General features: G+C 38.7%; 10 protein-coding genes and 3 non-coding genes across 16 annotated transcripts in view; 5 read left to right on the forward strand and 8 right to left on the reverse strand.

The window, feature by feature from the left end:
- glipr2 (GLI pathogenesis-related 2) overlaps nt 1-3,314 on the forward strand; it is a 7,396-nt gene extending 4,082 nt beyond the window's left edge. For 2 of the 3 annotated variants that reach the window (XM_057328921.1, XM_057328912.1), the window contains 4 exons: nt 66-191; nt 378-596; nt 709-786; nt 955-3,314. In XM_057328921.1, the coding sequence (XP_057184904.1) occupies nt 66-191; nt 378-596; nt 709-786; nt 955-1,115 (584 nt within the window). In that variant the 3' untranslated portion in view covers nt 1,116-3,314. The remainder of the gene's footprint in view (nt 1-65; nt 192-377; nt 597-708; nt 787-954) is intronic. The other variant, XM_057328929.1, reaches the window with a different exon arrangement.
- Nucleotides 3,315-3,806: 492 nt separating this feature from the next.
- Nucleotides 3,807-6,081, forward strand: zgc:55461 (beta-tubulin family protein). Its single transcript, XM_057324380.1, has 4 exons — nt 3,807-4,223; nt 4,490-4,598; nt 4,681-4,791; nt 4,882-6,081. Exons 1-4 carry the CDS (start codon nt 4,167-4,169, stop codon nt 5,940-5,942), a joined length of 1,338 nt encoding a protein of 445 aa, XP_057180363.1. The 5' UTR covers nt 3,807-4,166; the 3' UTR covers nt 5,943-6,081.
- A 29,508-nt stretch (nt 6,082-35,589) lies between these two features.
- On the reverse strand, nt 35,590-51,788 carry lmo4a (LIM domain only 4a). The gene is made up of 5 exons (XM_057325326.1): nt 51,440-51,788; nt 46,939-47,184; nt 40,797-40,893; nt 36,937-37,095; nt 35,590-36,562 (listed from the first exon to the last, which is right to left on the reverse strand). The coding sequence occupies exons 2-5, from the start codon at nt 47,175-47,177 to the stop codon at nt 36,554-36,556; spliced, it is 504 nt and encodes a 167-aa protein (XP_057181309.1). The 5' UTR covers nt 47,178-47,184; nt 51,440-51,788; the 3' UTR covers nt 35,590-36,553.
- A 3,109-nt stretch (nt 51,789-54,897) lies between these two features.
- ccn1l1 (cellular communication network factor 1, like 1) lies at nt 54,898-59,033 on the reverse strand. The gene is made up of 5 exons (XM_057321793.1): nt 58,793-59,033; nt 57,978-58,191; nt 57,424-57,771; nt 56,004-56,206; nt 54,898-55,899 (listed from the first exon to the last, which is right to left on the reverse strand). Exons 1-5 carry the CDS (start codon nt 58,865-58,867, stop codon nt 55,588-55,590), a joined length of 1,152 nt encoding a protein of 383 aa, XP_057177776.1. The 5' UTR covers nt 58,868-59,033; the 3' UTR covers nt 54,898-55,587.
- Nucleotides 59,034-68,352: 9,319 nt separating this feature from the next.
- Nucleotides 68,353-70,231, forward strand: pole3 (polymerase (DNA directed), epsilon 3 (p17 subunit)). The gene is made up of 4 exons (XM_057356778.1): nt 68,353-68,789; nt 69,151-69,236; nt 69,307-69,425; nt 69,577-70,231. Exons 1-4 carry the CDS (start codon nt 68,724-68,726, stop codon nt 69,747-69,749), a joined length of 444 nt encoding a protein of 147 aa, XP_057212761.1. The 5' UTR covers nt 68,353-68,723; the 3' UTR covers nt 69,750-70,231.
- Nucleotides 70,232-70,346: 115 nt separating this feature from the next.
- On the reverse strand, nt 70,347-73,342 carry rpl12 (ribosomal protein L12). Its single transcript, XM_057356764.1, has 7 exons — nt 73,187-73,342; nt 71,751-71,824; nt 71,398-71,496; nt 71,232-71,313; nt 70,824-70,910; nt 70,464-70,576; nt 70,347-70,389 (listed from the first exon to the last, which is right to left on the reverse strand). Exons 1-6 carry the CDS (start codon nt 73,221-73,223, stop codon nt 70,470-70,472), a joined length of 486 nt encoding a protein of 161 aa, XP_057212747.1. The 5' UTR covers nt 73,224-73,342; the 3' UTR covers nt 70,347-70,389; nt 70,464-70,469.
- Nucleotides 70,644-70,770, reverse strand: LOC130551448 (small nucleolar RNA SNORA65). The gene has a single exon (XR_008962614.1). It is a non-coding gene; the product is annotated as a small nucleolar RNA SNORA65 (small nucleolar RNA).
- LOC130551446 (small nucleolar RNA SNORA65) lies at nt 71,029-71,155 on the reverse strand. Its single transcript, XR_008962612.1, has one exon. It is a non-coding gene; the product is annotated as a small nucleolar RNA SNORA65 (small nucleolar RNA).
- Nucleotides 71,546-71,672, reverse strand: LOC130551447 (small nucleolar RNA SNORA65). The gene has a single exon (XR_008962613.1). It is a non-coding gene; the product is annotated as a small nucleolar RNA SNORA65 (small nucleolar RNA).
- Nucleotides 73,343-73,455: 113 nt separating the features above from the next.
- lrsam1 (leucine rich repeat and sterile alpha motif containing 1) lies at nt 73,456-85,425 on the forward strand. Its single transcript, XM_057356751.1, has 25 exons — nt 73,456-73,612; nt 73,816-73,937; nt 74,085-74,141; nt 74,263-74,307; nt 74,556-74,633; nt 74,722-74,790; nt 75,237-75,321; nt 75,549-75,670; nt 75,783-75,873; nt 75,984-76,093; nt 77,714-77,743; nt 77,828-77,950; nt 78,110-78,249; nt 78,371-78,415; nt 79,085-79,155; nt 79,498-79,597; nt 79,728-79,815; nt 80,593-80,667; nt 81,136-81,216; nt 81,527-81,622; nt 81,793-81,891; nt 81,985-82,116; nt 82,249-82,318; nt 82,443-82,615; nt 83,233-85,425. The coding sequence occupies exons 2-25, from the start codon at nt 73,866-73,868 to the stop codon at nt 83,353-83,355; spliced, it is 2,175 nt and encodes a 724-aa protein (XP_057212734.1). The 5' UTR covers nt 73,456-73,612; nt 73,816-73,865; the 3' UTR covers nt 83,356-85,425.
- Nucleotides 85,426-86,377: 952 nt separating this feature from the next.
- On the reverse strand, nt 86,378-95,143 carry crata (carnitine O-acetyltransferase a). Its single transcript, XM_057326880.1, has 14 exons — nt 94,972-95,143; nt 94,060-94,338; nt 93,803-93,921; nt 93,119-93,172; nt 92,858-93,023; nt 91,886-92,060; nt 91,535-91,713; nt 91,154-91,254; nt 90,933-91,052; nt 90,053-90,175; nt 89,838-89,973; nt 89,330-89,392; nt 88,844-88,981; nt 86,378-87,904 (listed from the first exon to the last, which is right to left on the reverse strand). Exons 1-14 carry the CDS (start codon nt 94,996-94,998, stop codon nt 87,848-87,850), a joined length of 1,737 nt encoding a protein of 578 aa, XP_057182863.1. The 5' UTR covers nt 94,999-95,143; the 3' UTR covers nt 86,378-87,847.
- Nucleotides 95,144-95,563: 420 nt separating this feature from the next.
- ptpa (protein phosphatase 2 phosphatase activator) lies at nt 95,564-103,572 on the forward strand. Of its 2 annotated transcripts, none has more exons than XM_057327603.1 (10): nt 95,564-95,640; nt 96,237-96,346; nt 96,429-96,518; nt 96,642-96,767; nt 97,172-97,289; nt 98,067-98,166; nt 98,445-98,569; nt 98,875-98,975; nt 100,658-100,765; nt 101,859-103,572. In XM_057327603.1, exons 3-10 carry the CDS (start codon nt 96,447-96,449, stop codon nt 101,931-101,933), a joined length of 825 nt encoding a protein of 274 aa, XP_057183586.1. In that variant the 5' UTR covers nt 95,564-95,640; nt 96,237-96,346; nt 96,429-96,446; the 3' UTR covers nt 101,934-103,572. The 2 variants fall into 2 exon arrangements, with proteins under 2 accessions (XP_057183586.1, XP_057183580.1); XM_057327597.1 differs by having other exon boundaries at nt 96,432-96,518; nt 101,859-103,570.
- Nucleotides 103,573-105,641: 2,069 nt separating this feature from the next.
- Nucleotides 105,642-107,859, reverse strand: ier5l (immediate early response 5-like). The gene has a single exon (XM_057361665.1). The coding sequence runs from the start codon at nt 107,701-107,703 to the stop codon at nt 106,795-106,797; it is 909 nt and encodes a 302-aa protein (XP_057217648.1). The 5' UTR covers nt 107,704-107,859; the 3' UTR covers nt 105,642-106,794.
- Between the last annotated feature and the right edge of the window lie 35,510 nt (nt 107,860-143,369).

Genomic DNA, 143,369 nt, shown 5'->3' on the forward strand with positions numbered 1-143,369 from the left:
AACTATATGCAAATCATACAGTTTCATCTTCACAGACAGTTTTAATATATTTTCTTGTTGTTTAGCTGACAGAGTTGGACAAGCACTTTCTGCTCTCAGCATCAGATCAAATCAGCTACCTTCAGCATATCATACTTCTGAATCACCAGCACATAAGAGCCTCCCACCTCCACAGAGCAGTGGGAAAAAAGGTAAGTGGACTGCAGTCCATCCATGATTTATCCAAGCCTGCTTATCTTATGTGAGGTCACGGGAGAGCTGGAGCCTAGCCCAGCATCCTGGGCCACAGGGTACATCCTGAATAGATGACTAAAAGTGGAGTCTGATTACTAAATTATTTATTTGGATGAATGTCTGTTTCTCTTCCCGCGATGTAGGTCAGGACTTGTCACAGTTTCGTCAGTCCCTCCTCGACGCTCAAAACTATTACAGACAGCAACACGGGTCACAACCTCTCTCACTGTGCCCGGTCCTCTCTAAAGAGGCTCAGGACTGGGCAGCACATCTGGTTAGCATAAACACCCTGAAAAACAGCGGCAAAGGCCACGGAGAAGCTTTGTCATACAAATGGACCTCCAACATGGTGCCACCAACAGGTTGTTTGTACAGTATACTGTATTCCTTCAATGAGGGCATTTAACTAGATGCATTTAAGAGGCTGCAGTACACTGTAATGTTAGTTTGTAGACTCATTATTATTTTTGATAGGAAATGAGACTGCCGAATCATGGTACAAAGAAAAGGCAAAATACAAATTTGCCAACCCTGGCTTTCAGAGTGGAGCAGGTAGGCTATTCATTTTGTATTATTTATATAAATTGCTGAAAAATATAAAACACAAAATATTTATGCAATGTATGTTTTTTCATTATTCTTAGTGAAATGTGTCAAGTGTGCATTTATACAAATTATCAATGCAATTATTAAAACGGTATGTTTGTGTGTTTACATAAGGTAACTTCACCCAAATGATATGGAGGTCTACAGAGAAAGTTGGGGTTGGTCTGGCATCAGATGGAAAGGGTATGTTCATCACTGTGGCCTTTTACAAACCTCCAGGCAACATCACCAACCCCGGCTACTTCCAGGACAATGTCAAACCTGCTGGAAAGTAATGTGCTGAACTAAGTTGAAGCATTTTACATCTTTTTAAGGAATAAATCAGAATAGATCAATTTTTTTCACCCTTGTATCTTTTCCAATTGGATTGCATGAAAATATTTCTGAAGAATAAGCAGACAATTTTGCAGAGTTTTGACTCGTCATAGTGACAAGTTGCTGTCAAGTTCGTTAAAGGATTCAAGTATTATAAAGGTATAGTCCATACGACTACCTTCTTAGGGTCTTCTATGCCAAATGATAGTTTTGTGTGAGGAAAAGACCAATGGTACTGTACAGTGTTTATTCTTCACTGATAATGATACCTCTGTCTGAAACTTGCATCTAGAACTTATATCCAACCTTCAAAAATAGTCTAAAATAAAAAAGTAAATGCTAGTAAAATGTCAAATGGGTTTTGAAAATATATTTTTTTCTCTCTTTCACACACACGCATACAGTAAATGTTACCCATCTGTCATTGCCCTGGAGAGGTTAAATGCAGTGGTGTAGTTGAGGGTATAGTATAAGCAGGTATATGGCGTATACTCACTTCTTTATCAGTTGGCATTGCGTATACCCACTTGTGTAGTGCAGGGTATGCACGGGTATACGGCGTATACCCTCTGTAATTTTTCCATGGTGTGTCATAAAAGTCGTGAATAACAGGACAAACTGAACGAGCTCTCTAGAAATCAAAGCATTATTTTCTGTAGGCTATATAACCAAAACACATACTGTATTATTTGGAAACTCTAACAGAAAGAAAAGCTTTTGTTTTGAGTTTCCCAGGTCTGTGTATATATACACTCTGTATCTTTCTGTGTTACTCTGAGGCTCATATTAAGGGTTTGTATGGGAAGAGTTTCTATAGCAGTCCTTCTGCTGTTTCTATGGAGCTCTTTGTTGTAGCAACTGAAAACAGAGTTTTTTCTTGCCGTGTTACATTTCCTCATAGGAATCACCAGCAACAGTATAGGAAGTAAAAACAGCAGCAGGCATTATCTACAAGGCTAGCCAAATTAACTGTAAGCCTGGGTGCCTGTTACACCAAAAAGAAAATGATTGTAGTTGGTGCTTTAGTGCTCCCTTATGTCATCATACAGTGCATAAGTGGATTCGGTGTGTTTTAATGAAGGATAAAAGATTAATTGTATTCTTGAACAATATTACTTTTTCCATGAAATTGGTAAATTGGTTAAATTTAGGACACAAATCTTTAGTAAAAACAAGATGTCCAGATACTCTGATTGTTTAATTTTTTAATTGTAAATATTCATATTCAGGGGAAAATGTGCATACTGATGTTCTACTTTGGCTGTTCAATGTTTCTGCCAGGCATCTTTTGTTCAATTTGAAAAGTGGTGTGTGCAAAGCAGCTGTTACCATGTTAGTGTTACACTTTGAGTGTTTATCAATAATGTAGTGAGTAGTTTTGCCTTACACCCCTTTTTCATCTACACACAAAACACAAAGTTACCCATATACCTGTTCAGAGCATCTCAAGTTTAGACTTTCTCAAAACCTGAGTTAGCCAAACATTTGTGCCCTATACTGTATCTCTGTTCTGCTGCACAGTCAGCACACCCTAAAACAATAACAAGTACAGTCAGTTTTACCTTCATTTTACATCTCAAAATGGGACCCTTTGGTCTAACACTATAAAGACAGGTCAGACAGATAGTTAATTCTGAACTGTATAGAAGATGATGTCAAGAAGCTTTTGATTCTCCAAGCCAGGATCAAACAAGCCCTGCTCTAGACTGAAGCAAATATATTCTGGGAAAGCTTAACACTAAAAACTTTCTAATGGTTTTGTTATAGCTGAAATTGGTCTGAAAATGTCTTTGAGCAAACCTGATCATAAACATTACATTCATGCCTAAAGTATATACTCCCATTTCATTTGGCTCAGCTCAGCCTACGTCTGTTCTTCATCGCATGCATGAACCGAATCTCCCATAGTATTGATGACACCTGTGATAAATAATTTACAAATCCTTTGCATCCCACTTGTGATGAGACACAAGCACAAAATATATTTGTAATATATTTATTTTAATATATTTTTATTGCTTATTCAATCACAACATTTATGTCTTTTGCTTAAGTGAAAATATACATTTCCAAATATTCTTTGCCAACAACCCTAATACAGTTTTTGTACACCATTGTTGTCACAGAATAAAAACAACATATAGTGAATAAACAGATGAGATTTTAAGCACACTCTTTTATTTACATGTCTTTTGACCATAAAAAAAGTTTGAACCTAAAAGTAAATGTTTGAAGAGTTTGGTTCCAAAATGAGATAACTCCGTTTTAACATTTTTTCACAGTGTTTTTTATTATGTTATCATGTTTTTTTATTGTGTTAGTTAGCTGTATTTTTTAGTTATTATGGCTGTAAACAAAACAAACCAACTGCATTTGATTGATATTAATTGGAATGCACAATAAAAAAACAGGATTTTTTTTTAAAAATTGAAAACGGAGTTATCTCATTTTGGAACCAAACTCTTCATTCAAAGTTCATATTTAGGCCAATTAAGATTCATTTAGAGTCAAATTAGAAAATATTTATAATAATAATTCTGGTCAAGAAGTTGCACGATTGACCTTAAATCCAATGTAATGTACCTGTACCATTCATTAAACAAGTCTAAACATGCCGTGTACAGCTTAGTGGTGCTTGGCAACACGATTCTCGGTGGAGAATTAGGTTTATTCAGTGATAAAAGCTGGTTTGTATGCGTCTCTGGTTACCAATACAAAACGGTTTATGGCATCTCCCGCAGTTTTGTAACTACTGGTAACCGCTTACAACATCTGTAACCCAATCAAAACAAGTAACGTCATGAGAACGCATTTCTCTCAACCAATGAAAGCGCACAGAGCGTGACTGACGTCTCCGTCAACCACTCGTGTTTGCGTACGATAGTTGGCGTTATTTAAAACTGAAAACCGTTCTGTCAGTTTCTCAAAGTTTAGTTGGTGTGTGGCAGAATAGCTGCAACTGGAACGGATTTTGTTTTCGAGTTGTCCTATTTTTTTGTTAACCGTTCACCATGAGGGAAATTGTTCACCTGCAGGCTGGTCAGTGTGGAAACCAAATCGGTGCCAAGGTGAGTTGCAAGAGTTTTGGTTCAGTCACGTAACGTTAAGTTAAACAGTGAATGAAAGTGAGGGACATTCCTTTACATAAACGCGGATAGTTATGTTTCAAGAGTGCTATTTGTATATACAATGCGAATTAGATCCTAAACATAAATATATAGCGATTAAATTCAATATTCAGTGCTTTTCTTTACACGTCAGTTGGGTAGAAACATTTTAACTGTAAACATGCCGTTTCTATATTATCTTGACGCGGATTTTTCTTTGCATTCAGTTTTGGGAGGTGATTAGTGATGAGCACGGAATTGATCCTACGGGAACTTATCACGGTGACAGTGATCTGCAGTTGGAGCGGATTAATGTGTACTACAATGAGGCAACTGGTAAATTTGAATATAGCTTATACTCTTATAATACAAAAGAGTAATAAAAGTGGGAAAAACAACGTGTTCTGTGCTGTCATAGGAGGAAAGTATGTTCCCCGTGCCGTTCTTGTCGACCTGGAGCCTGGAACCATGGATTCGGTGAGATCGGGACCGTTTGGGCAGGTGTTCAGGCCTGACAACTTTGTCTTTGGTAGGTCTATCTTTACATTGGATGTTTTCGTTTGAATCATTTAAATTAATATGAAAAAGAATTCCCTAATCTGCCTCTATTGCTTTGTAGGTCAGAGTGGTGCTGGAAATAACTGGGCCAAGGGTCATTACACGGAAGGAGCTGAGCTTGTGGACTCAGTTCTGGATGTGGTCCGCAAAGAGGCAGAAAGCTGTGACTGCCTGCAGGGTTTCCAGCTCACCCACTCCCTTGGCGGCGGCACTGGGTCAGGCATGGGCACCCTCCTCATAAGCAAAATCCGTGAGGAGTACCCTGACCGCATCATGAACACCTTTAGTGTGGTGCCCTCACCCAAAGTCTCAGACACTGTTGTGGAGCCTTACAATGCCACACTGTCTGTCCACCAGCTTGTGGAGAACACCGATGAAACATACTGCATCGACAACGAGGCCCTGTATGACATTTGCTTCCGTACCCTCAAACTCACTACGCCCACCTATGGTGATCTTAACCACCTTGTGTCTGCCACAATGAGTGGGGTCACCACCTGTTTGCGCTTCCCTGGTCAGCTTAACGCCGATCTGCGTAAACTGGCCGTCAACATGGTGCCATTCCCTCGTCTGCATTTCTTCATGCCAGGCTTTGCCCCTCTCACCAGCAGAGGGAGTCAGCAATACCGGGCCCTTACGGTGCCTGAGCTCACCCAGCAGATGTTTGATGCCAAGAACATGATGGCTGCGTGTGACCCCCGCCACGGCCGCTACCTCACCGTTGCTGCTGTCTTCCGAGGCCGCATGTCCATGAAAGAAGTGGATGAGCAGATGCTGAATGTCCAGAACAAGAACAGCAGCTACTTCGTGGAGTGGATCCCTAATAACGTCAAGACCGCCGTTTGCGACATTCCGCCTCGTGGCCTTAAAATGGCCGCTACTTTTATCGGCAACAGCACTGCCATTCAGGAGCTGTTCAAGCGCATCTCCGAGCAGTTTACGGCTATGTTCAGGCGCAAGGCGTTCTTGCATTGGTACACTGGAGAGGGAATGGATGAGATGGAGTTCACCGAAGCAGAAAGCAACATGAATGATTTGGTGTCTGAGTACCAACAGTATCAAGATGCCACTGCAGAAGAGGAGGGAGAGTTTGAGGAAGAGGGAGAGGAGGAGCTTGCATAAGAAGATGATCACTCAAGTTTCTGGTTACTGTTTTGTTCTGTTCAATTTCTTGTTTGTTAATTTTGTCTTTGTTCTGTCCTCTTTTGGTTCAAATAGCAGCACAGCTGTCAATGTACAACCATTTTTAATAAAGTCTTTTACCTGTTCCATTTTTCTTTTTCTTGGTCTGAGAATGTGTAGAATTAGCTCAAAATTAATATGGCACAATGAGTTATGCCAAAACTAAGTAAAAGTGAACTTTTTATATACTTGTACAAGTAAACTAGTATAGCTTACAACAGAATTAGAACATGCTAAAAATGAAATAAAATTTGTAAATAATGTTGGTTTAAAGAGAAAATAAGGCTAAATAAATTTATATAACTTTACAATAAGGTTGTGCTTGTTAACAATTAGTTATTGCATTAGCTAACATTAACTAATAATGAACAATATTTTTAAAGCATTATAAACTAACAAGAATAAATGCATTAACATTAACAAGGATTAAAACGTTATTGCTCCTTGTTAGTTCATGTCAGTTAATGCATTTACTGTTAACAAATACAAGCTTATTGTAAAGTGTTGCCAATCTTGCTTAAAAATATTTAAAGAGGGACTTTGTCTTTTCAGTATGTTGTGTAGATTATATGTATTCACCAGCAGATGGAGACAGAGTTGCTAAAATGTTTGCTCGTGAAATTTCTGCTGTGAAAAATATATATTGAATGCAGACTAGTTACAGATAAAAGATGTAACGACGTTTGGAAATAAAAAGGTACGTGAGACTGGCAAAAAACACAAAGTACAAAATATGTTTGAACAAAAACACCTGTAATATCTATACACAGCAGTTTTTCACTTGGTTGTCATTTTGTTGAAACGCAATTGCCGTTTCATCAATACGTGATTCGCGTTACCGCACCTTTTTCTAATGTTAGAGGCATTTATTGAGCATTAATAATATGAAAGAAATTAAATCTAGTCATCGAGACAGGTCTAATAATTAACTAGAAACTCGTTCAATGCAACGGGGATTGCTTTAATTAACGCGACACAACAATCTGGCTCAATTTCATGCAACATTGCAGGAAATGAGTGGAGGGAGAAGCCACATTCATTTCATCAACTAGATGAAAATTACAGAGCAAGGCTTCATTTATTGAGTAATGGTTTCTTAAGATTCTGGTGGTGTTTAAGAGGGATACTCCCCCCAAAAATGAAAATTCTGTCATTATTTAGCTACACATTCTCAAGTTGTCTTAAACCTGTGTAAATTTCTTTGTTTTGAGGAACACAGAAAGATTTTTACAAAAATGTTAGCAACTGACATTTCTGGGGTATCATTGACTACCATAGTAGGAACAATGATTGTAATTTATTTTGCTCTGTTGAACACAAAATTAGAAAATATTAAATTATTAAAAATTATTTCTTTTTTTTAACATAAACAGATTAGATTTGGAACAACTTTGGGGAGGGTGTAGTTCATGACAGAAGTAGGTGTTAGGTGAAGTAGCTTATCCCTTTCAGTTTTCAGGGTTCAGTGTATATTTGTGTCAAGCCAATGAACAGCATAAAAAACTCGTAAAAATCTATATTTTTTTGACCATGCTTAGTGAAGTTTTGCACCACACCTGCCTTTATATGTACTGTAGTTGATCATATTAAGAGAGGTAAAACACTACACAAAACCTCCATTGTATTACATTGTATTTTATTTTATTGTTTGAAAAAATAGACCAAAGCCCAGACTTTAATCCTATATTAAGATGTTTGTGCACTGGTTTTGTGAATAGATTCTAAACAGATCAGCTACTGTGTTCACAATCAAGAGCTGTATAGAATCCTTTCTTGCCGCACCCTTTACAACCTAATGCATGCGTGTTATTCCTTTTAATTGGTTTTTCTGATTTTACACCATCCATATGGCACTAGAAAAAGCTTCTGTCTGAGCAACATAAAACATCCTCTCTGTTTTAGCACCGCTATGTACACAATGTTGATGAAGCGCTCTAAACAGATGATGGATTGCTCTTTAACAGCCATAGCAACTTCACTGTCACTGGTGCTGGAAAGAGAGAGATGGGAGAGAGAGAGAGGATATTATATGCTACGGGATGCAAAGTGGGGCAGCAGAAAGAGGTGTGAAACATAAATTAGGATGGTTTTAGGCTGCACAGATGGGCCAGTGCCACTCCATACTGCATACAAATACCTGGAGCATGAGGTGGACCTTTTTCATAGAATCATTCAATGGGACACCCGCGCAAGCAGGAATACTGGCTAGTCCACAAAGATAAAGTTGACAGGAGAACAGTTACATACAATAAAAATGTCTTTATCCACTTTGAGCCTGTAACAGACACTATGAATCTAATAAGTTCACTCTTTTTTCTTTCTGTGTGTCTGTTTTTTCTGGCTTTTGACCAGGTCCTTTTGGAAACCCAACCAAGTGCTATTGAAGCCATATGTGCTAAGTTTTACAATTAATCTGGCATAGCGCAAACATGGATGATGGAAGCAGAGAATATGAATTGAACACAGGCCGATCAACTACAGAGTTGCGGTAAAGGTACAAATAATTCTTTATAAGCACATTAACCAGGAGTATATTTTATAAATGCAACATTTTATATTAAACATCTGGGGGCTGTAACTGTTGTGTAAATGTAGCGTATTCACAGAACTGGCATTGAAATACTTACGTCTTTCACATTATCAGAATTCATAAAAGAATAAACTTGCATTTATTTGTTAAATGTGTACACCGTACTGAGACTATGGACTGTTTATATGCACATCTTAATCCTTTCATGCATTAATTTCACTTTCATGATTTTTATTATTATTAGTCACCCTTTGTGTTTGTCACTGGGTTTTGCAAATATCTTTTCCCTTAAAAACAGTGAATTTGGACATTGAAGGTTTCAGAAAGACAGCAACGATTTATGAATGTAATGTGTGTAATGTAATGATATGTGTGTGTGTTTTGATCTTATGGGATGTAATTTGAGATTTGAACTTTTTACGCATATTTTTTCAAAGAGATTTTCAGATGTCCACTTGCGTGCAGTATGCATTTAGTTTTTACTCAAAGAAATACTGTAGCTATCCAGAGGTTGTGACCTCTATGAGCAAAAGGTGCTAAATGTTGCCTACACAATTTGGTGTCAAGTGGACAATTGAAGAACTCGCTTTTTTACAATAATTGGTTCTGACATGAAAGGGTTATAAAGAGCTGGTTAAGTGTTTGGAAGAGCCATTTTGACATTGCCTCACTTTTTGCTTATCCTTTCCAGCGCTTACACAATATCTTTACAAGTGTGCAATTGCTCTATTGCATTGCCCTACTTGCTTTGTTCTTGACAGTTCACTTTGACGTGAGAAGATTGGCCAAGCGGCACCGTTTCCTCGCAGTCTCACTCCTCCTTGCCGCGGGCATGAGTGTGCGCACGGAGCTGATGGCTTCCGTCGCGCAGGGTGCCGTACGCGCAAAAGGGGTCCTGTCACTCACTCGGAGCGGCCATATGTGTGCCTGCGTGAGATCAATGCCAGCGGCAGAGGCTCCCGCCAGAAGACATTAGGGGAGCAGTGGGGCGTCATTACCCAGGCACCATGATTGATTAACCGTGAATCAGGATCACCAGGACCCCTCAAAGGCCCCAAGCCGATGGGAGGAGGGAGCCCCCTGCAGATGTGGGGGTGTAATTGCATCAAGGCTTGGCAGGAGGAAAAGTAGGCAGGGGAGACAAACGCACAGATGAGTGCCCTCATTAGTGGGGGAATGAGATCAGTATTTCTCCTAATGTAAGCCGGTTGGGTGTACTGAATTCAGCTATTCAAATGGTTGAGCTAATCTTAGAAATAAAATGAGGCCTTTGAATGGATTCATTGTTTCATGTGTATCTACATTTTCGTGCACATGTGAGGTGACAAAAATAAGTGCCAAGGAGCAGCCGAGCTGATCAGAAGCCACCGAAGAATAAGAGAACCTTTTATTTCCGCTCTAACACACTGATCCTTAGCGGTAGGGAATCTCGGATGAGATGATGATCCCTTAATGGCCCCCTGCCCTTCCTCTCTCTCCCTCACTTCTCCATATCCCGGAGCCATGCAGCGCATTTGTGTGCTGCGGAGGGGTGACTAATGAAATTCAGCGAGAGGCAGCCAGCCCTGGGAATCCGACGCTAATGTTTTGTTTGGTATTAAGATGCGCAAAGGCAACTCAAACACCCACTGACTTGGACGCGAAAACATTTGGAATGGGCTCATCAATCAAGCCCCACCACGCTGGTCCTGTCTAATCCTGGGGTGCGTCACGAGCCGCGGCGACACGCCATACACGGCGCGCACACACATTAGATGTCATTCACACATGTATGAATTCAAAGTAGCTGAGGAGCTGAAAAAGTGACTCACAAACTGACATTAGTAGAGACTTTTGGGGGGTTTGTGGCAGTGTAGGCCGTTCTCCCTCTGGAGGTAACACTGCTCTCCTGAGATATATCTGGTTTTACTTTGTATATACATCTTTGTATGAGATGACAGGCGTACCATCTACTGTAGACCCATCAACTCTAAATTGTGACAGTATACAGTATTTTAATATTTTTGTATTGGCAAGGTTTTCTATTTCAAAGAAGCAATTTAAAAGGTTTAAGCATGCAGATGTAGAAAAAGAAAGCAATATTTTTTCATCAAGAGGGCCAATAAATAAATAGAGGCCAACATACAAAAAATATAATAATAGTGCATTTGCGAGTATGAATAATCCTATAGGTGGGTGGCAGAGGTGATGTGCTGCACATTTCCACAACAGGGTGAAACAGAATTTAACAGCATGGATGTCTAAAAACAGGGGAGGTGGGTCATGGGACAGATAATACAATGTAGTGCAAAAAAGTGACTGTCAGTGATTACAGTCACATTTAACACATTTCACAATTGCTGTAAATATTATATAATAATTGTGTTTGTTGGTGGTCAAATGCAAAAATGTAAACTGTCCCATTTTGAATCACAATATCACATCTCACTTGTCCAAATGCGGGCAGCAAGTTTCTTTTAGATCAGTATCACACTTGAAAGGCTTTTGCTTTATTTTTAAACAAGAGTTTTATTTTGTTTGTTTTTGTGTGTGTGTCAAACATATAAAAATACATTGGTTGTATGTGAAAAAAAAACATTTAACTTGAAAATGTTAACAAAATAAATCACCAACAAATTAATTCTAACTTGAATGTTTTGTTTGCAGAGATCTAATATATGATTCCAGTGTTACCTTATTTTTAGCAGTTTATTTATAAGACCATCAAATGCAAGTAAATAAAAAGCTGAATTCTTAAAGGGATAGTTCACCCAAAAATGAAAAGTCTGTCATCATTTACTCACCCTTTTGGCATTTCAAACCTGTATGACTTTCTTTCTTAAGCAGAACACACAACAAATATTTTGAAGAAAGTTGGAACAGCACTGGCACACATTCACTTCTATTGTATGTACACAGAACCATTGCAAGTGAATGGGTGCCGGTTAACAACATTCTTCAAAATATCTTCTTTTGTGTTGTGCAGAAGAAAGAAAGTCATACAGGTTTGACATAAGAGGGTGAGTAAATGATGACAGAATTGTCGTTTTTGGGTGAACTATCACTTTAATGCTTCTGAAATAGTGCTTAAATTGTTCAGTCCTAAACTGATTTGGAATGGCTAATTCATTCCCCTGTAAAATGCTCTTTTATTAAAACAATAGATACTGTGAAAGTGTAATTCTGACTACAATTAGTAAATATCAACGATAAGAAAGGCAAAGCTGTATATCTAAGCCACATCTGTTGAAAATTTGATATAACAATTAAAATAACTAAAGAAACGAACACATTGAAGGGACAGTTCACCCAAAAACATCTTTCATCATTTACTCTCTCTCTCTCTCTCTCTCTCTCTCTCTCTCTCTCGCATGTCATTACACGAAAGAAGATGTTTTGAAGAACCACTGAGACATTTCTCAAAATATCTTATTTTGTGTTCTACATAAGAAATAATCAAATACAAGTTTTGAATGACACGAGGTTTAATCTTTTTTTAACTTTCATTTTGAGGTGAACTATCCCTTTAAGGTTTGTAATAGTCTACTTCATACAATTCACAGGCAACTCCTACTGAAAAAATAATAAGTACTATTTATAGAAAGACAGTATACTTTTTTCCCCCTACATCCTTATTGGATTGTCCGCCGACTTGTGAATGCAATAACGTTTGCAAAATTCCTCAAAGCATTCAGTCTCTCAGCGGTTCCCGGGCGAGGGCCGGTGCTTGAACCTCAGTCAGCCGAGATTAGGGCCCGTGATGACAGATTTGGGCAGACTGAAGCACACACCGTCACACCTCTCTGCGGTGGTCTTAATCAGAACAGTACACATCACTAATGGCATACATTGATTGATGAGGGAGCGTTCTCCGGGCACTTTTCCTTCTGATTGTGACTTGCAAAACAAAGCTGACTTTGTATTTCACAATATGTTCCGCTTTCTTTCACAATGTAGTATAATGAGCACATGATTACGGCGAAATTCTCATTCGCTTGATTTGGTCTGCATACTGACGGTTTCTTAAAAACCAGGATAACGTCTGTCTGCTACGTGAAGGATATTGCTGAATTTTTGTTATTTAGATGCTTAATTGCACATTTGTAGGTTGAGGTTAGTTGCATTTTTTATAAATTAGCAAATGCGTAGGAAATGCAATTAGTGAAACTTTAACAAAAACAACACACCATCATCGTTGCTTTTCATTCTAACCGTATTGCTGCGAGTTACGCATTTTTTATGAACCCATTTAATTTGTTATGCTGCCATGATTGATTCATTAGAAAAACAAGGGTAACGTTAGATGCTTAATGGACCCTGATGATGAACATGGCTTTGAGGCAGCATCATTTTGACCACCAGGAGGCAGCGGCAGGCAGCCAGTGGGGCGGCCTGTGAGAAACTCAGCCTTTGGTGTAAATTAGCGGCTTCTAAAAACACCTGGAAAATGATATGTTCTGGGTTGTTTCTCTTTAACAGGCCCATTTTACAGCAGGAGAAAATCGGGATGTATGCAAGCCAAACATTCTCAAGTACACATGGCACACAAAGGGATACTGAGGCCTTCCAAATATTGAACTCAATTTTTTCCTTGTTTAATAATTGATTGTAAAAATGCTATCAGTCTGGAATTCGTTTAGTTTTTTGTTCTGTGTATATTAGATCAATACTGGTTCTGTTTGCCTTTTTAATGTACACTCATGTACACGATTCTTCTGTGCATGTTATTCCAGCTAACTTGCTCTGTCTTTGAAAATGCCCTTTCGAATGGCGTCGCACATTTTTCTGCATCTGCCCTTCAACCACTTTAACTGTTCACAATCCAAACAATTCCCAATGGATCAAATCAAGTTTCACATTTAATATCACGTTTCACTCTGAAATGTGTCAGAATTAGATTCCATAGTTAAATGGCTTACAAAAGAATGAAAAACAGCAAATAAAAAAATATGAAATGGCCAATTCCATGCAAGGGCAGATGTCAATGGTGGTTTAAATACCCATACAAAGTGTCTCTTTAAGTTTTTAAAGCACTTTTTTGTGTTTAAAAAGTGTTGTTTTCTATAGTCAGGTAAGTGAATTGTCACATAATGGTCCATATTCTTCTTAAACTGGCACATGAGAATTAAAATAAAATATATATTTTATGTTCTAAAGAGCCATCCCTTCTCCATTTGTTGGGTATTATTGCTTCTGGTTTGCACATTTTAATTCACAGAAATCCTACAAGGTATGATATCTCTCAAATTATGTTGTGTCTGATATTTTATGATGTCTGGAATCTGTCATCAGGGGGTTAGTAAAAATATAAACAGTTCAGTGGTATTTATACCTTTTTGTGAGGTTTTGACTGAAAATGTCACGTCCATAATGCTGCAATTGCCCAAATGTTATGTCATGCTTTTATTCTAATATCATGAAATTTGATTTCAACATAGAAGTCTATTCATCTTTCCCGATAGCCTCAGTGCATTACACTAAACAGCTTTCTCAAGGGTCCTTCTTAAATGAAGTAAATGGCAGATCTCTGAAAAGTCTCACATAAAGCTGATTCATCTGTGCTGCCTGCAGACTGTCCAGCAAGCGAGAGGAAGAGCCTCTTGGGTGAAAATAGAATAATGAAACGAGGGGATTTCAGGCATTTGACTTCAATGGCATCCTTTAAGATACTGCACCAAAGAAATGTCAGAAGAGATTTTATCAGCATACTGATAACAGAAGAGCGCCCCCTAGGTAGATCTCCACCACTTTTTTTGACTGAAGGTCAGAGAGAGGTCGGCTGGCAGGCGAAGGGAGATGTGGCAATAGAGGTCCAGCACTGGCCACCCACTGTGTAATATCCAGTTTCAGTGAAGGGATGGGAATGGAGGAGAGACAGAAGGGAGAGAAAGAGATCGAGTGGGGGAGAGGGCACTCGAATGCACCCTTCGGTCTGGAATCGCCGAGCATCCCTGTCCTGTATCCGTTCACTGAGCCCTCTGTTCTGTCTCTATCTCTCTCACTCTTTTTTCTCTCTCTCCCACGCTGATTATTTCCTGGTCTGAAGCCCCTGTGGTTTCCAAATGATTTTAAAATGGATTTCATTTCCTGTTGGGGGGGTGATAGCAGTGGGACAAACCCAAGTGGTAGTTGTGTGGGAGAGAAATGAGAAAGGGAGAAGATGAGTGTGTAAGAGAGAAAGAGGGTGCGTCTTTTCTTGGATATGAGGTTTTGGGTTTTGCCCTCAGGCCCTAACGCCACGCAGCATTTTGTTACAATGCTCATTTCCTCTTAGAGCACTGGTTCAGAGACCCTGGACGACTACTCTAATTTGGCATTTTCGTCTTTCTACCTCCCAGTTGTTTTTCTCGTCATGTAAATTTATCTGAAGAAGAATAAAAAAAGGTCAAGTTTGACATTTCTCTGCTTCTCATAAACTTTGTTATATCACTTTATACAAAACATTATCTCTGTTCCTCTTTCAGATCAGAGTAAATAGAAAGCGTCATTTTGACTACACTGTAAAAAATCCCATAAAAAAAACTGACATTTTCTGGCAGCTGAAGAGCCAGATATAAACCAACAGTTTATTAATGTAAAATTACATGTTTTCCCTGTTTTTCTTGTAAATTTGCAGTCTTTTCTGTAATCTTACGTTTTTTGACCGTATTTTATAAAATACATGAAAAATCTGTAAAAAAAAAGCCAAAAATTATTTTTTACAACATACTTGTAAAACAATAACTGAAAAATTTCGCAAAGATTTTTACAGTGTACTGTATAACAATTCACTTGATTGATATTAATTTATTAAATTGAATTCAACAAAAGATTCTACATGAACATTTCATCCAAATATGCTCTCACACACAAATATAGCTTTCACTCATGCTTTCTCCCACAGGTCAGAGGGAATCAACATGACATAACCGCCTTCCCGTGAGGCAGAGGTCGGAAGACAGAGAAAGAGAAGAGGAAGGAGGAAGAGAGAGAGACGGAGTTCGATAAGCGCCGCTATCAGAACGCACCCAAACACAGCGTCCGGCTGTTCTCTCCTGAGCACACAGAGGAAAACAGATACCCTTAGCGGGTTTGGACACTTTTCCATGCTGTCTCTTCCCTCTTTTGTCACCCATTTCAATAGGTAGGACTCAGAAAGGATGTCTGTTAGGATGTTCGTGACAAAGAGTAAATACTGCAATTGTCTTCTGCACAAGAGGGTTTATCGTGTGAACCTCTGTCAAGCTATAGAGCAAATGAGTGCTTTGGTAATGTTCGGTGAAATTTAAAAACAATGAAACATTGAAATGAAATAAAGCATGTAGCTCAGACAGACAAAAGTCATAACTGCAGAATGATTGCTTTTGACAAAATGAAAGTGTCTACTGTAGTTAAAAGCATGATAGAGACTTTACCTTCACTTTCATAAAGCCCCAGATCCAACTATGAATCTTTTCATCCTGCATCCCCAATGAGTTGTCACTTTTGTGTCTCCTAATGAGCAGAAACTCTCTCTTAACCTGAACCACCAACTACTTGTGTCGTACAGCTAATTACCAACGGCTTGTCACAGCTTATGCAGATGAAGCTCACTCACCCCAACCCCCCCCCCTCCCAACAGGAGTATCACCTCTCACAAACTAGTGTGAAACAAGTCAGTGTTATACGTAAAGGAAAGACACAAATGAGAACTATTATCTCAGTTATTTTCCTAGACAGCAAAATTGAGAGAAAATTGAGACTTTTTAAAGTAGCAATGTGGAGATTTTAGCGGCATCTAGCGGTGAGGTTGCAAAATGCAACCAATGGCTTACTCCACCGCTCCCGTTCGAAGCATTACGATGGCAAAGATGTCAAGACAAAGAAGTCGTCACGTTTTTGCTTCTTTGCTAAAGGAGTTACACTGTAACGTTTAGGGCTACTGTAGAAACAACATGGCGAATTCCATGCAAGGGGACCCACGGTGTATGTAGATAGAAATAGCTCATGCTCAGGTAAAAAAACTTAATGCTTCATTATGTAAGGTCTTTACACACCTCTGTAGACATAGTTGTGTAGATTCTCCTAAATAGTTTTATAGACCCCTTTTGCGCCAACATCACGGCATTAGCTGGAGGCAAAACAAAGGGAAAACTGGAGGCGGCCAATGCAAACCAACACAGATTCGGCTACATAAGGTGTTTAAAATATCATCTTGTTGTGTAGTTTAGTGCCACAAATTCGAAAGAAAACAGTCTCCAATTTGATATTTTAACACATACCTGCTGCCATTGCCAAACAAAAACACTGGCGACAGCTGCAGTTAAACACAATAAAATGAGCGGACTGAACAGAAATGACCTTATAGTATATCGCCAATAAAGCGAATTCTGATTCTGATTATCAAAAATGCTCGCGTTCACTTCATAACACTTAATTTAAAAAAAACTACTGTCTTTTGGTGGTGTGGATTTTGATTTGGGTATGTGTCTAAAAATATCTCACGTATGCCCACCTCAGAAACTGGGGAACAAGGTTATTTTTCACGTAGCATTAACTTTTGAAGGCGTAGGATATGCTAGCTAATTTTGTTAGTTATACAACTAGCAGTTAAATATCGGCCAGAAACTAAACATAATGGAAACTGATGGTCATATCTTTTTCTTTAGTTGTCACCAGAGCTGTTGAATATGAGAGTTACGACACTCACATAGACCTCCATAGGAAGAATGGAATGTGGAAGTAACTTGAGTCATGCAGCCGCCGATGGTTCCAAACATTGCACTGAAGCCCATTCAATTCAGTGTCTCTCAAACGGATTTGCTGTATATTTGGTGAAAGAACTGCATGTTTTTACATTTTAATGAGTTGGCAGTTGAAATTAAATGTTCAAATTAAACACAAAGACTGATCTTATATTCATATTACTCCCAAGATAAAATGCTGCCATAAATGTATAGTTAATGTAGTAATCAGTGTACACAATGTGCTAATATTTATCAAAATTTATACAAATACAGTTGCTACAGTTACAGTTGCAGCACGGATTTGTTTGGAACTATTGAGGGCTCCATGAACCACGTGACTACACGGCGGCATGTCATAACTCTCATATTCAACGGCTTTGGTTGTCACAAGTGCATTAGTATAAAGGGAGAGGGAGAAGGCTCATGTTATGTGTCAGTTTTGTGTTCAAGTAAATGCATTTTCTAACGTTTGCCACTGTTAGTACACGCAGGCATTTATAGATGTATACGCTCTTGGTTTATCTTGACTATATATGCTTGTGGCCTGTATCACGAAGCGAGGTGAACAAACACTGAGTTGCAAAGTAAGTTTTGAGTTGACAAAACCAGACAAACCCAACATTGTTTAGATCTGGTTCAGCTGTAGCACAACGCTTGTTATAAACTTTCTCAACTCAGGTTTGATCCAGAGTTTGTGAGGCGTGTGCACCCAAAAGTGTGACACGTGCGGCAAACAGCCAATCACACGGAACATGGAAAGCATCATCAGTTTGATTGACTTCTCGCGAGTATTAGCGCAATTCACTTTTCTGTTGAAGATGACGAGATCATTATGAAAAAATGTCATGAATTGAAACACATTTACAAGGCAGAAATAAACTGCTGCAGTGAAAGTCTGAGAAGGCAGCTACTGACTATATCAATACAGAATCAACTGAATTTAAATTATTTATATAGGTTTACAAAAAGATCTAAAGATAATATGTATGCTTCATTACTTTAAAATTCTTTATATATTGAAGTTTGTTTTTATACGAATATAGTTTTATATTCATTTAAATGCTAAGTTTAATATGAATTAATTCATATTAATTATCAACTCATATAATAATTATATGAAAGTGTTTTAAATTATAATCAGTAAATGTAAATAAACAATACAAATAAACACTTAGCAGCTAAATATTTTCCCTCTAACATCTTATCACCTTTAACTTCTTTTAATTTGGAGCGAGATAGGAGGGGGTTAGCTTCACTGCGTCAGATATACACGTCACTTTCTCACAGATGATTGGTCCAGTTTTGGTCCAGAATAAAACCTGCTCCGGAGCAGGTTAGCCGTGTAGCCTAAATTACCATGGTGACGAAACCCGCTCAAAACCAATCCACCTTCTTGAGCCCGAAAACTCGGAGTATGCTCAAACTAAACGCGAACTTACCTGGGTAAAAACAAAACCGGCTTTGTGATACAGGCCATTGGTTTTTCTGTCTGGTAAATTGTCAGGCCACTTAACTGGAGGTAATCCTGTCAATTCATCCCTGGATCCCTGGATTGAGTGAGCATGTACAGGTCGGCCAGGTTCCTTGTGTTAAAGTTAAAGGAAAAGTTCATCTCAAAATCAAAATTGTGTTATTTTTACTTACCCACATGACGTTCAACATGTTTTAAGACCTCCCAGCGAGATGATAGACATCATGGTTATAGTTGTTGTCAGGGTCCAGAAAAGTACTAAAGACATTGTTAAATTGGTCCATCCGCTCATAGTGGCTCAAATTGTTTTTTTTTAAGCGACAACAATACTTTATGTGCGAAAAACAAACCAAAATAACGACTTTAATCAATATATTTTCCTCTGTCTTGTCTGTCTATGGTGCGCGTAAACGAGAGCACTTCGACGCTTTTCCTTTAACTTTTTCAAAAACAATCGGGGTCCTAGACAGTGAGTGACCTTACCTTACACGTTAAAATTTAATCACATTTTTTTAGTCATTGTCAAAAAGCAAGCAAGCAAACAAAACGTGCTACCTAGCATTAGTAATGCGGTAAGGGGGATCTTTCTGCCTCCACCTAAGCTCCGCCCAGAAAATGCATCACAATGTTTACTAACAGTAAAGGCATCTATAAGGTATGCAAAAAAAACTAAAATTTTAAGTCAGTTTAATTGAATTTTAATTCAATGACTTGTAAACCCAATTTGATTTAACTTAAAAATTTAAGGCAGGTTTTGAAGTTTTGAATTTTTATAGTGCAATAATAAGACAGAGATCTCAACAGTAATAATAATTTACAAATGAATATTTTAGGAAGACCATATTTTTTGTATTCACGTTTATTTTGAAAGGTCAATTTACCCTTTATGTGTGTCAACGTGTTACCCAACACGTTACCTGTGTGTCAACGTATTTACAAAAATTTCAAAATTTCAAAATTTTCAAGACAGTTCTGGGGCACTTGCAGTGGTTTGGAAAATTTTCATTTTTGGCTAAACTATTCCTTTAAATCAAATATAAATAATTGTGTCTCCTGACATATTTAAGGCTGGCTGTGTTGGTAAAATAGCTTTTCTTCTGAATGGATAGATACATAGACATAGACTTACACAACATACAACACGAGGCCTGGCAAAAGTATTGTTTTGATTATCTCCTTTCGATTTTCCAAAAACTCTGTTTTAGTCAAACTGGGAAAATTCCCGCTGCGATGGCCAACATTTTGATTTGAAACAGAACTAACCCCCATAGCTATAACACAGGAAACAAAGCCATCCTAAAAATGCCTCTCAAACAATTGCCATGAGGGCTGTCCACCAGATATTTTTATAAGTGGAATTGGAACGTGATGGAAGGAAACCCAATCGGGCATCAGCCAGAAGGGGAGAGACCCCTTACATGAGCAAGAGCGAGAGACTGTTACCAAGAGCAAGAGAGACGGCTAATGTGTGACCTTGACTGGCAGCATAAACTGTAGCATCCTGTAAAACCGGATTGCTTCAGTGGTCAGCAGGCCACCAACAGGAGGTTCCCAGGTTCAGCTTCTGAAAAATGAAGGGAAAGCAACACCTTTACTCTCTCGTGACCTATGCCTGATGTTCTTATCAACAGAGACAATGAATGAATGAGTGATTGCAATACAGACCGTTAGTCCAAACGCAAATGGAGCTAGGTGCTCTTTCCTTTAGCGTCCTGAAGGGGGAGCCGGCATTCAGAAGGAGGACCTGCAAATGCACAAAGACCTCAGTCAGCCAGTTAAAGGTTGCTGGGATGGATGTAGGCAGTTTGGGGGTGGGGGGTGGTAGAGGGGTTGGCCTTGGCTGTGCTCGGCGGGGTTTGATCAGCCTGGCTCAGGCCTAATCACACTGGCGTTGATTAACAAGCTGCGCAAACACACAGGGCATGATTGAGCTGCCCGGGTAAAGAAAATAACCGGCAATCTACGAGAAGCCCAAGACACACATGCCTTTCACTCGTCTGTCCTCAGCCCTAAACAGTCTCATACAAACACACACATAAGAAAAACTCTCTCCCTCCAGAGTTCTTTTAATAATACTTCTGGACAGACTTCCAAAACTCTTTTTGTTCTACCCAATCACTGTCCTGTTTTGCTTTACTGTGACATTGCACAAAGCATTGAGGTAATTAATTACATTCTCTTGAGTTTATCATATATGGTGGTTCCTCTTGTGCTCTTTCCTCATGACTTTTTCTCTGCATTGTTGCCTGTGACTTGTCTCATTTTGGAGACGTCACTACACACACTTGAGCACTGGTGGGGCACGTGTGAGGGTTAAAAAAAGAGGGTGCACCTTCGCCTCCTCACTCTCCTTCACACGCACACACATCCCGTCCTGCTTTAGCAAGCTGCAAATGAAACCAGATGGACTCATTTATTGCCAATTAGCTCCAGCGCTGTAAGTGAAGCCTCACCTATACAATTTAAACTTTTTTATTGGAACCTCCCAGCATCTCTAACACTGCATCTCAATAAGAGTGTCTGACATCTTTATAAGTTCCACCTCCCACAAAGAGAGAGAGACAGGGATCTGTTAAAATGTGTAAATTAACAAATAAAGAGTTCAGATGCAAAACCTCTAAATCCGTCAGACGACTTTTCGTATAAAGGAGCATTTTTCCTTTACTTTCAACAATAACAGATATTTCAGACCGGTTAGTGTGCGGTATTTAGCGGGTTTTGAAGCAAAATTATAACGTAACGTATGTGTGGAGAGCATTCACTCAACAATGAATCTCAGTTTTGACGGAGACTTGTGACTTTTAGAGGGTTTTGCATCTCTTCATTCAAGACAATATAGGCAACAATAATAAGCAATAATCCTGCACAATATTTGTAACCTCTCACAAGTTTTTGTTACTGATACATACATCAGCCACATGTAGTCTAAATGATGATTCTAAAAACTACAGAAGCTCTGGAGCGGCACTGAAGTTAAAAAATCTGGCAACTTTACACCCACATTAGTGAGCCAACAGGAAATGGCTAAAGAGGGGTGAACATGTGTCATTTATCCATGGAGCCACACATTTGGTGGTCCCAAGAGAACGATTTCCCATTGACTCCCTTGACTTTGAAGTCATTCAAGGCAGATGAACACTGCCAACCGTCATGGACAACAATCCTTGGCATACAACTGCAATGATTTTAGGGTTAAAATGTAGACTGTAAACAATTAACATGTGTTTCATCCATACAGGAAAGTCATGGTACACAAAATGAACTATCCTTTTGTTATCATTTATTTACCCCCATGTCATTCAAATGACACTTGTGATTCTTTTTTCTGTGGAACACAACAGATATAAGAAATGTCTCAGGTTTTGTGTTTATCTGGCACCAGATTACTTTACTATTTCTTCTGCTGCCATAAGAAATAACGATCACATATGAGATATCTTAATTATTTCTCCTAAAGACATCAATGAGATTTAAGTCCCCTGTGTCTCAGATATTTCTCCTGAGAAAAAAATCCAGAAATCTCTCAAATGTCACAAACTGAGCTGAGATTTGACATAAAAGTCAACATTGTTGAAGTGTTCAATATCCCAAGCATTTCTCAATAAGTTTATCCAAATCCAGAAGATTTGACCTAAACGCTTCATACTCTTAAAGGAATAAAGGAAAATTATATTTTTCTCTGGTGAGGTCAGTCAATTGAGACTCATTTGACACTGAAACCTATTGATCCTCAAATTTACTGACAAAACAACAAAGTTACATTTCGCACACACAAAAACAGCTCTATGCTAGAATGAAACAGTACAACTGCAAAGACACTGAAACTTGCATGTTTGTTTATTAAATATTCGAGCTCATCTGATTATGCACTCAGCCAGCAATAAGAGTGTCCTATACTCCAAGCTCTTTTTAACACATTTTAAACCAATTAGATTCTCCCCTAAAACAAGGTCCACGGGCTCCATCTGGACTTGTTTCATACTCTTCAGGTTTCAGTGTGTTTGTGGAACGTCAGAAAATCTATTAAAAGTTCCACATTTAATTTAATTAGATAAACCACAAATTCTCATGTCATACACACGTCTCATGAGATTAATTAAGATTTTGTGCCCCATCACTCAGACTGACTGTAATATCCACCCTATCCAGAAATACGAGGAAGAACCTTTAACAAAAAACATGCTCATACATTTGTTCTGAATGCGTGCCGATGGACATGAACCATTAGCCTCATGTTCCACGTGACTTCTCTCTCGTTTTATTTTTCTCTCCACCCTCTCTTAAGCAAAGCCATATGTCTGATGACTTGCATGTCACATGGCTCATTGGCACACGGCCACGCCCACCTCTTAATATGCCCTGCCCCCTCCCTGCTCTTCTCCAATAATGCTGCCTTCCCGTGCCCTCGGAATTATCGTTAATATGAGTTTACGAGGTAAAAATTTCACATGAACGCCCTCTGATGTCGCGTTTCCCCCTGGGAAGTTGGGAAATAATTTTGATACCCGAGTTCCCGAGATGGGCGGGCCTTACACAATCAAAATGGCGGACGGGAGAAGAATTTCTGCTGTGTCAGATATGATTTATTAGTTTTTCCGCAACAGCTTCATTGCATTGTCTTGTCGTTAAATTAGAACAGTAGATATTAACATACATGAAGCATACTGTAGGTTTTATACACTGTGAAAATAGCATGTATTTCACCAATATTGTAGTACGGTTGAAAACTATTATATAACATTTTCCCAAGACGCACGCAAGCATGAATCTGGCGTCCTACATTCTTTCCGACAACAAAGCACCTGAACACAACCAGCTCGGAATCATGACATCAGAAGTGGGAATTACCAAATTTCCGAGAGCACGTGAAGGCAGCATAGTTTGCTGCAAACCCAAAACCACTGTAGGGCGCATTTGGGAGTCATTATGTCATCTCAGTTGATAATGTTGTTAAAGGGAAGATTCTAGTAATCAATGCTCATCTGCTGTAAGGAATGCTGTGCAAGTGCTTAAAAAAGCGCCCTATGCTTTGTTTCCTGTAACAGCACAAAGGCTCCAAATGTAGATCTTGATTGCACTTTGGATAAAAGCATTAAGACCAAATGCTTACATGTAAATGACTCGGATGGGCTTTACAGGGGCACACGCATGTTTTGGTACTATATGGAGGACACTGGGCTTTCATGTTATTCTTGTCCAGGGTAAGGGGGACTCTCCACACACTTCTGTGTGTATGTGTGTGTGTTGTCGTTCCAGTGGTCTGAAAATGATGAGGAAGAGGTTATTTTCAGAGGTTATATTGAGAGTGGCGCTAATTGTCCCTGCAATGCAAATCAGTTCCGCCAATCCCAAGTGGGCCAGAAAGAGAGACCAATTTTCCTGTTACTGATCTCATGGGGGTGCGTGTGTATGTGTGGTGAAGGGGTATGTGTGAAAGTGTGTGTGCAAATGTATGTGAATATGTGTGTATACATGTATGTGTGTGTTAGATGATCCACACAGAAGTGCAAAGCACCTAAAGTGTTCCCTTGGGAATATCAGTGTAGGTACCTTATTAAATGTTGGTCTAGCTCTTGTGTTAGAGGTGTGTGTCATTTTAAATGTGAATTTTTAAATAAAGTCTGTCAGCTGGTGGTGGTGTAATTTAACAACCATTTAACAAGCCATTTTGTTATCATGAACCAATTCTCAATGGACGATCAGGAATTGACCTGATCTGAGAACTCAAGTGTTCGGTGGTGAGTCTAAACAGTACATTACCAGATGGATGACATTATTTCTGTAGTGTTGACAGTTTCCGTTTGGGAGTGGGGCACGGGTGAAACTAACATTAGATATTTTAAATTTGGGTACACCGTAGAAGCATTTTCAATCTGGTCAGCCAGCTGGATTCTCCCTGGAGGATTTTACATGGCAAGTCCAATTTATGTCTGACAAACTATCACAACACATTACATGACTATGCAGTGCTTTATAACACAACACGCCCGATAGCTACTGCACAGATGTTACAATTACAGCGGCACTAGTATTACTGATATCTGCTTTCTGCTTTTATTAAGTCCCTTGGGACATACCGAGAGTAAGTAAATTCTGAGTAGTGTGAATTCAATAAACTGACGTAACCTTTAAATCAAATTTGGAGGGTTTTTTCGACAACACTGAGTATGTCACAATCATCCTTGTTATTATGATATGATTTCACATAGAATAAACACAGGGGAGAAGCAGCCCTTATAAGTTTGTTTCACCCACTTTGGGGGAAATAATCAGTATATTTTATAAGCATTTCTGTTTCCAGGCAAAGCAAAAAATAAAATAATTGACCCTGGTAATGTAAACAGACATCTCACCTCTATTATATTGCCATACTTTAAAAAATCAATGAGTACAGAGTAGGTTGGCAGGCAACTGATGGAAATGAGACCTAGAAAGACTGATCATTACCAGATGACTGGATATATTCGCATAAATGTTTTAATCAAGAGCAAAGCATAACACATGGACACTGATTAATTTGTAAATGATTTGAAGCTGGTGAGACCTTTTTGTGTGACGTTACTTCACAGTGCTTTGATTTGACTCTTTCAGTCCTTTCCCCCAGAATCTTGTTATAGCAACATATCTCTTTATGGATTTAAAGGGATAGTTCACCCAAAAATGAAAATTCTGTCATCATTTACTGTACTCACCCTCAAGTTGTTTCAAACCTGTATAAATGTCTTTGTTCTGTTGAACACAAAGGAATATACAGTATATGGAAGAATGTTAGCAACTGACGTTTCATGGTACTCAATGATGTCCCACAATTGTCAGTTGCTAACATTTTTCCAACAGAACAAAGAAATTTATACCGGTTTGGAGCAACTTGAGGTTGAGTAATTGTTGACAGAATTTTCATTTGTGGGTGGAGTATCCCTTTAAGGTAGAGTGTTTTTACAGGTATCAAGACTTTCCATCCCATAATAGGTGGCATCTTGGTATGATAATCTCTCATTGGTTTGTGTGTATATAGTTTTTTTGGTCAAATAGTTATTTTAAAGCCACATTAAACTAGGACAAATAAAGGCCTTGTTGTAGGTCAGGGGATGATGGACAGATGAGTAGGTGGTCCTATGCTGTTATCTGGGACACATAAGAACTGCATTTACACCACAAATGTGATGTGGTCGCATGAATGTCCAACGTCCTACAAATGCAGTTCGAATGATTCAATCACAAAAACATTTTGGACCCTGTTCACATTCCTTAAAATAGATAGGCCTATGTGTTTACATGAAGCACTTTAGAAATGTGAAAGAGAGGGTATGATTTTCTCATGGAACATTTTCAAAGTGTGATGTCTTACAAGTCTTCCTCGCCAACTGTTCTGGATGATGAGTATAGTGAAGATATGTGGGACGGCAAGGAGGCTGGAGGGGCGTCAGCAGTCTTAATCAGCAAATGACTGTAACACTATTGTCAGCTCCGGCCTCTCTCATTAAAACATTCCCCAAACTGCCCACGTCGCCTGTAAAGTCCCCTCTTTATTTTTAGGTGTCTAATTAGGGGCCTTTGGCTTAGGCTTCTCACACTCTGTGTCGACTTTAAAGGCGTAATTAGGGAGATTATGTCTAGGCTGCTGTGAGAGTTTAGGGAAAACAGACTAAATGGATATATGGATCAAGTTTGTAGCCGGCAGAAGAGCATAAAGGTTGCATTCCTTTTCGGTACCAGCACAGAATCCCATGCCCAAAACCAGCCCCATGAACCGAACACACTGCAGAATCTATGAATGACCAGTTTTCTATTACAGTCATAGAAAATCAAGAAGTGAATGTGTTTTTGAGCTGAAAATAGCGAGTAGCAAAGGGACCTGCCTTGTGCGTGAGTTCATGAATGCACGTACGGCGCTAAGCGACATGCAATGTTAAAAGTGCAATTAGCAAATCCAGTAGAAATTCCTGCCTTGTCTTAAACAGCATGCATGCTGTTTTCAAATACCCAGATAAAAATTCCCAGCAATTTCCTTAAAATTCCCAGAGGGATGTCTGTGGAGGTACTCATTACAAACTCATACACAGACGTTTTTTAAGAGACAGCTGAGTCAGGACTAAGATTTGGTGCTAAATCAGAAGTCTGTTTCGTTCGAATTCTAGTCCTCGGAGAACGAAACCATTCATTACAAGCAAATGCCTTTTCTGGCTACAGAATGGAGGAAATCAACACAAGACAGACAGACAGAAAAACAGAGCGCGATCGGGAGGATGGCGCTGGACCAATATGTTGTAATGGAGTTGGAAGTGTCTTTAATTACACATGTGGCTGTGCGACTATGCAAGTGTGAGATGTGAGAGAGACGGAGCCAGAACTTTAACACAGAGAGAATCATCATTATATGGCATCAAATTCATTGTAAATGTATTGAAACAACTAAAAATACTACGAGACAAAGCCTGGGGACAAAAATGGCTCAGTAGGCAGATAGAAAAGTGGGAGGAAGCAGAAAAACAGGCGGGGAGAGAGGAGTGCTGCTCGGTGTGGGCCCCGTGCTGTAAATTGCATCTGTTCCTAATTAGGGAGTGCTAATGAAGGCCTGTGTTCGTCCCGGTCCCACTGAGAGACGGGCTGGCTCACAGCCTTCATCGCTGAGATTGAAAGAGAGAGAGAGAGAGAGAGACCGACTTTAATATCGTTCGGTTACTTAACACAGTACCAAGTTTACTCTAAATGAAAGACTGCAACATAATGTAGCTTGTGATTAAAATTCACATTCTCATAATCTTACCCGGGTATCCTGTGTCTTTTGTAGCGATGGCTTGCAGGGGAAAGGCTCACACACTCGGCTGCGTAGGTGTGTGCGTGCACGTTTGTAAGCAGCAGGCATAATTAGCAGGGATTTCTCAGATAACGAGTTTTTCCTCCAGCAGCAGGGGACACGCTAAGGTCAGGCTGAGTCGGACATTCCCACACCCTGTAGTGAATACAGGTGGCCTTCCTCTGCACCACACCCTCCACACACACATAATTTATTGGTGACCGCAAGCTCAACACCGACTACATTGTCCCGAAAACATTATAAAAATTTGATGTGTTTTGACGGTTTGTTTACACGACAATGGTGTTTTGGGGGCGAGAAAATGCTAACATTTGAAAATGGGTTTCTGATGATGATTTTCTGAAAAAGATATCGCCACCGTTTCGTTGCACACCACAACATATACAATGCATACATTAATTAAAAACACGCAAAATTCCACACATTGCTCGGTCTGAAATATCTGGTATTTTAAATTAGCATTTTCACACTTGCGGCTATCAGACAATAGTTTAAAAACAGCCGTTGATCAGGGACGATATATCCTGTCAATCAAAAGAGGACAGGAAAATGCAGTTCATTTCTACTCTGGGTATAGAAAATGTTAAAAAAAAAACATCAACAGTTTCAACAGTTTCAATATCAATAGCCATTATATGAATTAATAACATTCAGAAAGTTAAAAAATATTCATTTAATCTTTAGAATTTGGTTAATGCAAGTTAATAGAATCACCATACTATCAGCATCGGCAGATATCATTCTGAATAATCGGCTATCTGTATTAGAGAAATTTAGTGTTGGTGCATCTCTACTATTAAGTACATGTAACTATCAAGTTGAGGAACTAAAATGATCAACTGAAAATACATAAAAAATAAAACAAAAAAATTAATTCATCTTATATAGTAACACAAAAAATAAAAATAAAACGATAAAGCACATAACTAAATTGCTAAAAGGTAACTAAAATTAACACAAAAATATAAAAAAGCTAATTTAAGATAACAATAAAACCACAATAAACGGAGAACAAAACTCTAATACTCTAATGTCGCCAACTACTGGCCTTGCATGCATAATACAGTGCTTTTAGTCGCTTTTTGAATCCTTGTGAACATGGACTTTTTTGACCAGGTTGTGGTGTGTATGTGAAACTTTTCAAAAATGTTAAGGAAAAATGTTGCTGTTTTTACTACATCGTTGTTGTAAACATATTCTCAATTCATTATTCTGCTTTTAGTACAGCTTTAAGTTAAACTTTGATTCCTCTCCCCAAAAAATCTTTTATAGACGTTTCATTGGATGCACGCGCTTGGCCTGAAGTTAATATTCATTTATACGAATATTTTATTGTAACGGTATAACATTAGATTAAAACTTTGTTTAAGCTTAAAAGTTTGGGCCACATAATGTTTGTTAATGTTGTTGCCTCTGAAACCGATAGCTGAGGATAAAAAAATTCAGTACAGGAAATGGTCTTGTTTTAATGAAGAAGATCTGAAGAGTCAGTTCTGAAGGATGGTATGCAATCCAATGTGTAAAGCTACTAGTGTGGCCTGCTCACAGTCCACAGTAAAGGTATTCGGCTCTCACAAAAGGAACAGCTTGTGCACCTCCCCTCCCAATTACTGACCCTGACAGGGGTAAACAGAGTTCCCCTCCAATCTCTTCTACATCTCCCACCACCCAGGCCAAGCTGCGGTCCTTTGATCAGCCCGGAGCTCATTAATGCTCTTATCTGCTTTAATTAGCTCCCAGGGTCACCGCGGCCCCTCTAAAGCTGACCCCAGACCAGCTGTTCAAGAACTCACTTCAACATGCCATGGAGCCAGATATGAGTGGGAGTTCTCTTTAAAAACTGATCTGGGATCAGTTTTACTGACTCCAACTTTTATTTTGTGTATATTGGTGAAACAGGTTGGGTCTGTCAACAACATAATCTTGGGAAGTTTTTACTTGTCTGTGCTATATACAAGGTCATATGTCATTCCATATACCCAATTCATCTTTCTAATTTGACTATTTTTGTGAAGTGCATGATAAAATACTTGTTAAGGAGTTATTTGGAAGCTTAGAAGAATTTGAAGATTAGATCATCCCACCCAGTGTTAGCCAACGTCCAAGAGCTTCACGCTATCAAGTTTCATGAGACATCTCATAATGAGGTCCATTGCCTATAAAAGCTCACAATGTTACTCAAACGTTCAGCTGTGCCTCTGGAATTGAGGAAAAACTTTTGTGCAACTCTGAATGTGTTGAGCTGTTCGTGAGTGTTCATGTATACATGTATACAAGCAGGTGTCGGTCTATTGTTGTAAACTAGCACACGACATTCTTCCACTGTACTCACGAGAGAGGGGAATAGAGCATCAAAACCAAAGCAATTAATCCACAGCATGGTCTCCTGCTGCTCTGTAGGACAAACTGCCTTTGAAGAAATTGAATGCTAACCCACACAATTAACTGAAGGAATTGGGTCTGGACAGAGGGCCCAGATGCAATGACACAGGGAACTGAAATGTCTGGTAAGGTGATAGTTCACCAAAAATTTTTAATTCAGTGATCATTTACTCACCTTCGTGTCATTCCAAACCTGTATGACTTTCTGCAGAACAAAAAAGAAGCTCTATTCAAGAATGTTGTAACTGCACAATGGCGGAACCCATTCACTTCTATTGTATAGACACATGCAAATCAACGAGTACCGCCAATGTTTGGTTACTTACAACATTCTTCTAAATATATTCTTTTGTGTTCTGCTGAAGATTGAAAGTCATGCAGGTTTGAAATGACATGGAGGTGAGTACATTATATTTTGAAGAACGCTGGTAAGCAAACAACATTGGCCCCCATTGACTTCCATTGTATGGACACAAAACCACTGAGATATTATTCAAAATATCTATTTTAGTGTTCCAATGAAAGAGTCATATACAGGTTTTGAGAGTGAATAAATGATGACAACATTTAAATTTTTGTATAAAAAAGCACACTCCCAGTAATTACAAGCAAACGAAAGCAGAAGAAAGAGGAACAGTCGCACAAACGTTCCAAAACGCACACACATTCACGCACTACCACTGAGGTGAGTCTACACATTTCTCTCAGAATCTGTAAGCACCTGCCACAACTTTGTGACAGTGTATCAATAATGATTCATTTCATTAGCAGGAAGACATCGTGGGTACTGAAATACGAGCGTGGAGCATACGGAGATATTCGGGAAGGTGGGAGGAGGGCTGTTAAAAAAATGACGCGAAGACCCTCAATGTTGCTAATTCATTTACAGATTTAATTAGATGGATGGAGCCCCTCGCAGTTATTAAAACAGAGGGGAGAAAATGTTGCCAGCGCCACAGCACTTTTTAATTATGACTCCAGATCCCTGCTTGCTGACGTCTGGGGAACTGCTTAATTAAAATCCTCATTATTTTACTTTTAATTAGTTCCCCCCTCTTTTGTTTCTTCTCACCATATGGCCATGTTCCATGGTCAAATCAACTTAATTGAGCTAATTAAGCTGATCAGTTTAATTATTCAGAGGCTTCTGATTGGATGGAATTGCTGTCCGGTATCCCTCCCCCCATCCACCCCCAAACCCCTCCCCTTCACAAACCCATCATAAAGTATTTTTGTCATAGGCTTGTTCGACTTGATGCGGTGCCGCAAAATCCGACAGCCGGATGACATCAAAGTACCGCGAGAGCGATTCAAAAGCAAACTTTTTATGGTTTGTCGAATCGCTCTCGCGGTACTTTGATGTCAACCGCATGTCGGATTTTGCGGCACCACATCAAGTCGAACAAGCCTATATTCTCTTCTCCTCTCTTACAACTAGCTGTGACAAAATCCCACGGTCAGATAAATCACATGCTTACAGTATATGATGCTTGTACAAAGTATATTCATTTGTGCCGATGGGATGTCAGTCTCCTTTGAGGTGATTCTTGTGTCACTGAGGTACGATATCATCACATAAATCCTTTAAGCTGACTACCAAAATTGTCTTCTGACACTCTCGCAATTTTGATCAGTGAATAGAAACACTTTCGTTCTGATGCGTTCTGTTGTTTATGGCTGATCTGAGTGAAGTGGTAAGAGCTTTGGCCATGAAATCCACTAATGAGAACCACTAATGAGGACTGACCTGTCTCTCATTTGAGTCAATAACACCTCAAACATTCCCTTTTCTCTTCTCCTGTGTTTACTTTTCCCTTTAAACAAAGATTATTTAGTTCTGGAGCTGGCTTGAGGCATTTTCCATGCAGGACCCACAAAGACACACTGTACGATCAGAATTTATTCAGGTACAGAGTTTGGCGGCAGTCTCTTTCTGTCTTTTTGCTTGCATTATGCTGTTTGGCACTCTTCTCCATTGTTTCCCTACCACTGCAGCCAAACAGCTGTGGAGTTTATTATGCTGGCAACTTAAAAACAGAACAGAATATATACAGTATATAACTATAACCTTTTATCTTATCCAATTCACTATTAATCGGTAGGCGTTTAAGTAAAATGTAGATTTTTTAAGTTATATTTTATGTTTTTTTTTGTGAAAGAACAGCGTAGAACAGACAGGAAAGCATTAGGCAGAGATAGGGGAGCGGTACCGGCAAAGGACGCTGAGACTGGAGTCGATCTTGCGTCGCCGTGAGCGTACTGGCGCTATACGTCGGCATGCTAACCACAGGGTTGTTGGCACCGACAAAATGTAGATTTTTTTTATTTCAACCTGTGAACATTTCTCTCAAATTCCAAATAAAAATATGTTTTTCTTTGCATATACTTGCAAAAAGATAAAACAGGACAAAAGGGGCAAAATTACAAAAAAATGCAGTGTTTGCAGATCTTGAATATCTAGAAAGTTCATATTCATATTTAAACAACAACAATGATTGCTTTACATGTATTTTACAATAATTTAAAAGGTTTGTTTTGGTTGAAAATCAACAGATACTGTATTAGAAACCAAATACACTCAAAAATGAGCTGATAAGTCTGATTTTTTCCACGTTTCTCTCTCTCTCTCTCTCTCTCTCTCTCTCTCTCTCTCTCTCTATATATATATACTGTTAAAAGTTTCTGTTAAAAAAACAGTCTAACTGGCAGCAGTTTGCCAGTAACTTACAATAGATTTACATTTATGTAATTTACTGGCAACCGTTTGTTCAAAGATAAATGAACATTAAAGTTCTTTATAATTTAAAGTCTTTATCTTTAAAGAAAAAAATATAAAATAATAGCCTCATACAAAGCATTCTGGGAATCAATATAAATAAAAAAACAGAAAGAGGTTGATGAAGATTTCTGGTTCCCAGAACGCTTTGCATGAGGCCGTTATTTTATATTTTTTTTCTGTAAAGATAAAGACTTGTTAATGTTTAATGTTAATTTATCTTTGAACTGTTGCCAATAAATTAGATAAATGTAAATCTACAGTTAGTTACTGTCAACTAGCTGCACAGCTCAAATTTATATATGGGTAGTTGCCAAATAACTGCTCATGTTTCCTATAGTGTGACAGCAAATGTGTTGAAAAAAAACAATGAAGATAAGTCTTGTGCTTATGCCATTTTATTTTATACATATTAATAATATAAAATAGTTTTCTTGCTGTCACACCATAGTACGGTTTATTAAAGCAATAAGCCCCAAGAAGCAGTGGGTCACAGTGCATTTTATAACAGCTAAGGCGCGTTAGGCATGATGCGAAGAGGAGACCATTTTATAATTATCAACTATATTGCAAAAAGGGCATTGCAATGTGTGTATGTTATTATACAGGCAAATATTATGGATAAAATCTAACCAAACTTTAATACACGAGGCCCCAGATCTCCACCAACGACAGCACGAAATGGTTTGTTTATTCATTAAAAAAAATGGATCTGCATCACATTAAATGTTCACAGAATCAAATGTAAACTTCATTTTGTGGCTTCTATTTCTACTGATACATTTTTTCTTAGTTTTCCGTGACCTTGAATAGCAGTACTGGCCTACTACCACAATTTGATGGTTGGTGGTGCTGCACAGATGTCTACGGCCTCTCTCGCAATCAGATAAAAAGATATCCCTTCTTCATCTGTTCTGCTGTTTCTTCATCTTCACACAACACGAGGTGAGGAAACAATGTAATTACACCAATTTGCATGTGTTAATTGGATTAATTAGTGAATTGACGAAGGAGACAAGGGCTTCTCGAAATCAGTGCACTTAAAAATAAAGTTTTCTCCTTCCTTTACAAGTTGGCAAAGCTGTGTGGTGGAGCTCTGATTTGAGAAACCGTTAATTGGCTTTTGAATATGTCAAACTAATTAGAAATGCACAGTTGACGCATGATTGGGTTGAATGCAAAGAGCTCCTTAAATGGCCAAGGGAGTTTTTATTTTATTTTTTGAGATTCACTAACCCCTCCTCTCGCTTATCAAGATTTGAAGATAATTGCAATTAAGATCATTTGCATAAGTTAATGAATTTCCTTGCTGCTTTTCTTAACGATGTCATATTTATGGCACACAAATAACCACATACATCAGTAAACGGACTCAGTGTGTTAGTGTGAATGTGCTCAGAGGTTAAAAACCGTATATTAGGTTAAAAACAGGATTTTACCTATTTTCACTGGTTAAAGCTGTATAATGCGTATAACAACGTATAGTAAGGAATAAACTATTTAAATTCAATTAATGTTGCTGGTCCTTGATGCTGAGTGGTCAATAACTTTTTTATTGACAATAAAGTACAGCTATAACCTCTTTACCTAGCTACTTTAGATATCACTGCGAAGCACTTTTCTGTTTTGTACATGTTTGTTAAAGAGTATTTTTTTCTAGTCATTGTGAAAAAACGTCTTTTAAAAAGCAGCTTTACCATCACAAAGCGCATAGCTTTAATTATAGCTTCATATAAATGAAGCTGCTTTTGTTATAATGACAAATAGGCGTCTTTCGGGGTTTTTTTATTGCATTGTTTTGTACGTCTCACATTGCACACATTTATATGAATAGCCATGTGACAAAATAGTTCTAAAATAATCAATCTGGCTTTATATATAGTGTACTATTAAAACATTATTTTCCACCAAATTATTTATCCATTAATTTTAGTGCCTTAAGAGCCTGTCCTTTAATGTCCCCGCAATGCAATGCAACATTAAAATCCAGCTGGAAACAATATGGAAAATGACTTCATATTAATACAGTATATGTACATTCTAACCTCTTATGATCAATCTATTCTCTAGCTCAGCTGTTTTTAATTTATTTTTAATATGTTGAGAGAGTGTTATCTGGTAGTTATTTAGATCTGGCACTGATAATGTTCATAACATCCGCCCATTTCCCTACATCTCTATTTAACACCATTGAACATTTCACAGCATTTAGAAATCAAACCAAGGACTGTTTTTATCCGTCTGATCTAACCTCTGGACTCTCACAAACACACAATCGTTCAATTTAAAAGTCACAGCTGGCTTTTACTCCCCCACTCTCCTGCACTCTATACATACATGTGCACATAATGAGGTATGGCTGGCTTAAAAGATTTTTTTAGAAAAAGGGCAAAGTTTTTTTATAAATCGTAAAAGTACATTGGTAAGGAACACCTTATGATTGCAGGCCAAAGGTAGTTGAAAAAAGAGAGATGGGTTTAATTAGCTAAATTTTAGTTTTTAATTAGGAATTTAGTGCCAAAAAGCAATTACAGAAAAACCATAATAAGAAAACTTCTCAAACCTCAGCAAATCAGATTTAGAGGAAGTTATGCCTGTTGAGAGGAGGGGCCAGATGAAAGCAAAAGGCGGGAATGCATCTGGGGTTTTTTCTGCACGCAGATGCATGAGACCTTCCCGAAGCGAGACCCACAGACTGAAATCAAGGCGGGAGGACGAGAAAGTGCCCGCTCAAATGCCTTTCATTATTCTGTGTAATGATGCAGACGCAGGGGGTTGTGTTGAAATCTGCAGGGTAATGAAGCATGTTTTTGCTAAGAACTATTTGAGAGCCGTCTCTCCCTTCCAGCGAATGTCCAACACAAGGAGCCAAAACCAACAACTGCTGATGCTCGGTGCTGTATAGACATCAAGACTGTATTTGGGATGGTTATAGTTATTTAATTAAGTACTTTTTTCATTTACAGATATCTTATAACATTTTGAATATCCTTCGTTTAAACGGAGGACACCAGGAAACAGACCAACCATTTAACACGGTACAACGGTAAATGAAAGAAATATATACAATTTCAACCAACCCCACTCTTTTCTTGGCAGACACTGAATACCAGTCTCTATTAGAGAATATGTAGACAGACATATAATTTAATCTACCGAATCGTTGCACAAAAAAAACATGCCGTTTCCTCTACAGACTATGTTGCTTTCATTAATAACGCTTCATACGTCAATAACTGGAGTAGACAAACAATACATGTTCACATATCTGTATTGTGCATGTGTATAATTATTTGTTAACAGGAAGTGACTGGCAAAAGAGGGAAACTGGACATTAAATGGTTTGCGGCACCAGGAATTTATAAAAGATAATAAACTTGCACTTAAAGTGAAAAGAGCCTGTAAACAAAACCAAACCACCACTCGAACGAAACCCGAAACAGTCATCAGCTATGGTTTGATATGCGTCATCATCCATACCATCATCCACCAGTCCGTTGTATTGGGTATCGTCCATCGTATTCTTGAAGGAAAACAAACTTGAAGAAAATTAAACCACACCCCATCTTTAAGAACTGCTCATCGTCGATAGAGTCTTAGGCTTTTGGGTTATGCAGTACCAGCCATAACCAAGCAGGCCATATGGGTGTGTGTATGATCGTTTTCGTTGATTTTGTTTTCCTTAGTTTAAGGTGATTGTCTCGCAAGTGACTTGTAGTCCTTGCGTAGTTTTGTATTCTTTTAAGGTGGCTGGATGCATAAAGTGGGGTGGAAGATCTCTGGTGTTGGGGACATTCACAATGACAGAAGGAAGGGCAGTTGAGACGCAGGGGTCAATGAGACAACAACATGAAGAGAAGGCACACTGCAAATTATAAATCCACGTTTCCTCAGCACACCTGTGTAGAAAAGATCAAGCAGTCGATAAGTTTGTTTGTAACTAGACTTGATGCAAAATACTCAGCTGTGTCAAAATCAAATTTATAAGGCTTTTTAAACAAACATTTGTCATTACACAACACAAAGCGACCAGTGCTGAAAGCATCTTTTACTTGTAAATTGCTTTTTTGTCAATTCTAACCAACAACCACAGCATGACGTCTGGTCAAATGCTATACTTCTATGTGGTCTTCCAAAATTTAGCTTCAACTACCTTTATATTAAATATGAAGAATGTTCTGATTGGATGCAATTTTGTCATGTCACATTTCTAAAAAAATAAGCTTTCTAATTGCAGTTCATAGTGTTAAGGTATAAAGAGTTAAGGTTTTACCTTTTGGTCAGGCAGGAGGGTGTTGCTCTGCAGGGGCGTCAGGTGACTACTGAGCAAAGCTCCGCCCGGTCGGTCATGCTCACAAAAGATGGTGCCATTAACGTAGTGAAAGCGGTCACCAGGCACCAAGCGATTTCGACATGTGGCACAAGTGAAACACTGTGGAGAGAAGCATCGTTTGTTAAACTGAAGGGAATGCAAGAGTGACCACAACTAAAAGTTTTAGCACTGCAAAAATGTTACCAAAAAGCCTCTGTCAGATGCATAGATGCAAGATAATCTCTATTCTAGTATTCTGAAATTGCATAGAAGGTACAGTAAACACCAATATTTAAAATGTCCTATTTATATAAAGACAACCCTTCAATTTGCTTTAAATTAGTTTTTAACTAGTGGAAGAAGGTAAAAGAGAGACAAAGAGATGTACATGTATGGCAAATTTGCATTGTTGGAAAACCCTATTACATGCCAAGCTCAGATTTCTTCAAATACTCACAAATGAGAAATTTTGTCAGGATGCAGTTACCCAATTTTGCAAACTTATGCAAACGTGGACCACTAGGGAAACTGAACAGATCCACTCAGCTTAATCAGGGAATGGTTTCCTTTTTCAATCAAATATTATTAAGGCAGGTTGACACCTACACCACTATAATTAGGAATGAAAGTATGGTGTAGTTGGGGAAACGGTTAGTTGATGAGTTTCGGTAGGCATCTCTTGAGAATATCCTGCTATCCGTGATCAACAAACGTAAGACACGAACTGTCACAATTCAAAACGAAACATTTCCCTAAAAGCAGGGTTGTTCAGGACTTCACAGATGTTTCTCTACTAACCAAATGGTGAGAGGCATAAACACGTATACACTTGAGTCCCAAATAATTTGGAACGTCTCTTGACTTCTCTAATGCAGTATTTAGGTGGGATAAATTCTCATATTTTCATACTGGAGATATGAGTATAATGTGGTTTCCAAGTCATTGTTATGCTTCGAGTCTGAACTTTCCCATCATGGGGGAATTGTAATACAATAGTCCAAAAAACAACAACAATTGCACAAATCTAACTATGATGAAACATACAACCTTATGTTGAGCAATTCCTACTGGCTTTTCACAGTAAACAATATGCCTATGTCAAAAGGAATTAGGTAATTGCTCTATATACCAATGAACTGCTCATGTTTGGAACTGACTCAGACGTGGTTCCTGTACTAGTTACTGTAGGAAATCTGCATAAGCAAATAATGAGTCATTTTCAACAATATTCTAAAGTGGTACATTTATTTGTTAATAGTTTGGAATTACTAGGCTAACTGTGCCTCCCGCTGCTACCATCTTTTATTTGCACAAGCTGTTTGTTTTGGTTTTAGTGCCCGATACATGTTAATCATGCAAACACCTAAAAGAAAATCAATGAATTGTCAATCGATAAAGTGAGGCGCTAGCCGGCCTGTGCGCATGCGCAGTAGCTGAAACAATCTTGAAAAAGGTGATTTTTAACGCAATTTAAGCTTAGCAAACCAAAGTTATGGTATAGTCCTATCAAATATCCACCTTCCACCAAGAGATAGGACTTGCTATGATGTAAATAACTGCCCAGACGCGTTGCAAACATAGCTGCCGAGTGGCACGACTTCCACTAACAGACTTTCCTATAATGCCGTTTTTTCACTAAAATACAGCATTATAAACAATACAGTGGCTCACCCATTACGTATGATTTGTATTGCTGGTTTTTATTATATATATATAAAATATATTTTCCTATACATTAACTGTCAATTATATTAAATCGTGTAATATATTTGAAAATATGTTGAATAATACATTGTTAATATATTACAATATATGAATGATACATGAGGAAATGCTTCTTTTTATACAGGTGCTGGTCATATAATTAGAATATCATCAAAACGTTGATTTATTTCACTAATTTCATTCAAAAAGTGAAACTTGTATATTATATTCATTCATTACACACAGAGTGATAAACATTTGAAATATATTTCTTTTAATTTTGATGATTATAACTGACAACTAATGAAAATCCCAAATTCAGTATCTCAGAAAATTAGAATATTACTTAAGACCAATACAAAGAAAGGATTTTTAGAAATCTTGGCCAACTGAAAAGTATGAACATGAAAAGTATGAGCATGTACAGCACTCAATACTTAGTTGGGGCTCCTTTTGCCTGAATTACTGCAGCAATGCGGCGTGGCATGGAGTCGATCAGTCTGTGGCACTGCTCAGGTGTTATGAGAGCCCAGGTTGCTCTGATAGTGGCCTTCAGCTCTTCTGCATTGTTGGGTCTGGCATATCGCATCTTCCTCTTCACAATACCCCATAGATTTTCTATGGGGTTAAGGTCAGGCGAGTTTGCTGGCCAATTAAGAACAGGGATACCATGGTCCTTAAACCAGGTACTGGTAGCTTTGGCACTGTGTGCAGGTGCCAAGTCCTGTTGGAAAATGAAATCTGCATCTCCATAAAGTTGGTCAGCAGCAGGAAGCATGAAGTGCTCTAAAACTTCCTGGTATACGGCTGCGTTGACCTTGGACCTCAGAAAACACAGTGGACCAACACCAGCAGATGACATGGCACCCCAAACCATCACTGACTGTGGAAACTTTACACTGGACCTCAAGCAACGTGGATTCTGTGCCTCTCCTCTCTTCCTCCAGTCTCTGGGACCCTGATTTCCAAAGGAAATGCAAAATTGACTTTCATCAGAGATCATAACTTTGGACCACTCAGCAGCAGTCCAGTCCTTTTTGTCTTTAGCCCAGGCGAGACGCTTCTGACGCTGTCTGTTGTTCAAGAGTGGCTTGACACAAGGAATGCGACAGCTGAAACCCATGTCTTGCATACGTCTGTGCGTAGTGGTTCTTGAAGCACTGACTCCAGCTGCAGTCCACTCTTTGTGAATCTCCCCCACATTTTTGAATGGGTTTTGTTTCACAATCCTCTCCAGGGTGCGGTTATCCCTATTGCTTGTACACTTTTTTTCTACCACATCTTTTCCTTCCCTTCGCCTCTCTATTAATGTGCTTGGACACAGAGCTCTGTGAACAGCCAGCCTCTTTTGCAATGACCTTTTGTGTCTTGCCCTCCTTGTGCAAGGTGTCAATGGTCGTCTTTTGGACAACTGTCTAGTCAGCAGTCTTCCCCATGATTGTGTAGCCTACAGAACTAGACTGAGAGACCATTTAAAGGCCTTTGCAGGTGTTTTGAGTTAATTTGCTGATTAGAGTGTGGCACCAGGTGACTTCAATATTGAACCTTTTCACAATATTCTCATTTTCTGAGATACTGAATTTGGGGTTTTCGTTAGTTGTCAGTTATAATCATCAAAATTAAAAGAAATAAATATTTGAAATATATCAGTCTGTGTGTAATGAATGAATATAATATACAAGTTTCACTTTTTGAATGGAAATAATGAAATAAATCAACTTTTTGATGATATTCTAATTACATGACCAGCACCTGTATATTGGTTCCAATAAATGGAAATATATTGGATGGTGCATATATGATCATCATGATTTTAATTTTTTCATCATTATTAGTCACCCTTTATGTTTGTCACTGGGTTTTGCAAATATCTAACAAATAAAAAAGTATTAAAAAGTGTCACCTTTGACAACACAGTATGCAGTCATCATTAAAAAATTACAGTGTTTTTTCCATTTCCTGAAAAACAGCGAATTTGGACATGCAAGTTTTCAGAAGGACACGACTATATTACATTACATTTTCCAGTATATTCCCATATATTTTTGTTTGTACAGGTATTTTCCCTCTGAAAAAACTGAACTGTGTGACTGTGTGCCGAGACTCTGGTTCTTTACCTTTAGATGGTAGACATTACCCTGAGCCCGCATCACCATCTCACTGGCAGGGATTGACTGTCCACATGCACTGCAAGCACCACTGTGACCAAACAATCTGCAGAAAAACACATACAACAGAATCTGAGTGAAAAAGCTCAGTCATGATCAACATTCAAAACATATGCAAGAAAACCTTTTTAAGTGACACGAAAAATAAAAAAAACATTGCACAACGGCATACAAAACACTGAAAGTAAAAATCTGTTGGTTATTCTGTACTAGTCCACTACTTTCAAATCCATACATGACTAAAGCAGTTAGTATGTCTATACAATAGTTAAGCACTTTGTGTGTGTGTGTGTGCGCGCGTGCGTGCGTGCGTGTGTGTGTGTTTGTGCTTTTAAGGAACCTCACATGGCCCCAGATGGCACGGCACCAAAGCCCCTCTAGTTCTGTGACTGTGGCCTATCAGCTAATCTGGAGTGGCAGTGTAATTGGTGGCAATGAGTGGGGGGTGTGGCTACAGAAGCCTCTGATCCACCCTTGGCTCCTAATTAGGGTGCACTTGATTACTCTGCTGTCTGAGCCTGAGTTTGTTATGGGCAATTTTAGAAGAACACTCAAATGAGTTGAAGTCTAGCTCTTGATGAGCTGAAGGGAAAAATTATCGGTTGTATAAACGCACGCACGCACGCACGCACGCACGCACGCACACACACACACACACACACGCACGCGCACACACGCGCACACACGCACACACACGCGCACACACGCGCACGCACACGCACACACTACGTGAACGCATGTCACGCAACATACATGCCCCCCACTCGCACACGTGCACATAAACAACTTGTTTATATTCAGAACACCTGCAGTCACCTTGTCACGGTGTCGTTCAGCAGGAAACATTTCCTCTGCTTGCTCTCCGGGGTCTTTATTGTGATGGTAACCAGACCAGTTTAGCAGCTAATTCTCACCACTTTCTCCCCTTCCATACCGCTCCACCCCCTCCCCTTCGCTATCATTGTCCCAGCACTGACTGCTTGCAGTAATGAATTTTTGATCTTAATCCAAACAGTAATTTAATAAGAGAAGGCAGAAAGGAGCCCTGTTCTCCCTAATTAATGCACCCTGCTTTTATCAGACCTTAGGCTCCACACTGTGTCATTTGGTAATGAAGCTCTGCCCTTTTGATTAGCTGTATTATACATATTTAATACACTGCAGATCTCGCTGCACTTCACATGCACTCTTAAAGGAAATAGCCATAAGACCACCCTTGACATGTATGATGTGTTTGGTGAATTAAAGTGTTGTAAGACGTTTCCATGTTAAAAGAACTTTCTTGAGGGAAGTTATTGCAGTTTCACTGTTGAGGAGGCCTGAACTACTGAGAAATATTGTTGGGGATTATGGTGTACTGGTTGTCAGACAAAGCAGGTGGAGACTCACCAAATGTAAACAGAAAGAAAGAATACAATGCTAAAAGCTTGTCAGTGGCTATAAAGTAACCTTTCACAACATTATCTTGTTTCATAGATTTGTGGTAACTAAGGCCAAGGAGTAAAATTACAAAAAAAGCAGACAAAGTGCACAAGATTGCATTTGGCATCTATGCTGACTGAAAAACTGAGGTGTTGACAATGACATTTTCTCAAAATCCATTTAGTGTGTACAGACTAGTAGACTAAAGGTTTATAAAAACGCATCTCTGCCTGCTTATATTTCTGTAGTCAAAAAAATCTTGTTAAAGGTGCAGTAAGCGCTTTCAGAGAAATGCTGTTGATATTTGAAATCAACACCCAAACAAACACCCTACCCAAAGGTAACCCACCCCTGCCTTCATTGCTTCGCCCTCAAAATAATGAACTCTCACTCTCTCTCCTCCTTAAGTTCTGATAATCAGATTTATTATGATATAGCCAGAAGATACATATAAACAAATATGTATACAGTAGGAAGATAGACAACATGTATAACAATGAAGTCTGAAAATATGCACAAACATGAGAATACATGTAGACCAAAACTGGTGTTATAAACTGGTGTTCGTGGGGTCTGTACTTCAGGTCTTCATCGCTCTTCACTCTCTATTAGATGCGCACTGTTAGTGTGTTGCGACTCTCTGTCTTTAGGTTTGTTTATTCTCGCGCTTGTCTTTGCACTTTGAGTCTCTGGTGAATCCACACGAGTCTCCCAAAACAGACGGTAGCAGCGCATCACGTGTAAAACGCTCGCACGGCAAGTATCATTGTTTCGCCTCGGCTCGCCTAAAGTTAAACTTTATTAAAACCATTAAGTAAAAGTGACCTATTTGTCAGGTATGGTGACCCATGTCCGAAATGTGACCTCTGCATTTAACCCATCCAGAGAGTAGTGAACACACGCACAGCAAGTCGTTAACACACGTACACCCGGAGCAGTGGGCAGCTATCACTGCATCGCCTGGGGAGCAAGTTCTAAGAAAGGATGGAGGACATTTAATGTGTGGGTGGGGAATCTGAATTCAGTCTTTATAGAATGAGGTCAAATATAACTTTGTTCAAATTAAAATTCATGACGAGATTTCTCATGTTTTTAAAGGAGCAATGTGGAGATTTTAGCGGCATCTAGTTTTGAGGTTGTGAATTGCAACCAACGGCTCACTTCACCCCTCCCTTTCAAAGTACTACGGCAACTGACACAGGACAAAAATGCGGATCACGAAACTACAGACTGAAAGAAGGTCAAAAGAATATTTGATTTGTTATGGGTAGATTCATTCACATGGTTTTTTTCATCATAACGCCCAACTTGCAGAGTGGCGTGTTAACCACGCCTACTTATTTACGTTCCGTGGAATTCACGGAATAGAAAAATCTCTTATGGAAACGGAATATTCCGTCATACCGCCCAGCCCTAGTTTCTGATAATATGACAGTTAAGAGCAACTAGAGCGCTCGCGCTATAATCCTTGACTGACAGGACAGCTGTTTTGGTGGTTACCTAGCAACATAAAAATAATACCCGAAATAATATCAAAACACTTCAAAACAGCCTCCATTATTCGCAAACGGTGGATAAAACCTTGAAAAATGATATATGAGCCCGCCAAATCACAGAGATGCCTATTCGCACGGGACTAATATTATCACAGGACCTCGGTGTTCGTCAAAATATGGTAGGTAATTTTCAGGGGAATTTTTACTTTACAAATCACAGACATGGCCGATTCGCACAGGATTAAGATCACAGACAACCTCTGCAATTATTACAAATGACTAGAGGTCCCCAGGTAATACTAATCCCGTGCGAATAGGGCTATCCAGGCATATCAACCCTGATCTCTAACAAAGCAATAGTGCGCATATTACAAATATGTTTTACTCACATAAGATTGCTGCGCCATTCCTATCGGATCCAATATTGATGGCACAGCATTGCTTTTTAATTTTAGTCTCTCTGCAAATCCAGCGTTGACTCGTGCCTTGTTCACAAAGGAATCCTCGGTGAAATTAAGTGAACAAACGCTCAATGTTTTACCCACGTGAGCTGGAACGTCTTTAAAAATAAACTTCAACCACGCATTACTAATGTCGGAATCCTAAGGAAGGTTATTCAGCGACTGTGTTCTTCCGCAACCAGGCACTGCACAATATTTTGCGATCTTTAACGGCATGTTTATTGCTTGCTCGCTCTATCTGGTTCCACGCAACTTGTGTTACTTCAGTTCTGTCATGCGCGAACCTGTGGGCGGGGCTGGAGAAGTAGTCGTTGATATTCTTCTGTGGAGGCGGTGTTCAACCTGTCATAGATAGGTGCATTCCAGGACCTGCCGTTCTCTGGGCCTGGTGTCAATAACAGTTGTAATTTGAGTAACAAGGGCGTTTTCAGGTCTGACACTTCAGGATGTTCGCTTAAATACAATTCCCTCTTATATAACAAAAGCTCGGATTAAAATTGATGTCTTAATTCATGACTCCTTTAAGTTGGCTATTGTGGGCTGAAAAGTTAGTTGAAAAGGATAAAAGCTTTATTTTTTAAAAATATTTCTGTTTGGTTGAATACAAGTAATGTTTTATATAACTTAATAATTGTCATTTTCATCTAATTTTTATGTTTTAATATGTAAAGTGTTTGGTTAAGCCACTTAAGGGTACGGTAGGCCTACATGTGTGTGTGTGTACAAGATAAGGATGGCACCACCACCGCCTCATTTTGAGCCAGGAAAAACACTGTTCTGATGTTATATTCAATAAAAAAGTTATAAGGTCCAGTGTGAGCTTATATGCTCCTTAGCTTTGTTCATATTTGTTTTGTCAATAACAGATATTAAAAACCAGGATTATTGATACTGCATCAATTGTACACGTAAGTTAATATTGTAAATTCTAAAAATTTTAAACAAGAGCCACAATGGTTAAAAACTCTCTCTCTCCGCCACACTACACTCGTATTATGAGTGCAATTCGTTGGCTAAAAAAAAATAAGAGAAAACAAACAAAAGTAAAGATTAATTTAATAGTGAATTTGATAGTGTTGTTTATTTCTTTTTTTTATTAATACATATTGCGATAATATTGTTGTCTTGAATTCTTTTATGCATGATAACACTGTAATGGAAAACTGGTGACAGCCCTATTTTCAACACACACTCAGACCAGACCTCTAGTAAATTTTCACAAAATTGTTTGTTTGAGGTTTGATTTTGATTTTCAAAAATGTTTCTCAGAAATTGCACACCCCACCTTTAAACGGCAATGATTGTTGCCATGCATACATCCATTTTAAAGGTGTTACCATGGCTATCATGTCATCATGACATTTGTATTACTGCTATATTCCCTACATGCACATTTAAATGCAGTGTGCATGTGGTTCTAATGTAAATATTCTGTGTCACTAGTGGATGTTTTAAATGCAATGGCAGGACTGCGCAGTTTCTATGCAAATGTGCTGCGTTAAAGGCCTGTGAGCCTTGAGAGCGGGTATGCCTGGCACTTCCACAGCAATCACGGGCAAAATAACATCTGCTTGGCAATGCCAATACTCTGACATCCTTGGTTGAGGTCCAAACAGACCAGTGTGGGTTTAACAGGCAACAATGCCGTGCCGTCACGGTCCGATGCACCGCCGCACATATCCAAACAAGCAGAGGTCAATTTCAAAGTCTCTGCGATTATAAACAAATCTAATCTCTTCACCTCTGGAAACTTCACCTCAAAATACACAATGGGGAAAAAAAGAGGCCAAATTCAATCAAAGAAATATGTAATCGTCATACAGGCATACAAACAATCATAAACCTCTACTAAACCGGCATTAAAATAAACCGAAGACTTTGAAGGTTTGTAAAATGAGGAGGTTACGGTTGATGTGTAAACCGGTCAAAATGTATGACAAAATGACAAATTCCCGAGCACAGCTCTATTTTGATCATCAGCGATGTGGTTAAACTGTGCTTGTTACCGCCTGGTTGAAATAGCCATCAAAAACAGGGCCAAAGCTCCAGTAGGCAAATTTAAGATTTGTGGGGAGTCTTTGAGGAATACGGCTGCTCCAGATGCCATGTTACACATAACCACGCACTTCCTCGTGTGTATTTATATTTATGCATTTGGCAGACGCTTTTATCCAAAGCAACTTACATTGCATTATACTATACATTTGTTTCTAAGTATGTGCAATCCCTGGGTTTGTACCCATGTCTTTGGCGTTGCTAACGCCATGCTCGAACCAATGAGCCACAGGAAAGCTGTAGTTTTCTTGTTCACACAATAACAAATTTTAGAATGTAGCCTTGGATAAGACTGATGTCTAATGACAGACATGGTTTTACAGTACACTTAGCCCAGCAAACTGTTCTGTCTGCTCAAAATTTACACTCATTTACATTTGTGCTAAGCTTGAAATTACAATTTAGGCCAAAATTCGTTTTAAACACATACAGTTATATAAACCTATGAAAGTTCTTCTAAATATGCAAAGCCTTATATAGTGTTATAGCCAATAACACTAATGGATATTACTAAATTTGAAAAAAAAAATTGCAGTTTGCCGATTTGTTCCCAGTCAAATCCAAAGATTTCTTGTGCCCTTATGGAACACGCAACTGATACTGTAAAATCATTTTAAATCTGTTGTTCAGTTTGCTATATTTATTTTCTTGTCATACCTGATATAGTCGTTCCTGCAGAGGATCATGCCTCCTTTGCTGAAGCAGGTGCTGCCAATTTCTCCCAGCTGAGCCTGACAGCATGAACACTTCAGACAGCGCGTGTGCCAGTACCGATCCATGGAGAAGAGCAGGAAGCGATCTGAGATCCGCCCTCCGCAACCCGCACAGGAGCGCACCGCACCGCCACTACCTCCCGTTACCGCCACGGCGGAAGTTTCCACACGGCTGTTCACCATCTCCTGCCTGCGGAGAAGAGCGGAGCAGCTTATAAATCAGAAGGTCCAATTGTTAACCAAAGTTTACTTCACCTTAACTTCATAAATCAGATTTATATCGCAATCATCCGGGGAAAGTTTTATTACAGTATAACAGGACAGAGGTATTTTCCAGCTCGTATGGCAACTGTGGTGGTTTTAGTACCAATTTTAGGAGAGGTAACCTACATGATGGACTTCCTGATTACTTGATGCATTTCTTGGCAGAGTCTCACAACAGCACATAACCTCAGTCCGGAAAACAGTCTTCTCTTAGCAAAAGAGAACCAGGTGGAATTGAAAGTAATGAATAATAGATAAAGCCATTAAGATAAACAGCCCACAATCATCATAGTTTTGCAAATGTGATATTTTTAAAAAGATAATCGTTCGAAGATGTGTTAAAATGTAACTTATTATAATGAAATAGACTTATGGTCTATACAAAAAGAACAATATGGTACAAAAAGCAACTACAGAAAAGTTATAAATGTTGTGATGTTTTTTTCTTCTAAAAAAATATTCTTTAATGCTATGGAAATAATGTAGCCCACTGTAAATACTTTTAAATCTGCCTAGGCCTATATCAACAGCTCATTTCCAGAACATTTAATGTAAATATATGACTAGAGATCAAGTCCAGCTGGAAGCAGTATAGCTCAAACCGTACCCACATGGACAGAAACGAATGTCTTTTTCCTTTAGACGCAATCTCAAAGTGGGAATCTTGGTCCAAAAACGTGATGTATTAGCACTTTCAAATAAGAGCATGAATCAGCTATAGGTACAGTATGAGACGTTAAAAACCTGACCTTGTTTTTCCCCTGGTTCATGTTGAAAAAATACTTGCTAGTTCACTGCTGAAGTGCTTTGCAATTGGGAGCTTTCAACCAGCAGAGCCCAACCACAACACCAACAATCATTACTGTTTTTTTTTTTTAATCAAATTCTAATTGTGATTTCAATCAGTCATCTACGTTTTACTCGAGTGCATTTCCTTTGTGCGTTACTGGTCACCACCCGTTTCTCTACAAGCAAGAACTATTTCCACTCTTGATAAACAAAAGCCTTTTGCAGTCTGACCAGTAACTATCCTCACCACACGCACATCACTGCTCTTTTAGGACATTTAGCTAGACCAACACACCTTTTCTAACAATCTAAAACAAGCATCCCGACTGTGGTTTACTAAGGTCAAACAACTCAACGAAGCAAAACACCTTCAGGTTCAAGGCAAAACAAAAATGCAGTAAAACATCATTTGCACATTAGGAAACACTAGCATGCTTTCCTTCTAAAAATAACTTTGTGTCTATTTGGAAAACAATGCGGAGACGCAAAGCTAGCTTCTCCGCTGCATTCAGAGAACCTCAGTAAAATCCCAGGAGTACCAGACGGTGCACTTTTCTTTCTCCTGGAGGGTCAGCAGCATGAGGAAGAGGAAAGCGTGGCTTTGGACATCTGGCTGAGGCCGTATCACTTGTTATTTCCTCCCTCTGTTGTTCTGAAGCAGAGGTCAGTCGGCAGCAGACTGGAGACGGAGGCCAGGTTAAAGGTCACAACTGAGCCCTGTTGATTGGTAAGGTCTACCAGGGGTCAGCGGACGACAGGACAGCAACAGGAAGGTTTTTGTGCTTTTGAGAGAGCATGCTTTCCTCAAGGTCCTATCTGTCTTCCAAGCCTTGTGCCGGACATGAGATACCAGCCAACCCTCGTTTCTCACAAACAGGAGCATGAACATATGAGGTGCTTTACATTACAACACACAGACACCATTCAACATGCAACTATGCAATTTTTGAGGTTCTACAGAAAAATAACTCAAATGAAGATAACATTCTCAGCTTGGAAACCAATCAGAACATGAAGAAATCTGAATGCACAGTTCTTTCTGCATGAGACCTTGTACATGCCTGTGGTTTACACCCCCCTCGCCTTACCTGATAAAACTGGCTAAACAGGTCTAATTCAACGCTCGGAGCTGTATAAGCATTTCCTCCACAAAGAGAGTGACACTTTGAGTATCTGACATGAACCTACATGCCTGAATTCCTATTGGAGAATTTGCCAGCCACTGATTTAAACCAATTTCTGACACCCTTGGCCTTGCACTTTGTCATGTAGTTAAGCGTATTTGTAAGACTTAAATGAACTATAAGCCTGACATCTTATTAAATACAACTGGACCAGCTGTAAGAGATTATAAATCTGAGCCAAACCTAAATTTATTCAGCGCTACAGCACAAACAGATTTCGCCTCAGGACTTTTCTCCTTAACTGACACAGGTAAGTCATTCCCGCACACTACTCTTAAAGCAGGTTGCCAAATAACTTCCTACCGGTAATTTCATGAAAATGCAAATCCCTCATTTTTTAATCATCCTTTCCTGCAGACACCAGAGTGAGAGAGACAATGCCGCCGAATGGGACCCCGGGGGAATATCACACGCTTATGCTTGGCTGTTTCAATACAGAACAATTACATTATCCCTCTAATAAGTTAGGTAAATTAATCCTTCACTGGCAACAACCTTTTTCAAGCTATGGGGCTTAATGTAGTGTCTTATCACAGGGCAGCAGAAGTTTGCTAAGCTACAGGCCTATATCTGTGACAGCGTGCGCTGCATTTGTGACCGATTCTTAGGCAAGCAAAGTTTTTCAAAGGTCAGTGTTAAGTTGAAACAAGCAAATCTGTGCATACAGTATACGCATTTTTAAACACCTTGATGCATTACATTTACATATTCTGCAGACATTTTTATCCTAAGCATCAGTATGTGTGTAAATTAAATCCAAGACTTTTGCACTCCTAATGCAATAATCTAGCAGTCTATCTACCCATACATGTTAATATCTCGGCATGCACTTAGTAAATGAGTGATGAATGTTATAATAGCTTTACAGACTCTATTTTTTGTCTTATTGACAAAGATGTGCCGTCTCTAATGCGGCTAATGGAGCAACATTACTGAAACATTTAGAAACGTGCACTTTGCAAGTCCAAGTATGGATAGTTTGAGGCGAGGAGCATACTTCTCCCTCTCTCGTTATTTCAATGCTGTCATCAGAAAGGTCAGAGAGAGGGAGGCTCGTTCAGTTCCACTCGACTAACGGACTGATTGATGAAATAAGAGGCAAAAACAGGAGCTAATGAAGAGAAACACAATACCGTCGCTGTCCGAGCGCAGACTGATGGATTGGTGTCGGCTTGACGGAGCAAGTGATGGGTCTACGCCAAGAGACAAATCGCATATCATCAATTATCAAGCTAATGGTGTAAAGACTTAAAACACACACTTTTGTGTTTATGATTATGTGCTTCTTCTGTAAGCGAGCGCAAACCTCGTGCCAAAGTGAGAACCGCGTCATGTAATATTTGAAAGCGACTTATAACGAGTTAATTCGTAATCGGTTATAAGACCAAAATGCGCACAGAGCTGGAGCGAGTCGCTCGTAATTAAAATAAATGAGCATAACACCATGGTTCACAGCCTCTAAAAATAGTAGCGAGTCCAGTGAGCAAATGACCAAACCCTGGTTGGCACCAGCGCAGATTAGCAGTATATCCTTCCATTTTAATAATGCGCTCTGGGGCCATATAACTACACGCTTCGCCGTTTCATTAAAACGGGTCTCTTTTTAATTAACACTCCGCGCACAACTCCCCATTGTGCACAATTCTCCGCTCCAGTGACAACACACTTCAAGACTGTGCGTCTGAAAACATAGTACGCAGAAAGATTTTTGTAGGTGCTTTTCAACTAACGTAACGTAAACCCAATTTAAATTGTCAGCTCACTAAGATTTGATAGGCGTCAAGTGCGAATTATTGTGCGGGGAAGTTACAGCCAAGACGCGCAAATCATGTAAAGTTTGGGTTTAACATAGCCGTTAAAGACATTTTTTTGCTTGTATAATTGTTAAGAGTTTTAGGTTTTAACTAACGTTACAAATAGGACAATCCGGTGTGTTTTGTTAACCGACTTAAGGGTTAGCGTAGTGTAAATCGCATTGGATAAAGGTGTGTGGTAAATGACAAATACCTAAGTAGGAGTGATAAAGTGCAATAAAATGATTTCTTATAGTAGTCTGAACACGCACGGAGTAAAAGGAAACTTAAAACGAGAAGACACGAGAATTTATGTTAAATTACCATAGAAACATATATCATAGAAACAACGGAGCACTTCCGTATAAAAATAGTTAACATCTGTTTGATTAAATATTCGTTTTGACTCACTCACCGTTATTTGTATGTAGTATGGAAGAAAACGAAAGGCTGTGGATTCACCCTCAAAGTTATTGTGCACTATGAAATAGCGAGAGATATCTGTCCGCTGTGTTTTGTATTCGTCCACCCGAAAATCTTTTGAGAAAAATGCGCTCCTAGTAATCCGGTGTCGAGTTTCCCAACAAACTTCAAAACCGTTGCTCTTGCTAGAAACGCTCCAGCACGAACGACAAATGCAGGCTAGTGTTTCATTTTCACAGCGTATTCCTAAAACTTCTAGTTAATACACTTCTTCCCCTAGTGACTAAAACCTCCTACGAACAACAATCTTTTACACTTTAGTTCACGCTTAAATTACACGTGATAGAGCAGGGAGAAATATTTAAAGTCACTCCTCCGGTGACGTTTCATAGGTGCAGCCCCCGCAGCCAATCGACGTCGAGGGGGCGTGGCATTTGACAGGATGATGGATGGTTGTTTGGGCAACTCTAAACTATTTTAAACTAATTTAAATCGCCTATAATCACCACGCCTGAGTTATGCTGAAAGGATTTAACAGCCGTCTTTAGCCACAACGTTAAAACCTGCTGGCGTGGTCGTCTGAACAGTTTTATTAATTATTCACCTATACACCAACGGACGGTCCTTTGAATAGTATCAGTCAATAAATAAACCTTTAATAGATACAAGAACAAACGGTAGAAATAACAGATGTGCTCACACGAGAGGAAAAGATGCAGCTGTTAAATTGAATGCTGCCACGTGCTCTCACCTTAAATTTGCTGCGTCTCTCGGCACTATCGAAGCTGCGAACATCTGGCCAAGATGGAAAGCCAATTACCTCTGGTGCAGTAAATCTTTATTTAACCAATGCAATACTGTCCAATTTGGCTTGATTTACATTACACGTTTAAATGAACTGGCCTTGGCCTCTTTCTTCAGGCAGTGCTACCACTCGGAATTGTTGTGCCAGTGCTTACCACACCTGCGTTGAAGAAACAATGCCATAACTGTAAATGGTAATATCATAATTTGGAAACTATTATACAGTCTTATAAATAACATTGTTATCTATGCTTCCCTGTTTTATCATTAGAGAAGTGTCGCTTTGAATAGCAGAAGAATCGTTAAATTAAGCTTTATTTCTATGGCCTAAGTTATAAAAAAAACATTAAGACTAGAGTACATTTATTAAGATCGTTTAACAAACGTTTAACACTATGCATCAATGCCCCAGGCTATGGCACGCGAAGTTGAGAAGATGAATACAATGGATAGTTAATTTTCGCAAACACAGAACCAAAGGTTTACTTTTTTCACATATTGATGTCATCATTTCTACCCAAAGCAATATGGCCTAATATAAAACAGAAATGTTAGTGTAATCAAACTCAGAAAATTCGAGTCTTCGCCGCCATCTAGTGGAAGATTATGTGAAATGTTTTATTTGCTTTTAAATCGCATGGGTACATTTGCGGCGGTATTTTTTCGATGTGGAACAAATTTATACGGTAAACCTATTCCATTTACCTTTCAACCAGATTGAAGTGCTTTTTGTACTTATTTTGGCCTTAATTAGTTGCTTTTAAACAAAGAGCTTTATTTTTACCGAACATGTTGTTTTAACCAACTTACTACATGTCTTTAAAATCGAACAAAGATGTCATTACCTTGTTGGTAACATGCAGTATGTACAGTATTTAAAGGACAGTGAAGAGATGGGTCATGAGAAGATCAGCTAGTGTTCTATTCTGATGTAAGTCATTTATTTCAAAGAAGGGGAGTTAAAGTAGTCTGATTATATTCAAATCCAAGCTCTGCATACAAAGACTTCAAAGCAAGCAGCCCCTACATACACATACACAGTGCCTTGGGCATCACCTGATCAGACAGGTCTTTGATGAGACACTGTGGAGTCCAGTGCCACTTTTACAAAGGTAAATGTTTCCACCTCCCTCCCCCCAACCCCCTGGAACCCAGCTCCCTGGTGTCCCCTTTGTTTTATAGAAACCCAACCCTTTGCATGAGATAGAGAAAGGAAATAGATGGAAATAAAGAAACCACAGAAGATGAACAGAGCACAGCAGTAAGGGTGAGAAATTATGTAAGCAAGGGAGAAAAAGAAATAACAAAGAGGATGAGAAGAAGAAAGAAAAAACTGGAGATACTAATCAGAGAAAATCAGAAGACACTGGGTGATTAGTTTAGTTATCATCATGTAGTCAATAAATTGTTTTGATGCCCTCACGTTTCATTTTCTGAAACTAAATTCACAGTTTTTATTAATAGGCAAGATAATTGTTTATTAAATTTATTGTTTATTAAGTTGTGAGCTATCAGCAAAAATAGCTCTTTATCACCAAGGAAGTGAAAAGCATGCACACATTGTCATTGTTCTTTGTCTAAGGATACAACAACTGATAAAGTCAAGTATGATTCTTTCAATACCGTCCTGAATGGTATCCAATGAGTAATGTCTAAATCAGACATTTTGAATGAATTGAATCAGGTCTTTTAAAGAAGGAGACATCTAAAACATTCTGGGGCCTGAGAATTGGAGTTATGGGAGAAAACTCCTTATCTAATTCATAAAGATCATCATCTAAAATAATTGCAGCTGTTCAGTTGTTTGATAGTCTCACTAAATAAAGCTTCATTCGTCCATGTTTTATACAAAGCAATGATAAAATCTCCAATTGTGATGGAACATAAGAGGGATCAAAACAAGTTTACACTAAGCCAAGTTCTTTACTCTTTTTCGTGTCATCTAACCAATAGGGGGAGCTAATGTTCCAATCTAACTTTATGCAAGTCAAACAAACCAACAAACTGTGCATCTACTGTATGTGTTGGGATGTACAGTAACTGTGTCTTTTCTAAGTATCATCATCAGTGCTCGAATAATAAATAATGTCTTATGGGGGGTCCCTCCCCACCATTTTGGGATGCACAACAAGTCGCCTAAAAATCGACTTAATTATTGTAAATAATCCATTCACATTATTATCTTGTCTGTACAAAATTTTGATTCGTCTTTATTTAAGGTTCTTTCTACATTCTGTGCATTTTTGAGATATTCGTTTTTGCATTCCATATAGATTTTATATTTAGAACTTTTTTGTTTTCTAAAACAGTCCCAAAATGTTAACAACGAAAAGCAAAAACATCACATATTGTAAATAATTTGTCACAGAATAAGCATAATAATGTGAATAACTCCATGTTGACAAAATGTCAGATAGAACCTTAAAATTCTGATATAATGTGGGTTGTCATTGCTGGGTCACTTTTGGGATTTTTTAAAAGGCCATTGCAGTAAATGTATGACCGGACTTACACATGACAATGACATACATTTGAAAAACAGATTCTGTCATGAGCTGAACAATTCATTGTCAACAAAACATTTACTGTCTGATAAATTGTGTGGCTGTGTCAAATATTCTCAAATCTTCTGTGTTTGAGTGTGTACTGTACATTATCAGATCTATACTTTCATCCTGCACATTCTCAACACATTTACACAATTCCTCTTCCACAATTATGGCAGTGCTGAAAATCTCAGCTATCTATGAGAGGGGAATATGAACACGTAAGCAAGCAGGAGAGAGAGGCCGATGCATGGTGTTGTATATTCTGTTTTTGCCATTAATCTGTATAATTATTTTATACACGGAGACAAAATTGTTATAGTAATACATTTTATTAAACAAAATCAAAGAAAGCCTGAATATGCCTAAAATCTCTATATTGCTTTTCACCTCAAAAAATTGAGGTTCAGATATCACACTTCACAAAAAATCTGTAAAGTTTGTATAAATAGGAAACACTCACATCAGCTATGTACAGTTGGATTGATACATATTTACAGTATATACAGTAAATCTGGTTTTATAAAAATCAATTTTGTTTTGATTCTTAATTTTACAAAATGATAAAACGATTTTGTCTCCCATCAAACCAAACAAGGTTTTGAGTCTTAATCATCTGTTTCATATATCATACATATTCATAAATCCTCTCTGTCACTTCTTCTTACAAAATACAAATCAATGATTGATGTGATATAATAAGGTATGTACATATTACTTTTAAGTGCGGTATTGTTGAAAAGATTGTTCGTAAAGATATCTGAATATATGTAAATAAGTTCTTGAACTATCAGTGTGTGTATATATGTATATCATTTGGTAGATTGAGCAGCTCTGTCTGTGAGAACAAGCCGTGTTGGTTGTTTCTTTGGCTGCAGTTGCAGCGCTGTATCCACATGACATTACGGGTAAAATCCTCTTGCTCTGGCCCCGGGCAATAAAAGTGTAGACGAACCGTACGCGTCACAGAGGGAGCGCAGAAACGACCGTCTGAACAGGATCCACATGAACGAGGCCGGTAACGGCGAGCAGTGAAGCATCCTGCAAATGTGATCTGAATAGGTTTTTGTGGTCGTGTGGTCCTCTGACACTTCTTTCCTTTCTGAGTAATAAAGACGGGGATGTTAACATAGGGCATACCTCAAGAAAGCTCTTATGCTTTTTAGCAGTGTGCTAAAGGAATTCATGATTACTTTCTATTTTTACCTTAAGTGATGATGCAAGGTTGTCGCCACACTCTCGGATCTGACAAAGTCTAGTTTCCCTGACCAGCCGACATTCAGCATTTCTGTTGGTAACACGACTGGATATGCCCATTCCACAAGTGGTTGAGCATGGGGTCCAGTCGGTGACCTGCAGGAGGCAGGTGGATGGAAGGTTGACGTGGGACTTCGAAGATGTAATCCACTCTGAAGATACAATTAAGATTCATGAGACTTTATATAAAGTAAAGCAGCATTAAAAATACATTTATTGGCCAGTTCTTGACCCTCCCTGCTAAAAACTGTAACCATAGCAGAAAATCTAATGGATTTAAGGCTTAAAATGGAATTCGTATTGGTTTTAATGAAAACTATAATGATCAATTATATTTTGCATCTCTGTTGGTAATGTGTTAGGTTCTATTGGTGTGGTTTTATATTGACCAACAGAACCGCATTAAAGGGAAAGTTTAGCCCAAAAAATAAAAATTCTGTCATTATTTATTCAAACTCATGTCATTTATAACTCTTTCTTATGTTGAACAAAAAAGAAGATAGTTTGAGAAATGTTTCTGTGGTCTCTATACAATGGGAGTCAATGGGGGCCAATGCTGTTTGTTTACCAACTTTCTTTAAAATAACTTATTTTGTATTCTGCAGAACATAAAAAGTCGTACATGTTTAAAATGGCATGAGGGTGAGTAAATGATGCAAGAATTTTCATTTTTGGGTGACTTGTCCCTTTAAAGGTCCAGTGTATGAAATTTAGAGGCATCTAGCAGTGAGGTCGCGAATTGCAACCAGTGGCTCACTCCACCCCTTGTTCTAATTGTAAACAGCTTTTGGTTTATAATCAGTGTTGGGTGTAACTAGTTACTAAGTAATTAGTTACTGTAATTTAATTACTTTTCACTTTAAAAATAAAGTAATGGATTACTCTTATTTTTTCTGTAATTTAATTACAGTTACTTTTGATGTAATTAAACTAAATACTTTGTGTAATATGTGTGTGCAATAGTGGAATTAACATCAAAATTCTATAGTTTATATTTATAATTCTAAGTCTATATTTAAAATAAATGCTTTAATGTATAATTCTCACATTTGTAATACTTTGGTCAGTAAATAAGAGTACTTTATGTAGTTTATATTATTTATTTGAATGAATTAAAAGAGCCGTTTCATGTCTATCCTTGAATCACTTAACCAATCGGTTGATGTAGGATATAGAAAGTAATTAGTAATGAGTAACTAAATACTTTTTGGAGAGAGTAATTTGTACAGTAATCTAATTACACTATTGAATATGTAATTAGTAACTAGTAATTAATTACTTTTTCACAGTAAGTTACCCAACACTGTTTATAATAAATGAAAACCGTTAGAATGTCTATTGTTCTTTGGCAGGGTTGTTATTCTGTTACCTTGATAGGCGACTCCTGCACTACTATCCCATGTAGAAGACGGAGCAACAAGTAACTCGTTGCCTGTTAGGGCAGTGTGCTCTCGTGGATGCAGGTCAGGCATCTGGTCCTCCTCTTCGATGCGATTGTCATCATCGCACACCCATTCCTGACAGCAGCGGCCGGGCAGCTTGGTGAGGCGGTGACGGGAACAGCGCCGGTCAGGTAGAGACACGAGTTGTGGACACAGCGGGATGCAGCCGACTACACCATCGACACACGTGCACTGATGCTCGCAGGTCGGTTTAAAGTCTTCACCGTGCTGATAGACACGCCCATCCAGCTCGCACGGTCGACCCTGCGCTTCAGCTAGAAATAACGTATACAGTTATCGCGAGAATTAAAAAAAATTCAAAGAATTTAGGGTTTATACGATAATATCGTAATAGATATTTAAAAAGATGAAATCGCAAATATAAAGTCACAAATAGTGTATACATTCATATAGTACTTTGTCTTATAAACTTTACTGTTCTTTACAGAAATGAAAGAGTTTAAAGATTTTTTTCTCTTACCTCTACACAAGCCTCTCTCAGGGTCTCCTCCGGCCCCTAGGTGGCAGCGCAGTCCTTTGATGTGGTCGCAGGGCTCAGTAGCGCTGCAGTCTTGGTTGAACTGTCTGGCACAGACCCGACAGCATCCACATGGGTCCAAAAGCAAACTAACACCAGGAGGACACACTGGGGGTAATGATGGACATGAGCACTTGGGTGGACAGGCACCCTGAACCTGAGAAAAGTCAGAATGAAGTATGTCTGCTGATAAAACACAACTATGATATGATTTTCTCTTTTTTATCTTAAAATTCAAGGGTGAAATGTTGCTTAGGAATTTTTTTAGGTTTGAAATACCATATATTTTTTAAATTAACCTAAGTAAACAATGTTAATGAAGTAACCTCCTTGGCTTAAAATCATTATAAATTCATGCTGTCTCTGTATTAGACTATTCAAGAATAGCACTTGCTCTGTAAGCCAAAACCTGACAAAAACAAGGCTAAAAAAGCAAATCCATTGCCTTTCATCTCCAAACTAAACCACTTTGATGTTGAACAGAAGCTTACCTTTGAAAACTGACCTCGTGATTAAGCAACTTTTAGTCCAGTGCATATTGCAACAGGAAGGAAAGGGACTAAGCACTATTAACAAAATATTAAATGCCTTCAACTAAATTCCAAAATTATGTTTTATGCACTTTCTTATTGTATACTAGCAAAGTGAGTAGATACCAAAAACAGGTGGCAATAATATTGAAACTTGAAAAAGCCTGCAGAAATGACAAATAGAGAAAGCAGTCAGGTTCAAATCCCAAAAAGCACGAACAAACTCACCTCTACAGCAGCCCACGACAGCAGCACCAGTGTGAAGAAATGTCCTCGCCTTAGAATGGACCTCAAAGGTGACATTTTATCCAAGACTGAGAGGAATGTATATGAGCACTTTGGTTGATTTACAAAGTAGCTGTTCAGCTGTGGTGTTTCAAAAACTGTTTTAAAAATGTTCTCTCTGTTGTTCAAAAACTCAGTCTAATGTGTTTTCCTGCCATCTTCACTTTTATCTGTTTATGAATTGGTGAATGCATGAAACTGTAAACCCCAGCTCCACTTGATTCTCTTAGTGGCTGCCACTTTTATAGACAAGCTGTGCACAGCCCCCTCTGACATCACACACACACACAAGTTGGCAAGCCTCTTTAGACATAAACACTTTTAACTTTTAAGGGAGAAAGAAAACATCCTTTGTAGTTAAATCAGTTGGAGGAATTAAAGGGTACAATACATATCTGAAGATATTCCTGTTACATAACTGAAAACTACCCACTTTTCCTCTCCTAACTATTTTTAAAGAGACAGATAGGCATTGCAGGTTGTTTATTTCAGTTTTCGGGAAACATGGGCTGTTATGAAACACAGGAAAGGTACAATCCAGTAGATTTTGGTCTGAGGAGAGTTCAGTAGCACACACACATACACACACTACTCACACATTGAGTAATCCCTCTCACCTCCCCTGCAGACAGCACTGGCGGTATGTCAGACGGCATTCGCCCTCACCGCAGAGTTGGTGAGACATCACACACACATGGCACATAGCTGCCGTCCCGCTCTCTGACGTACTGCAAGAGAGGAGGAAAGGAAGAGGGGGAAATCATTTGCATGTAAGCTCAAGAGGTGTGGAAATATCACTGTCTGAAGCTTTCTCATTCATTTATTTGAGCCAGATTCAGGTTGTGTGTGAACTATATGAGCATGAAGAAGTGAATTGTAGAGCAGACTCCGGTGATGCATTTTGCCATCTGATGGGTCATAGTTGGATTCATATGTCTTCGTCACAGCATATCCAGCAAATGGCTGGACTGATAACGGAGTTAAATGTGAACACACAAGTGCAAGGTGACACGATTACTCTTTTTCAATCCTTAAATATTTTCGGGGTGACTGTTAAACAGCTGGCACTACTGACAACTTACTGGGTGATGTGTTAAATGCCACCAGAATTTAACAAATGCTGGAGTTTGAATCATTTGCCATTTCTGGGTGTTTAGGAAACAGCGGGCAAATCCCCTTATTATCTTTATGTCATCATATAACAATTGATGCCAACATTAAATGTTTATGATGGTGCCACATTTATGTCACCATAATATGAAAATACACTTAAATGCATTTAAATTGTAATGCTGTGAGGTTTAGTGTTGTCCTATAATGAAATACCATGGGTTGTGTAGTAATACGTAGATCCTTTATGAAAGGTGAATATATTTACATCCCTTTCCTAAAGGACTAGTTCACCCTCAAAATTAAAATTCTGTCATTATTTACACGCCCTCTTGTCATTTCAAACCTGTTTGACTTTCTTTCTTCTGCAGAACACAAAAGGAGATGTTTTGAAAAATGTTGGTAACAGAAAACCATTGGTTCCCATTGACTTGCATTGGTTTGGGTGTCCATACAATAGAAGTCAACGGGGACCAACAATTTTTGGTTACCAACATTTTCCAAAATACCTTCTTTTGTGGTTTGCAGAAGAAATAAAGTCACAACAGGGTGAGTAAATGATGAACTATAAAGAAAGTCACAACAGGGTGAGTAAATGATGAACTATTCCTTTAATACTTTTATCATTATTTTATGTAGCAAACAAACATAACATTATCCTTAAAAAGTTAGAGTAAGTCTGGGACACATTTTGCACTTTTGACTGCATTTTAAAGTGACATCACCAACTTTTAATGTCAACAAATGAGACCTCAATGACATGACGCCGGCCAATAGAACATGACAACAGTAGCACAGACTTGTGTAATAGAGCGAGAAATGTACACATCAGAGTTTAGTTCTCATATCTCCTTGTGTCCCAGATGGCTCTCATTCACATTATCTTCGTTTTTATCTAACTTCTAACTTTAATTTGGCGGTGGACAAAACTATTTTCAGGCAAAACAGATGGCCGCCCTGAAGGCTAGATGAGTAAAGAGGTAACGATAACCACTAAAATGTCTGTGTTGTCTTTCTGCCAACTAATGTCTGGAAGATTTGACAAGCATGGCTATGAAACCAGTCAAGTGAGGAGTCAGCTCTGTATATTAGCATGAGCAGTATGTCAAAACTGCACAGTTGGAAATTAGTATGTGTATATTTGTCTGTCTGCCCAAGGACAGGGTAATAAAAGCTTTGCCCTAAATATAGAAGTTAAAAGCAACAAAGATAAAATAATGCCGTGGTAAGACTTAGACTTGTCACACAGCGTCTGCAAAAAAACTACACTTTCCGAAACCAACACAACCTCAAAATAATATGAATCAAACAACACATTTAAAAAATCAAAGCTGTTTTTTTCCAAGCATATGAGTGTTATTATTCTCTTAAGGATTTTTTCATATTTTCTAAATGATGCCGCACCTTCAGACTTATCAAGTGTTGATAGATTGTGTTGACACATGTCCACATTCGACATCTTCAAAACTATGTTCCTGGAAAGTTAATGAACTCCCCAAATATGTATCTTTTTTCTGAATACATCCGTTTCTCAACACAAGTTCGTCTTGTATCAATAACACCTCTTTTATGATATTGTTCAGTGGGGAGCAGATGTGGAAAATATGCCACTTTTGGGCCAACATAATCAAACTGACGGTTTGTTGAAAAAAACGATTGAAAAAACTGGCACAAAATACCAAAATACCAGGCATGGTTTGAAACACGGCAATCCAATTAAGAATGCTCAGTGCTCGTATATCACAGAGGGGGGAAATCGTGGAACGGTGGATATGAATGATTTTTGCAGTTGATATTTTGCTATTTGTCAGCCGGGTTACAGTAGCTATGTTAGGTCTAGAAAGAGTAGACTCAACAGGAACTCAAACAACCGTTTGTGTGTGTACATGTGTGTGTGTGTGTGTGTGTGTGTGTGTTTGCATGTGCAGATTCTTGTCTGGATATTTGGAGATTCCTTAGATTTCTATTTGACTTGCAGGTCTTAGTAAGTGAAGGTCAGTTCATCGGAGTGTTTATGTCTGATCAAACATGTATGAATATACTTATTGCTAGCAACAATTCCAAGGGAATCCTGATGAAATACATAAATATAAATAAGAAGTTTGGTGTGTGGTAACCCTCTTCTGTGTGATTGATGGAGAGGTTGAAGTGCTGTCTGACCCCACACTGGCTGGTCTGTATTCGGTGCTCGGCTCTCTCTGACAGACTCATGCTTCATCATAGAGCCGCCTCTGTTTGTTTGCTTCTAAAGAACTCTGAGCCCAATGTGTACAGAGCATCCCCTCTTTTTCCACTGCCAGCGCTGTGCAAAAAGACATCCCTCAGATGACGTCTGTTTAGAATGCCTCATTTCATTTCGAAACTTCCCATTAATCGCATTCTTGGGCCAAGGTCCTTTTTTGAGTCTTGCCTCGGACTAGCTTTATCAGTAATAATAAGGTATTAGTTCAATTGAGAACTGATGACTCCTATTTAAAGTTATTTGCAGTTTTTGTGTTTAAATGCCATAGAAGCTCAACTAGTACACCTTTAAAAAAAATGGCGGTTAACTTAAAAAAATAACCTTGCTGCCTTAAAATTTTGAGTTCTTTCAACTTAAAATATTATTTAACTAATGAATTTCATGCAAACTCGTTTTTCTACATTTCTTTTTTACAGTGTGTGGAATATGAAATATGTGACCCTGGATCACAAAACCAGTCTTACGGGAACATTTTTAGTAAAAGCCCAAAAAACATTGTATGGGTCAAAATGATAGATTTTTCTTTTATGCCAAAAATCATAGGATATTAAGTATCCTAATGTTCCATGAGGATATTTTGTAAATTTCAAACCGTAAATATATAAAAATGTTACTTTTGTGAGTGGATGGCCTGCCTCTGATTAACAACTTCAAAGGCAATTTTCTCAATTTTTTTATTTTTTAGATATTGTCCTATCCTAACAACCCATACATCCATAGAGAGCCTAATTATTCAGATTTCAGATGATGTAAAAATCTCAATTTCGAAAAATTGACCCATAAGACTGGTTTTGTTGTCCAGGGTCACATATTATCCACAGGTAAATGTACAAGGACTGAAAGTTGGTTTCAAACTTCTACAAAGATCATACTTCACATCTGATCAAGTCCCTTGCATTGCAGTGAATGGCCCCTTAACCTCATAAATAGGTCAGAAGTTCAGCCAGGTGAAGGTGGTGTCCTCCACAGGTGTGTTTCAATGAGCTTCATTTAGACATTTGCTTCTCATCACTTATGTGAGCTTTTGAGAGCCTGTTATTCATTCAGTTTGATTTCCTTCACTCCCTCGAAATGGATGTGTTGACAGTAAGGGAGAACACCACCACCCTCCTCCGCTCCTACATTGGCCAAACTTTCAACAACAAAACTGTCCTCTGTGAAAGGCAAGATCTCCAGGTGTGCAGTAGATATGAGGTGTAAGAGATGCATGGGTGAAGATGAGGTCCCTGCTTAAGGGAGGATTAAAAAGAGAGTTGATGTAACTGTTGATACCAGGCAATGTTTGGGTTTTGCTTTTGGAAGCTGAAATATTTTGTTATGACAGCAAATTCATCTGTGTGTTAACATGAGCCAAAAGTAATTAATAATAAAAAACAACATTCTTGAAACATGGTAAATTGTTATAGCACTTCTTGTATTATTGATGAATGAATCCTATGATATGCTATGGTGAATCGCTTTTTGCTGTTTCTCACTCTTGTAAGTCGCATCGCTCAATGCCTAAATATACATGTAATGTCCAACTAAGCATATTTAGAAAAATATGACAATGAGTAAAAAATCTGACATTGAATAAAGTATGCAAAATATTGTCTTTCTATACCAACTCTACTCACAAAAAAATATTTCTACTAATGAAAGCACAATGTTCCACATGGAAAACTTACCGGGTCAATGAAAGCAATTGTGGTCAGAGAAATGTTTTGTACTATGTCAAATAAATAGATATAGCAAAATTGAAACAGCTTGTTGAGATCTAAAAAAAACAAATATTAAGTAAGCAAGCACAGTTATCACAGTTACACACAACAGAGAACATGTTTTTGATGAACCGGAGACCCTAACAACAGCCTTAAGTGACCCCCTTATTACAATTCTGGGCCCTATCAACCAAAAGCTTGTTTTGTAAGTGTGATGCAAGTCTAAACCTGGTCTTACTATTACCAGAATGTAGCTTTTAAAAACTGGCTTAAAGGGAAACTTCACCCAAAAATGAAAATTCTGTCATCATTTTCTCACCTTCGAGTTGTTCCAAATCTGTATAAATTCCTTTGTTCTGATGAACACAGAGTAAGATATTTGGAAGAACGCTTATAACCAAAGAGATTTATCCCCCCATTGACTCCCATAGTAGGAACAATTACTTTATCATTGTTTTGTTCTGTTGAACACAAAATAAGACATTTTGAAGAATGTAGGACAGCAAACAGTTCTGGGGCACTTTGGACTTTTGTATTTTTTCCTACTATATAGTCAATGGGGGCAAAATCTGTCTGGTTATAAGTATTCTTCCAAATATCTTTCTCTGTGTTCATCAGAACAGAAATTTATACAGATTTGGAACAACTCGAAGGTGAGTAAATGATGACAGAATTTTCATTTTTGTGTGAAGTATCCCTTTAATGATATTGTTGAGAATCTACACCATGCAGCCACCAGAACAAGTATTTACTTAGTCAGTACTGAAGGCTGTTTGTTGAAATAACAGCCATAAACCAAATTATTATGTTAGAAGGTGGACCGACCTACAGCAGTACAAAGGGGCATATTATGTTTCCATTAGATTCTCATTAAACTGTAGAATATTTACACTCTGGGTGGACATTCTGAAACGGAGAATATGCTTTTATAGTCAAGTACAGGTGTTAAAGTTAAGCCAATAAGAACGGTGCTTCATAAGGACATTGTATTTGTGTCGAAACATAGTATGAGGTGTCACAAACTGCATTGCTGAAATACAAAATACAGACAAAGAGTATACAAAACAAGAACTGTAAGTTCTACTTTTGGGTGACTTTTTGAGAGATGTAATGTCCAGACAGGGATGGTAATATTTATGTGTTCTATTGATTGTGGACTTTCCTGTTTCTATTCTAGTCTTTTCTTAGTGGAGGAGGAAATGAACGAGACCAGGTATCTCAGACCTCCTGCACAGAAACTGAAAGGCGTGTGATTCAGAGTTATAATCATTATACATGATGGCCGTGGTGAAAATAGGCCCTTACAAAACAGTTTCCAAAAGGGGCACATGTGTGAACTTATTGTAGCAAAGATTTTAGAGCTTTTAAAAGCAATGACAGTCAATTAAAATGAAAGTAAATGATTCTGTGTCTTGCTGTGTTTTTTATTTTCTTGCTGGAAATTTCTGTTATTTAGATTTTTTGTGTCTGTCTATATCTGACCCAGCCTTTTTACTTCTCTATTTTTGCCTTGTAGCAACTTTCCCATGGAGGCACAGCATTACTCATTTAAAGTGGTGGAACAATGGGTTTTATTGTGGAATCTAGATTCTAAAATCGCTTAATATGACTGAAATTGTTCAATTACCAATTTTGTGAAACTCTTGAGGACTCTTAAATGAAGTCATGATCAGCTTGTTGAAAGGAACAATTACACATCGCCCATAAAAGACAATCCTTTTCATCTCTGAAAGAAAAGAAAAAGTCATGAAAAATAAATGTTAAAACTGGCAAGGTTTTTTAATGAAGCAGAAACAGGTCCTCACTTAACTTTAACCCTAACTAAACCTATCCAATAAATTATACATTTTGAAATGCGTAATGGCAGTTACCACAGGAGTGCATTTGTCTATGTATTTAATGATTTATTAGAAAAAAACATGAAAATGTAAATAGTCATAATAGTGTAGTCGATTCAAATAGTTTGTGCTAAACTCAAATTGAAGCTTGACTGTTGCTATGGAAGTGACACATTCACTTTGCATTAAATACTGCAGAAAGAAAGGTTGTTGGGCACCTTAGTCTATTGAGCAGAACATTTTTTTTCCAAATGATTTTTCTGTGCAAACAATTACTCCAAAAGTACACGTGGGAATTATTACGAGAGAAAGGTTTTAGTTGCTATTAAAAGTTCTAGTTGGTATTAGTGGTGACACCTGGTGTTGAAAACACTATACCACGCTGGTACTACAAAATATCCAGTTAAAAGTCTATTCTTTAAAATGATTAGATATCAAGAAAAAATAGGGGTTCTATGAATCTATTAATTTACCATTTGATATAAAACGTAAATTCTGTAGATTTTATACAGATACAGAATGTATAGCCTACAGTTCTTCTGTACTTGTGGATCAAATGTGTGAGTGTTGTTAAGCATTTATTTTATTTATATCTATTTATATGTTAGGCAAACCTTGCACATTAATGAATAGATGCATCCTCCGTTTTATTTGTAATTAAAATATTAGTTGAGTAACCAATGATTTGAGACTGACTTTGAATTAAACTATTATCATTGAAATAACCATGCTATATCAGCTCTAGTTTAGTTTAACCCACCCCAACAGGGAATTTTAAACTTTACTTAGTTCACAGGCTACGGAAAACTGCAACCCATGAAAAATGTCTTATCCAAAGCTAAAATGGCAATTTATAACACTTTACAACCTTTACTGACAACCTCTAATACTTAGTGACATCATCTGTGAAGAAACGTTACAAATCTCAATAAAAAGACGACATGGCTTTAAATGTTAATTGCTTTTTCAGCTAATATTTGAAACTAACCTCAAGAAATTTGATGAGCTTCAAAGAAAAAAGGTCATGGAAATTCTTTGGCATTTACCACAATTGAGGTTGACACAATCGTACGGCAAACAATAAAATGCAAAAAGACGCCACACCCCCACCAGTTTTTCTTTATGGGTCTGTGCATATTGAATTCGTTGTGGGAAAATCCACATGCACTCTGTTTTAAACTACTATTTTAGGGGGACCACACATATAGAGGAGTTGGTCTTATATGGTTAGGATTTCCCAAAATTGAGAATCAAACTGCAGTTGGTTTGTTTTGATTTAAGCCTTAATAACTAAAAACTGCAGCTAACTAACACAATAAAAACATGATAACATAATAAAAAAGATTTTTGAATCTCATTTTGGGAAAAAAAACTCTTCATATATATAAATAAGCAATAAATACATTTTAATATATTTAATAATACAAAAGATATATAATTATTTTATATATTGAAAAACATAAGCACTTCCAATATATAGAAATGTATATTTTAATATTTTAATTCCCATTCCTATTTTTAAAGGAGTCATATTGCATGGCTAAAACGAATATTATTGTTTGTTTTAGATGTAACGCAATGTGTATGCACCATTTAAAGTTTAAAAAACGCTGTATTTTCCACATACCGTGCATGTTTGTATCTCCTCTTTGCCCCGCCTCTGAAACGCGCTGATTTTTTACAAAGCTCATCTCTCTGAAAAGGAGGTGTGCTATGTTTGGCCAGTTCACCAGTGCGTAGTGATTGGTCAAATACTGCAAGCATTTCACGGAAATGTAACGCCTCTTACCATATTCGGAACATCAGGTTCCAAAGCAATTGTACTGACAGGCGATACAATGAGATTTACAATTACGCCCACCTTAACTACGTGTAGATTTGGGCGGTATTAGTCAAATCATGTTACGAAGTTACGTAGATTCGCCGGGGTGTGGTTACACGAGGCGTTTCAGGCAAGTCTGGGTGAGCATTCGCTTTTAGATAGAATGCATCTTTTGTTCCCACACTTTCTTTTGTGCAATTTTACGTGTCTAATACATGCATGATGGGCAACTTATAACACACCAAAAACACAGAAAAACACGTACTTCCGCCATATGACCCCTTTAAGGGGAGTGCATCATGTTTTACATTCATTCTCAGGAAGGCATTGCTCTCAAAGAAATGCTAAAATTGGGCATGATTTGAGAACAATGAAAACTGAGCAATCTGCTGAGGTGCACGTGACTACTGCATATGCTGCACTGAAATAAACGCGATTCTTGTGGATTAGTTTTTCGATAAGAGTAAAAGACAGAATTTGGGTAGGATTTTTTTTCATTCAGTTTGTAATGCCCGACGTCTGACAGTTTACAATTCACACGATCTGAGATGCAGATCAACAAAACTTGCCCATCAAAATAGTTCGTACTGGAGGCTGGCCTAAAACAGCAGCCGACAAACCAAATCAAACAGCAAAGTCGAATTTTTACATTTTAACTTGTATAAAACGTGTTCATTGAAGAACGTGTACATTTTAAATCACACACGAAAAAACAACATGTGTTTTGTAACTTTAAAAAACCGAGTCAGACTGGACGCAAACGCATCCTATTGGTTGAGACGTAAGAGAACAGAGGTGAGAGGTGAAAGGTCAAACGCATGGTTTTGGATGATCAAGCGGGCTGTTAAAGTGTTGTGTGGTAGCTCTTGTTTAAGTTCTGGCTGTGTCTTAGAAGTCGAGTTTGTATTTTGTGTATTCAGCACAGTAAGATTCAGCATTCGTAATTTACGTGTTTTGTAATTGTCGTTGGTTTCACTCTTCAAACAGACGGCTAAAGCTAACGCAGTTTTCGCGGGAGTGCAGTGGGTCTGTTTGACATCTGATTAATGTTACTTCGTGTTATGATCGTTGCATTGTTCGCAAGTTTAACGTCGACGAAAATCTGTTAACATAAAACACATTTAATCGTCGAACGTAATTATTTAAGTGTTTATTCAGTGTAATGGCCGAGAGACCAGAGGACCTCAATCTACCCAATGCTGTCATAACGCGGATTATCAAGGAGGCGGTAAGTGTCGTTCGTTATAGTAACTTTATTATTGTATAACCTGGTTTTGACAGACGAATAAAAACAGCTTATGTATAAACCATAGAAATGAAAACGAATTGAGTTAATTGAAGTTTCAATAAGCACTTAAATTTGCCCTAGTTATGGTATTTGTAACCACCACAGTAAGCACACATTTACTATGATCAGTAATCATAATAATTGTAGTAAAACTTCGATAACATGATAAATCTGACACAACTTTGATTTGGTACACGTTTACTAAAATAAAAGCAGTTACTTTTCATATAGAATCTCTGTAAATAACTTTGTTATTATTTCTTGGTTTATTATGGGTTTGCCTGATGTGTCATCTCTTCAGTTGCCAGACGGAGTAAACGTGTCTAAAGAGGCAAGAAGAGCTATTTCTCAGGCAGCTAGTGTTTTCGTTCTCTATGCGACATCATGGTAAGTCTTTGTTAACGTTTAAATTTGTATATAAACATCACCATTAGAAACTTTTATTTTTTGACACCAGCGCAAACAATTTTGCTATGAAAGCAAAGAGGAAGACACTCAATGCTGGAGATGTGATGGCAGCTATGGAGGAGATGGAGTTTGAGCGTTTCTTACAACCCTTATGTGAAGCACTTGAAGGTAAGTTGTGCTTAGAGACTTTGTTTTTTGTTTAGTTCTGGCAAGTATTTTAAACTTTGGCAAGACTCTAGTTTTACTCAGTGTGTAGCCAGTACTACATGTAGATATTGACCATACAGTTATTTGACTGCTTTTTCATCTTTCACAACAGCCTACAAGAAAGGCCAGAAAGGCAAAAAAGCAGCATCCGAGCAGAAACGCAAGGACAAGAAGAAAAGTGAGACAGATGAGAATGATAAAAGTAGAGACGAAGAGGAAGATGAGCATATGGATGAGGAGCAGGATGGAGAGAATGAAGGGGAGGAAGAGGATGTGGAGAACTGAGAGACTGTTTTATTTGCGCAGCCTGTTCTGGTTTTCATCAACTGTGGCAAATACTATTAAGTTTTTACTTTAATAGTTGCGAAGAGGTGTCACTTGGTCTGGTCATGAAATCTGTGGTACTAAATATGTTTCACTTGAACACCTTTATTTGAATACTTTTGTATGAAAATGCGGTAACATTCTTGAATTGGTGTACATTCTTTGAGACCTGTTAGTATTAACATATCCACAGAATTTCAAGCAAATTTAAGTGTTACCTTAAGGCAATTGAGATGTTTGCGGTGTAATTTTAGAGCTTGGGTAAAGGCTTCTATTGAAGTTTTATAGGTTCAGGGTGATGTTGAAAAAATACACTGTGGCTGAGTAGTTTAAGATATATCCTTGTTCCTGGGGCAAACAGCCAAAATAGTAGTAAGCTGGTTCTTGGATATTGTGTTTTATACTTGAGCTTTTGTACTGCAAGACATTTCAATAAATTGTTTAATAAATATTTTTTTCCAATTTCTCGTTATTGATATGTCCATTAGAGAAGCTTAAAAACAAAACCCCAACTCACTATATGCACATCATTGATTAATGCAAGCAAGGTCACAACACTTGAGTTTATCAACAAATTTTATTGTCTTGATTGTATTTATTCCTGCAAGAAAGAGAAAATCCAGTTAAACAAGTTTGACAAAGTAAATAAAATATATTTGAATGATTGATACGTACAGCTGGTCATTCAACTTTGCCACTATTTATGTCATCAATGACATCATGGGGAGGACGACCATCAATGGTGCAGCCCACAGACTGTGCTGTGCCCAGAATCTCCTTAATGGTGCCTGATAGAAACAGGACAAACATTAAATAATTTTAAAAGAAATTCATTTATGCATGGTTTTTACACCCCATTGTTCCAAATCATTTGGCACAAGGTTACCCACTTAGTTGAGCAGCCCTGCTTCCTAGAGCTGGGTCACTATCAGCCTCCACTGGATTAAACACTGTCACTTTATCAGACATGCTTAGTGGCGGGAGGCTGGTGAATGCATGAAATTTCAAGTTCCAAAATGTTGCATGACTACATACCAGAAAGCTCCCTGGCAATTGATCGTGGCCTCATGACACGGGCAACGCTGACGATCTCATCAAATGTAACGCTTCCAGCATGCTTGACTACAAGCAAAGAACAAAAACTTTAGGACAGTTATATACACAAAGGTCACACACTATTCCAAATTTACCAACCCACATTTTAGTATCTACAAAATCACCTAAGGTTCATAACCTTATGTAATGTTCCAGGCCTTTCGGCACAGAGTTACCCATTAAACAGGGCAGTCCTGTTTCCTAGAGCTGGGTCACTATTAGCCTCCACTGGATTATACACAGTCACTTTTACAGACTAGCATAGTGGCGGGTGTCTTACACAACAACGGAATGCACAAAACCATTAATCTTACATTGTGTATTTACGTTAAAGTAAAATCTACTTACTGTTCTTGACCTTCTTCCTGTCACGGGGAGGTTCCTTCAGAGCCTTGATGATGAGGGCAGAGGCTGATGGCACTACCTCAATCTGAAATACAAACAAGGCACGTAAACAAACTTTAGGGCTGAGTGATTTCAAGATGAAAAGCATAAAATGTCTTTAGGGGCTTACCGCTGCTTGTCTGTTCTGGATGGTCAGTTTCACAGTGATACGCAGACCCTTCCAGTCACCGGTAGCCTTTGCAATGTCATCACCCACCTTTTTGGGGGACTGAGAAACGAGAGAATAAAGGGTAAATTGACATTCTGCAAGATGAACGGTTTGTTCCAGGCCTTTCGGCACAGAGTTGCCCATTAAATAGGGCAGTCCTGTTTCCTAGAGCTGGGTCACTATTAGCCTCCACTGGATTATACACAGTCACTTTCACAGACTTGCATAGTGGCGGGAGGCTGCTTTACAAACTCCCATAGTAGGAATGACTGCAATATATACTACTGCAATGCAAACTATTACATAATACTTACAAGACCCAAAGGTCCAATTTTGGGGGCCAGTGAGGATGTGGCACCAACCTCTCCTCCTGTGCACCTCAAGAACACTTGCAAGGGGAAAAATAACAGAACAAAAAAAAATGTAATATTGTAATACTGGACTTCATAACTATAAAATTCTAATACTAAAACACTCACTTTCAATGACATCCAACAAAGGCTGTCAGAAAGTATAATCCTGACCTTTATTTTAATACACAATGGAAAAACTGAATCTAATAATACTGCATTTATTTAGATTTGTGCATCATACATTGTGGTTTGTATTAATGTAAAGTTCCACCAGGGTCAGCAAAGGATGGAAAATCTAGCTATGCAAGGCACCCTTTTAAAACCAAGTCACAGCCTATAATTCTAGACGGATCTAAAAACAGACAGGTCTGCATAAATGCCTTCCTATTCTCAATTAACGCATCCCTGTTTTGGTTGGGGTCACCATCAAGATGCCAATAAAGCAGACACGTGTTCATTGCTGCTGTGGTCTGAAAACAGCATGCCGAGACGCCACATACACATGATATTTGTTCCACAAGACGGGAAATGAATCCTAAAAAAGGCTGTTGTTTGGGTATCGCGTTCTAGCTTAACCTACAAGTATTCACTACAACAGTCAGCATTTCTATAACCGCAATTTAAATCGCTTCTGTAGATTTGGTAAAAGGCTAATCCGCGAACATTATATAGTTCTATAGATCTTCACAGAGACCCAAGAGACTAAACATTGTAAAAGCAGATACTAGCAGAATTCCATCTACTCAATACATCATAACCGTTTAAATGTCAACATTAAATTACCTAGAATATTGTAAACGGTATTCAAGCTTGCATCTCCATTTTATTTAATATTAGACACAAAAACGTCAGGTAAAAGTGCTGTTAAAAGTATCTGAAATTCTGAAAGTCGTTTAAGACTAGAGCAAAATTGTTATATTGTAACGTAATACAATATATTCTGCATGTTTTACTACACTTTCCGTTTAAAGACTAGGCATCTCACTTTCCTCCACGTGCGAGATAAACAGCTACCACGTGGAACTGAATGAACTACATACAGTAGTAATCCTGCACTCTGTCGATCTTTAGCTTTTAATACTTTTCATAACTCCGATTCGTTCGAAACACCGCGACTTAACTAAGTTAACGTTAGCGTTTCTAAAGTCAAATATGCTACCGATAGCATCGAAGACAACGAAAGTCACTTTGCGTGCTTTCCGCAGCGTAGTCGTACTCGTCTCGGTTATCCGTCCATATATGTACAGATCAATTGTTTTAACTAAATCCTAAGGTTTAGCAAAGCCTCGAAACGTTTACCATGTGACTCGTTTAATTATCCACAAAAACCCCCCAGACAAGGCCTCTCTGGGACTGATTCATCAGTCCATCAAAACGTTACCGTATTCCACACATACCAACTTTAGTCTCGTTGGGGTCGAATTTAGGAGGCATGGCGTATCAGCTGAAGTTGAGCTCAGTTCGATTTGAATTGGTGAGGGTGTCGGATGAACCCGGATTCGGGACGACCGATTACTGTTGCACCTTCACCGTCTAAGCGAAAAAGGAACCAGAAGCGTTGCGCCGCGAATATAAAGCTTCACGAAGTATCGCGAGAAGTGAGGCACCTTTCACACTGCAGTGACGCATTACGTGATTCACAACATCCGATCAGTCCACTTCCTTCCTGCCTGAAGTGGAGCTGAAGGGCTGTGTTAGATCAGACGGAGCACTAAATTGTTTTTATGCATTTTAAAGGTGTGTCTCAAGCAGCTTGTGTTTTGACGTAGTCGTTTAGATGTCACATAGACGGGAGAAGGTGTGCTTTCGTCATTTCTTGTAAGGTAACGTTACTGTCTTTTTTATCGTTAATGTTTACGTTAACGTTACTTGGTTTCAAAACAGATCGATTAAATTAGCCTCAGACTAAATCGAACTATTCGTACATGAATCTCGGATAGATGTGTGCTCAAGACTAGTAAATAAGACCATTTTAATGTAAAACTTGATGTTTTTAATAACGTTATTCTGCATTTACACCAAATAGGAACTGGCTTTAGTGTAGCTTGACCAAGGCGCACACAAGCATCTTTCAGGATGTTTCTGTTCTCGAAAAAGAAGAAACCCAGTGAGGATTCCAAGAAGCGACTTGAGAACCAGCTGTGCTTGGTGGGTGTGTGCACGTGTCATTGCATTCGAGAGTGTACTCACGTTGGTTTATGTGTTAGAGGTTATTTATTTCAACTCTGTATCTGTATATGGTTACATCTTACTCATTGTGCAGTGTTTGGGACCCTAATACAATGTTTTGCGCAGGCCAAAGAAGCAGGTGCAGATGATATTCTGGATATTTCTTCTTGTGAACTTACAGAGGTGAGTTACAGAAACTCTAATCACAGAGAAACAGTACTAACCATTTTGTGATTTATCACGTCTTTTGCATATTGCACGGGGATATTTATTATTATTGCTATCTGTTTGCTTTTTTCTGCAGGTTCCTTCATGTGCCATCTCCCTTTGTAAAGTGCTCCAGAAAAAAGTGAGTCTGTTTACAATAGTGTTTTTGTTTTCTTTGAACTGTGGTCAGTGAAAATTTGACAGGAGCTATGTTCCTGTAGCTCGGTTGGCAGAGCATTGTGCAAAAGTCATGGTTTGATTCCCACGAAACACACATTCTGAAAGAAAACATACACAGTATGCAATTCTAGTATAGACTGAATGCATGAGTCGGTTTGAAAAATGCATCTTCCGAATATAAATATAAATGAGTTTCCACTTAAATTCCAGGTGTTCATTTTCCATGGAAATTACCTGAGATCATTTATACCTAAAGGTTGCTGCATTAGTGCCTTAGCAACGTTAAAGGTGAGAGAAATTAAATATGATGACACCAATATGAATTTCCTTTTTTTGAACATCTGTACAGTAACAACTCTCTATATCAATTCTTAAGGTTTTAGACCTCCATGAAAATAAACTCACATCGCTTCCTGATGACATTGGGCAGCTTTTGTCCTTGCAGGTAAATGTTTTAAATATTAAAAGATGTGAGGTGGGTTGTTGACGTAATATTATGAAACCAATAGCACTGATCCTGAATACTGATTGGCCAACAAACCATTCTACCTGTGCTTAAATACAGTACCCAACAGCTTAGATGTAAACTTCCTGTTTACCCTGCTATGGTCCATAAAGGGAAACTATTAATTTCAAAACATTAAATGTCAGGAAGTATATATTCTAATGCTTAAATGGGACTTGAGAAAATGCTGCATTTAATAACATTTTAATAATCATTTCTTTGTAATATTTCTATTATTTAAAACTGTTACATTAAAGCAAAAAGCTACTCGGTGCAGTGTGACACTGCTGCATATACTGACTATATTAACAACATAAGGATGGCCTCTCATAACACTTAAATAAGACGTATTTAAACAACAATGAATATTTTTTTTTTCTTACAAGGTGCTGAATGTGGAGAAGAATCACATAAAACAGCTGCCAGACTCTATAGGGGATCTAAGGCATCTACAGACACTTAATGTGAAAGGTCTGTATTATGCGTTTTCATCGTTTTAAAATGTCTTCATTAGAGCATTGAATGTTTTTTACTTGATCTAGTTTTTTTCACTTACCACATGAGTAATTTTAACATACAGCATTATAGAGCAAGTGAATATATAAACATAAAGAGAAAACATTTTGATACATATGTTGCTGTTGACATTATACTGTATCATGAGTCCCATATTAAACATAATGCTTTCATTTACACAGCAAACTGTCTTACTGTGATTCCTGTGTCTGTGGGTCGCATGAGCAGTCTGCGAACACTGGACCTAAGTGAAAACAGCATCCTAGAACTGCCCAAAGAGCTGGCCTGTGTTCGCACTCTGGAAGTGAGTGTTTTGTTGTCGAGGTTTAGGAATAAGTCATTTAATATAATGATGTCGACATTGATGCATCATTAAAAACACTTGTGCATGTGTCGTGTGTAATGTGATGTGGCAGAGTCTTATCCTGGATGCACATGTTATGACCTATCCTCCTTCATCAGTGTGTATGGGCGGCACAGAGGAAGTGCAGCGTTACCTCTGTTCAGGTGAGTCTCAAAAACCTCCTGGCAGTCCACCTTACGAGATGACAAATTTAATATAGGTGAAGGCAATTCTGTATAAAGGGTTTTGTTAATTGAGTTTTTATATGCTTTAGAGATGGGTCTAGAGTATTGCCCTCCATCCCAGTATCTCCTGCCTGTGCTGGAGCATGATGGAACGAAACAGGAGGTTGATTGTGTTGACGGTGAGGAGATGGCCTGGCAGGTCAGTAAACATTATCACTTCTCTCATGCAGTTATTAAATATAATGTAAAGAGTGTTTCTATATGGTTAGATGAGGTCATGAACTTTGTAGGGTTAATTGTTTGCTGTGATTATTATTATTTAATTGTCAAAAGACAAATGTGTTTTGCAGCACTCTGCAATGGTTTAAAATAGAGGTGCACCGATTGACCGGCCAGAGATCGGAATCGGTTGGTTTTTCGTATGATCGTCCCGACCGGTGACCGGCCGGTCAGTCTCACGTCTCGCCGATTCTAAGCCGATCTTCTGTTTCCCGTGATGCGGGCAAGGACGTCACAGCCGTCAGTACACTCAAAGCCGCAAGTAAACATGTAAACGTGCGCGCGCACAGACTGTCTTTCACGGCTCGTTTATACTCGCATGTGTGTCCACCGCACCGCGAGTCTCTGCTGTCTGACGCGCATCTCTCATGTCCGCTGACTGCACGCGCGTGCACACGCATCATGTACTGTACAGACTGTAGTTCATCTCTCGCTGCTACGTCTCCATGGGGTATGTATGCTAACAGTGATGCTATTAGCATCATGCTAAACTCTGACACGTGCTAAACTCATGTTGAAGTCGTTCACTCTGTGTAAAACAAACGTAAATTCCACTCAACCTGATTGCTTGTCTTACGTTAAAACTGTGGTCATTTCACCTAGGTAAAATGACATTCAACACGACTTCTACTTGTTTTTAAAAATCCAAAATATAAAAAAATGAATAAATCAACCAATATATGTGATATATATCTGATTGAGTTCTTTACTAACACAAAAAACTGCAAATACATATACGTCTTTAGAGTAGAATTCACTCATAACATTTTTAACCTTTTTATTGAAGTTGCAGCAAAAATCAACCCACTACTTTTAATACTACAGACACAAGATAAAGACAATTTATTTTACATTTCAGAAAAAAATGAAATAAAGCAATGTTAGTTTCATAAACGGAAACAGATGAGAATAAAGTTGAAGTATTTTATTGTTATCTTAGACTTTTGTGAGATGAGTACAAAAATGAAAAAGGTAAATTAAGTGACATGTTTAGTTATATTTTATTATTTGTACTTCTTTTCAGTCACAGAGTTATTCAATTTAAAAGTTGTTTGGGAAAGAGAAGATTCTGTAATTTAATGCAGCTTGGGGAACTGCATTTGGGGAAACTGTAATGTTCAATCATTTATTCAATGAAAATAAAAAAAATGTGTACTGAAGAAAAGTTCATATGGTTTTATACAGTATACTGTCAATTATAGTTTGTGGATAGAAAATCGGAATCGGCAGGTTTCACTTGTAATAAAATCGGAAATCGGAATCGGCAAAGAAAATTGCAATCGGTGCATCTCTAGTTTAAAAAGCGCAGTGCTGAACGTGAGGGTCAGAAATTGATTTGCCAACTTGTTACTGTAAACAAAGCCTCGCAACACTTTCCCCGCCTCCGGGGTCTTCTGATTGGTCCACTGTTTTGGAACTGACATTGTTGCCTTTAACTTAATTTAGACGTTTTCATGCTGTTTTAGGCTACAAAATACGCATTTACCTGCTAATGTAATAATGATTTGCCAATTGTTTTTATTTCTTGCTGACACTGCAGAACAAAATGATGGACTATGAGAAGAGAAAGGTATGTTTGATCATATTTCTGTGTTATTACTGTATCTTTAAATGAAATATTATTGACGTGTCTTTCTCTCTGTTCCTATATCAGGAGGAGAAAAAGCAGGAAAAGTTGATCTTTGAGAAGGAGCTAGAGGAGAAACAGAGAGAGCAAGCTCAATTCCTTGTCCTCAACAACTCTCGTAAAGAAGACATATTGTTGTCCGTCAGACAGGTAACTATGCCAACTGGATACAGCACAAATATTAAAGCAATCGGATAAACACGTATCCAAACACTATAGATTTGTCCTTAATGTTACTGAATAGGGCAACAGCTAATGCTGCAAAATAATGAAAGCATTTAATTTTCTTTGACCTTGTCTCTATCTCAGGCGCAGGAGCGGTTAGAATTAGGTGTGTCTCAGCAGCAGAAGGCCCAAGAAGCAGTGAGGCTAAAGATACTTGATAAAGTCCGTCAGGCAGAGAGCACCTTGATGAGTCGTGTCTCTGACCTTCTGCTTGATAACAAACGGTGAGGTCACAGTGGGCTGTTTTTGTAGAAGCTACTATTGCTTTCATCATGCTCAATCCAGTAGTTTTCAGGTTATGGTTTGCCACGTATTTCGAATATTGTTGCTCTGTGTGTTTAATAGACAAGAAAGGAGTGCTGCCTTTCTGCAAGCTCTAGAGGAGGACCGGTGAGTAGAATTGGCACGCTGATCTCTAATGGACCGTGATCTTCCATCAATAAAGCATCTGCTAAGTGAATTTCTCTCTATCTAATGGAGCCACTTAAGAAATCCAGAGTGCAGCGTTACAAAAATAACTGAGCTGTATTGCTTTTACATTACATAACGTACTGTAATTCGCACGCTCCCAGAACAGTCACGTTTGTTCTCAGAAGCTTAAAGGGATAGTTCACCCAAAAATGTAAATTCTGTTATCATTCACTCAAGTTGTTCCAGACCTGTATACACTTCTTTTTTTAGTTGAACACAAAAAATATTTTGGAGAATGTGCGAAACCGTACAATTCTGGGGCACCATTGACTACCATAGTAGTTTTTCTTCCTACTATAGTAGTTAATAATGCCCCAAAACTGGTTACAAACATTCTTTCAAATATCTTTCTTTGTGTGAACAAAGAAATTCATACAGATTTGGAACAACTTAAGGGCGAGTAAATGATGTCAGAATGTCTTATTTTTGGGTGAACTACCCCTTTAAGTTTCTGTGAATGTCACTAATGCTTGTTTGAACTGTTTATTTGGTTTCAAAAATCTGCTGCTTGGAAGATAAGTTCTATACACAGAAAACAATGTTTTTTTTCTTCATTTAAATAGAGATGGTTTTATTGTGTTTTTTAAGAATACGAATGGAACACCTTACAGCCATCACACAGGAAGAAGCGGACTCTTTGAGGAAGAAAGAAGTGGCAAGTGAGTTTTGAAGATTTTATAAATAAGATTTATCAACAAACTTTTTTTGGAATAGAAAGATAAATCTGTTTGGTTTTCTATATCATAGTGAAGCCATTTTTTGGTCAGAACCATTGAGCATTGAGAAATGTATTGTGGCAGCAGCAAGAAACCATGACGCATTTTGAGTTCAGCCGTTCTTAACTCAGAACAATATCAGCAGTGACACTTGTGGAATCTGTTTAGAGACAATCTAAAATGTCTTACAAAAGTCATGTTGGATGCAATCTGTGTTGGATTGTGGTTATACAAACAAGAAATTATAAGAGTGAAGGTGGTCTAAAAGTGACTGCGTGTTTACAGGTGCCATGCAGAGGATGCTGTTTGAGAGTTGCTCTCTACGGTTAATGCAGGAAGCCAGTGACGCCAGAAAACAGATTCTGGTGTCTGAGGCCAGCAGGAGGTAAGACTGTACATGCTTCAGTCAGAATGGGCTTGTTTAACAGTTTTTTTTCTGTTTACTAATCTGAAGCTGAAAATCATGCTGTTGTTTGACCTTTTTTCTCCTTTTGTCTCTTTTATTGTTTGTTCAGTTTGCAGTGGTTGGATAAAAAATTTGACCAAGTTTTGTCCCTGCAGCAGCTAGACAAAAACAAAGCCATTAGTCAGATCCTCCGAGAGGTAATTATGCCGTATAAACCTACAAAAACACTATAAACACCAAAGCAATATGAATAAACAGCCACGGAAAATTTCAAAATGATTTTCAGTTTTTCCTGAATTTACTATTTATAGGTATGTGTTTAGGTAAAATTGTCATTTTGTTTCATTCTGTGAACTACTAACAATATTTCTCCCAAATTTCACATAAAAATATAGTTTCTAGTTGCATTTATTTGCAGAAAATTAAAACTGGGGAAAAAGGTCAAAATAAGAGAAAAGATGCTCATATACAGTAGATGCTTAAATTCACTTTTAAGCAATACAACAGTAATATTTGTACACGTATTTATGAAAAGTAAAAAAAAATATGTAACCTTGATTATAACCTTGATTTTGATCACAGTTTTCCTGTGTCTTGTCATGCTGTCAGTCTTTCACATTGCTGTTGGATGACTTTATATCACTCCTGAGTTGAAATTCAATAGACATTGGACTGGAATGGCCACAATACATCTAGAAATGCTGATTAAATGAAAAATTGGAAATATCTCTTAATTTTTTCCACGGCTGTATATTATCCCAAAACAAAACTGTATTCTGCATTATTCTCGTAAAAAAAAACAGCTTTCATATATCTATTTGCTCTACAGGCAAAGTACGTTAATGAAATGCTAAGTAATAACATTGTCAGACTGGTAAAATATAAACTTTTCTTTTTGCCTGTGGTGGTCAGTGGTTATACAGAATGAGTTTGCCCTTTATGTGTTAATATGACCCTGTTTCTGATTGGCTCAGGAGGAAATGCAGAAAGCTGCTTTTGAGGCCCTTCAGCTCCAGAAGGACAGTGTGCACGCTTACATCCGCAATCAGGTATGCTGCTCCGTTTCCATGAAAAATACCACATCTTCAAATATGCATAATGGCATTATTAGGATTATTAAGTAGATACGGGAGTTTATATCAAATTGCTGATTGGTTTGGTTCCCATTTATGTCAGCAAATTTAAGGATCCGTTCAGATCAATTGCAGAATATGCATGTATGATGAAATTATAATTTGATTCTGTCTTTTCAGAAAGAGGTTTCAGGACATTCACCAAGTACTTTATAAGTCCACATTTTAAATAGTAATGTTTAAGATAGTCTTGTCATTCAATCACATTTTCGGCCCGTTCCACCAAACATTTTGGTTCTTCTGCGCACCTTCAGTCAGCCTACGCTTCTCACATCCCACCTCTCATTGGACGCAACCTTCATAATGCAGATCCCAAAAGGTGTCTGTGTATTGTCATGTCTCCATGGGGCCATTCACACCCCCACTATATGCTTTTATCCATAGATTAAACTCATTGAGGCAGAGTTAATGCAGTTGACAAAGCTGGAGGTTAAAAGGAGGAATTTGGACACTGAGAACCTGCAGGTAAGTGGCAGCAGGGGATACAGTACGTGGTGGTTCCTGTGTGTGGTTTAGCATGCTGTTGAGAATAGAGAGGAGTGGGGATATTATGCAAGCATCTATGACTCATGGTTTGATTTTATCACTATATTATTTTTGCATAAGCCCTCTCTGGTTACTCCAAATAGCATTCCATCCCATTGCTGTTTAAATAACACGCTCGCATCGCCCCTACAAGTTGTCACAACAGTCATTCTGATAGGATAGGCATTCTGTGTAATGTTTATGTATGCGTCCATGTATTTACAATGTGTGTGTGTTTGGGCTGTGGTAGGAGGTGCTGGCTGAGCAGAGGACAGCTCTGACAGATCTACTGCAGCAGTTATTCAAACAGAAGGACCAGAGGGAGGAGGAGCTCAGGCAGGTCCTGGTGAGTGATTGACAGGTTCTGGACAGTTCAACAATCCTGGACCAGCTTCCATAGGAGACACTGGACACTAAAACAGTGATATACATAATGTTCAATTTGGTCATGACAAAGGCTACAAATGTACATACATGTGTGTGATTTTTCTTGCCTGTGTTTTCTCTGGTCTTTAGGCCGAGATGGAACTGAAGAGTGAATCCAATCAACAAAACTACTGGATGATACAATATCAGAGACTCCTGGATGCTAAACCACTATCTCTGCGTATGCAGGTCTTAGACGCTACGAGTTGTTCCCATATATACACTAGAGTAACCGTGTTTGAGGTGCAGTATCATTTAAACCGTGCTCTTTTTTCTTGTCAGGAGATGGCCGTGGATAGAGAGCTTGGCAATCTGTTGTGTAAACTTTCTGCTCAACACTACCTGCCAATCATAGCTCATCATCGAATCACTGCTGAGGCCTTGCGTCACATGACCACTAAAGATCTTAGCAAGGTCGGCACTTTTACCATGTTTGCCCTTATGTTTGTAAGTGATGCTGTACTGTCTGTTTGTAGGCATTTGTCATCATTTACGTCAGTCAGGATGATTCTTACCAAACTACATCTTTGCTGTGTTTTATTACAGCTGGGGATCAATGAGGTCGGTGTGCAGAAAGCTCTTCTTCACTGGGCCAGGGAACGCACCTTTTCTGACCGTAAGATACAGCATTTTTACTTGAAGACATGATATATTATATTTGGAATTGGAGCTGTGAATTCTTCTTAAAGTTAAAAACATGTCAAAATCTAATCATATCCATGATGTATTTGTCCCTCCAGCACTGCCTAAAACAGCCAGAGAGGAAACTGGACCGTCTGCTTCTAACCCTCAACAGCAACAGCAGCTCACTCCACCACTGACACCCAACACCCCAAATAGCCCCCCCACACCCACTGCCCCGAGTTCTGATGGACCCAGCAGCTCAGAGTGTGTGGTGTGCATGGAGCATGAGGTAAGGCCTTGACCAAAAACTTTACTAGAAACTCACTAGGATTTCCCAACCGTGCCACACACCATTTGATCGCCCTCTGGTGGCTAGCTGCAGTGTAGGTCATAAACTCAGCCCTCTTAAAGGGATATTTCACCCATTTACTCACCCATAGATTGTCCCAAACACACAGGAAGAAATTCGGAAGAATGTCAGATCTCACCCACCATGTACTGCCATAGTAGGGAAAATAAATACTATGGGAGTCAATGGGGGGTGAGATTTGACAATCTTCCAAATTTCTTCCTGTGTGTTTAGCAAAACAAAGAAATGTATACAGGTTTGGAGCAATCTGAGGGTAGGTAAATGATGACAGAATTTTCAGAAAAAAGTTTCGGAGAAAGTTATTTACTCGCCCTCGGGTCGAACTTATGTGCTTTCATGTGTTACGGTACACACAAACAAAGAGTTTTTAAAGTATATCGCTCTAGAACCACATAATGGTCAGGTGATTCTTAACTCTTAAACTGTACTTTCACAAATGCTTTGAACTTAATAAAACTTATAGTTGTGCTTTTGATATGATCTATAGAGTTAACTAACCTAAAAATATAACAAAAATTCTCATCTGTTGTGTGTAGTCACAGATGATCTTTCTGCCTTGTGGGCATGTGTGCTGTTGCCAGACCTGCAGCGACGCTCTGCAGTCCTGCCCACTGTGTCGAGCTTCTGTATCTCAACGGATCCGCCTCTACCATGGCTGAAGCTGGCAAACTTTCACCGTGACCTTCTATGATTTATACCTCATGCATCATTGTGGTTCCTTTCCTCTCATGCACTGCATGACATTGTCGTCTGTGAACCTTCAAGCACTTTAGAAGTTACTGGATATTCTCATACCTCCCTTCCCTTTCCACCACACGTCTAGCCGATGAAAGTGGAACCTACATGCAGCACTGCAAGACTCTGTTTTCGTCGTACGGATTTAATCCAATTTAAATGCAAGAATTCGGTTAAAGTTTCATCTGACCTAAACCTAATTTTAAAAAATATATTGATATAAAAATTGTAGCGCATTAGTACTGCCTTTGATGTACCTGCTTTAGCTGAAGCACTTTTATGTATTTGATATAAGTATATATTCTTCCGGGTGCATTTTAATCCTTTAAATGTTATCTACAGTTGAGGTACATCCTCAACTACATGCTTCTCTTACCCCATTCATGCTTAGTTTTGTCATGGTATAATGAGACCAGCTTCCACCCTTATCCTACAGTAACGTCAGAAAGTATTCTAACATCTCAAACCCTTTAGATTTATGTGATTATTGGTTTTTAGTTGTTTTTCTTGTTAAAACTATAGAAAGGTTTTTAATTCGACTTTGCAATTCAACAAAATAGGAAATAAGTTAAAATCTTTTGTGGCATTTTACGTTGCTACATAACACTCCGCATCAAAAACATTTTCTGTTCTGCACTGATGGGTGAATTATATTGTTCACCTTCAGTCACTTAAAGTACTGCCCTGTTTTTTAAATCACTTTTATGTACTCTAAAGTGCTCTTATATGCCAATTTCTTTTTCACTTGTACAGAATAAAAAAGAAACTAATTTGCCCATTTATCTGTAAATAAATAATATTATGGTTTTAAGACATGATATTAAATGTATATTAGCATGCCCTGAAAATGACATTACAAACCATCGTGTGATTGCGGTGTGCAATACAATTATTTTGTACTGGACAATTTTCTTCATGTATTATATTTACTGTTAAAAAACATAAACGCGTCAATATGAAAGCTTTTGAGTTTTTGAGTAGAATGTGCAATCTTAAGTACACTGCAGTGTATGTACCAAAAACTGACCGCACTAGAAGTTAGTATAAACTACTTATGACTGTTATTAACTTGGGTATGCATGTGTGCTTCTGCTCTTTATTGACGTTGGGGTTATTTGATTCATTATAAATGACACTTTCTCTGTGACACCACAGTTGGATTGAATCATAATGTAACATTTATTTACAATAAATATGTTGGCTTTACATGCTTTCCTCTGTCCACAGGAAATAGTGTTATTTTTTAGATTTTATATATAACTAACCATAACCCACCATATCTGTTGAAGAACTGATCATTTTTGGTTGTGTGGCGGGTTACTGCTGTCTTTTGCAAAATAATCTGAAAATGGTGCATGACTTTAAACATTAAATTAAATTAAAGATGTATATTACATCCATGTTATTGTAGGTTATACCTGTTTTTCCATTTGTTTATCTGCATTGTATCTTTTTATGATCAACAAATGTATCACAGCTAAGCTTTCAGTACTAAGTAATGTAATGCACTATATCCTCTTTGAGACGACAGGCGCCTGTTTTTACCTATCCTGAACAATGAGCCAAAATGAGTACTTTGTGTTAGTATGAACTTGCCAGTTTAGCTAAAGCTCTGCCTGTAGCTTTATAGGAACCGTAAAACAAAAAAGTAGTGAGCTTACCTAAACAAATCTCTGAACCCTCCGTTTACATTAACAGTGATTTTATTGAAAATATTAATTTGGTTGTAATTAAAAGCTGCATTGATTTCCGCTTGAAGCTCTGTCTCCCTCTGCTGGCGATTGATCGTCTTCTGTAACTGATGCACTTCTGCTCCAAGTAGTGATTTTTTTACCTAACTTCTTTTGCTGTGGCTAAACCTGATGTAAAAAGAAAGACTCTCTCACTCAGTTCAACACAAATATTTTTCATCTAGACACAGTTATTACAATTTCCCCACACACTTAGCTATACAACACATAAATAGGACCGTAGAAAATACATAAAGCTGTCAAAAATTATTTTTTTTGTAAAGTAAAATTAGATGTTTTCCATGTTATTTACACTTGACTTCTCAGTCTATTTATGTAATTTGACAAAACTCTGTGAAAAATCTGTAAAATAAAATGGTTAATATAAAGGACCAACTACAACCTTTTCCTATTCAACCTGAAAGGATACAATGTAAAATAAAATAAATAACTATGCTTTCAGAGGTGTATAAAGACCTTACATAATGAAGTGTTATGTTTTTATTACATTAGAATGAGCCATTTCTATACACCACGGGTCCCCTTGCATGGAATTCACCATGTTGTTTCTACAGTAGCCCTAAACGGACAAACTGCTCTACAGAGCGTGTTTCATAAATACGTTATCGGCAAAGAAGCGAAAACTTGACGACATTTTTGTCTGTGTCAGCCGCTGTAGTGCTTCGAAAGGGAGGGGTGGAGTGACTTGTTGGTTGCAATCCGCAACCTCACCACTAGATGCCGCTAAATTTCATACACTGGACCTTTAAGTCGCAGTCATGTGACCAAGCGCTGCTCACCTTCAGAGCCTTGCCTGCTACAAGCTTCACCCGCTTCAGATTTTCTTTGCCTAAATAACCAAAAACCAGAGAGACAATGATCTTTCACATTTATAGATTTCTAGCTGAACAGCAAACATTCTTTTTAAATGCCAGTGAATTGATTGGGCTCATTGAGGGCATGACTTATATTGAGCTGTACTCATTAACAAGAATGTGGACAGTCTGATCAACTGCATGAGAGAGGCAAACATTTTTATTTCTTAAAATAAAATAAAAACAAACTAATAATAATACAATCTAAATAAATCATAAAATTGTATACTTTGTACATCTGAAGTGTGAGATGTCACATCTATCGTAGAGAATTTTTTTGAAAAAGCTATCAAGAAAAGGTCATGTCCACTGTGTCCCTATAACAACAACAGCTTGACCCTGTCTCTGGACCACATCTGAAACAGGCTTAGAGCTGTAGAGATTCATGGGTCATTTTACTAAATAAGTACTGACAGTCTGTAAAAGTGAGTTTTGGAATACAACATTTTGACTATACTGTCAAAACACAGCTGAATGACCAATTTTTTAAAGGTAATTTTGAAAAGAATTGTTTGCTCTGTAACACTTTTGCAGAAACCAAGTGCTTTAGAGAATTCCCACAACAACTGGGGGAATTTGCTCTGAACGCTTCAGTGTGGTATTTTCAGTAAATAATTCAGCTTGAATAGCAAGCTCAGGCCTGGCCTTTTCTGAAACAGACATTAGAGACCGATTCTGTTGCTTGTCATTTGAAAAAAATCCCAAACTTTATTTTGTGCTCAGCAATCGCCCAAAGATTTGCCTTTGTATTTCACTTACCCACTTGTAGGGCACAGTCAGCATTGTGAAAATGAAAAATAATATCTCTTCTGATTTGTTATATCACACAATTGAGCTCAGGTTAATAGTCCAGTGGGGCGTCAGTGTTCAGACAGATATGAATATAGCAAATGCAAGTAGGAGCTCAATTGTTTGAATATTGCATATGAAAACAAAATATCATCTATAATATTCAATTCCAAGAAAATACAACTGCTAAACCAATACAATGTTCTCTCAAAGTCAAGTTATCTGAAAATCAATACATAAATCCCATTAAACGAGGCTCAGAATTTGTGTCCATACTGGTTTGACTATACCTGTGGGCCAAATGTTGAAAAATGTTTCAGTATATTTGTAAGGACAGCCGAACATTGACTTATAAGAACATTAGAAATGGTCGTCATCATTTGCAATAGGCATAACAGGTCACCAGGTTTCAGCTGAGCTTTACGTACTGGGTATGAAAGCCAGAAAAGACTTAAATAACTTTATATTTATCAAAAGCATTTTATTGTGCAAATTACAGTAGTGTAGTTAAGAACTACAAAACCAATGCTTTAAAAATGTCAGTATTTACATTATGGCATTTAAAACAGTGCTTAACAATGCACACACAAGTCGATCATTTTTTCGTAATTTGTTACATTTAATCTCTTCCAGAGAATTATTTTCTTACCAAAATGCCCAGCTACGTATATCTGGTACATTGTATTGAGAAAACTATACCAAATAAAAAACAAAACATAAATCAGCAAAACCTGAGCACATGAACAAAGTTTAAGATTATTCAGGCCACTGAACATTCATGAAGTCCAGTCAACTTCAGTCTTAATAACATACAAAACAAAAGTCTCTTCTTGTCGAGTGCTCAATGAAATGTCAAAGTGTCCTTAAAGCTTGGACTTGGGCGTCTGCTCCAGAAGGGTCTTCATGTCTATGAGAGCGTCCTCTAGAGCCTGGGCCATTTGTGATGCATTTGTGTCCTTACAGCTGTTGAATGCAGAAACAGAGTAATTTATGTGGGATTCCATGGGGTTGTAGCACACGCCTTAACCGTCTGGTACCACAGGACCGAAGCACATCACACAGTCTGTTTTAGCTGGCACCTGGGTGAGTTGGAGAGAACAGAAGGAAGGGAAGAGACAATAGTGAAATTATGTGGTTAGCAGATAGTTTTATCCAAAGCAACTTACAGTACAGGTTTATGTTTAAGCAGCTTGTGTGTTTCCTAGGAAGTGAACCCATGAGCTAGGCACTGCAAGTGCAATAATCTATCAGTTGAGCTAAAGCAACTCTACTTAGTCTTATTTAAGATGAAAAAAATGTTAGATATTTTACAACTAAATAATGACTGAAGATTTGAGTAACAATTGGGTATTTAATATAAGACAACAAAAACTCTAGATTTTTAATAACAGATGATATGCTTAACGTTTATTTTCTCTATTGTCACCTCTGTTTAAAACATAAAACTGCAGGTTACTTTACGTACTTAAATGTAAAAATGTAAAATTGCACTTGACAGCTCAACTAATAAATCATTACTATAAGCTTATCGTTGCAAATTAGTAGCATTTTTATGTCCTTACTTAAGTATTTTTGTTTATTTTTAACCAAAAATGTAATAGACTGTAGTTCTAAAGCTGCAATCCGCCCAACTTTTTTTGGTTAAAATAAAAAAAGTAATTGAGCTAGGACATTAACAATCATTGTTGAAAACTACCTTATCACTGTTCACAACTGTGAGCTTATCTTAGAACAATGATTTATAATTCGAGTTATTTTTTAAACAAATTTTATGTTTCAAACAGAAGATGAAAGATTGACAAGTTGGTAATTGTTGAACTGTAACATCAAGGGTAGACGCATCACTTTTGCCCAAAGGTTTTTGTGTACAGGACAGTACAACAGTTCAAAAGTACAGTACATTCACTGCTTTGCATGGACATATTGCAATGGGTCCAATGACATGCAGTACAGATTCACCTGTTAGAGGACACAGACCCTGAAGGAAGGCTTATAATAAAAGCACTTTTGGGCAGTACCTGGCTGGTGGAGAGGTTGTAATGTAGCGCTACAGCATACGAGGTATCCATGAATATCTCAGGCAGGGCAGCCAGGTCCTCAATAGCCTGCAGTTTCAATCCAAGCAAATGTCTGTCGATGGCTTGACCCTGGACCGCCTGGGTATATGCAAACATAGGACGAAGACAGCAGAGTGTAACAGCACACAAACAGTGACTGATACAACATACATACTGTAGTAAAATATTAAAGGTGGGGTAACCGATTTACGAATTACGCTTTAGACAACCGAGTCAGGCCGAGTACCAAAACAACCTTGTAGCCAATCAGCAGTAAGGTGCACAGTGCACAGGACAGACATTAGCCGAGCCGAGCACTGACGAAAACGAAAGATGGGGGTAGGGGTGTGTTTGTTTTGGTGATTTGAACATCAACAACGGCTAAGAGAAATTGGACACCCCGCCTTTAATGATGGACTAAACATCCAGTAGTGTGCATTTACTCACCATGTCTGTATAAGCTCTGTGTGCTTTAATGGCTTTCTCCAGTAGCGCCACCTTCTCTGTGTTCTGTCAATCGAAATTACACTGTCACTCAAACAGGAAATATATCATTCCTATATGGTTTCAAATCTCAGCTCATATGTTCTCCCTTACATCATATTTATGATGACGATGTTTGCTTATGCAGAAGTACAGATGAAAACACTGTGAAAGTCACCGTCAGCTACAGACAATGCTTGTAATACAGTCTTTCAGCTAATGCCATTGATAGTTAAAGGGTGAATATGGTTTCAACTTAAATGTTTACTAAAAACAGACAAATGAGAAAAAAAAACCTCTTTCTTTCTCTCAACAGGTAGTGGTCTAGCTTTTGCTGAAACTAGTAACTTTGTATTAGCACCTATTGTATTATTGCTCCTGTATGACATATCACTTATTGCTCCCTGAACTCTCTGTAAGTCGCTTTGGATAAAAGCATCTGCTAAATGACTAAATGTAAAAGTGAACCCACCTGTTTAGTCGGGTCATCCATGGCCTTTGCGAACCTGGCCGAGTCGATAGATGTGGAGCGAATGGTGTCTGTGCGGCCCAGTCTGAACATGCGGAGAGAGGCGCTCTCGTAGGTTGGACAGCAGCGCTTGTACATCCTGAACATTGAACTTACTAAATGAGCTGAACTGATTATTACAATAACAACAAATTGATTTTGCAGATTTCAAGGTTTACCTGTAGTACGCCAGCTGAAGGGCCATCTGAATAAATGCATCGGGGCTCATCTTCTGTGACTTTGGGAAATTTTTGCCAAAATGGGAGAATACATTGACTTTCATATCTAAGTCATGAACCATACTGCAAATAAAGAAACAAGAATTCATATTTGAAGACGGCGTCTCCAAAGATTTGGACTTCAATTTTTTCATCATTTACTCACTCTCATTATAAAACTGTATAACTTTTGTTCTTCTGCAGAATCCAAAAGAAGATATTTTGAAGAATGTCGGTAAACAAATATCATTGCCCTTCCTGATTTCCACTGTATGGAGACAAAACCACTGAGACATTTCTTAAAATGTCTTCTCTTGTGTTACACAGAAGAGAGTCATAAGGCACTTTCCGACCGGATAAGTTTAGGAACAAAGTTCCGAAACGAGTAAAGAGGGCTGTCCTATGCAAACTAAGTTTTCCGATTGCATTCGCACCGGCAAAAGGAACTATTTAGTGATGTAAGCCGGTCAACAACGACATCATCTAAGTGCGCCCGTCAAACAATGACAAGCAACAGAATGATGGCGGATGCTGTGATCGGTGCAGTGTTCGGCCAATCATCGTTTGCTTACGTCACGGGCCGTTCCTATCCTGCTGGTTTAGACCCTGCCTCGGAGAAGGAGCTTAAATGTTCCTCCAAAAAGGTTCTCCCGAACTAAAATTCCAGCCGACACAACAAAAAGCGAGTACTTCTGACAAATACAGGCTTTGAATTATATGAGGGTGAATAAATGATGACAGTACTTTCATTTTTATGTGAGCTATCCCTTTAAAAAACTACACACATAAAACGAGAAATGCATTTTGGTCTTTCTGTGGGAAGAATTTCTCAGCTTCTCACATGTTCATGTTTTGTTTGGCCTCCTCAATGTCATTTTTGATCTCCGGTGTGATGTTGAAACGAAGTTTCTGAGGCATACGCAGTGGGACCATCGGAGTACGGACCATCTCTGACTTCTTACTAAACAAATACACCAAAAAAGATCATTCTACTAATTGTTTTGGGAATAAACAGTCCTAGCACAGATTAAATCAGTGTTAGCCTTTTATTTATAGCCTTACGTGTATTCCACCACATGGTCAAGCAGTGCAACTATAGGTGGGCCTTCAGCAGGGGCGTGTTCATAGATCATTCCACACATCCCATCTTCTCCAATAATAAACTACAAGTACATCATTTGAAGTCACAGATTAGATTCTTGTAGAGTCTCAAAGTTCTTATCATGTGGTAATATTTTGTAGTATTTTCCTGGGGCGCTTCTAACTTTGCTCATGTGTTGTGTGTGATTTTCTTTGTCAAGTCTTCTCACAGCTGAGCTTCAAACACACCAATGGAACATGCATACAACATTTGTAATGTACCTTTAATAAAGCATTTGAATAAAGATTGAATATGTGAATAACGCACCACTACTGTACTGTACATTAACTGGTAGGACTTACCTGCAATGTTTTGTCAAACCAGCGATTGCCACTGTTCCACCTGCTGCCCCCTCCATGCAACATCTGAACTGCAGCTCGAGTTGGGTACATGTCATCAGATGTGCGTGGCATCGGAGCTTCCAGACAAATTGTGAAAATGCTCTTCTGAATGGCTCTCACTGACTCTTTATTAGTCTTGTCTGAAATTAATCAAGAAAAAAATGAAGAATTTTAATAGAAAAATGCATGCAAGTCTGTAAAGTTACTTAATAATGACAGTATTTTCAGGAGAACAGCTCAGCATTTTCATTAACCGCTGAAGCCACTAATATGCTGTGGTAAGGACACAAAGTGTTGGCAGATATCGCTCACCCTTCATGAGGTTGTTGTAGGCTTTGCCCCAGCTGTTGCGGTGGTTGGAGGTGAGGATGCCAATAGGCTCTTTGTTGGTCTGCAAAGAGGAGTTCCAGATCTTCTCCAGCTGGATATAGATCTGATCGACTGTCAGTGGTGTGCCATCACTGTTGTACACATCCAGCAAGAAAAACTTCAAAAATGTAAAGGAAAGGCAATAATGATTATAAACATTCCCAACAGGAAGTGGATTTGACAAATAAAGCCACAGTTCACCCTAAAATAAAAAATAAAAATTACACTGCGTCTACACCGGACACGACCGGTGCGACACGACAAAAGACATTAGAAACGCATTAGAACACATTATAATTTACATTTTGTCCACACTGGATGCGGCATGCGTTGCGCCTGTCGCGTCCGGTGTAGACACGGTTTTAGGGATGCACGATAAATGATCGGCAATATCGTATCGGCTGATAAATGATCGTTTTTAATGTTATAGGTATCGGCCGATAATAAAATTTAGACCGATAAATTATAACCGATAAATTATTAATCATTTTCTCTGGTTAAACCACTTCAGTTTCACGCTGCTCACAGTTAAAATACAGTACAGTACTTTTTGTCATGATCATTCACTTACTTGTATAAGCAAAATATATATTTATGAATTATGCATCCCTAATTAAAATTCAACCTTATGTCAATCAAAATCTGTATGATTCTTACTTCTGTGGAATACAAAAGAAGATATTTTTAAAAAATGTCTTAAAGGTTTTGTGTCAATACAATGAAAGTCAATAAGGTCCCAAATGGTTTGGTCACCAACATTCTTCAAAATATCTTCTTTTGTGTTCTGCAGAAGAAAGCAAGTCATGCTGATTTTGAATGGCATGAGGGTGAGTAAATGAAAGAATTCAAATGTTTTGGTTAAACTACACCTTTAACAAACTTCTGCGGTCCTGGAGGTGTGTAACAGGAACTGACCTGAAAGTTGTGCACTACAGTGATATGTGTGGGGGACTTCTTGTCCAATGCGTAGTTCACCACGGTGTCTCTCTTTGTTCCAGGGATTCGGCAGGATGAAAGCACCTGATAATACTGGTTCATACAAAGTTGCTTTCCACCCAGATACTCCACTGGCAAGGTTTCACTGATAAATTTGGAAAAACATGGACCCATGTGAATTTAATAAACATATTCATTGTCATTCAAACGCTGCAAGGGAAGAAAAAGAATGTCACTTACTTGTCAATCATGGTCTTGAAATCTAAAACCCCTGCGATCAATTTAGCAGCATATCTGTAAAAAAAGACAAAGACTAATGTTAACTAAGCCTTTTAAAAGCCATTTTAAACACACCTTGTAGCTGATCTGTTGGCAGTTTCACTTGCCATTTGCAAAACATTTGAATCTGGTTCAAAGGGTAAGGCTGGCTTCAGGCCAGCTCTTTACAGGCAGCAACAACCTGCACTCTTCGCAAAGCTCAGCTTGGCAAGAGAGGGTTAGTCTGTACAAAGGTCACTTTTATGGGTAACTGGTGTGCCTCACCATGCAGCAATGTTATTTTGTGTGTCAAATCTGGCACTGCCTGTGAATTCGGTTCAGGTAAAAACCTTTGTATTCATGTTGAAATACTTGAATAATATTTAATATAAATGTCTGAAACGTTTTGTAACTGGCTAAGCATGGTGCTAGCAATACCGAACTCATGGGTATGATACTTATAGGCAATGCACATTCTGAAAATCTATAACTTGTAAGTTACTTTGGATAAAGCACCAAATGTAAAATGAATGCATGGGTATTAGGTTAAGTGGCACATACAAGTAGACATTTGGTTTTAAAGGACACAGTGTTTGACCAACTAAATGACTCATGTTAAAATTTGTTGACTATTTCGGATGGTACATGTAGCCACATTGACCTGACCTCATTTGACCTTGACGGTCACTGAACTCTAGACGAGGAAGGACGACCCCAGGACTTGAATGTATAACAACAGGCATCCGATATTCCAGGTAGGCTGTTTGCAACCACCAATCAGAAAGCTAGCAATGGGAGAGTAGCAGAGATAAAGATAAAACAAGAATCCAAAAGACGTAGCTGTAATAGAAAAAGGTTTTAGTTATGTGCCCCATCACACAAAGCATCTCCTGACTACCCAATCCATCTCCACAAGGTTTTACCCAGTTCTCAATCTTCTTCGCTCGCCCTTCCAGGCCCTTTTGAAGTCGTTCTCCAACTCCACCTGGCTTCTGAAACTCCTCCACCAGTTTCTGGGTGTGATTCAGCTCCTCTGGTTCTATGACGGGGTCCAGGACAGCAAGATAGCGATCGCATGTCTGTTGCAGGGGCGGCACTGGTAGCTTAGGGAGACTCTCCTGGTGTGCCAAGTAGCGTCCGGCGATCCGTGTCACCGACACTGGCTTTACCAGGCTGGAGGGTTTGACCATACCAGCCTTCACCTGAAAACACCCAAGATGATGTAACAATTATTTATCAGTCTATAGATCATAAGAGACTGATCCATTCACAGCTGATCCACTGACAGAGAAGGAAAGCTATATTGTACAGACAATACAAGTTTATAGCATTTGTCTCTGAGATATAATTATATTCATACAAAAGGTGCCATAAGATATACAACAAGTACACAAATATAGACCAAGCAAGAGAAATCTCAAAATGCCTATAAATAACTATCCATCTCTAAATAACTGGACATGAAAGTTTGCGGAATGAAAGTAATCAGATACGACGAGTCAGTGGTGCACGTGACAGTAACGCAACATGTTATAACAGTCTTGATGCTCCTGTCATTAACAACCTCAATCATTTTGTTACAGTTGTCAAGACCCCTTACACACAATACGACCAACTCCATGCAGTGTTTAGACGATGTCAAATGGACATGGCTGAAATTCATCGACTGATAAACCCGATCTAATCGATACTTCCTATTTCTTTTGCTTTTTACTGCCATAAACACTCCGCATGTCTATAAACATTTAACATACATGATGATACATCGACAAAATGTCAGTTGTTTACGTCTCTTAAAAAAGACCAAAACCTGCCCATAATGGCTGTTTACTCACCATAGTCCTGGCCACAGTTCCCAACATAACGTAAGTTCACTAAAACGCCCCCAAATCAGAAAGGCCTTAGAGGAGGGACACAGATCCGCTGAGTACGGCCAGAGTCCACTGGGTGAGTGAGACCTACATATAAATTCTCAGCGCCATCATGGCTGCGCTGGTGTACTTTACCGCTAGACGGCGAGCGCGCGCCCTAAACAAAAGCCACGCCCAGTCCGTTGCGTCATCATTCGTTCAGCTTAATCAATATTTATTGATAATATTTTGATGTATTTATTTAAGGTGTAAGAATATGAGTAAAATGGCTACTTAAGTCTGATCCCATAAAGTCTCGTTTTTGTACACCAAAAATGTCACTTATATACAGTCTGCCTTGTCTTAACCAACTAAAACAATGTGAAAATGCAATGGACCGATTATTTTAATAGTTGCAAACTGAAGCAAAGATATAGTGTGAAGTTAAATGTATTTACAACATTATTTTCGAAATATTTTACTGTATTTTGCTGTTTATAAGAAATTATTTGATAGATGTTCCGTTTCAGTTACAACAGGCGCATTTTCTCAAATTTTATATTTTATTTTGACAGGCGCGAAAGTGCCGATGAGAATTGAACGGTCTTGTTTTCATGTTCGTATTAAACATGGCGGAGACCGAGCAGCCGTCAGGTAACTCGTTTCAGTCATATCTTCATTTAAACACGGATCATTCTAAAGCGAAAATACTAATGGGACATACTGATTATATAGTTTGTTACAGAGCATCTCTGGTCCAAAATAGGTGTGCGTACGTGCAAAAAAAAAACGCGCTTCGCTACGCTTCTTCAAATGAATCGATGGAGTCTGACAACCCTGTGCTGTGGCGCATATGACGCTTATTACACTTTTAGGTCAAATTCTCCTCTCGATTACTCTGTTCTTCTTATAGGATTCGCTTAAGAAAACCATTCGGTAAATAATGTTTAAGAAGTCATGGGCGTGTAAAAAATACTTTTAAACTTAGCTAACCAACACTTTATCTTTAGAGAAGACTAGACCTTTATGTCAGATTTGAAAATATCACGTCAGGAATTGTATATAATAGGGATGGTAGGTTTCTGTTGAAACCGTTCGGCTCATATGATATATCGCTGACTGTAGAACAAACGTTGTGTTTGTAGGGTCTATTCTAACGTTTGAATAAATTCTTCAGTTGTTATATGACTTGATCAAAGCCTAAATTTAACACGCTCATCAGTTCATTTATGTTTGTTTCGCTTGCACAGGCTCCTCTCATGAGGATGACAAGTCTCCCAGTCATGTCAGCTTCAACTTTATGGTGCCAAAGAAGGAAATCAGTATGGTCCCTGATATGGGCAAATGGAAAAGATCACAGGTATAGCATGCAACCAAAGTCACATCTTTTTTGTGTCACGTGGCAGATTAGCTCATGTTTGTGCTGTCCTGTTATGTGTAAGTAGGCATATGCAGACTACATGGGATTCATTCTAACCCTGAACGAAGGTGTGAAGAGAAAGAAACTTACCTGTGAATACCAGGTGTCTGAGGTGAGTCATGTTGTCCTGGTGATCACTACACTGCAGTATTTTTATCTGTGTTGTTGCTGATAATACATAGAAAATTCATTGATCAGTGTTTATAATTTTGCTTGTATGCTTTTTTGCTGCTAGACAGTGGAGAAGTTACTCAATATGTTGGGAACGCTGGATCGCTGGATCGATGAGACGCCACCAGTTGACCAGCCTTCTCGCTTTGGCAATAAAGCTTATCGCACTTGGTATGCCAAACTAGACCAGGTAAGCATTCAGTTTGTGACCTGGAGCTTCATGCATATTCATTTGCTCTCATTTTTTCTATGTGATGTACATGGCCAGTGTTTACCTTCAAACTCTGTTAACCTCTTTTGGAATTAATTCTTGACTTCTGGCAAAAGGGGCCAAGAAAGGCAAACTATAAGTTTACAGTACAGTCAAAATCAGTCTGTTTCGTCTTCATTCAACAGCCAGTTCTTAAAGTAAACGATTACAATGTTCAAGACAGATACCAATACTAACTGAGTGTAGTATTATTTCCCAAATTTACTCTCGTTTTGCAGGAGGCTAGAGATCACAGTGCAGTGTTTAAATGAGGGAACTAGTCATGTGTTTACTTTTGCATAGTACTGTAACAGTTTCAGAGCAACAGGTTTGTTTTTGTGCAGGAGGCGGAGTCTCTGGTCACTGCTGTTCTCCCATCAGACCGTCAAGATGCGGCTCCAGAGATAGCCGTGTACCTGAAGGAGTCTGTAGGCAACTCTACCAGGATTGATTATGGCACAGGTTTGTTTGTGTGTATACAATGCATATGTTATGAGGGCATCTCTGTGTGTTCCTAGTCTGTTGTAAAGATATCTGAGATTTATGTATTATTTATTTACATTTATTCATTTGGCAGACGCTTTAGTAGGAGTAGGAGAGCATATAAACATTTTGTCAACACGCTAGTTTACAAGGCCATGCTACTAGGGGGATTAAAGCTGGAGTAAGCAAAGGAGAGAATGAACAACAAGATTTATTTTGTTTTTTAGACAGACAGTTATTGGTTAGTCAAATAAATGCGGAACAGGTATGTTTTGAGCTGTTTTTTTAAAGTTGTGAAGGATGCTGCATTTCGGGTGGAGGCTGGTAGTTCATTCCACCACAGGGGAACCGAATGAGTAAAGGTTTTGCAAGCGATTTGGTGCCTCGCTGTGATGAAACAACCAGGCGTCGCTCATTTTCAGACCGAAGATGACGGGAGGTGATGTAGTTTTACTAAATAAAAATAATCAGCAAATATACATGAACTACGCTTTAAAAATACTCCGCACCAGTGTTTTTATGAGAATATATCTAAAGGTCAGAGATTGAATGCTGGTTTTAGGAATTCCCACTAGAGGGTGCTGTTGAAACACCAATTTGATTGAGACAACAAGTTATGAAGATTTTCCAATGTGTTTTGTTTGATCATTTTCTTTTATATCCTATTTACAATCAAAAGCTACCTATAAAAAGTAGTAATTGTGTTATTAAAATGTGTTAAGCATGCGTGTTAAAAAACAGTATGTGTGTGTGCAGGTCACGAGGCCGCATTTGCTGCTTTCCTCTGCTGTCTTTGTAAGGTGGCAGCTTTGCACCCGGACGATCAGCTGGCCATCGTATTTAAAGTGTTTGACAAGTTGGTGGATCTTCCTATGTTGATTTTTGTTTTTAATGTAACGCGCAATGTTATCGCATCTATTAATCGTTATCAAACAAAATAAGTTCTTTATTAAACCAGTATAATTGATTACCAAAATCAGTGGGTTAGCACAACATTGCTGATTTTTAATTTTTTAACACTTACTGTGATTTTAAAATGCTTTTACAATGTGGTTTCATCATATTGGTAATAGTTTGATAAGGGTTGTATAAACTCATATACACCTAAACATGCGCTGTGATCGACTGGCTTAGGTATCTATGTGTGATGCGCAAACTCCAGAAAACGTATAGGATGGAGCCAGCTGGAAGCCAAGGTGTATGGGGTCTTGACGACTTCCAGTTTCTTCCCTTCATATGGGGAAGCTCACAGCTTATAGGTAACTGTTTAATTTATTTTGGCAATTTTACGTTTAGATTTATCAATGTCTGTTGCTGCATTGACTCCTGGTTTATTCTTTAATAAGAGATAAATGTTTTTTATGCATAGGTAAATAAAAATGAGGCTTTAAAAGTGGGACAAATCAGCTCACCAAGAATATTTTATTACTATGAAAGTTAGCCCTGCCTGAGCCAAATCAATTACTGTATTTTAGATGGTCAAATCCTTATTCACTCTAGCTGGGAGACACCTGGTGGTCACATTGAGTAACTATGTTGTGTTAATTAACCTTTTGTGCATTAGACCACCCAACCCTGGAGCCCAGGCACTTTGTGGATGAGAAAGTTGTAAACGAGTACCACCAGGACAACATGTTTCTCGATTGCATTAAATTCATCAATGAGGTGTGTATGGCATGGCAACCTCTTACAATTTTTATTTAAATACGAAGCCTATTTTTCCCATTGATGTGAGGTTGCAGCACACAATTGCCCTCAATGTACTTTCAACATCCAGTTTTAGACCAGATTGGGGCACACATTTATTTGATCAGAGATTGGATGACTCTGGTGTATACACAAAAAAATGTATTCAAATAAATATATAAAAATGTGGCCTGGTATATGGTTTGTGAACCCTGGTATGTTTTGATTCTCATACGAAGACAGTTTCTGTATCTATTTCAATATTGTTCGCTAGCGAAGTCATTTTATTTATTAAGCTGTATCATTTAGTGAAACAGCTTGAACAGAGACTTTCAGGGATGGGAGAGAGTTGCAAACAAACTCTTGTTCGGACCAAGCAGTCTAAAAAGTTTGAAAGCGACCTGTAGCTGTCTGTCTGTTTCTCTCTCTTAGGGAGGTTGTGTTTGGACTCCACTCACATGAGTCATTTCCTTCCTTCCCTCCACGTTGTTGTGAATCACTACTTGGGGCCCCTAGGGCCCACCCCCTCCTTTCTCTTTCCTTTCCTCTCTCTCTTTTTCCACTCTTCTTTTTTTCTTTTTTCTTTCCCTCCATTCCTCTACGAGAGGCTAGTGGGTCACTGGAAAGTCCAGCATGATGAGGGCAGTCTGAGAATCTGTGTGTGTGTGTGTATGAAAAAAAGCCACACAACTCTACCATTCATAAACTTCTCTTTCCCAAGGGCAGCCCCCCCGCCCCCTTCCTTGTAAATTCTAATGAATAGCCTCATAGTACAGTGACTTGATGGTGATAATCACATTACAAATATTACAGTATTATTAAGAATCCGTTTCTGATAACCCCAGTATTATGTTTGAGCATATGCTATTGATATTCTTTTTATTAAATAACTGGGCAGTTTTATGTTGATAAACTCCCAGTTTAGGTAATTTTAGTGGGTTTTAGTGGCTCTAGTATGATAGTATAAGAGTTGCATATTATTTAATATGTTTGACTTTAATGTTTTTATAGTTAACTAATAGTAGAAACAACCACTTTCATAAACACAGTTATATTGATGTTTACTTGCTGCTGTGTTGAACTCATGTAATTGCTAAATTCAATTTAATCCCCTTGATTTTTCTTTGTCTGTTTTTTCTGTTTCTGTACACTTTGTGTATAGTCAACTTTGCAAGGTTATATGTGCATGCAGTTCTAAAAGAGCTTTTCTGGGTTTTTGCTTGTTTGAGCTAAGAGTTTAATCTTTCATTATCTTTATTATGAATAAACAATATTTTAATGTAATTACGCTATTAACTACATTTATTATTAATCCATGATAAAAATATAATAAAAATTATTCCAGGGGTTTTGCATGATTTCCGTACACCTGAGATCAGTAAGGAAAAAGCAACACAACTTTGTATTTTTTATGATTTGCTTTTGTGCCATTGATAGTTGAGTATAGGGATGGCGCTTCAGTTTTGCTTTTTTACTAATTGTACGTTTTAGTACCATTTGCATTGTACAAATTTATATGAAATCTCAAAATAGTTACACATCCCTGTGAGACCAGGCTTGGATTTCATATTGCTCCAATCCATCTTTTAGTTTGCAAATTTTGTCCTAAATTTGCGTCATCTTACATCATATTGTTCATGTTTTTATGTTCTGTTCTTCAGATGAAAACAGGCCCTTTTGCTGAACACTCTAACCAGCTTTGGAACATCAGCGATGTTCCTTCCTGGTCCAAAGTCAATCAAGGTCTCATAAGAATGTACAAGGCAGAAGTAAGTATCATGGTATGATGAAAACTATGACAGCAATACAAGCATAGTGTGATACTGACTCAGTTGGTAATAAACACTGCCGGTTAAAAAGTAGGATTGTAAAGCTTCATCTAGTTTCACTGTCATTTGAACAGAATCTGAAATACTGGACAAGAAAGAGTTAATTGAGTAAGCATGTGTGTTTGGGGGAAGAACAAAGTGCCCCACCCCCTCATCCAAAGCCCACATCCTGTGTTGTTGAGAAGATGCCTGTGTTCCCTCCCCCTTCTCTCCCCTGTGCAGAGCAGGGCTGAGGGGCCAGTCTGTCTGCAAATTCCCCTCCTCCTCCCCTCTCTCTCTCACCCTCTCTGTCTTTCCCCACCCCCGTATATATCACACTCTTGTTCTCTCTCTTTGACTGTGTTAGCCCAGTGTGCCAGGGACATATGACTTTTGCAAAAGCTTAGAGATAGTATCAAAGTTACAAAATGTGAAGTTATATTTTTATTTATCTTATAATAATGCACATTGACATTCAGTTATAAAACACACAATTTGACATTCTTATATACTGTAATACATGCTGAGACACTTTACTTTCTTGCTTCCATTAGTCTCTGATGCAACCTGTCCAATTTATTCAGAGTTTTACATTATATCAAACCAGAAACTGCTTTACACATTTACCTTTACCTGGAGAAGACCTATGACCTTGTAGTTACCCTACTATTACTAGTGTCAATTTATTTGAGTCTTCCCTTTTAAAATAAAACAAAGATATTTTACTACTAACGTAGAAAAATGTTGCAGCAGGAAATAAACACTTAAACACATAATAAACACAATAAACACTCCTAACGTTGTGTTCACTGATTTGTCTAAGTGTTACATGTATAATTGGACACAATTGTGTTTTGTATGTGTTCACTGTCGCTTGAGTCCACAAAAAGGTTTTTGGGATAGAAAGCCATGAGATATTATTTTAGTTTCTTGTTTTGTGTCTTATTCAACTTGCCATGGCAAATGTAGCAAATCTTTTGAAATGTAGCAAATCCATTCACTTGCAGCAGACGTTTTCTGATACAAACCAACTCCCTTTCTGTTGCGCTTACAGTGTCTAGAAAAATTCCCAGTCATCCAGCATTTCAAGTTTGGCAGCCTGCTTTCCATCCAGCCAGTCAAACCGTGAGAGACAAGAAGAATACACACGCTGTCAGTGAGCACCACCAAAACTCCCGACTTCATATGAAACCTCTTCAGTCCCACTCAACTCCTATTTACAAACCGTAATGTGCATCTTCTACTCCAGAGGTACTTTGTTTTGCTCCTGAAGATCTACTTTCCTCTATAGTTCAATTCCAACCCTGCTTTTAATACACCCTAACTATAATTTTGGTGTGAAACCGGAGACCTTGATTAACCGGTTCAGGAGTGGTTGAGTTGAACTATAGTTTGCAGGTTCAGGTCTTCAGGTTCAAGATGGAACTGCCCCGTTCCACAGAATCTACAAGATATGCATATGACGTAGACCCCACCTCTGATGGCGATACCGCGCAAATCCTAATTGATGCAAGTTGTTTGTATAGCTTGTATTCATTGGATCTGTTTCTTGCAAGCAGGAAGTCAAACTGCTCCTCAGACACCGTGAACTCTCTCGATGCAGTCATGCACACACATTTTCATCTGGATTGGCATTTATATTTATGTATGTGTAAGTAAATAACAGAAATTGTCACAATGAATGGTTTAAGGCTTGGTTTTGGTTTATTGTGCAGGGTTCCATTTTCAAAGATCTGCAACAACTGAACAAAGATGTGTGTCTCAGAAAGCACTTTTACTGAACCTATTAGTGTAAGTTGTTGTTCAGTTATCAGGCATGTATTGGCTGTAAATGATTTCGCTAAAAGTGTCATTTTACCTGTGTAAAAAGACAATAAGTTGTCAGCCATTTACGTCTCACTTTATTTTGCTATGCCTAATTCATTTACATTCAACTGAAAAAAGTACAACTGCAAAACAATGGCATTGCGTGTATATATGTTACCGAAAGTTTTAGTTGATACTGAGGGTTTATAGTTTTTACAGTTATTTGTAGCTAATTCCGTAGACTTCTATTTGACAGGTTAAAGCAAAAAAGCGATTCAGCCATCATGCTAAAGTAGCATGAATTTTATTTAATTTCTAAACTGTGTTCTTTGTAAATAAATGGTTTGAACATATTTCAAAACCCGCCAACAAAGACTATGATCACTCTACAAAGAACAGTCAGTGGTTGAGTCTTTACTAAAAATACATAAACGGTCCAAATCTTTTGATACACGACTGCTTTAAGAAATGGGAAAAAATAAATAAGAATGCAATTTTACGTAGACACGTGATGATGGATGTCCTGGATTACAAATTCACACAGATTACAAGTTTTTTTAAAATGAGAGTAACGTTGAAACTATCCATTATTAGGCCAATCTAAACCCTGTTTATTTATTTTAAGGACCTGGGTTAAACATTTCAAGATCTTTCCTAGAGCCTGGATGACTTTTTAATTGTAGGATAGAAGATTACAGTGGAAAAATAAAATCTACAGTGCTTTTATAAAGTGACAAAAACGTCTTGTCGGTGTTTATAAAACAGTATTTATTTTACTCCGTATAAATCATATGGTATTTTTCTGTTGTAACAATCATTTTATTCTGCCTCCCTGACACATTTAAGTTTTAACTTAAACCTTTTTTGTGGCTATTTGCAGAGGCTTTCAACAAATAACGTTGATTCAACCTAACCCTTTTATTTAATGTATTACCAAATAATTAAAATGTGTTCCCTCATTGCAACGTCATACAATCTACAAATAAGTGAACTTCCTTGAATTTCTAGGAAAATTATGTGATGACAAACTGATAAAAACAAAGCTTGAATGCACGCTTATGATAAAAGCATCTGCTAAATGCATAAATGTAAATATCTCTTTTTTTTTTACAGTAATTTAGTATCTTGCTATTTCAATTGAGATTTTTTAAAACCTTTTATCTACACAGTGATGTACTGTGTAACTTCAGCTACAGTGTAGGTAGGAGCACAGAAGGCTCTATATTTTGAGTCGAGTCATTTTCATAAAGAAGGCAAATTTAGCATCTGCCCAGTCACTGTCATCCAACCGCCTCCCTGTGAAACTCAGCGCAGCTTGCTGAGTAACTGACACAAACGCAAACGGCCGAATTTACCCTTCCACCGCATCCCCCCAACCCATTCAGTTGTATTCAAACGCAGGCTCCATTGCTGAGTTCAACAGGCGCAGATGACATAAAATAAGATTAAAGTCGTGCCTTTGATGTATTTGATGTTTCAACCGAGCCCGTCTCACAAGGAGCTGCTCATTATGGGAACGAACTGGGTAAACAAAAAGCATATTTAATATGTATCATGTACACCGGTTAACGGAACAAGCGCTTTCTGTGTTTAATGTACTTCATTGGTGTATAATTGATGGGGCACGGATCCTTCTAAGGCGTTAAATGAGAAAATATCTCCATTAATTTCATGCACGCGCTGTCCGTGGTAGCATTTCCCGCCGTCGCCACGCGGAGGAGCTCGCCATACACCAAAGACTACATTGTACCTTGCCTGACAAAAAAATAAACGAATGCACAAAAGGTCTAACGCCTTTTGGAAAATATATTTAGCAGTGTTAACTTAGACATTTTTCCCAGATATTCAGATCCGATCAGTAATGAAGTAAACTCTTTTCCACTCGATGTATTGCCGAAATTGATTTAACCTTGTTGAATCATCCGGCTATTTAACGGACGTGTCTCTCGCAACAGAAACCAAGCTATATGCAACCGTATTACACATTAGCACGGTTTTCCGATACCTGGCCATAATATACATAATACACCGTGCGACCGAATTACCTGCGGTATTTAAATATGCGCAAAGCAGCTAAATTAGTCGTCGAAAATAGCCAACATAACGACTGGATAACAGCCTATGTACGTTGGACGTTGATGGTGTCGGGTGTACTGCGGTATCTCAGATTGAGAGGAGTCGAGAGGTTTCGGCTAGAGATGAGAGAGAGAGAGAGACCAGAGAGAGGACAGGGAGGGGAGGGGTGGAGGGGGTTGCAGGGAGCAGCGGATTCGAGGTCAGCCCGAGGTGCCGCTACATAGGCGCTCTAATACCTTCATTCATTGATTTGAAGAACACCACCATGTGGCATACAGCAGAGATAACACAGTCTGCAACTTTAGCAAGAGTTTCTGGCTAAAAAATGAGCGTGCCTTGAACACAGTGCCCCCCCCAACAGAACGTGACGTGTCTCAGGCAATACAGTGTAAACTAAGATTGTTTCAGGGCAGTTCAGAACTTTTTTTTACACATTTGATTATATTATCTTTGTTTCAACACCATGTTTTAGCTTTTTAATGGTCTTATTCTCATATATGGAAAATACTCTCTTCTCATTAGTCTGCCTATTCTTGGCCTGCAGGTTACAGTGTAAAATCCCACCGGCCATGGCATACATCTAAAATTAAATTTCACGTGTTCCAAAAACAGGTAAACAATGGTGTGGATATTCATTTGGGATTTAAAGTTTGCCCATGCATTTGAGCCACTTTTTTGTGGTCAATTTAGAGAGCTTACTATTTAGTTTTGTTCCAGCTTATGAATTCTACCTTAGATGTTCAAAACAGCCATATGGCAAAGAGCTCACTGTGAGCAACAGCTGTACAAATGATGTTGTGCAAGTATATAACCATTTAAATGTTATATTGTAATAACATTTCTAATATGTAATGTAAAGCTCCCAATAACAACAACAGGCCTACATTTCAAGGCAGCTGTGAGTGAATTCTTGGTTTATGAAATGGTGCAAAAGAGGAACAGAGGCAAATCAAAGTAAGTTTCATTTTTTATTAAGGTTATAAATTTTAAACAAATACCTTCTAAAACAGTTTTACCCGGTGATATACAATTTAATATGCACAAAAATACAAGAATACCAACAAAATATGGAGAATACGTCTGAAAACGTCTTTAATTCATTACACATAGTGCTTATATAATGTGAGGACGTATGGCTAATTTATGAGATTGCCTTTTTAGAACAAAAGGTCTAACTTTGTAGAAAATAAAATCAAACCCACAAAACCAAGCAAATGCTGGCATCATGAATTACTGTGAAGGCTAATTAATCAACTTTTTCTGGCTGATAACATTTCGGCGTGCATTGTGGGAGTTGTAGTGTTAATTAATGGCCCCAACGTTCAGTGTGATGAGGTGAGTGGCATAGGCGAACTACAAACATACTCAGAGGAACTGGAGCTGTAGGTCAGTGCAGTCAGCAAAACGCACCAGTCTTTGCCACTTTCAACAACACATTTCATAATACAGAAAAACAACAAACTAGACAGGGTGGGGGTTAAAATATTGCACCTTCATTAGCCTACGTGATTGCCTTGTCTGATATAACAAATGTTGTCTGTGTCTCTTCCTGTAGCTCTACATTTCCGTAAGCACGAGCTCAGATAGTCTTGTTGTTAGAGCCTTTCTTACTGAAACTGGTACGGTAAAATGTTATAAACGTGTTATCTGATGGCTGAGAACACTGTGCAGCGGTAGGCTATTCCGTTTGCAGCCTGTTATTCCCAACATTACGTGGGTGATGTCATTTGACAATATATCTTTGTAAAAGTTCCTTGTGAGAGAAACTGGGAAAGGGGAGGAAAACAGAAACAATCCTCGAGCAAAACATTCAAAGACTTTCCATGTTTGTGGCCATAGCTAGCTAGCAGTCTGCGGTGGGTTTAAGGCAACGAAATTCAACTTCGTTAGATTAGTTCAACCTTTAAAACGTGTGTAACATCGACATTTGTTTTAAAGGATACACCACGAGTGGCAGGCTACAACCACTGTTCGCCTCACCCCATAAAACGAAACTAAAAACAAACCAAATAAAAACGCTTAAATAACTTTCTTGCAAAAATAAAAGTCAATTTGTCTTAGACTTTGTACAATTTCGTAAAGTATCTGCATTCTCATTAACCACTGAGTCAAAAAGCTACAATAGCTCTCGTCCAAGCACCTAAACTCGCCAGGGCTTGTTTGCTACAGAACTGTCCGTTTAAGGCTTGCTCCAAGTCCGCTTGTCTGCTCACTAGTCCCGTAAACCCCGATCCGAAGATCGAGATGAGATTGGAAATGTTCGATGTGTCCAGTGGCTCTGTGCACGCGTATGAGGAGTCCTCGAATTTCGCTCTTTTGCACGGCGTAAAATCCGGTACCTCCTCGATCTCGGACACGTAGTAACCAAAGTCAAGCTTGCGTTTCTTGGCCGGGCTCTGTGCGTCCTGGCAGCACTGTTGGAGCGAAGCGCAGCAGTCCTGATGCAAATACCCGCTCTCTACTGTTGTAACGACATGCGTGTCCAAATCGAGCACTGTAGTTTTGTTGCAGTGCATGCTATTTACTGGCGAAAAGTCACAGTTGGATACGGGGTAGGCTTCCGCACAACAGCTTCGGTAAAATGAAGGATCCGGAGACTTGCAGACCTCTTCGCTTTGGAGAGGTATGGGCACCGAACACGCGCTGGTGGGCTGGATGTGCTGCACCGGGGAAGCTTGGTGACTGACGGGCAAGAGCGCGCCGCAGAGGCTCGGCGATTCGTTCATGCTACCGCAGCAGTCCACTGTCTGTTCCTCGCAGTCCTCCACCAAATCGAGGGGGTTTAGCTCCTGGATCTCGTTGCAGACGGTCATCACCTCCTCGTACTGTTGCATCCTGTAGATCTCCGCGTACTTCTCGTTCATGTACACTTGCCTGGCGTTCCTCAGCACGTAAGAGACCAGTAGGTTTTTATGCAGCTTGATTCCCCCTCTCTGCGTACGGGAGTTGTGGATTTTCCGTAAAGAAATTGAAATTAGACTTTGTGCATCCACTGCACACTCCATGGTGTTGATCATGCTCGGGTTCGTGATGTTTTCCCACCTCTCCGACGGAGAAAACAAACTTTATTTTAGTCAGAATCACGATATTTCGTTCGGGGACGCAGACTTAAGTCAGCCCTGTGGAGAAACATTGAACGCGGTCGCTTCTGCCTCACCATGAGATCGTAGGCAATCATTAGCCTGCGCCTGCTGCCATAGTATATATATGGCGAAGAAGTTTCCGCCCACTTTGTTTTCAACCAAACAGAGGCCGAGAATATCATTGAGTGGCAAGTAAATCCCACCCATAGGTTTCGATCTTGTCCAATCAGAAATAGGCGGTTCTTCTGTGCTATTCAAATTCCAAACTGACTTTACCAAACAGGAATGTTCTCATGAGGCGCATTGTAGTGCGCGGTCTTGTCATGTGCGCTACTTGAGGGATGAGAAACAAATTCACAGAAACAATTTGTGTAAAAGGTACAAGTATTAAAAATAGTAAGTTAATACAACATGTATTACAACACCTTGTATTTGTTACAACACTCTTGCCTCACAGTTTTTATCAAACAAATTTAAAATGAAATGTACTCGGTTTTTAGAAAGCAACATTTTAACCTAAATATAACGTCACAACATAGCAATAAATACAACCCTTGGTTACAAATAATGTAAATATTTAAGAGAAAGACTACATAAGAAAGAAAGACTATAGATGTAACAGAGGTTTCAACTTCACACTGAATACTAAGTAGTAATATGTATACAGCAAAATCGCCAGTGTTAAAAAAGGTCAAGAGTGTGATTGTAAAAGGTTGAGAGTGTGGATTATATACACTGTGTGTGTTAATTTGACTTTTTTAACATTGGGGATTTTAATGTTATAGAAAATATCTACACCTATTGAATAAAAATCATGCAAAGACATGCATGCAGATATTCATTGTGAAGTGAACATAATATTATTGTTAATAATTAATTTGTTGTTTAATTTAATTTGAAAATGGTTCATGTTTGTTAAAGTATGTTTAAATATAATTGGGGACATTTTAAATAAACATTACATTTATAGTGTACATTTTATGTCAATAAACATAAGAAAGTGAAGTTTTTAAATACAGTTAAGGTTCCATATAAATTAGTGCATCTGGGTTGATATTTACAAAGATATTCAAGTTTGCTCAGAAGCTATAATCTCAGCACAGATACTGACAGTATCTGATACCACGTTGGCAGCTAAAACGTATGGGTTCAGTTCCTTACTTGAATGTAATTTACTTTGGATAAAAGTATCTGCCCAATGTGTAAATAGAAATAAGCAAAAATCCCAGAGTCAACGAGTTACATGCAGCTACTGTTAAACTGATGTATCCAGAGTTGCAGAACAGACTATTCTGCAGACTTTCACAAAGGACTGTGTCATAAATTTCAACATTTTTATAGTATGTTTTACCCAAACTTTTTTCCTTTTTACATTTAAACTCAACAATGTTTTCAGAAAGTACATTTGAATGACCCTACTCTATGATATACATAAGCAACGTGCCCAATTCCTTCTTTTATTAAGATTTTTTATGATTTATGATGTTGCTACAATGCTGAAATTAATGCTCAATATCAAATTAGGTATGTGCATTTCAAACGTCTTCTGCATTCACTAATAGATCACAGCGGTGTTTGACAGAACCATGCAGATATTCCTGATCATCCTCCCTCCCTCCCTCCCTCTCTCTCTCTCTCTCTCTCTCTCTCTCTCTCTCTCTCTCTCTCTCTCTCTCTCTCTCTCTCTCTCTCTCTCTCTCTCTCTCTCTCTGTCTCTCTGTCTCTCTGTCTCTCTCTCTCTCTCTCTCTCTAGTGAGTGCTGAAGCTTACAACTCTGCATCTTGACAATGCCTCCAGAACATCCAAATCTTCACTATCCACTGACAGCAAAAGAAATGAAAATCAATAAGCATATGTAACCATAGACTACCAAAACTACATTACAAGCATATGTGTTTCTGAAAGAATAGACAGAGAAAAATTATGATATAAAGAAGTTAAAGTTACACTTTATTTGAAAAGGGCATATTAAAATAGTTAAATATGGTATGACACAACTACAACCTAATGGACATTGTTTAGAGCACAAGCACAGTTTCCTATATTTTGTTGTGCTTGACAAAAGATTTTAGATGATACAATAAGTTACAATAACAGTAACATGTAACTGTTTAGAGATATGATGAGTGAAATCTGATGATAAAAATGCACACTGAAGAAATTCATACAGATAGTTGCATTATACAGAAAATGTAAACTCCGATGTTCAGATCTGAGTTGTGAACAGTTTATACTGACTACCTTATAAATCTCCCAGTGCCGTGTCAATTTTGTCCTTTTCATGCAACACATATTTGTGCAGCAGTGCATCCATCCACCTCATATTACTTTCACCAAGTTCTGAGCGGGAATAATAGTAAAGCCACTAACATCTTTGTTATATCAGGTCCCAAAGATGTTTTAGGACAGTTAAGTCACATACATTTTATTAACCACAATTTATTAATATGACTGTACTGCCCTGCAAAGGCAAAAGGCATTAACTTTACTTTGGGTCGAAATTTAGTTAATTATTTTTTTGGGACATTCAAGACCTCTTTTATCGTGTGGATTAGTATCTTGAGTAAATTTAATTGTTTTTTCAAGAAATAAATATCTTCAAAAAGTCAATGAGAAAATAACAGGTAAAAATATTTAAAGGCATTTATCTCAGTTTCACACTCTAGCGAATAAGGTCTTTTGCCTTTTGTAGGGCAGTGTACAGTACTAGATGATAAAATATCCAATACCATTTTCCATTACGCATAAGTTTTGTTATATTATTCTAGATATTTACTATGATGACATTCTACTAAGTTTGACATCCAGAAAGTGTCAAAATATTGTCTTTAGCTATCCTTAACTTTGAGTCTGTTGCTACATGTTGTCCTGTCACTTTCTTACTTGGGCTACCTGGTTTTTATGTTGCCATATTCATTTAGACTTAGCCCTAATGAAATTTAACTGGGATTGTGATGCCTCCCCTCTTTTTTAGAAACATATACAGTAGCTCTATTGTTTATTCCTTTTTATAACCTCAACAGCATCTTTAAAGATGGATGTCCATCTAAATGTTATTTTTGTATTTCATAAGTCTAACACTATACTAGCATCATAAGGACTTAAGAATCTACTTGATATAACAAAATATATGATGAGGCTCTATAGTCGACAAGAATTTTGATCTGCACCCCTCAAAACGCTAACCGCTATGGGGAATTAGTAGCACTTTTAGTCATTTGGAGCACTATAGGACTAACCTTTTTCTGACTTTTCCCTACAGAAACTAAAGTGGAATTGTTAAGCATTCTCACGTTTGCTTTTTCAAAGCAAACTCACATTTAGGTGGGTGGGGAAAGAGACAAATGTCCCATCCAGTAATTGTAGGCAGTGTCAATTGCCCAATAAAAGACTTGTTAGCTAATGAATGGGGCACAATTAATCTGGTTTCTATTATGAGTTAAACCTTTAATCTGTAAACATGTTTGTAATTTTCCTTATTTCTGATTGACTAGTATTGATACCCTTATATTCTTAACCCTCCACATGGCCAATGCAAGAAACAAATTGTTATTTAATTTGAACTGTTATTCATAAAAAATGTAATAACTTTTATTAACAGTCAATACTAAATGAGATAAAAGCACCAATTTAAAATTGGCTGAGAATAATTTAGGACCATTAATATGCAGAACAGTACAGAATCTACAGTTTATGAATTAATCCTTGAAGGTGACTTTCATTAACCTTAGACGTTACATATATTTAAGAGTATGAGACAAGAGCGATTGTACTTGGATTTGTGTCACACTTAGCAAAATGACCAGAAATGACAACATTTGAAAACACTTTAAAAGATTAGGGTACTAGAAAGGGTTCTTTGCAGTGACGCAACAGAAGAACCATTTTTGGTCAAAGAATTTGTATTTCTTTCCTAATTTTCATGCAACTCAAAGGTTCGGTACGTTATACCATAACCACATAGCCAAAACTGGAGTGTTTAGGAACCTTTATTTTTTTAAGAATGCACCTTTTGATTTTTTCACCTGTATTTGACCCAGTTAACAATATTAACAAACAACAATAATCACTGAAACAAAACCCACAAATAAATGAACTCAAACATAACTATTTGGCTCCTGCAGTTTTATCTAGCAGCACATTTTCTTGTAAATACTGACTTTAATATTTGCAAGTATCCTCGAAAAAAGACATAGTTTTAGCTATTAATTGAAGAGCTCTATGATTTGTCAGGCAGTTCCTGACAACACATTTCCTTATTTTTTAGCCTCATATATTGTTAAACAGCAAAGCATCAAAACTGCTCCAGCGATAGTGAATCATCAGTTGATGGTATCTCTCCAATTGTGATAGAGGTCACTGTCAACAAAACGTTCATCATCAGAAAGAAAATTAATTCTCTCATAAACACTAGAAAATATGCATTTCGGCATAAAAAGGTATTGCAAAGAATCTACTCTTTTATTATCAGTGGAGGTGATCACCTCTTTTATATTTTCTACCATATAGGCTACTCTAGTCTAAAGGCTTAAATACACTACAAGACGTTTGCTCAGATTTTGCCCAGATTTTCAGTCTGGACTTGTTGCAGAAAGTCTGTGCCAGTCTGTAGATTTGATCAGTTAGTGTGTTTCAATGTGAAACTTTCAAAACGTCTGCAAGTGTATGATGTCTAGTTCAGATTTTAAAAGTCTTGTAGTGTATTCCAGCCATAAGAGACATGATTCCTCCAAACCTAAACAATTCTTTAGGCAGAAAAAAGGTTACAAAACACTTATAAGACAACAATGCAAGACTTGAAGGTAAATTGTACGGTATTTATATGGTCAAATGCAAGTATATTTTATGCATAGTTTTATTTTTGTCTTTACAGGGTAAGTAAATATCATCCTAGACTACTATCAAATATATTATGAATGTATTAATTAAACATGAATCTTATTTAGAATGCCAAAAATCATTCAAATGTTTCAGATAAAATTATAAAAAAATATGTAATTACACAGCGTCTTCTATTTAATTGTCTGTAGTAGGCTACATAATACACACCATATACAGGCAAATACAATTTAAAGCAATATTTTTTAAGCTTTATTCTCAATTGAAGAAATAAAAACTACAATCTCAGTTCTTAAGGCGTCAGTGAGATACTTATTTGAAAGGAGGAGCATTATGGGATTTGAAGTGTGATTTGCGTTGCTCAGGACACTCGCGGGCATTCCGGTGGCAGGAGGACCAGTGGGTGAAATTTCAGGGCGGAGCTTCTCCTGCTTGGCAGATGGATGCCTTGTGAACTTAAAGGAAAAGTAATCAACTTAACATAAATCGCAAGATGCAATTTCACAGGGTCGGACGCCACCATACGTTCTAGGTTGAAGTAGACATTTCTGATGATCTTTGTATAGCTTGATTGATACAGCTATTGATGTATTCTGAAATATTTTAAAAGGCGTGAATGAATAAGCTAACCTACGAGGCAAGTGCACTGATCTGAAACGTGTTCTTTTGTTGTTGTTCTTAATCGAAGTCTCGTAGATTAAATTTGCGGTATGACGCGATGGTGAATTGCACGGTAAGGTGCTTCTGTCTGAATATCATTATGGTTTATAAAAAAATCAACTACGTTTGTTATTTCATTTTACGGTTAAGAGAAATGTTATAGATCACGTCATTTCATACCAAAGTAATAAAACGTTTATAATGTATATGCGCTTGAAAGTTTGTTTATTATCATATTTATTTTTAGAGAAATTATGTTAACACTTTGGGAGCCGAACTTTTATGAATAACATGTAGTCTTTGAGTTTTTATTGCGGTAAAATGCAGAAATGTATTACACCCTAACACAACTTCTTGCATGTCCCTTGCCTTTGGCTGTTGCGCAATGCACTTTTTATTTTTTGCAACGTTTAGTGCATACGCAGTCTGCCGAAAACTACGACATTGTGCTAAATGCGAAATCATATCCTAAATTCGGGCAGCATTTTGACGTATTTTTAGCCCCGGTTCATAAATTGTTTTTTATTTCCCCTTTAAGAGCACGAACTGTGTTGGGAGGGAGGTGTCAAGCCCAGAGGCTGAATTTAGGCCAATTAAAGTCGTCGACCCCCTTTGCGATACGTCAGTCCGCTAAGGGAGGGCTCTGAGCTTGAGCGATGTGTGCGGTTTCTAAGGCAACCACTCGTCCTTACCTCCCCATCCTCCTCAGGCAAGATTGGTTTCCATGGTAATGATTGTATCTCCCCGCATGTTTCTATTCCCGTAAAGCAAGCCGGGCCGAGTGAACAGTCGGAAAGTAGCCTGCTTTCCTGCAAAGTCTTTAGGACAATTTTCTGTTTGCATTGGTGTAATGTGATTATGGTGAGGAACAGTCAAATATCACAACATTATTATTTCACTAATTAAAATTTCCCCCTAAACAATGCTAATGTTAAACTGTTATTTATTCAGATAGGTTGCTAATAGGGAATGTGCAGCTGACATCACGCCCTATGTTGCTGTGGCGCCGCCATCTTGGGAGGATAATACTCCACTGCTATTATTGTTTTGATATGTACCGTTACTTGTTTTGTTTGATATATGGAGAAGTTGAAAGTGAAAGAACCATGGGCTTTTCCTGAACGACTCCGCGTAATGCTATTGCAGTTTTTTAACACAGCAAGACCGACCTTGTTATAACCACAGCTATATTTCCTAATTAAACTAGAAAAACAAAAGACTGCATTGAACGTATTAGCAGCCATCCTCCCAAGATGGCGCAACATTCAACGCGGCTTGATGTCGATTAACAAGCTCTATAGGCTACTTTTCTCATATGTTAGTTGATAATGGATTGTAAAAGAAAATACACAGAACATCTTTAACAGTCTGTTCATTAAAGCCAGCCGACCCTGTTGAGATGTTTTGCAAAAGAACCAATGACTTTCTTATGAAATGTTTCAGAGTAGATGTCATATGTGACAAATTAACTCCTCTCCCCTGAAAAGCCTCTGTTCAGTTCTCCTGTCTGAGCCTTTCAAGCTCTTCTGGAATTTCAGCTTCCTGTAACCTGTTGAGACTCATCTGCATGCCATGGACTGAGGGTGTGTTCACCAAAGAGATGGGGGGTGGGGTGGGGTGACTGGAGAGATACAGAGAATGAAAGAGAGAGGGAGCTGTATCTCTCCTTCACACAGGTGTACACACACACACAAACTCTTTTTATCATCAGCACAAGTGCAAACACACATAGCCTTACACAGTCTTTAGGTATTTGCTCATAGCCTATCTTCTATAAAGGACACATTGCATTAGTGATGCCCTATGGAAGGCCTTCACAGAATTTCTTATATCTCAAAAACATTTCCAGGTTAATGTTGTAGTAATCTTCAGTTACAGCATATATGAATTATATTATGAGTTCAGTATTAAACGTGCACATACTAGCTTTTAAATCTGATATAGTGAAAAAGTTGTTGAACCATCTTCTGCTAACACCTTCTAACATGTTTTAATTATCAGATGTTTGATGTTTTGTTGCTATACAACTATGATTGTATTTCCAATCATGATATATGGATAAAAACATCTGTCAAGTCTACCAAATAATCAAAATAATTCATACATTTTTAATTATTTAGAAATGGACTTTTTCTACACTGTGTGTGTTTTACTCTGTATTTTGGTGTTTATACATTTCACAAAGGTAACTTGGTAGACCATGTAATGTTTCTGCTGTACAGAAATATACAACCTTACTTGTTTAACAGCTAGTATTAGGTTTTTTCCTCTGTCCTTGATCTGGTAATCAATGCCATTGATTTTTACATGAATGGTAGCCTTGGTACAGTGCAAAGTACAATGATTTTAAAACTACACCATTTTTTTCATAAAGTAACATGATATCTGGGACAGATTAAAATGAGGTTATCTTAAACAAGGTTCACAGTGCAAGAAAAATTCTTCTCACTACCCTCTTTAGTCGAAGGGGGTCATTTTTTATGGCTTTTAAGTGGATATATGGACAGAGGTGCGGGCGCGCGCTGATATAACTTGTGCGCACTCCAGAATAATTAAACAAAATAAAATAACATATAAACATACAACACACTTATAAACATATGCATATATATTTGAAGTATTTCACATGTTTTAGATTGAAATGTACAATTTCAAGGTTAAAAACCCAAACGTGCTTTTGTCACCTGCAGAAAGGTTTTTATTTCGCTCTAAGCAAACATTTCAAACAAACTTTAACTTTAAAACTAGATCGTTCTCGATCAAATGAGTTCAGTTGCGGCAGCGACACAAGTCTGTTGTTGCTCATGTCAGAGTACGTGTTTTACTTGCGCGCCTCCTCCTCCCCTCCAGCTCAACGGAGCGTGCGCGCGCTGCAGGTTGACAGCGGAAGACGGAGGTTGTGCTTGCTGCACGCAATACTTCAGAAGCAAAGAAATGAGCGCAAGTCGTTGTAAATATCCTTTTCCCTTCCCAAAACTCTAACTAACATCGGTCCGTTTCCACTGAAATCCGAGCAGTCGTAAAAGTGTAAGGTAGATGAGCGTTCTCACGAGCATAGCTTGTGCCCTATTTTTATCCTTCAGCTCGTGTGCGTCATGAATCCAATAGCTGTGGCGACAGTTTGCGTTGATTTCGAGGTTCGCCTACTAATGCTCTCCTGCAGAGGGCCCATTTCCCCTTGAAGTGCTAGACTTTTGTGTGTGTGTGTGTGTGTGTGTGTGTGTGTGTGTGTGTGTGTGTGTGTGTGTGTCAGTGAGTGGAATAAAAGAACAAGCAAAATAAGGGTGAAGTCTGCTTTACCAATAATGTCGTATTAAAATAACCAAAAAGAAAAAAACGAAATTATTTTTTATGGTTCTCCTATATATGCATATGCATTTATATGCATCCCAAATACAAAATTAAACCTATAGTTTAAACATACATTTAAACACACAGGTAAAGTAACTTAAACTAAATTAGAAGTATAGACAAAGATTTGCGTACATGAAAATGATTTGTATATTACATACGTTTTCAGTGCCCCAATGTTTATGAGAATCTAAATTACTCTCTGGTGCTCTTTTAGGAATTAATCATGTTTTATACAATTGAATTTTTATATTTAACATATGTTTCTACCTTTGTTCCTCATATATTAGCATTCCCCCATACACACATGGGGAACGTAAGCCAAAATTGGCCTCCTCTTCTTCACAATCCTACAGTGCCAGTTACTGCTGTAAGGGAGCGTCTCTATAGGAAACATTTCTCAGGAAGTGGCGTATGGGTTAAATACATCTTCATATACCCCCTCTACTGGTGTCCACTCTGTCACTCTCCCAGTTGGAATTAGACGTGTATTACTGTACAGCACATGAAGGGTGGGAGTGAGAGAGCGTCTGGATGGTAGGGGAATGTGACGGTTATCTCGTTGTAGACACCTGGACTTGTTTATTTATTCTTATGTTTTACTTCCACTCTGTTGTTGTTTTAGACATGCATACTAACATGGATGTTTAATTATATTTTAATTAATTATTTTAATATTATAATTATTGAAGTTAATTCTGGTTTCTAAAGACAGCGATGTGTCTAGTACAAAAGAAGTATTTCCTGTCCACAGTTTTGTAACCAGAGGGATTAACAAGACATATCTGTCTGCTGAGAGTTGTAGGGAGAGGAAGACGGATAGAAGAAGGGGGATCAAATGCAGACATGTAGTTGTGTTTCGTACAAGACAGTGCTTTTGCAAAGTTTCCCTTACATTTGTCAGCAGAAATATAAGTTATATATTACATAAGAGAGCATATATGTAACATGCATTCACTTTTAAACACTGGACTTTTAAACACTCGAAGAAATAGAGACATGATCTTGGAGATGGTGGAATCAGGTCAAAGAATTCCAGAACCATGTTCGGGAAATATGGAACACCCGGAATTCCAAGGGTGGGGCCAAAGTGAGAGGGAGAGAGAGAGAGCACTCCATAAACAAATACTCCAGCAAATGTTAATCGAACACACATGCTCTCTCTCACAAAGAAGAGGGAAAGAAAATGGGAGGGAGCGGGTACTTTCCAAGTCTCTCTTACAGAAAATCTCCCTGAGTTTGCAAAGTTCTTGTTAATAATGTGCCCCCACATTCTGTGCTATGAGGAACAGACTTTTTCAAAATATGTCTATATCTATCTGTCCGTCCGTCCGTCTATCTGTCTGTGTAAATTGTTTCCTCACTAATGCCATTCAGGTGAGCCACTAGGTATTGTCCTTAATGACTGCCCAAATTAAATATTATTTCCTTTTCCTCAGTCTCAATTTCCAAAGCAATTTGCTCAAAGTTTGTTGCTGTAAGGAGAGCTCTGTTGTGGGTTGCCTGAATCTAGGGCAGAGAGTAAGAACTCCACTGAAGTCAGCACTTAATGTAGCACTAGCAAGCTCTCTTTTTCTCATATAAACATGCTGTCTAAATCATTTTTTGCATTAGAATTTCAAGTTTTTATTACAAATAATGAATATATTTTTCAACTGGAGGCCCACATGAAGACAATTTCACAGCTTTACTTAACAGTAGTTAAATATACCTGTTATCACTTGTCTAATGTGTTTCTCCTACTAATTAAAGGGATAGTTCATCCAAAAATGAAAATTCTGTCATGCCAATGGTGCCCTAGAAATCTCAGTTGACAATGAGAACTGTTTGCTGTCCTACGTTCTTCAAAATATCTTCTTTTGTGTTCAACAGAACACAAACATTTTAAGTAAATTTTCCTTGGAACTCAATGGGGTCCAAGAACTGTTTGGTTATAAGCATTCTTTCAAATTTCTTTCTCTGTGTTCATCCGAACAAAGACATTTATACAGATTTGGAACAACTATAAGGAGAGTAAATGATGACAGAATTTGTATTTTTGGGTGAACTATCCCTTTAATTTAATTCTATTTTTATCATTATCACTGTGTTCTTGTTATCTGTATAGATGTTTTGCCAATGTGTGTAAGACCATAATAGCAATATACACTTAAATGTCAAAGAATTAAAATTACTCCCATTATTTTTCCAGAGCAATTTCTAGAAAATGTTCCAAAAGACTGCATAACGCTTAAGATCACTATATTCAAAGTCTGTGCATGTGTGTGCATGTAGGTTTTGTGTTTGTGTACATGTATCTGCCTGTGTTTGTGTTAGTATGTGTCTGTGCTATGTGCTATGTGCGGCTCCTTCAGTCCTCCGCTCACAGGCTGTGGGTGAGCTGTTTGAACTCAGTGGTTAAGCTGGTAGATTGAGATGAATGCAAGAGAAGCTCAATCTCCTCTTTGAAGTTTGACACAGGGGGGGTTACCCCTCCCACCAGGAGGGGCTTCGGCAGAGAGTGAGAGCAAGAATGGGAGAGGGAAAAACTTAGTTTTTTGTGAGAAACACTAGAGGTCCAGCTTGACTCTCAGATTGTCGTGAGGTTTCTGCTCAGTTGAATTACCTTCTCAATAACAGCCATTCTGTGAAGCTGTCACTTCTCATCTTAGTATCACTAACCTTTTTAAACCAGCCTTTGAAAAGCTAATTTTTAGAAATATTCATCAACACTCATTTTAATGTAATTTTATGTCATTTATATTTGCGTTATGTGGCATGAAAATGTTTTTATAATATACTGGGAAATTCCCTTTTTACATGAAGACCTCTCACTGTCTCTCTCTCTCTCTCTGTGTCTCTCTCTCTGTCTCTTTCACACACACACACGCACGCACGCACGCACGCACACACACACACGCACATTGACTATTCCCGTGGGGACAGTACATAGGCGTAATGTTTTTATACTGTACAAACTGTATATTCTATCCCCTATCCCTAACCCTATCCCTAAACCTAAAGATCATAGAACACTTTTTGCATTTTTAGATTTGTAAAAAATATTGTTCTGTACAATTTATTAGCTTTTTGCCCCTGGGGACCTCAATTTTGGTCCCCACGGTGACACGAGTCCCCATGTGTTGGTGTGTATTCAGGTTTAGGTCCCCACCGGGATATACAAACATGAACACACACACACACACACACACACACACACACACATGTCTGGTTTACTATCCCGTGGGGACAGTCCATAGGCTAATGTTTTTATACTGTACAAACTGTATATTCTATCCCTAACCCTAACCCCTAAACCTAAAGATCATAGAAAACTTTTTGCATTTTTAGATTTGTAAAAAATATTGTTCTGTACAATTTATAGCTTTTTGCCCTGGGACCTCAATTTTGGTCCCCACGTGACACGAGTCCCCATGTGTGGTGTGTATTCAGGTTTAGGTCCCCACCGGGATATACAAACATGAACGCATGCAGGCACACACACACACACACACACACACACGCACGCACACACACACACACACACACACGTATGTTTTATTATCTCCGTGTAGGCGTAATGAGTTGTATACTGTACAAACTGTATATTTTATCCCGTAACCCAAACCCTAAACCTAAAGATCATAGAAAAGTTTTTGCATTTTTAGATTTTTTTTAAATATTGTTCTGTACAATTTATAAGCTTTTGTGCCCATGGGGACCTCAATTTTGGTCCCCACAGTGACACGGGTCCCCATGAGTTGGTGTGTATTCAGGTTTAGGTCCCCATTAACATATAAAAACCAAGTCCACACACACGCACGCACACGCGCACGCACGCACGCACGCTTCTATCGCTAACCCACACATAGGCTATCGTCCAATAGACTTCAATTGTTTGCATACCAAACTAACTGATATTTTTTCTTCTAACATCTAAACCTAACTCTTACACAAAACCACTGAAATTATTACATGTAAATTTGATTTGGCTAATTCATAAGGCTCTTCTATTGAGGACCACATAACGTCAGTTTTGACAAAAGATTTGACAAAAGATTTCCAAAGATTTGGCCCACACGCACGCTCCTAACCTACACATGCTACATGCTGTATCATGTCTATGAGACATCTAAAAGGGAGGCCAGGCCAGGTGTGCAGCAGGGTCTGAAAATGAGACAGGTATGAGCAGGCCCTTGATGAATCCAGCAACAAACGGAAGGACGTTGCTCTGGCTTGTTATCCCTCATCTTTCTCATCCTTCCTCTCTTCGGTTTCTTTAAAAATATTCTGCTCGTTCCCAGTACAAATGCAACATTGACACGCTGGCAATAATACTGTATAAGGTAATAAATGCTGAATCCCCTCATATCATCATGATAAAACAAAATATAGAATTTTAGTTTGTCGTGCAAAAAAAAGAGAAAAGGATGGAAGAGAGAAATATAATCAGAAAATGATCAAAAACTCTGTATTTGCATGTCACCGAACCCTAATGCCTAAATCATAATTTCAAAATTTAGTACTTAACATAAAATAAAAGGAACTAGGAGTCAGACAATTTTTACTTTTTTTAAATTGTCTATTATTTTAATTTAGCACATGAATATATAAATATATATGATTATCTTTAGGGTGTGTTCATATATGCCATGTTTGGTTCGATTAATACGAACTCTGGTGCGATTGCTCTGTTAGTGCGGTTTATTTGTGTAAGTGTGAACGCTGCCACCCAAACCACGGTGCGCACCAAACAAGCGGACCGAGACCGCTGAAAAGATGGGTCTTGGTCTGCTTTCGAATGAACTCTGGCGCGGTTCGATTGAAATATGAACGTAACACGGACCAAAGGCATCGAACCGAACCCAAAACAGGAAATGATAAGACATGACCCGAAAATGAAGTTATATAGTAATATAAAAGTAGCAATATAAAAACAAGTGTTTATTAGATCTGTGCTTGCACGTGTAACGGAGGAATTCCTGGCGCCGTTTTGACTGCTTTAAACACTTCCTGAGGTCTTCGTGAGTTGCCGGCTTGCTAAAAATGCCATCATATGCGCAGGCATACATTGAGCATGTAAAACCCAGTACACGGCATTGTTTTGGACGTCCGATAAGTTCCGTATCAAAATATAAATCATAAAAGCTGTCTAATCACGTTGCGACTTTATAGTTAAGCTGTTAGGTTTCGATATCTTTAGGTTCGCTGTTAAAGTGCCAGTCTGAATGAAGCAAACCAAGACTCTTTTTTTTTGGTCTCGACCAAAATATCCAAAAGAACCGAACTACAAATATGAACGCACCCTTAGTTACAATCACTTACAATCTTTTGTACTACAGCTGTAGAGCTAAATGTAAGTTAGGTCATTGATGAAACAAAAACTGAACAAAGTTAGTCAAAAAGTTGTTTTGAATAAACGTAACTATACTGTAACATAATTTGAACGTAGAAACAAAAATGCTGTGTGTCATCTGCTGCAGCTACATTAGCACATTGCATTGTATCTTTATTTGGAATTATTTGTTTTGTGTTGCAGTATCTGATCAAGCATTTTCATGTTTTTAGGGGTCTGCCACACCCTCACATAGCCCAGGGACCTATGGTTCACTCTATCCCATTGTCCTTGTAAGCAGACAAAGACTTCTCTAGGTTCCCTATTGTATGAAGCATTACATAGGTCTCAGTTTTCTTGTTAGAAGGGAGTGGTGTGGCCTTGGAGCATATTTTTGCCAACTGACAGCGGCAACACATCGAAAACAATATGTAACAGACGCTGTCATGTGTTCACATGTTTCTATAACAAAGAGAGGTATACTAATTGAACATATTGCTATGAAATGAGAGTAAAAAATGCAAATAATGTAGCCTACTCGTGCATAAAATAAAATGATCTCTTTAGCAGTGATTTTCTGTGTTTTTCTGGATATTATTTTGTCGATACACAAAAGAGTATCCATACATCTTAACATAGGCCTGTATATATTTTCATTTTACATGTAATGTATACAGCTTTCCTGTGTTAGTGGTTAGAGCATGGAGCTAGTGACGCCAAGGCCATGGGTTTGATTCCCAGGGATTGCACATACTTAGAAACAAAAAATATATAGTATCATTCAATGCAAGTCGCTTTGGATAAAAGCCTCTGCCAAATGTGTAAATGTGGGTTCAGGGATGTGTTAGGTGTTTACACACATTTTAGAAGCAGTGACTTTGGTGCCTCCAGTGGCAGATTTATGATGGTGTCTTCTAAACAATAAGGGAACATGCAGGCACACACTGACATACTTCTCTGTAAGAGGTGGGATTTGTTTTTTCCTCGGACTATAATAAAAGTATAGATGACTTTTATTACTTTTATAAAAGTGTAAATGACATTTCCTCATTTACTTTCAAACCTTAAAAATGGCAAAAACATAACTGTGTATAATAATGTTATATACAGTTTAAGACAATATAATAATGTTCATGACCTTGTAGTTTGTATATTTTTTTTCAACATGCTACTTTAGCCCTAAAAATGTTGAATTGTGTATCTTGTCTCAGTGAAACCCAGAATGTTCAATGATTGGGCTTCTGGTCTTTTATGATAAGACTGACACACACTGACTGAGAACAGAGAATTTAGCCAGAGAAAAAGGAACACTGAATATATACATACTGTATTTGTTTAAAGAGAGAGAGAGAGAGAGAGAGAGAGAGAGAGAGAGAGAGAGAGAGAGAGAGAGAGAGAGAGAGAGAGAATGGCAAAAGCACAAAATCTGTGTATGCTTAAAAAATGTTTAAGTTTGATAGTATTAGCATGAGTATTGTTTCATACTTCTTCATACTGAATTTGTTGTGTAACTGAAAGATGGTTCAAATCATGCATCTTATTGAGGAGAGACATGATATGAATTTTTAAAGTAATTATGATTATTGCCCAGCATTCAAAAAAATGCACACATGTTCACATTAAAGGGATACTTCACCCAAAAATGAAGATTCTGTCATCATTTACTCACCTTTGAGTTGTTCCAAATCTGTATTAATATTCTTTGTTCTAATTTACACAGAGAAAGATATTTGGAAGAATGCTTATAACCAGACAGATTTTGCCCCCCATTGACTACCATAGTAGGAAGCTTAATTTAAAAATCTCATTCTAATTAAAAAATTAATTGGTTTTTTTTCTCAGCAGGGATGGTATTTGCAGTAAAACCACAGTATCCACAAATTTATCATTTTCTACATATAGGAACCATACTCCAATTAATAATCTTTAGTAAAACCACAGCAACTAAAAATACCATAGTTTCATTATACTAGCTATAGTTTATTTTTGTAGTTAAATTATGGTAATACAAATGGTAATAAATCCAACAAACACATGGCTTCTACACTTTACTACTTACAAGAACCTTACTACTGGTAAATTGCTGCTAAAACTGGTAAAGGGAATATACAAAATAAAAAAACACTGCTCATAAATACATATAGGCCTAGGTGGCTAATGAGGATAATTAGGCTAAATGGTCATACAGGATTATATCTAAACTAAACATATGTGTGCGAAATATATAAAGCTCTTAAAGGAGTTGCTCACTGCAAAATTTGCCCCCATTGACTTTCCATAGTAGCAATAAAAACTACTATGGGAAGTCAATGGGGGCAAAATTTGAAGTGAACTACTCATTTAATACAACTGATACTGTGAGCTACTCAGTGTATTCAGTAGGTTGCTTCAGAGGCATAAGGTATACGACAATAAAACAATGCACAACTGACATAAAGGAAATTTACTTTTAATACTTGAGTACTTTTAAAAGCACATACTTCTGTACTTTTACTTAAGTAAGAATCTGTCTTTACAACTTTTACTTGTAGTGGAGTAATATTTGACCAGTAGTATCTGTACTTTCACTCAAGTAAGGAAATTGTGTACTTCGTCCACCTCTGGGCATATGTCATTACTCTCCTCTCCGAGGCCGCCCGAGACTGGGCAGTGGTGGTATGGGAAGCCAAGGCGTCCTTCTGCTCACGGTTCGAAGATTTCCAGAGGGAAATGATCAACCTATTCGACCGAACAGCCCAAGGGTATGAGGCTGCCGCCGAACTGGCTTGGCTGACGCAGAAGGGATGCTTGGTTACTGACTATGCCATTCGGCTCATGAACCTCGCAGCGGCATGCGACTGGAATGACAGTGCACTGCGCGCACACTTTTTGGATGGTTTAGACCATGCTATCGCCGATGAACTGGCACCTCTGGATCTACCTGCAGGGCTCGACGCGCTGATTAGTCTTTCAGTGCGGATTGAAAGCCGACTGTCTAGCTGCCGCCACCAGCGCAGCCTTACCAACCAACGCCAACCTGGCGCCCATTGCCCACCAAACATGCCCAAGCCCCATCTGGTCCTGCTCTTCCCGGGAGTCCACCTCCCGACGTGGAACCCATGCAGTTGGGCCGCCTACGTCTTACCCCAGTGCAGAAGCAGCAGCGCCTATACGTGTCTATACTGTGGCAAGGCTGGCCACTTCGCCGTGCAATGTCCGGTAAAAGCCGGGTCCAGCCAGTAGCCCGGAGAGTCCTGGTGGGCGCCTTCTCCCCTTCAACCTCTCCCTCGAGTCGGACCCTTCTACCATGCCGTCTCCAGTTCCAGGGGGCCATTCATTCTGGGTCAGCTCTCCTCGACTCTGGAGCAGAAGGCAACTTTATTAGCACCGCTGCGGCCAGAGAATGGGGGATTCCGACCATTCCCCTGGACCAACCGGTGGAGGCCTGGTCCTTGGCGGGTAGTCACCTCTCCAGTATCACCCACATCACCCCTTGTGTGAGTCTGCTTCTTTCTGGCAACCACCATGAGAATATTGTGCTGTACGTCCTGGATGCCCCGGGGAACCGGTTAGTTCCTGGGCATCCTTGGCTCGTCCAGCACAATCCTCACGTGGATTGGAAGACCAGTTCTCTATTAGCCTGGAGCCAATTGTGTCATGTGTCTTGTCTTGGTCTTGCCTCGTCTCCTGTTTCTGTTTCCTGTAATCCACAGGTGCCGCCCGCTGATCTCTCCAGCGTTCCGGTGGAGTACCACGATCTCTGCACTGTGTTCAGCAAGTCCCAGGCCACCTCTCTTCCTCCGCATCGTCCCTACGACTGCGCCATTGACCTCCTCCCAGGCTCTTCTCCGCCCAAGGGTCGACTCTATTCCCTGTCTGCTCCTGAAAGAGAGGCCATGGACAAATATATTCAAGACTCACTCTTGGCAGGGCTCATCCGACACTCGTTTTCCCCGGCGGGCGCGGGGTTCTTCTTTGTCGAGAAGAAGGACGGCTCCCTTCGGCCCTGTATTGATTATTGAGGTTTGAATGACATTACTGTTAAGAATAGAAACCCCCTACCTCTCATGTCTTCGGCCTTTTAACTTTTACAGGGAGCCCGGGTCTTCACTAAGTTAGACCTCCGCAACGCATACCATCTCATCCGCATTCAGGAGGATGATGAGTGGAAGACGGCCTTCAATACACCTACGGGACATTACGAGTATTTGGTTCTCCCTTTTGGTCTAACCAATGCTCCTGCCGTCTTCCAGGACCTCGTCAATAGCGTTCTGGGTGACATGATTAACATGTTTGTCTTTGTGTACCTGGATTTTCTCTCCAGGCACACACCCAGCACGTTAGACGGGTCCTCCAACGCCTACTTGCACCTACAAGTGCGAATTCCATGCCGAGTCTGTCATGTTCCTTAGTCACATTATTTCCTTTGACAGTATCAAGGCGGATCCTGACAAGATAAGAGCTGTCGCCAAATGGCCTACCCCCGACTCTCGTAAGGGTCTCCAACGGTTCCTGGGTTTCGCCAATTTCTACCGGCGGTTCATCAGGAACTTTGGCCTCATTGCAGCGCCCCTTACGGCTTTGACCTCCACTAAGGTGCCGTTCAGGTGGAATCATGATGCCCAGGTTGCCTTTGATTACTTAAAGTCCCGGTTTGTCTCTGCCCCTGTTTTGTCTATTCCAGATCCTGCCCACCAATTTATTATCGAGGTCGATGCATCAGATGTCAGGGTCGGCACAGTTCTGTCTCAACAGTCCCCTGTTGATGGGAAGGTGCACCCTTGCGCCTTCTACTCACACCGTCTCAGCCCTGCAGAACGCAATTATGACATCGGTAATCGAGAGCTGTTAGCGGTTAGACTGGCTTTGGCTGAGTGGCGTCATTGGTTGGAGGGAACAGCGCAGCCCTTCTTGGTCTGGACAGATCACAAGAACCTAGAGTATATCCATTCAGCCAAGAGGTTGAGCTCGCGCCAGGCCCGCTGGGCACTCTTCTTTGGCCGCTTTAACTTCACCCTCTCGTACCGGCCTGGGCCCAAGAACCTTAAACCAGATGCCCTCTCGCTTCTGTTCGAGACCCCAGGGAGGGAACTTGCAGCCGAAACGATCCTCCCAAGGAGGGTGGTGGTCGGGGCCCTCTCTTGGGGTATCGAGCGGCGAGTGATAGAGGCCGGTCGAGTGGTGCAAGTGCCGGCAGAGTGCCCAGGGGGTAGGTTGCCGGTGCCGGCTGCGCTGCGTCCTGAGGTCCTTCGATGGTGCCATTCATCCAGGTTAGTCTGCCATCCAGGAGTCCGGGGAACGTCGACTGCCATCCATCAACGTTTCTGGTGGCCGTCCCTGGCTGCTGATGTCAGACAGTTCGTGTCGGACTGCCCCACGTGTGCTCAATGCAAGCCGCTCAACCGCCCTCCCGCTGGTCTGCTCTGTCCTTTGACCATCCCCACCCGCCCCTGGTCGCACATTGCTCTTGATTTTGTCACTGGGCTTCCCCCCTCCGAAGGTAACACAGTGGTTTTCATAGTGGTGGATCGCTTCTCCAAGGCGGTCCATTTTGTCCCTCTACCCAAACTACCCTCTGCCCGAGAGACCGCTCAACTGATGGTAGACCACATCTTCCATCTCCACGGCTTGCCTGTTGATGTGGTCTCTGATAGGGGGCCTCAGTTCTCATCCCGGTTCTGGAAGGAGTTCTGCAGACAGATCGGGGCCTCTGCGAGTCTGTCTTCTGGCTTTCACCCCCACATCAACGGGCAATGCGAGCGGGCCAACCAGGATCTTGGTAGAATGCTCCGCTGTCTGACATCATCAAACCCCAGCTCTCAGCTCTCGTGGGTAGAGTACACCCACAACTCCCTCCAGTCCACTGCATCAGGTATGTCCCCATTTGAATGTTCCTTGGGATATAACCCTCCTCTGTTTCCATCACAGGAACCCGACGCTGCAGTTCCGTCCGCCCTGGCCTTCATCCATCGCTGCCGTCACACATGGAAGAAGGCCAGGGGGGTTCCGGGGGGAACCATGAGACGGACCAAGGCAGCGGCCGACCGTCACCGGTCCTCTCCTCCAGTCTTTGTGTGTGGTCAGCGGGTATTGCTCTCCACCAAGGACCTGCCACTCCGGGTGCCCTCTCGCAAGCTGGCGCCCAGGTTCATTGGTCCACACCGCATCACCAAGATGCTTAATCCGGTGGCTGTCCGGCTCAGACTTCCCCCCTCCCCTTCACCCTGTTTTTCATGTTTCCAGGGTCAAGCCTGTCATTTCCTCTCCACTCCACTCCTGCCAGCTATCGTCCCTAAACCCCCCCCCCGCGTCTAGTGGGTGGCTCAACAGTTTACACAGTCAGGAGATTACTAGATGTTCACTTAAATAGATTGCTATTTAAGTGTTTGCTGACTTTATTTAATTTTGTTGTTGTTGTTGTTGTTGTCATTGTTAGTTGTCTGTTGTATAGAGTTGTGTTTTAATGAATGATGTTTGTTGGTTGTCACCATGATTAAGGTTTGAGGTTTTCAGTGTTCAGGTCTAAGTGCATGATGCCATGCCACGACTGCTACTAAGTGTTTGTGCAGTTATTTGTTCAATGTATTTGGTCTATTTTGAGTCAAGGGATGTGTATAACAAATTTAAATAAAAACTCAGGATTGCATGCATGAACAAATTTCATTTGACCAGACGATAAAACAGTTGTTAAGACAACTAAAAATCTTACTGCCACAGGCCTTCCCTAGCCTTCCCTAGACACATGTTTGATGGATATATAAAAAAGTTTAAAACAGAACCTGATGCTGAGAGCTAAATCTTAAGGTGATTGTCTTGATTAAAAATGTAATAGTGCCTGTAAAAAGAGGTATGTGTCAGGGTTCTGGTAGACGGAGAGCACACCACGGAGGTAGATAAGAAAAAGGAGTTTACTTCAAAAACAGGAATATCCAAAAACAGGTAAGTATTTCAAAAACGGGAATATCCAAAAACAGGTAAGTATTTCAAAAACAGGAATATCCAAAAACAGGTAAGTATTTCAAAAACAGGAATATCCAAAAACAGGTAAGTATTTCAAAAACAGGAATATCCAAAAACATTTAAGTATTTCAAAAACAGGAATATCCAAAAACAGGTAAGTATACTTATCGGGGTAAAGAATTGCAGTGAAGACAACAAGACTGAACAGGGAAGAACAAAAAGGTGCAAACTTAAATAGAATCCTGATGATGTGATGCAGGTGTGGACTAATCAAAAATGGTGGATGTGCGGTGTATGCTTGGAAACTGAGTTCAGAACTCCGGGGAGAGGGAACGGGTGAAGCGAGCTGGCTGTGACGACATGGGGGGCGTGGCCGGTGGTGCTGAAACCTTTACAGTATGAGTGAAATTCTGATCTAAAGATGGGACAAAACAGTCTAAAACAATCTTCTCCACTCTAAGTAGGCATTTTTTAGCCAGAAAAGTTGCAATACAGACCACGCCTTTTGCCATTTAATCAAAGGTCTGTTTATGTGACATCTTGCCCTGTATATCAGTTCCTCCATACTATGATTTTGTTCTTTTGTTTATTCTTCTTCTCTGCTTTTGGCTGAAGGGACAACCTCATCCAGTTGGACACCAATCACCCATGAACCTCCAGCAGCAGTGGGGGAGCAGGAAATAGAATGGAAGGCATTAACCTGATAAGACCACTGTTTCAGACCAGGGACATTCTGTATCTCTTCTTCCTCCCCCCTTCTCTTTCTCTCTCTGTCACTCTGCATCTCTCCATTCTTCTATCTCCTTACAGTTGCTACAGGTTCTTACATAAGCCAGTTGGATATTTTCAGCTTCTCAGCAAAGATGCAGTCAAGTTGAAGAGAACATGAAATATTTCATTTTTTCTCCTCCCCAACCTGTCTAGTTGGGATGATTCAACATTATAATACTACGTTGTTTTTATCTGCATCTCCATGCCTTGTTTTATGATGGCAGGCATATTTTATGCCTTTTCTGTTTAAATATGGGCCAAAGGAAGAAAACAGATAGCGAAGGGATGGCAACGGGAGGGAAGCGCTCTTCGATTCTCTCTGCACATTCTATTCAGTAAACCGACCTACATTTAAAGGCACCAAAGCCCTTTTACATGCTGTGTTAAATATTATCTTAGGATTCCTATTAAGACAGGTTACTATCAAGGTCTTCACTGCATATGAGGCTGAAGGTTGTTTGGTCGAAGAGCAACATGTTATGTTTACATGCCACACTGCCTCCATTGGTATTTTACTCACTGCTGAAAGTCACAGATGGAACGTGATGGAACATTGAAATAGAAAAGGAGGAAAATGGATTTAGAAAACAGCCACAACATACATGAACATTTGTGTTCCCCCTCCCACAAGACACGGAGTTAACAAAATTTATGGAGCATTTCTTGTATTATAAATGTGTAGGGTCACCTAAGCAACTATAATATGAATCTCTTGTATCACTTGCAATTACAGGTGTTATTAAATCCTGTTAATTTATGAATGCATTCACTTCTTTTGTGTTTTGTGAGACTTAGTTTTACAGACATGTTTCATTTGAGTCCTCATTATACCGACAACAGAAACAGAGAATTTCAAATGATTCATTGTAAGAGGATGTGATGGCTTGGACTGAATTCACATCTCTTACTCAAAGGTGTAACTACTGTAAACCCCGATAAGTTGGGGAAACTTGTTACCTCAAAGATAACTGTAAGTCTGTTTTACATTTACATTTAGTCATTTAGCAGACGCTTTTATCCAAAGCGACTTACAAATGAGGTAAACAATGGAAGCAATTGGAACAACATAAGGACAACAAAAAGCATAAGTGCAGTAAAACTGGTCTCATATAGCCTACCACAGTATACAAAGCCAAGGTGTTTTTTTTAAAGAGTAGAAAAGAGATAGAAGTCAGAACCGATCGGTCAGGTGCTGACGGAAGAGATGTGTTTTCAGCTGATTCTTAAAGATGGCTACAGAATCTGCTGATGTTGTATTAGCAGGCAGATCACAAAAGTGGAACGGATCCAGAGAAGGTACATGAGAGAGATTTTTTACCTTTTTGGGATGGCACTACAAGACGTTACAAGACTGTTACGTCGTTTGCAGAGCATATAGGGATCTGGCGGGTACATAAGTCTGCATTAGCGAGTGAAGATAAGGGGTTGCCAAATCAGTGGTGGTCTTGTAGGCCAGGAGCAGAGTCTTGAATTTGAGTTTTCCTCCTAAGCAAATGCTCTACTTGTCTGCACAATGGTAACCTCATTAAAATCACTACTGTTACAAACTCTTTAAAAAACGGGATAGAACAGAATACCAAACATTTATAAGCCTCCTCCTATTGAAATTTTGATATAAATACATAAAATATCACTTTATTTCAAGATTTACTTCCATTATCCAGTCCACACAAAACATGCTGGGAATCCAGTGTTGGGTGTAACTAATTACTAAGTAATACGTTACTGTAATTTAATTACTTTCCCCTTAAAAAGTAAAGTAAGGGATTACTCTTATTTTTTCTGTAATTTAATTACAGTTACTTCTGATGTAATTTAACTAAATACTGTGTAATGTATACAATAGTGGAATTGACATTGAAATTCAAAGTCTAACTTTAAAATGCATGCATTAAAATGTATCTTTCTCAAATTTGTAATACTTTAGTTAGTTAATAAGAGTACTATATGTAGTTTTATGATTTATTTGAATGAATTTAGAGTCTTTTCGTGTCTATCCTTGAATCACTTAACTAATCAAGGTTGATATAAGATATAGAAAGTAATTAGAGAACACAGAGAAAGATATTTGGACGAATGCTTGTAACCAAACAGTTCTTCGACCCATTTACTAGTAGGAAAAATTACTATGGTGGTCAAAAGTGGCCCAGAACTGTTTGCTGTCCTACATTCTTCAAAATATAATCTTTTGTGTTCAACAGAACAAGAAATAATACAAATTTAGAACAACTCAAAGGTGAGTAAATGATGACAGAGTTTTTATATTTGGGTGAACTATCACTTTAATATTTTCATGAAAAAGACAAATGAAATTTTATGTCATGTGAACTTTTACATGTAAAAATCATGTTTGTTTAAAGAATATGAATTTGAAAACTTGTTGTTTTTATTATTGTATATATTTATTATAGTTTTATGATTGTAAATGCTTTTAGGATCTTGTGCAATAAATAAATCAGTGTGCACAGATTTCTAAACTGAGTATAAAGACACAAATTGTTAAATTCAGGAAACTGTTTACAAGTCTGTTATTACAGATTATAAAATTGTGGCTACATATTCTTGGTTTTGAAAATAGAAAAATTCTGCTAAGAGAAAAACTCTGTGACAATCATATGAATCACTCTTCATTTTCAAACCCAACAACACCATGTGTTTTGCGTGATTGGTACGCTTTTTCTGTCTATATGCAACAAGGTAGTCATTTCCTTAAAATGCAACATAAACACCAAACATGACATCCAGACTTGCCGATGCAGTGATGCATGTTTCAAGTGTTAAGGAGACAGCTAGACCTTAGGAATGGAGCATCATTGGAATGACCAATAATTTTTGCACTTGTTTTTCACATATTGGACTTGACTGCAACATCTGAATGTGTGATAAGGATTTCAAAAACAAGGCACGCTCTATCTATACTTCTCTTTTTCTGTATTTCACACATCATAGCTGGTCTGGCCTTTCTTGTATCTTTGCAATTTTCATATTCTTCAAAGGGATGGTTCACACTGTGGGCATTTGTAATTAGGTCATCTTCTCTTCTCTCCCTTTCTCTCTTACCCTCACTCTCCATCTTTTCCTTCTTTCATTTTTATACCATCTATCGCTCTTATTTCTCTCATTCATGCACCTTCATGCCTCTCTCTTCATATTTTCTTGGATCGGTTTACAGTGCGAGTGGTGAAGACGAAAGCAGATTAGATGCCCCCTTTGCAAGACAGCTGAGGGGGAGGATACGCGTTAGAGCTGGGGAGCTGGAAATAGTCAACTATTTTTGGTTTTGCAGAATGTGTTAGGCAGGAGATGGAGAGAAATTACAATTCTGTTTACAAGGCATGGGGGCTGGGTTCCAATGTGGGGTTTAAGGAGCTTTAGGTCCTAGAGGCCCTCTGGTCTTTCTGTCTCTGGTGGCTTTGGACCTATGACTGACAGCAAAACTGCCTTTAACTATGGACACAGATAAAACAGAAAGTGTGAGACAACGCTCACATTTAATTAAGAACAAGAATTCTTTGTCTTGTAATTAGAAAGTGTTTATTTAATAATTTACAGTGCTCTATAATGTAATTTACTTGAAGCATAACAGTGATAGCATAAGTGACCATAGTTAAGGGCTGTCCACACACAAAAAATAACCACAACCATAAAGTTAACTATAAAAACAATAAACTAATTCTAACTAGAAAACAGCCCACCTAACACCAATGAAACAGAAGAACAATATCATTGAGATTATCACATTCAGATTAGATTATAATTTCTTAAAATTCAAATTAAAACACTGTCTGAACGCAAATGCAGTTTATGCTTAAATTACAGTTTTTTTCAATCGCTAACATCCCTTTGACCAATCTGTAGTCACATTTTCAAAACTCTAAACACAATTAGCACAACATCCGTCTGTTGTTACCATACCATTAAGTCAATTCATGTTGTTTTGCACAAAATACTACATTTTCTTTTCACACAAGTTTACGCCATACCAAAATTATGGATCTTTCTTTTCTACAAATGCTTAAACACACAGCATGACAAAAATGAAGACCTAATGTTCCAAATAAAAAAAAATAGTATAAAGGTTCTACTTCTGCAAAAAAAAACAGCAGCTTAGAAGAGCTGATAATAATTATTTTATGTATATACTGTATAATTAATATTATATATTATTTTGCTAATTATTGAGAAACAGCTGATTCCAATCTTAATTAGTTTCAAGTCTTTTCATTACGTGACAATGCACAATATAGTAAAAGGCACTCTCTGGATACAGAACAACACAGAGAAAATGTCTGGACGAGGGTGAGGAGTAGTTGGACGAGGGAGAGGAGAAGTTGGACGAGGGAGAGGTGTAGTTGGACCAGGACAAGGGAGAATAAGAGCTAGGGGAAGAGGAGCAAGAATACGTGGCGCAGTTCAAAGGAGAGTAAGAGCTGTTGTCACAGATGAAACAAGAGCCACCATAATAGACCATGCGGTAAACCATGGTCTATCACTGAGAGAGGCAGGTGAAAGGGTCCAGCCTAATGTCAGATGGTCAACTGTGGCTTCAATTATCCGAATTTTTCAACAAACCAATAGGTAAGTAATGCATTTCATGAAGGCCTTAACTGCAGTTGTAACATACCACAATAATGGCTGGCCACCAGCAGCTACAGATACAAATCTGTGACATTTTTTGTTCTTTTAAAGGACACAACAACTTCCTTATTCTGGGGGGGGAGAAAATAAGTTACTTACTGAAGACCAAGAGCATGTCATTGCAAGATGGGTCGTTGCTGACAATGAGATAAAACTCATTCAGGACAGAATTGTACAGGACAACGTGTTATTCCAGAATGTGGAAAGCTACCATCGCTCGAACTCTGAACAAACACAGAATTCGAATGAAACAACTGTACACAGTTGCCTTTGAAAGAAACTGTGAACGGGTCAGGGAACTCCGACACCATTATGTCCAGGTGCCCATAGAGCATCTGATTCTAGAGTGACTTTTACACTATTCTAAACTTTTTTTTACTATTGTCTATTGCTACTTTTTTCAGAGAGTTATGATGTTGGAGGCTAATCAGATGCCACATGAGTTTGTTTATGTAGATGAGGCAGGATTTAATCTGACAAAAACTCGTAGACGAGGAAGAAACATAATTGGGAAAAGGGCCACCACTGTTGTGCCAGGTCAATTAGCAATTTAATTTAGCCAATAAAGCCTTAGTGCAGAAATTCTGTTTTTTTTGTACATTCTATGAAGTATTGATTCCTTCACTATGTTGTACACGTACTATCAAAAATGAATCCACACAGAGTAATTGTGATACAGAAAAGAAAAAGACAAGACTATTTTGCAGCACAATAGAAAAAATATGCAGTTGACTGAATTATTTAAAAAATGACTGTCATATTGTATGTTCTATACAGGTCGAACTGAAACATGACAAGTAATGCAGTTTTTGTTTTGTCATAATTTGTTAGCATTTTGACAGTCTATGCATTATGATTGACTATATGTTCCTGTTGGTTAGAAAACTAGTGCTAATGTTTTGACTGAATGACTCGGGTTTGCTGTGTTTTGATAGAGTTAGAAAAGTTGAAAAGTTGAAAAAGGCATTCAAGCATTTTTTTCAGCATTCAAGTATTTATTTAACAAAATGAGGTTTTGGCAAGAAAATTTACTATTTGGCTAATTGTGTGATGTAGGTGTGTTACTGTGTTAAAGGCGCAGTTCTTGAAAATCAGCGGCCACTAGCGTTGTATTATAGTTTTGCAACGAATCTCTGAGTCATTTGCTCACCCCTCCCATTCAAAGTACTACGGTGGCCGCAACAGTAAAAAAAGATGTTGTCTACTGAGACAGTGGATAGCAGTGATACAAGCAACAATGTTTCTTTACAAAGGTAAGGAAATATATTAACGTAATTAATAATTTAACATGTATTCTACTGCGAAATTTACTGTTACAATTCTATAATTAGATATATTTCTTGCGTGCTATCTAGTACACGCTGAGAGTAGTGAAGTAACTAAAGTTAGCTAATTGTAAATAGCAATGCTGTTCAAAGCGTTTGATATGACAGCGACATAGGCAGTTAGGTGTAAGTTAGTAGACGTTTGTCTCCCCCTTTGTAAAGTCAGGAACAACCGGAGTACGTACCGCAGGGACGGAAAAACATTATTATTCGGAGGTTATATAGCCATTTGTATAAAATGCTAACTTTACCGTTTCAACAAAACAGTTGTTTGGTAAACATTGAAAAAGTGGAAACATTGAAAATGTTGAATTATCTTACCAGTCTAGCAGAAAACAGGCAACCTTCCATCTGGTAATAGATACACCGATGTTTATCCTGGATTTCTGCCGCCGTTTGTCTCTAATTCGTCTGGCAGCATCACGTTTGCGCTTCTTTGACGACGGAGATTCACGCTCTGTCGGCTCTTGTGCACAATACGCATGGTCCTCCATTTTATCAAAACGTCTAAGACAGAACAATCAATTGCTTCAGCTAGACGACGACTACTCCTCCTTCTCTCCGTACTACGACTTACTACTTTGTGCATCTTCAACTCAGTGATGACGCAAGCTGCGTCTAAAAACACACACGAAGAAGACCAACATATATGAAACGCGCTCTGTAGAGCTGTTTGTCCGTTAGAGCTTACTGTACAAAACATGGCTGCGCAACATAACAAAATCCATGTAGATAGGCCCGCTCCCTATGTAGATACAACTGGTTTATTCTAAGGTAATAAAAACATAACTTTTCATTACGTAAGGTTTTTATACACATCTAAAGACACAGTTTTGTATGTTATATTGCATTTCTGTTAATAGATCATACAAAACATCCCGCATTGTACCTTTAAGAGTTTAGAAAAAGTTGTCCTTAAACCACAACCTTTCGGAGAAAAACCTGATTCTTAAAGACTAAGCTGCCACTGCATAAAAACTTAATGAGATTAACGTCTTAAAGTTGATCTGCAATGGGAAAACTGGTTGATTTAATGCATAATCTAATGCAACACCTGGAATGTGTTCAAAATAGGCTTGTGATTTTAAACTAAACTTATAGACTGGACTATTCTGTTGCAGCTCTATAGATCTCTAATCATCGTTCCCTATTAATGTATCAGCCGATATATGTTCCTACACTGTAAAGTTCCTATACTGTAAAGGTTCATTACTATATATATATATATATATATATATATATATATATAAAACTAAAGGAACTAAAGCACGTGCGCACCCATTGCCAACAAAACACAGACATACAGTATGACTCAGTTTCACCTATCGCGTACTGTTCATGTACGGCATTCTTTTAGCGCTGGGACCGCTCTATCAGTTTCAAACGATCTCCAAATCCATCGTTATATCCACCGTTTATATAACATTCCTCACCGAAATGCAGTGAACAAACAAACACAGCTGAACTTCGCAAATGCAGTGCTCTCTCTCTCTCTTGCTCCAGCTGGTTGGCGTGTACGCATGCTCCTTCTCCCGCTCTCCTTGGTTGACACATGGGCATGCTCTTTCTTCTCGCTTTGATGGGTTAACGCGTGTGCGTGCTTTTCCGGGAGAGTAGTCCGTTAAGGGACTAAGAAAAGTTGTTTCGAAACTGATTTTCATGTTCAAAAAAAACTTTCCGAAACCTATATGAATGCTGGGGGAGTGTATCGATCACAGAAATACTACATCATACGTCCAACTCATTTTCTGACAAGTTGATCAGGTCAAGCATGAGAAGACAGCATGTTTAACATTGTAAAGAAGTCAGACTGCTTGAAACACCATTGCACATCCCCTTTAAACCGCCGTTAATGGGCACTTTTTATTTACATCACACATTTAGGCAAAACTTTTATAATATCTATACTCACCTGTTTTCTTACCACTTGTGTGTTAATATATTGTTGAAATACTAACCGATCGTCTGCCTGGTTCTGTTACACAGTCTCACAGAATCTCTGAGATCATATTTTAATAATTTGCAGAAATCAAACCACTGTCTGGAAAGCGTCAGTGTATATCAGCATTTGTTGCTGTTTGCCTCTATGGTATCTGATAGAATGTTTGGACCTGGAAATGGTATGACCATCCATTAATGTATGTGCTAATTCGCTAATTCGGTTACCCACGGTATCAAGAACCACTAGATGTTTTTACAGTAATCACATGTTAAATTTATTTGAGATGGAAATGATAAGATTCATAGTCCTTTAAATATATGCTCTAAAGTTTTGGAATGGATGCAACATGTATTTCGACCACACTAGTGTGCTTAGCTTTTAGAAACAAAGTTTTTCCGTGTTACTACCCAGCTATCACATGTACTTTTGTAAGATGTCTGTTAAAGATCAGGAGATCTGGAAAACATCTGCTAAACATCTTAGAGAAGTTTTTCATCCATTCTAAATTATAAATATCTTACAGATGTCTTCTAGATGTCTATGACATCTGATAGCAGACGTCTCCGAGGCGTATTGCAGATGAGCAAACTATGTATTGCAGATGTCTTGCAGTTGTAAATGCAGACGTCAAATAGACGTCTGCCAGATGTATGTGTGCTATCAGGGATAGATAGTTTTAATCAAATATGTCATTAATAATATGAATGATTTTACACTTTCCTTCTTTAAATTCTCAAATGCCACACGTTTAAGAGAAAGAGAGAGAAGAATGAGACAAAGGTGTCATCACACTGTTTAGCTATATGAATGTGTCTGTGAATGGATGAGACCAGTGACAGGGTTGATATCCATGCATTTAAATGTGTACCTCACTCATTTTAATCATTGTAGTGTGTGTAGGAGTTTTGTGTATGACTGTGTGTGTGAGAAAGACGGAAGGAGGGCTTGTGATCATTCCCGCCCTCCCTGCATATGCCAAGTTTCCTGATTGGGTGCTATTTCCATGGCTACAGCAGGAGAAGGAGGGGTGGGGTGTGGGGTTCAAGCTTGTTGCTGCAGTAAGAAAGGTTCATAAACCGCTGGAACAATTAGAGAAAGACAGACAGACAATAGATAAATAGACTTTTAGAAAAGTATATATTGTTAAGATTAGCGATAGCGGTCTTTTGACAACTTCTATAAAGTAAACTGTTTTCATGAAGGCAGATATATGTTTAATATTTGGTTATACTGTGTCTCTGAACTGTGTTCAGTTTCATTTAACAGTGATTTAACAGACCAACCAATGTGTGAATTTGCAGGAAATTTATTTCAAGGGCAGATCTCCTGTAATGTCTTGATGTTCTTGCACAAGGACACAACAGTGATTGAATCAGTACAACATCAGCAATATGTTTAAATGCTATTGTTGTGAAATGCACTAGTCAAGTCAATTCTCTAAAAAAGTCAAATGAAAATAAAAATGGAATTTTTCTTCAGTCATCACAAAAGCGTGGTGTTATTTTTGATGGTAAATGCAAGTGATATTGAGATTCTCAGTTCAGACACCTGGTGACATTAGAGACTATGATAATGTGAAGGACTGACTCATAAAGCATTACGTATGTCCCTCTCAGACAGTCTGTCAGGTTGAAGTTTAGTAATAAGTAATAATTCTAATAACAGCTCTGATTGTTTCATACAGACCATGTGCTCTAAATGTTTCCTCTCACATGTTTGCAAAGCGCGAAAGAGAAAGAGGTCTATACAGGTGAATCTTAGTGTTGTTACCACACACACACACACACCCTCTTTTAGATCTAGTTTCAGCATGTCACTGGAACAAGTTTTTTCACTCCTAGCTTCCTCAATCTTACTAACCCATGTGGTATTTGACTTTACAAAGTGTAAAGAAAATAAAGAAGAAAGCATCTGCACTAAACATTGAAGTGTATTTTTAGTTATCGTTTTGTTGCATGTTTTAAGGGTAAGACTTATAAAAAATTCTTGAAAAAATGTGTCATGGCTCTGCCTCTATTAGTCATGTTTTTCTTGGTCCTGTGGCAGAGCCATGACAAGGCCTTTGGTTATGTGTGGAGAGAAACATATTATTGTCCTTTTGACAATAATATGCGTTCTCTCCAGTGTCTTGTCATTGGCCCCGCCCCTCACGTCTCATGTATTGCTTTCCTCCCGTGTCTAATGTTCCCCACCTGCCCTCGTTAATTATCTTTCGTTTGTCTTCCCTATAAGATGTCCTCATGTTTCATTGTCTTGTGCTCGTGTATTACGTTCGGTCCGGGTTCTGTATGTTTACATTGAGTGTTCAGATGTCTTCCGTGTTGCCTGTGCCTCTTGTTGCCGTTTCCCCTTGTCACATTTGTCTTGTTAACCGACTTGTTGCCGCCTTCCTGCATTTGGGTTCTTCCCTCACCACCCGTGACAGAATACACGAGCCCATTCAGAACCCAGCGGGCAGCATGGAGTCGGACGAGGCGTACAGGAGCCGCCAGGCTCACGTCCTGTTCGGTTTCCGCCAGAGGGGGACCCCCGTGAAAGACTTCGCCATGGACTTCCTGTCCACCGCGCGCTACTCGGGGTTCACCGAGGCAGAGTTGAAGGTAATATTCAACAGCTGCCTCGATGAACCGTTCGAGCCAGCAGAGATGCGCCGGTTGAGACCCCTGGGCTTCGTGGACCAGGTCCAACTCGCAATGAATCGTGAGGAACCCAGGGGAATGTCCATGGCGGAGCCTCTCACGGGGCTGGCGGCTATCCCCGAGGATGGCCCCTTGCGGATCGGGGTTGTGGGCGTCGCCACACCGTCCTCTCCGCCACCAGCGAGCCTCGGCGGGAAGCGGGGGAGACGTGAGTCCTGGGGCTCCACGTCTGAAGAGTCCCAGCCGGAGCCAGCCGCACCCTTGGCCTCTTTCCTTCAGCCGACCTCCAGGCGGGAGGCTCGGCTGAAGAGAAAGAGGCAGCGGCGGGCAGCGCGGACTTCCCTCCCTGCCAGAGCAGCAGCCGGCGTCCCAGCCGGTGCATCAGCCGGTGTCCAGTCCGGCGTCCAGTCCGGTGATCCAGCCGGCATCCAGTCGGTGATCCAGCCGGCGTCCAGTCTGGTGGTCCAACCGGCGTCCAGTCCGTTGATCCAGTCGATGTCCAGTCCAGGGTCCAGTTCGGTGCAGCCGGCATCCAGTCCGGTGCAGCCGGTATCCAGTCCGGTGCAGCCGGCGTCCAGTCCGGTGTCCAGTCCAGTTTCCAGTCCGGTGCAGCCGGTGTCCAGTCCAGTGATCCAGCCGGCGATCCAGCCGGCGATCCAGCCGGCGATCCAGCCGGCGGTCCAGCCGGCGTCCCAGCCGGCGATCCAGCCGGCGTCAATCCTTGTCCAGCCGGTCCTCTGTCCTCGGTCCAGCTTGTCATGGCTCTGCCTCTATTAGTCATGTTTTTCTTGGTCCTGTGGCAGAGCCATGACAAGGCCTTTGGTTATGTGTGGAGAGAAACATATTATTGTCCTTTTGACAATAATATGTGTTCTCTCCAGTGTCTTGTCATTGGCCCCGCCCCTCTCGTCTCATGTATTGCTTTCCTCCCGTGTCTAATGTTCCCCACCTGCCCTCATTAATTATCCTTCGTTTGTCTTCCCTATAAGATGTCCTCATGTTTCATTGTCTTGTGCTCGTGTATTACGTTCGGTCCGTGTTCTGTATGTTTACATTGAGTGTTCAGATGTCTTCCGTGTTGCCTGTTCCTCTTGTTGCCGTTTCCCCTTGTCACATTTGTCTTGTTAACCTTTTTTTTGCCTCCTTCCTGCATTTGGGTTCTTCCTTCACCACCCGTGACAAAATGTACCTGTCATACATCTTGGCAAAACAAAAATGAGTTCTGGGTCCTGTCAACAAGAACCCTTTCTGACCATTGTGTTTCTTTTCACTCCTTTTTTGTGCTGTACTTATTCAATATGGACAATATATTTCTTAAACAAAGTACTTGACTACAACCAATAGATAATGAAAAAACATTATACAGGCATACATTCAATTAAAAGGACATTGCAGTTCTAGCATTGGGCTATTTGTAACTACAGTATTTATTTATTTGAAATCTTGCCTGCTTTTTTATGATATTGCACACATACAGAGAGTGTTTTTGTGATCAGGATTTGGAAATGATTGACGTTTGGTCACCGGTTTCTAGCGTTTGTCTCAACTGTCTTTCTTGGTCTGATATCTCCTGGAATTCCACGACAACAGGTATTCCAGAGAGATGCACTGATACATTCTGAACATGAGGTTTTCTAAAAGTTAAAGGAACGTGTGGGAAACCAGTTGTGGTGATTCTCCTTAAGGAATTTTTAAATGGTCCATCTGCTTCATAAAAGAACTCCCAAAATAGATGCATTAACATTTTTAAAGCTGACCTATATAAGTTGCTCAAAAACACACATGACAATATTTTTAAGATAACAGTTTTTAAGATAACAGTTTGTGTGCACAAGATCTTGTAATTTGAATATATATTTTTGAATATATATTTATCACAGTTTCTCTTATATCGGCGCCTTTATTTGAAAACAGATGCACATTATACATGCGCACAGACATTCATGCATGCACACACGTCTAGTCTCACGCTTTATGCGACCCAGTTTCTGGAGTCTGCCCAGTAGCACGCTTCACCTGACTTGTTCCCAGTTCCACAGCAATGTCACAAATTCTCATCTCAAGGCTACAGAAGCAGACAGGTTATGGTACCTGAGAGAGAACTTCCGAAAAATGAGAAAAAAAGTGTCAAGGAATACCACAAGGGAAGGTGTGAAAGAGAAAAAGTCAGAATAGAGGACAATGTTTGTGTGTGTATGTCTGTGAGAGACGACGGAATGGAAGAACTGAAGGGGAGGGCATAACGGATGACAAACAAATCCAGACATGCTTCCCCCTCCTCTCCTAGTCCACAGACAGGCTGATTTGCATAAAGGTCCGCAGGGCTTTTGAGTGACAGGGCTCCAGACTGCACTACGCTGCTCCTTTCACTTTAAGTGGGCCGGTGCGGGGCACTGGGGGGAGGAGTCAGCATGGACAAAGGCCCTCCCTCTCTCCGCCCCAACCCTTGCTCTCTAATTGAGATATATACTAACTCCATCCTATATGGCGTGCTGGAGAGGTGAAAAAAGAAAGAGTGAGGAAGAGAATGAGAGTTGGGGGGGGTGGAGGTTGTGGAGGGAAGAGAAACTCACAAGGAAGTGATTTGTGGTCGTGATGACACCTTGTGTGTCGCTGGTGCCTGTACATTGCTGCAGCACAAAAATACTCCACAGCAATGCTGCCTGGCTGTGTTCAGATGGGAAAAGCACAGGAACATCTGACTATTCATCATGTTTTGTCGTTGTGTGTCCGGAAATCATTCAGATTAAACAGACATACCTTTATCATTAATTCAGGACGCATTTGGATTCAGATCAATTTTCTCACTACTACATTGATATCATAATATCTGTTAAGGGTAAGCATGTAAAGTGTCACATTGCACAATTATGTCTTTGCAAAATCTCTGACAGCCAATAATGGGTCATAATCCATGTCTTTTGAAAACAGAGACAGATATTTCGGTAAACTATAATGAATTTATAGAGGTCGGAGTTATTTTCTACATTATTTTTCATAAAAACTTAAAGCTATTTTTTAACAAAATATGTTTTAATGTATAACACGCATCATTATGTTAAGTGGGAAATGACATTAACAGACAGTGAAAAACTGCAACCTCTTTAATTTTTGTCTGTATCAATTGTTGCTAACATGAAAAACTACTGTAAAAATGTTGATGTCTTAAATTGTTAAGTATT

Source organism: Triplophysa rosa, linkage group LG2 (genome assembly GCF_024868665.1).
Source record: "Triplophysa rosa linkage group LG2, Trosa_1v2, whole genome shotgun sequence".
Classification (NCBI taxonomy): Eukaryota; Metazoa; Chordata; class Actinopteri; order Cypriniformes; family Nemacheilidae; genus Triplophysa; species Triplophysa rosa.

What these genes read in the sequence shown, in the direction of transcription:
- ccn1l1 (XM_057321793.1), bottom strand. Translation starts at nt 58,867, where the DNA reads ATGTCACCTTTGAGGTCCATTCTAAGGCGAGGACATTTCTTCACACTG. An exon ending in TGTCGTGGGCTGCTGTAGAG is followed by an intron (nt 58,192 to 58,792) that starts GTGAGTTTGTTC and finishes GACTTTTCTCAG; the next exon opens with GTTCAGGGTGCCTGTCCACC. An exon ending in TGAGAGAGGCTTGTGTAGAG is followed by an intron (nt 57,772 to 57,977) that starts GTAAGAGAAAAA and finishes CGTTATTTCTAG; the next exon opens with CTGAAGCGCAGGGTCGACCG.
- pole3 (XM_057356778.1), top strand. Translation starts at nt 68,724, where the DNA reads ATGGCCGAGAGACCAGAGGACCTCAATCTACCCAATGCTGTCATAACG. An exon ending in CGCGGATTATCAAGGAGGCG is followed by an intron (nt 68,790 to 69,150) that starts GTAAGTGTCGTT and finishes TCATCTCTTCAG; the next exon opens with TTGCCAGACGGAGTAAACGT. An exon ending in GTTCTCTATGCGACATCATG is followed by an intron (nt 69,237 to 69,306) that starts GTAAGTCTTTGT and finishes TTTTGACACCAG; the next exon opens with CGCAAACAATTTTGCTATGA.
- lrsam1 (XM_057356751.1), top strand. Translation starts at nt 73,866, where the DNA reads ATGTTTCTGTTCTCGAAAAAGAAGAAACCCAGTGAGGATTCCAAGAAG. An exon ending in GCAGCGTTACCTCTGTTCAG is followed by an intron (nt 75,874 to 75,983) that starts GTGAGTCTCAAA and finishes TATATGCTTTAG; the next exon opens with AGATGGGTCTAGAGTATTGC. An exon ending in CAAGCTCTAGAGGAGGACCG is followed by an intron (nt 78,416 to 79,084) that starts GTGAGTAGAATT and finishes GTGTTTTTTAAG; the next exon opens with AATACGAATGGAACACCTTA.
- rpl12 (XM_057356764.1), bottom strand. Translation starts at nt 73,223, where the DNA reads ATGCCTCCTAAATTCGACCCCAACGAGACTAAAGTTG. An exon ending in CCCCAACGAGACTAAAGTTG is followed by an intron (nt 71,825 to 73,186) that starts GTATGTGTGGAA and finishes TCCCCTTGCAAG; the next exon opens with TGTTCTTGAGGTGCACAGGA. An exon ending in AAATTGGACCTTTGGGTCTT is followed by an intron (nt 71,497 to 71,750) that starts GTAAGTATTATG and finishes CTCGTTTCTCAG; the next exon opens with TCCCCCAAAAAGGTGGGTGA.
- zgc:55461 (XM_057324380.1), top strand. Translation starts at nt 4,167, where the DNA reads ATGAGGGAAATTGTTCACCTGCAGGCTGGTCAGTGTGGAAACCAAATC. An exon ending in GAAACCAAATCGGTGCCAAG is followed by an intron (nt 4,224 to 4,489) that starts GTGAGTTGCAAG and finishes CTTTGCATTCAG; the next exon opens with TTTTGGGAGGTGATTAGTGA. An exon ending in GCCTGACAACTTTGTCTTTG is followed by an intron (nt 4,792 to 4,881) that starts GTAGGTCTATCT and finishes ATTGCTTTGTAG; the next exon opens with GTCAGAGTGGTGCTGGAAAT.
- lmo4a (XM_057325326.1), bottom strand. Translation starts at nt 47,177, where the DNA reads ATGGTGAACAGCCGTGTGGAAACTTCCGCCGTGGCGGTAACGGGAGGT. An exon ending in TGCAGGAACGACTATATCAG is followed by an intron (nt 40,894 to 46,938) that starts GTATGACAAGAA and finishes GTTTTTCTGCAG; the next exon opens with ATTGTTTGGTCACAGTGGTG. An exon ending in GTAATGTCTACCATCTAAAG is followed by an intron (nt 37,096 to 40,796) that starts GTAAAGAACCAG and finishes TTCTCTCCACAG; the next exon opens with TGTTTCACTTGTGCCACATG.
- ier5l (XM_057361665.1), bottom strand. Translation starts at nt 107,703, where the DNA reads ATGATCAACACCATGGAGTGTGCAGTGGATGCACAAAGTCTAATTTCA.
- ptpa (XM_057327597.1), top strand. Translation starts at nt 95,601, where the DNA reads ATGTTCGTATTAAACATGGCGGAGACCGAGCAGCCGTCAG. An exon ending in GCAAATGGAAAAGATCACAG is followed by an intron (nt 96,347 to 96,431) that starts GTATAGCATGCA and finishes ATGTGTAAGTAG; the next exon opens with GCATATGCAGACTACATGGG. An exon ending in TAAGAATGTACAAGGCAGAA is followed by an intron (nt 100,766 to 101,858) that starts GTAAGTATCATG and finishes TTGCGCTTACAG; the next exon opens with TGTCTAGAAAAATTCCCAGT.
- crata (XM_057326880.1), bottom strand. Translation starts at nt 94,998, where the DNA reads ATGTTGGGAACTGTGGCCAGGACTATG. An exon ending in GACCGTCAAGGTCAAATGAG is followed by an intron (nt 93,173 to 93,802) that starts GTCAGGTCAATG and finishes CTTTTTTTACAG; the next exon opens with ATATGCTGCTAAATTGATCG. An exon ending in GCCAAACAAAACATGAACAT is followed by an intron (nt 90,176 to 90,932) that starts GTGAGAAGCTGA and finishes CTTTATTTGCAG; the next exon opens with TATGGTTCATGACTTAGATA.